The sequence below is a fragment of the Bombus pyrosoma genome, linkage group LG2, assembly GCF_014825855.1.
Source record: "Bombus pyrosoma isolate SC7728 linkage group LG2, ASM1482585v1, whole genome shotgun sequence".
In the NCBI taxonomy this organism is placed as follows: Eukaryota; Metazoa; Arthropoda; class Insecta; order Hymenoptera; family Apidae; genus Bombus; species Bombus pyrosoma.
The window spans coordinates 4,495,981-4,638,316 of NC_057771.1; the positions used below are offsets into that span (position 1 = coordinate 4,495,981).

The 142,336-nt window shown below is 38.4% G+C and overlaps 15 protein-coding genes across 25 annotated transcripts; 7 read left to right on the plus strand and 8 right to left on the minus strand.

The window, feature by feature from the left end:
• Positions 1-2,467: 2,467 nt before the first annotated feature.
• Positions 2,468-37,491, plus strand: LOC122577869 (radial spoke head 10 homolog B-like). Its single transcript, XM_043749582.1, has 11 exons — positions 2,468-2,488; positions 2,665-2,808; positions 3,783-3,891; positions 33,630-33,948; positions 34,313-34,488; positions 35,233-35,433; positions 35,507-35,610; positions 35,684-35,770; positions 36,344-36,491; positions 36,694-36,899; positions 37,188-37,491. Exons 4-11 carry the CDS (start codon positions 33,898-33,900, stop codon positions 37,484-37,486), a joined length of 1,272 nt encoding a protein of 423 aa, XP_043605517.1. The 5' UTR covers positions 2,468-2,488; positions 2,665-2,808; positions 3,783-3,891; positions 33,630-33,897; the 3' UTR covers positions 37,487-37,491.
• Positions 7,792-13,783, minus strand: LOC122577874 (tetraspanin-7-like). Its single transcript, XM_043749588.1, has 5 exons — positions 13,571-13,783; positions 12,391-12,579; positions 11,966-12,136; positions 11,003-11,134; positions 7,792-10,597 (listed from the first exon to the last, which is right to left on the minus strand). Exons 1-5 carry the CDS (start codon positions 13,646-13,648, stop codon positions 10,442-10,444), a joined length of 726 nt encoding a protein of 241 aa, XP_043605523.1. The 5' UTR covers positions 13,649-13,783; the 3' UTR covers positions 7,792-10,441.
• On the plus strand, positions 14,908-20,406 carry LOC122577870. The gene is given in 6 exon segments (XM_043749583.1): positions 14,908-16,049; positions 16,052-16,469; positions 16,547-16,646; positions 16,704-16,805; positions 17,166-17,321; positions 19,267-20,406. Coding segments are annotated over 6 exon segments (1,191 nt in total). The 5' UTR covers positions 14,908-15,700; the 3' UTR covers positions 19,333-20,406.
• Positions 20,544-21,958, minus strand: LOC122577872. The gene has a single exon (XM_043749584.1). The coding sequence runs from the start codon at positions 21,795-21,797 to the stop codon at positions 20,775-20,777; it is 1,023 nt and encodes a 340-aa protein (XP_043605519.1). The 5' UTR covers positions 21,798-21,958; the 3' UTR covers positions 20,544-20,774.
• LOC122577876 lies at positions 25,167-28,995 on the plus strand. Its single transcript, XM_043749591.1, is given in 6 exon segments — positions 25,167-27,176; positions 27,179-27,596; positions 27,674-27,773; positions 27,831-27,932; positions 28,376-28,531; positions 28,930-28,995. Coding segments are annotated over 6 exon segments (1,191 nt in total). The 5' UTR covers positions 25,167-26,827.
• Positions 29,525-33,689, minus strand: LOC122577875. 2 transcript variants are annotated; one of them, XM_043749590.1, is made up of 3 exons: positions 32,472-33,689; positions 30,988-31,206; positions 29,525-30,123 (listed from the first exon to the last, which is right to left on the minus strand). In XM_043749590.1, the coding sequence occupies exons 2-3, from the start codon at positions 31,200-31,202 to the stop codon at positions 29,760-29,762; spliced, it is 579 nt and encodes a 192-aa protein (XP_043605525.1). In that variant the 5' UTR covers positions 31,203-31,206; positions 32,472-33,689; the 3' UTR covers positions 29,525-29,759. The 2 variants fall into 2 exon arrangements, with proteins under 2 accessions (XP_043605525.1, XP_043605524.1); XM_043749589.1 differs by lacking the exon at positions 32,472-33,689 and having other exon boundaries at positions 30,988-31,800.
• An 18-nt stretch (positions 37,492-37,509) lies between the features above and the next one.
• LOC122577873 lies at positions 37,510-40,767 on the plus strand. Of its 2 annotated transcripts, none has more exons than XM_043749585.1 (4): positions 37,510-37,597; positions 37,883-38,092; positions 38,362-38,481; positions 38,879-40,767. In XM_043749585.1, exons 2-4 carry the CDS (start codon positions 37,900-37,902, stop codon positions 39,307-39,309), a joined length of 744 nt encoding a protein of 247 aa, XP_043605520.1. In that variant the 5' UTR covers positions 37,510-37,597; positions 37,883-37,899; the 3' UTR covers positions 39,310-40,767. The 2 variants fall into 2 exon arrangements, with proteins under 2 accessions (XP_043605520.1, XP_043605521.1); XM_043749586.1 differs by lacking the exon at positions 37,510-37,597 and having other exon boundaries at positions 37,900-38,092; positions 38,879-39,064; positions 39,137-40,767.
• A 251-nt stretch (positions 40,768-41,018) lies between these two features.
• Positions 41,019-54,232, minus strand: LOC122573142 (eIF-2-alpha kinase activator GCN1). Of its 2 annotated transcripts, XM_043739156.1 has the most exons (13): positions 54,054-54,227; positions 53,872-53,974; positions 52,976-53,171; positions 52,523-52,862; positions 48,598-52,408; positions 47,033-48,518; positions 46,302-46,938; positions 45,866-46,210; positions 45,560-45,753; positions 45,259-45,470; positions 44,579-44,832; positions 44,273-44,494; positions 41,019-44,179 (listed from the first exon to the last, which is right to left on the minus strand). In XM_043739156.1, the coding sequence occupies exons 1-13, from the start codon at positions 54,066-54,068 to the stop codon at positions 44,051-44,053; spliced, it is 7,944 nt and encodes a 2,647-aa protein (XP_043595091.1). In that variant the 5' UTR covers positions 54,069-54,227; the 3' UTR covers positions 41,019-44,050. The 2 variants fall into 2 exon arrangements, with proteins under 2 accessions (XP_043595091.1, XP_043595101.1); XM_043739166.1 differs by lacking the exons at positions 41,019-44,179; positions 44,273-44,494; positions 44,579-44,832 and adding an exon at positions 44,842-45,159 and having other exon boundaries at positions 54,054-54,232.
• A 129-nt stretch (positions 54,233-54,361) lies between these two features.
• On the plus strand, positions 54,362-59,730 carry LOC122577593 (inhibitor of nuclear factor kappa-B kinase subunit beta-like). The gene is made up of 14 exons (XM_043748967.1): positions 54,362-54,415; positions 55,265-55,387; positions 55,542-55,741; positions 55,822-55,980; positions 56,064-56,281; positions 56,350-56,454; positions 56,554-56,683; positions 56,772-56,960; positions 57,070-57,281; positions 57,405-57,689; positions 58,196-58,339; positions 58,416-58,736; positions 58,847-58,925; positions 59,101-59,730. Exons 1-13 carry the CDS (start codon positions 54,370-54,372, stop codon positions 58,908-58,910), a joined length of 2,196 nt encoding a protein of 731 aa, XP_043604902.1. The 5' UTR covers positions 54,362-54,369; the 3' UTR covers positions 58,911-58,925; positions 59,101-59,730.
• Positions 59,731-60,196: 466 nt separating this feature from the next.
• On the minus strand, positions 60,197-66,061 carry LOC122577596 (translocation protein SEC63 homolog). Its single transcript, XM_043748973.1, has 12 exons — positions 65,608-66,061; positions 64,915-65,017; positions 64,707-64,821; positions 64,509-64,614; positions 64,103-64,326; positions 63,856-64,017; positions 63,390-63,618; positions 63,105-63,250; positions 62,846-62,993; positions 62,264-62,747; positions 60,705-60,996; positions 60,197-60,614 (listed from the first exon to the last, which is right to left on the minus strand). The coding sequence occupies exons 1-12, from the start codon at positions 65,729-65,731 to the stop codon at positions 60,474-60,476; spliced, it is 2,274 nt and encodes a 757-aa protein (XP_043604908.1). The 5' UTR covers positions 65,732-66,061; the 3' UTR covers positions 60,197-60,473.
• A 409-nt stretch (positions 66,062-66,470) lies between these two features.
• On the plus strand, positions 66,471-71,470 carry LOC122577602 (sphingomyelin synthase-related 1). Its single transcript, XM_043748986.1, has 6 exons — positions 66,471-66,895; positions 67,386-67,719; positions 67,828-68,156; positions 68,247-68,387; positions 68,478-68,632; positions 69,077-71,470. Exons 2-6 carry the CDS (start codon positions 67,420-67,422, stop codon positions 69,478-69,480), a joined length of 1,329 nt encoding a protein of 442 aa, XP_043604921.1. The 5' UTR covers positions 66,471-66,895; positions 67,386-67,419; the 3' UTR covers positions 69,481-71,470.
• LOC122577601 (SET domain-containing protein SmydA-8) lies at positions 71,351-75,858 on the plus strand. 4 transcript variants are annotated; one of them, XM_043748983.1, is made up of 6 exons: positions 71,372-71,523; positions 71,802-72,243; positions 72,826-73,203; positions 73,505-73,840; positions 74,531-75,070; positions 75,205-75,858. In XM_043748983.1, exons 2-5 carry the CDS (start codon positions 71,822-71,824, stop codon positions 74,838-74,840), a joined length of 1,446 nt encoding a protein of 481 aa, XP_043604918.1. In that variant the 5' UTR covers positions 71,372-71,523; positions 71,802-71,821; the 3' UTR covers positions 74,841-75,070; positions 75,205-75,858. The 4 variants fall into 4 exon arrangements, with proteins under 4 accessions (XP_043604920.1, XP_043604918.1, XP_043604916.1 ...); XM_043748981.1 differs by having other exon boundaries at positions 71,376-71,523; positions 71,753-72,243; XM_043748984.1 differs by having other exon boundaries at positions 71,377-71,523; positions 71,710-72,243.
• A 210-nt stretch (positions 75,859-76,068) lies between these two features.
• LOC122577600 (protein NDNF) lies at positions 76,069-85,075 on the minus strand. The gene is made up of 7 exons (XM_043748980.1): positions 84,695-85,075; positions 80,555-80,685; positions 79,345-79,654; positions 78,445-78,691; positions 77,935-78,168; positions 77,079-77,234; positions 76,069-76,437 (listed from the first exon to the last, which is right to left on the minus strand). The coding sequence occupies exons 1-7, from the start codon at positions 84,985-84,987 to the stop codon at positions 76,069-76,071; spliced, it is 1,740 nt and encodes a 579-aa protein (XP_043604915.1). The 5' UTR covers positions 84,988-85,075.
• Positions 85,076-103,244: 18,169 nt separating this feature from the next.
• LOC122577594 (protein jim lovell) lies at positions 103,245-119,213 on the minus strand. Of its 5 annotated transcripts, none has more exons than XM_043748970.1 (4): positions 119,133-119,213; positions 118,401-118,932; positions 110,915-111,275; positions 103,245-108,285 (listed from the first exon to the last, which is right to left on the minus strand). In XM_043748970.1, the coding sequence occupies exons 3-4, from the start codon at positions 111,103-111,105 to the stop codon at positions 106,059-106,061; spliced, it is 2,418 nt and encodes an 805-aa protein (XP_043604905.1). In that variant the 5' UTR covers positions 111,106-111,275; positions 118,401-118,932; positions 119,133-119,213; the 3' UTR covers positions 103,245-106,058. The 5 variants fall into 5 exon arrangements, with proteins under 5 accessions (XP_043604905.1, XP_043604904.1, XP_043604903.1 ...); XM_043748969.1 differs by having other exon boundaries at positions 119,137-119,194; XM_043748968.1 differs by having other exon boundaries at positions 119,100-119,168.
• A 12,952-nt stretch (positions 119,214-132,165) lies between these two features.
• Positions 132,166-132,643, minus strand: LOC122573703 (nucleolar transcription factor 1-like). Its single transcript, XM_043740452.1, has 2 exons — positions 132,497-132,643; positions 132,166-132,402 (listed from the first exon to the last, which is right to left on the minus strand). The coding sequence occupies exons 1-2, from the start codon at positions 132,641-132,643 to the stop codon at positions 132,166-132,168; spliced, it is 384 nt and encodes a 127-aa protein (XP_043596387.1).
• Positions 132,644-142,336: the final 9,693 nt, after the last annotated feature.

The following is a 142,336-nucleotide window of genomic DNA, read 5'->3' on the forward strand; positions in this document are numbered from 1 at the left end:
GAATTTTTAAGCACTCATTGACTACGTATGTACCTATAAATATTTTAATCCAAATATGCGTAATGTATTATATTATCTCTTCGGAAGGATGATTGCGAGATAATTTTATTGTTAATTTCATTGCTATTCTTTCCTGTTACTCTTGCCAATTTCAATCTCCAAAAATTTCAGCTTGTATTAACATTAACACTTCTCATTTGTATCGCTTTTCCTTAAAGTTGCTCGAATCTTAAAAATTAGGTTAGAAATGATTTCTAGCACCAAATAGAAACTGCCTGATGAATCGATTTTGTTGCTATCTTCGAAAGTTTTTCATTTAAATCTTCTAACTTCTTTTCCATTTATTTTGTCGGACCTTCCGTAGATGGAATAGATCAATCTTGCGTGGCAATCCATCAAAAGAGCTTGCGATGCGCCTCAGTGTGTTTTCGGCACGTTTATTTGTTGCCATGTACATCGTTTCTTTAACAACGTGTTTTCCCTCATCGAGGAAGCAGTATAGCGTGCCCCCTTTTTTTTATTTTTTTTTTTGCAGTATTCGTGGCTTGATAAAATATCCAAGGTTTAAATAAATTTTGCCCGTTGGCGTTCAGGCGATCGGAAGACTTTTCTTATTTTTTCTAAAGGCTTGCGCGTTCGTATAACATTGAGATTTCTGTATTTGGCTACAAAGTTGCAACGTTATCACTTCGCGAATAGATCGAACCTTTATTTCTCTGTAAGCGTAACTTCGAAAGAAAAAACATGATCGAATGTAACTCCGCTTCTATATGCACGTATGTATAGGAGCCTGTGGCTTCGAGAATCTGCCTTTTAACGTAACGTAACCGTCATGTTTTGCGCACGCGCTTCTCGTTACTTTTGAATCATTGAACGGGGCGAATGCATAACCACGAGTTGTTCCAGAAAATCAATCGCAATCCGATCAAACGACCGACTGTTTCGAGCATCGGCATTAATTCCACCTCGTAACAATCTCGTGGAAATCGGCCAAGAAACAATTTCAGCATCTTTCACGCGTTGCTTTTCACCGCGAATGATTTCTCAAGCAGTTAAGCGGCGTTGTCCATTTTCTTGCATCAATTCGTGTTCCGTTTCTTGCAACATTTCCAACAACCTGATCATCAAACTGGCACTCTTCCACAGCATTTACCCGCGTTTTCTTAGTTATATCCATTATGAAGCGAAATAAAGAACTTTTATCACAAATTTATGCACAACGAAAAACGATCTAAATAAGCGGACTGTCGAGAACTAACTGATCCTCCTAAGCTTTTTTCCTTATTCCCTTCTTCCTTTTGCTTACTCACACAACCATACAGAATTCGTTGATATACTCATGTGATGGAACTTTAATCCTCAAATGGACCAATCGCAGTGATCGAAGCGCGTTATTGCCAATACAGCTACATGTACAATACAGATAGAAGAAGAAGAAGATAGCAAAAACATCTACAGTTAACTCGGGTTGAAAATGCAAATATAGATGTACATACGTACATCACAGGGGAGAGAACACGCATCCTATATTACATTTCACACTGTCTATAGTCTATAGTATTAAACAAGTAAATAGATTAGTTGTAGACTTACTTATGCTCACTACGGAATTACTATGGAAATTAGCATTATGGGAATATGAATACAGTTCTGACCTCTAAAAACCATAAGAATTAATGAATTCTAAGTAGATAATTATAATAGGAAAATCATCGACTGTGAACTTGGTAACAATTGCCTATTTCTGTATGTGTATATGAACTTTCGAAAGTATTGGTTGCAATTTATATAAACAGTATGAGAAATTGTGACAGGAATTTATTTGCTACTCAAACGTTGCATCAAATAGATTAAAAGATTAATTAGCATAGTTGTCGAATGCGAACAGAGTGGGCAAGAACTATTGCAATTAGAGCGCTTACCTAACCGACAAACTCTGTCCATTTTATTTATTATCCGTTTATTATCTTTTCCATTTTTCAACAAATTTTATTTAATCAAATTACATTACGACACGCATACTAAATTTCTAAACGCAGATATCCAGGTTTCGAATTCATAAATTTCGTTCATGTGGATTATATTAGCTTACGCTTACTTTACTTACGTGTTTACCTTCTACGCGCATCTTCGCGTTTCACAATCAGTTTAACGTATTATTTCTTTATTTGAAACATAATACCCTCACTATCGAAAATATATCCTTTCCAGGAATATAACGACTCTTGTCGCCTAAGTATATGTATATGTATATATATGTTGGACCGGCCAGAGGGCTTCCCCTTCCCACTCCTAACCAACTGAAATTACCCATGTAAACAATGGTGCAGCCTAGCGGGGGTCAGTCTAGTGTCGAAAGTGGAAGCGATTAGATGCGTTTTAGTGTCACTCTGCGACAGATGTTGATCATTTTATTGCGTAGCAAATGCTTTCATAATCGTCCTTCCACCACTGAAACAAACGCTACTGTAAACTTCGTTTAACTAAGGTACATTCTTATTCAATAATTTACTAAAATCTCTCGTACTCTTGGTATTTGATTATCTTTTTTTCTTCGATCGTCTTTCTTTTTTGTCATGTACCGGTAGCTTGAATATCAAGCTTTCAAGATGCAATTTAGCACTGATTGTTTCATTCTATTTTAGTATTTTCTCTTTTGTGCAGATTATCGCTTGGTTGCGAGGGAAACTTCGGAGCATTAATAGAGGGATACTGCGAAATTCGAAAGGACGAGATGAAAGTCAAGACGGCGTCATCGCAGCAGCGATCGATGATAAATGTGATAACTGTTCGTCGAAACTGTTCGTGGTAATATTTCATTTATTCTAAGGAAGGCAAACGTATGCATACGTTTGTTTCCTCTACTTAATTGGATAATTGGTAACATTTATTCAATATCCAATCGACTTTGTTTCTCATACTCGAAAATACTCATATTTCGTAATATTGACGTAATTAATATGTAATATAACAAGTTCTAAATTCACGGTTTATTAAGAATGAAAAAGGCAAGATTAGAGAAATTCCATTTTTTATTTCGAAGAAATTGAATAAATTGTTTAACATTAATTTGACATAAATTTTCTGGCTTTTGTTCCATTTGAGCTTTATTACTCGTAAATCGACTATGACAAATTGTTATTTCGACTTTTTCGATAGGTTTCACTACATTCGAGAAAGTACATTATCACAGACAGGTTTGAACAGGCTCTGCGCATCGCGTTTTTTTCGTATTGCGCAGCTTTGTTTAACTGTCAGTGGAAGCGTGCCATGTTTCATTAGAACGAAGTCATATAATACGCGAAGCATTTGAACCTATAATGGCGGACATTCGATTTGACAGATAATTGTTACAAATCGATCGTATTATGAAATATTCGTATACATATTTGACAATAGTAGAAAATACTACATTTTCTTTCGTATTCTTGTTATGATTTTAATATTTATGTTTTTGTATTCTTGATATAATATAGCGCACTGTCTGTGGTAAATGGATAGTAATTAATTCGGCAACACACAGTATAATCACAGTAAAATCAGTTCTAATTGTATCCAGAGTATTCGTTAATGTTCAATGTAGAGATACATATTTTATAATATTCGGAAATTTGTTGATTCGATACGATCGACTTGTTTACGACTTGCCGCAACTGTCAATTTCCGTTGTTCGCGACGTATTATTGTATTTATTATATTTGCCTATTACGTAATAATTATAAAGTATAAAGTATTGCCTTGAATAATAAACTGTATATATACTGTTCCATCTTTTGTTACAGATATTACACAACCTGTACTTTTACCGTAAGGTTTGATAATTCTTCCAGGATGACAGCCTTCATGATGGTTTCTTCCGAAGTACGTCAACATCGTCCTTCGTGTGTAACTGTGAGTCGCATGCTTTTTTTTGTCCCTCCAGTCGTTCAATCATGTCGTAGGACGAAAGATCCAAATCGACATGGGCGACTAGTTGTATCCCGTAGAATGTTTTACGAACAAAGTGAACCGCGGGTATTTATTATACCTGTGGGTGGTAGTACGTATTTTCTTGCAGTGTGTTTTATTTACTAGTTCAGGATAGATCTTCTTGCACATCGTGATTTTTATCAGCATGAATAATGCTGTGTAATGTTAATAATTGATTAATTAATTATAGAAGACAAATATATTCATACGGATATAAGTACGCGTATGAATAAAATGTGAATATTTGAATATTTAATCACGATCGTAGTTAGCTTCGTTAAATAGTTTCATTGATCTCTGTACGAGTAAAGACGACATAGCTTTTTATCTTGTAGCTCTTTTCGAGTAAAGTATCTTTCTCAATTCTCAAAAGCTTCAAAAATTATCATTGCATTTCTTGAAGTTTATCTTACGATATTGAACGATATTGAACGATATTGAACGATATTGAATGATATTAAACGATATTAAAAACGTTTAATTGTACATTATTAGACGAACAATTATTAGACATATTCGTATTGTAATCGTAAGATATCGGTCGGTATCATCGGCGCGACCACGTCCTATGGATAACGTAGAATAGGTAAAGCGACTTGTTTTATTGGCAAGGCTGCGATCCTGCGTTACCCAATTTTATTAGTTGTCGGTACTTTTCAACGCGTGAGTTTTTATCGTCTTAACTTTTCGCGTCTTGACTTTTATCGTCTTAACCGCTTCTTATCGAAAGTTTGAAATTGTAGTTTTTGGCAAGAATGAACTTTCACGATTCGCGATTATACGAAGTAAGATAGGAAAGCACTTGCTTTTACTTTTACTTTTTATTTCATAATTTTATGGGAACTCTCCTATTCTCTTTATCTGATTTTATTGCTATTCTCTTTCTATATATTAATTTAAATACTGAATATGGCCACAATATAGCGGACGTTGCTACGAAGGCATTGATCAGCGGTAAATGAAAAACTAGTGGACAGCGTGAACAATAGCCTTAAACGTATAATTAGTGGTAAAGATGGTTCTTCCAGGATGGATCGATATATGTATACTATGGCTTATTAATATACCGAATGTTTGACTGTTTAAATACTTTGGTGACTTTTGCGAAATGTATGATGAATGTAGTAAGTATCTCGTAATTTTTATATACGTTTTGAGATGCGTTTCAAATTTTACCGATATAATCAGTGATTATTAATTACGATAATCGTGTCTCGTTAGCATTACAAAGTACAGATTTCAAAATGTTTAGTATAATATATAGAATAGAAGTTTGTAGGAAGATTAGTAGGATTTTATCTTAATTCTACTTGCCAATACGATAACCTTGCTTTGCTTCTTTGAAACATAATACGCCCATTGCTGAAAACATGATTTAATTAAACCCGGCTGATCGACGGATATATGTTAGATATTGCCATGTCGTTTAATATTTATAGCCGGCCTGTCTGTTCCGTGCTCTGTCGTTTCTGTTTCGTTCAATTGATCGCGGTTATTTGCCACATGAGTGATTATTTCCAACAAGAGCGCTATTACCAAGAGCCAACTGACAACAATACGATTTTTCTTTCAAAATCAGTATCAATTTTATGAAATGAATTAATCATTTTATTAACCTTACTAATTGTATTTCTTAATTGTATTATTTAAATGCGAGGAAGTAAAGTAAACAAAAGAAACGGTAACTTGATCGTTACGTCCGATACACCTCAGAGATTCTTTTCACTTAAGCAATTCCGTCCTGGGCAAAGGGCTTCTTCTCTGTAACTTAACCGCCGTAATTACACTGGTTGTGTGGACCCTCTAACCATAAAATGTCGGACGTCTAAGCGTAAAATGAATTTGGTCCAGGTTCTCCGTTAGGGAAATCTGCCTACTTTTATCAATCAGCTTGAAAGAAAAGAGCAGAAGTTTTTGACAAAGTTTCGATACTTCATCAGAGAATAGAACGGTTTTGCTTGAATTTAATTTAAGAGTCGAAATAATGGGAATAGGTTCGACTTGATAGGAAATATCGAAGGGTTGAAAGTGAACAAGTGAAATTAGTTAAGAAAATTAATCAACTTCTTTACTATTGGTTTACTATTGGTCGTTAAATCCGAAATTTTCTGTCGAATCAATACTTGAAATATTAGAAAACTTTTTATCGTCTTTCACTATAAAATAGATACTTTTACGGATTGTTTTTTTAAAGATAGATTACTCATCTTTTGAATTTCATTGCATTCTTACTTATACGTGTTATACGTGTGAACCTAAAACCTAAAATAATAATGTCATGCGTATTCTAAAAGACGAGCAATGAATGTAGTTTATATTTCTACGTTGATTTCGACCGATGAAACGTACGAGACGTGTGCGTGGTTGCTGTATATACGTTCTCCTAAGTCTCAAATAACAATAATTCTTGTAAAAACCGTATATGAAATACCGTTTCACCGTCAATGGATTTAATAGATTTGTTAGCATGAAACAGTATACGATCGTTTGAATGTTTGAAATATATTGCGTGATTTCAACAATGAGTAACTTTAAGAAGTGATTCCAACAAGTTAATGAGATCAACAGAAAATGTTCTGCCGATAACGAAAAAATATATTATTGACTACAGATAGCACTTGTATATGCATCATTTATGCGTATTATGCATCATATATGGGGTGCCGGACTCGGGAATCGTCGCGTGGTCGCCGCCTATACGCGACGCTCGTACCCACAGATCATCTCAAACGGCACTCGAAGCGAAAGGGTTAAAGACGACGGGTTAAATATATTGAAATACTATATTTACTATAATGAAATATAATTATACATACATTATAATATGTACATGTATATATATTTTGAAACATTTTAATATAATACGAATATAATAAATACATGTATATTTTGTTTTTTTGTTATTTATAAGATTTGATAGTTTATCTATATGTGAAATCTGTTTGTGACTGTTTATGAGCGACGATGTTCGTTTAATTTGAGCTTTAAATAGCAGCTTAGCCTAGCTTAAAGGCGCCTGCGAAGAAACAGAGGATTATCGTATCGTATATTAACGTAAATAATTTTTCAAATTTCTGTAAAACAATACATCAGTTAAGCCTTATCGTTAAGCCTATAATTGAACAATGTACAATTGACAATCACTTTTGTTCGGTTAACAATTCATTTCTTTAATACATTAGTCTAAAGTTGTTTAAAATTTTAGGAGACAGAAACATTTAGACGAGAAACATCTGTATATTACGTACATGGAATTTTGTTTAATTACATACGAATATGAATATGAGCACTGTAAAGATAAAACTATAGCAAGCTGTTTCTAAAACACATAGCAACATAATCGTGTCCTTTTAACAAAAAAGCAAAATGATAAAATTGATGATAAAATTTGTCTTCTTATTTTCTTATGTGTGACGAAATATAGATCAATGTACATACGTGCATATGTATATCTAGAAATATAGTTCTTTCTTTCCTTTCTTTTTTCTTTTTTTTTCTTTTTTTTTTTAATACGTGAGGAAATCGTCATAGACACCCCACCGATCTTCTGGGAAACGGCGGGGTAGTGTCGGACTTGCCGACTAAAACTCCACGGTAGCCCACCTAACGCTTAACATGAGTGTCCCGGGACTATCTAGAAATATAGCCTATAATCTATGTAACGAAATGGAATGTTAGAAAACAGAATGTTTTTCATATATGTTTATTGTGCGCGCGCGCGTGCGCGTGTGTGTGTGTGTGTGAGTGTGAACGTGACATATAATCAAACGATCTTAATTTCTCTATTAAATATTATATAGACGTAAATGACGTACAACGTAGTTCTCAAGAATAATAATTCTCTGCAACAACTTATATGTGTATTTATATGCGCATAAAAATATACATTACACAAAGTTGCAAAGTTGCAAGAACAAGAAAGGTCGATGTATCTCTGAAAAAAATATCAGTTTCTGCCATTTTCTGATATATTAATCGGAACGGAATGAAATAAAATTCTTAATGAAAGATAACGGAAAAAATACAAAATGATAAAAGTATTTTTCAAACATATTTTTATCCGTATACACGTACATGCGTATATATATATATATCGAAAAGTAAGTTGTTTGTTTGTTTCCTTTCTAACGTGAAAATATTGTTTGGGATTTAGAGTGGCCGTCAGTTTATGATTCGGGCAGCACATCCCCCCCTTTTTTGGGAAAGTCCGAATTGCCTTTCCCAAAATTTGACTCACTCCAAATCCCGAACAAGTATAATGCTGAAAGATAATATAGCATTGGGAATATAGAAATATAGCATTCACCATGTGAAACAGGGAATAATTCGTCTGATGGAATTACGGTAAAATTATGATCGCGTGTCTCGTATGTGTAGCACCGTTGTGAGGTAAATGTTCGCTATAAGATAGATATATACCAACATGTATGCGTATACATGCATACGTACATACCTACACACACACACACGCACACATACATACATAAATACATACATAAATACATACATACATACATACATACATACATACATACATACATACATACATACATATATCACAAGGCAATCGCGTCACCTTTTTTATATTTAGGAAATCATCAACCATCGATAATCAAATTTTAGCCAAGCGATGTAACATTTTAGACGCAATTGATACGCGCAACTAACGAGTAAGCTAACAACTATCGCAAGCAGAACAAAGTAATTACGTTGAATCTCTAAATACTATTATTAAATAGTACCGCTAAACTGATAGTAGTAAATAGTATGTTTGGTTTTATTAAAAATATGAACACACTGACGTATAAAGCTAAAGAAAAGTTGGTAGAAATTAGTGTAAACATGAGTCTTGTTTAATAATAAAAATAGAATTTGAAGTTGTAATTACTGTAATTAACGGAACTTTCTCTTGCCAGTTATATCTGGTTATACGTATTCGTCGATCGATCATTATGGTACATTGATGTATCGGATCGCAATTGTACTTATCAAACGGACGTTACTTTGCGTTCTAGTCTTTAAACGTGTTCAATATTGGCGCCGAATGAAATATATTCCGAAATATTTGCAGACAATTTCGGAACTTTAAACTGTACCGAGCTGCAAACGTTAGTTTATGCTTTTTATATTTGTATTTCCTTAATTTAAAGGTTAAAGATATTTGATAAATGAATTCATTAGTTATATTGAAAATGATAGAACAATAGGAAAAAGTAGGGGTACTATCGATGATAACAAGAGAGCGTATAGATTATGCAGAAATAGATTATCCATAAAATATACACTTGAAAAGATATATACTTACACGATATTTCATACATGCATGTAGTTTCATTTACCTGACATAAATACCTTTAAATTACGTTGTTCGAAAGCACTATCGTACTTGAGGTTTTCCTGGAATAGTCTACTCTGCTTTATTAGATATAGAATGTTTTTCAACGCAATGATCTAAACAATTGATAAGATCTGTTCCATCTAGTCGGATTATATTTCAGTTTTACTTTACGGAATTATGTATGTTCTTCTGTGCGCTCTTATCGTTGCAAGACTGAACGGGCAATTAATTATGCGATTAACTGCATAACGAAACGTTAGGATCATCGATCAGACGCAGCTGTCGACTTAATTAGTCGATCGCATTTTCATCGATTTAATTTAAAAAAAAAAAAAAAAAAAGAAAAAAGAAAGAATAATCAAATTTGGGCTAATTAGACGCATCGAAGAACTCGTATCTTTTTCTTTAATTAACCTAATTAACGATAATCGGGCATCTGTTTTTCATGAAATGTAAATTCTTTCTTCAAACGTGCAACGCGCATATTTTATCGCATATTTGATATTCTTCATTCCCGTCTTCTCCTACGATTGTGTTTTCTTTCTTGTGCAACTATGCGCAGGACGCAATGACTATGTATGTTCTTGGAAGAATTTTATGAGAATCCAACGTGACAATAAAGATATTTAAAAGGTTTTTACAACATATACGATTAATAATAGACGCTTGTAATATGTAAAAAAATCATGATCAATTGCCCGTTTCTTCGAAGGATGGGAATGATTAAATTCTGAGAAAAATATCGAACGTGTAACTGTTTAACACGTTTTACGTAGTGTGCAGATCCACGTTGAACTTTTCGTTCGAATCGCTGAGATTTTCAACGTATCTGTATTCATAAGCGTAAGAAGTAATAGGAAGATTATATGCTCGCTTGGAGCGAGAAGCTCAAACGGTGTGCGTAGGATGGAACGTGTCGAAAGAAGTTGTCGTAAAAAAACGGAAGGGAGATTCGTATTTGAATTTAATCGTTTCGTAGTAAAACTTTGGTTGCTCGCACCGCTTAACGCTTAATGAGAAAAATAACTGTTCCGTTCTTTCCGAGATTTTCTTACAAATTGCAATTGTACAACTTTCGAACGTTGTGCACTTTTCTTACCGACACGACGAGCTTTTCTGCAACCGGCGCAAATTCTAAGCAACCTGCTCGTACTTGACTTTATTAATGTTGCTAGCTAAGCAACAGGCTAAGAAGACCCCTATAAGCGGAAAGAACGCTACGCCGACTGCTATTCCAGCGACCAAGCCGATGTTGCCGTTTATCAGTCGTAACACACGAGTGTAGCAGCCCTGAAAATGTTCATTTGTATTATTGTAACTTTTTGCATCGAACGACTTATCTTTCCTATGATTAGCTTGTAATTATAAGAAACGTGCTTGAATCCTTGTACGTATGCACATACGTACGTTACGTACTACGTATCTGATGGAATCTGTTTCGTTATAGAATAATATAATGCGTTACTTTTGCACTCTTTTACTTTGTCCGACGATGTAAGATGAGTGACAAGGAACAAAGTATATTCGTAAATATCTTTGTTACAACAAGGTTGTGTTGTTCGAGGGGGCACGCGCGTAACGTACGAACAAAATCTTTCTCAACGTGATTTCTATTTCTAAGTCGTTATTTCTAGATTCTTTATTCCCTTTATACAACTTTCGTTTATTACTATATCGCTCTCGTTTTTATCTTACCTGAGTATAAATATCGTTTACGTCGTTAACGTTACACACGTCTTCTGCCACTTTGCAGCAAGACAGTGGAATTTCCATCGGTGGAGACATGTCGGACCAATCTGTGAAACCTCTGTTACCGCAGCACTGCAACTAAAATCAGAGCCCGCCACTTACGCAACGATTCATTTTATGTTTATAACGGGGCCGGCAATATGGATCGTCGAGGTGCAGACAAATTGTTGATCGTTCAATTTCTTGGAGAAACGAAGCTGTCGGATCCTGTTTCCTGTTTCCTGTTGCCGCGTCTAATTTCGTTCGGTTCAGCTCTGAATAGCACGAGGATAAAACGAGCGCTGTACCTTCAGCGATCCATGTTGCCGCCCACGCGAGTCTCTTAGTAAGCGCACTTTTTTTTATACGCATAATTTTCTTTATTTTCCTATACAATATACCGATCTCTTGGCGGCTGTATGGCGAGTGTTTCGTATGGCTCCCACGTTTCTCATACAATAGTAGTTTAATTAGGATTTTACTACTCGAAATATCTCCGTTGCTTTTAATGGTTAAGGAAAACTTAGTTAGAAAGCTAGCTAAACCATTGCTAAATAGTACGTAATATCAAAATTATAGAATTTCCTCTTCAGAACAAGTGATATACGTTTTAGGTTTGATTTGATTGAACGGATGGTACATTAGCTTCTATTAGTTGTACCAGTGCCACAGATAGCTGTGTACTTAAACACCTCTGGCAACACAAATAGTAGGTAATTACCGTTTTCTACGATGTATTTTTCCAAGGATACCTATTATGTAAAATAATATGTCGCATAATGAAAGTAAATAAGTAATTCAAGTATCGATAAATATAAATTACGTCTAGTAAAGTAAGAGAGCAATATTGAATAAAATGAAGAATTAAACAGAAATAATTCGCTCTGTAGTTATTTTGAATTTGTAGATAGTAAATATACGTTCGCTTACTGTAGACTGCATAGTGTCGATGTGGATGGTCTTGGTCTCGTCGTGCCTATAGACGGACATTGTTTGATTGAGATCGTGGTCGAATTTTTCATTTAAATTGGTACGGTAAGCATAAATCGATGCACCAGCCGCAAGTTCCAGTAATGCAACGATAGCCAGGAATGCACCGTACTGCAAACAAAATCTTTTAGTAAATAGCTTGTAAAGTGAAATTCCATTCTGTAAGGCTAATGATATGATTAATTATTATTAGATTTAACAAGTCGACGTACTTAAGGACAACGGATTTTCTAATCGAATCGATGATACGCGTTTGGTAGAAATCAAGAAATTTATTCATACGGTTTGAAATGCAAGTAGCGAGGGTAAAGGTGACGAAGATTTCCCGTAAATAGCGAAATAGCGAGTAAGTATAATTCGCTTACCAGGAATAAGAGGGCTGGATGGCCGCGAGTTGTGCAACAGCAAGCGAGCGTCGCTGTCAAAGTTAAAATACCGCCCAGACAAGCCAATGCCAATAAAGCTGCCCTGCTGTTCTCGGGACTTACCTCCATGTAATCGTGAAGTTGAATTCGCATCCAAATTCCGATGCACAGTAGCAATATGCCAAATACCTAAGTGATTTACACAAATGATTTACGTAAATTTTACTTTGTACTTTTACTGTGTACTGTCAAACCGAATGGAAAAATGCGGCACTCGTGCTATACGATAGATAGAGGATCTTGTCCAGTCGAAATTGTCATTCAAATTGCTACCTTTCTCTAAAGCAACAATTATAGTAGTTAACTGTTAGAACGCCGAATAATACAATTATTACCGGTACAACGTACAAATATTTTATATCTTTTACATATATAGTAAGTGTTATTTCTAGTAAAATAATGAGTTTCGTTTAATTTAGCTTAATTCGAACAGATGTTGTACGATTAACGATTTGTCAGGGGAAAAAGGTTACGATAACGTAGACGATAACGTTCATCTACGTAAGAACAGGATGTTGATAGCACGAATAACGTATACACACCGATAACAAACCAAATGATATCTCGCTGGTGCGAAACAGTAAATTCATTTTTCACGTTCATTTTTCCAACTAAATAACAAATATGTGAGCAAATTCTATAACAATATGCCAACTTGATCGTGTAACTAAACTCGTTGAATACACTCTTTAACAGGTCCGATACTTTCAGTCGTTGTCGAACAATTTCAAACTGTCGCAAAGTATCCTTGCCTATCGATTTTCAATGTTTATTGATAATTTCTCATCAACTTGTCCCAGATCCCCACGAAACATCGGGGTAAACTCTCTTTGAAATGTTGTTGTTCGCAGAAAAATCACCATGTGCCCTAATGACTCGAACAACTTTAAAACTGTTGCATCATCTTTCGAATTTACTTTCTACGTCTTTTCTACGTAATAATAACGAACGATAAAAGAATGGGATAAAGATGAGTTGAATGGAGAAAGACGTTCGAATAACGCTGTGACATCGAAACGATAATATAATATATCGTGCAACAGTTGGGTGAAAGGTATTCCAAGGTTTTCTCGAGTCTACGTGTCAAGGGTGGATTACAGCAAAAGAAACAGCCTCTTACCCACAAAATACAGTTGAACAGCATCAGCAGGCCTTTCATGCAAGCCATCGTGGCCACCGTTTCCCAATCCTTCGTCATGTCGATCGATATTCAAATTATTTTCTATTCTCGTAGTGAAAGTCGTGCCCTACGATTCAATTTTCAGAGTGTACTACGCACTACACTCTGGAAACAAGTGAGAAGTCGATCGATTTGCAGCAGGATTGCACGAGTTTACGTGTTTGCGTGCGTGGCTAGCCCCACCAACCGTGCATGCGCTCTGTAGCATCCGTCCGTCCTGTTTCAACAGCTTCTACCAATAAAACAGAACGCAATTTCCGCGTTAAAATTATTTTAGAATAGATAAAACTTTAATTACACGTAGTTTCTTCGAAACGCGATGCGGGTTACTGGCCAAAAGTTTTCGATCATGTATTAGATGAGAAAGGATTTACTTACACTTTCTAATGGAGGATTACGCAGCTAAATGTAGACGATCGTTTGAGATTACGAATCTGCAAATAAAGTCAATTTTATCAAAATTAACGTGTAAACGCGTATGTAGTTTCCTTGTTAGCGAATAGATGGTTCAATATTAAAAAGAAAAATTCACCTTTGACTTGTCCAATATCCTATTGTCTACAGTTTGATTGACTAATGGACAACAACAAAAACAAGAATAAAACTAATCATCTTTGAATGAACAATACACCGGAATGTCGTATGTTTTCCATCTTTTCGTCATTAAGAACTCTCGTCGATAGAAAAAGGGGAGTAGTTGTTATTTAACCGTTCCAGATGATCTTCTTGGTCTTGAAATGTCATTGATTTCTCCCTCGGTGTTCCTTCTCCACTGCATTATTCGTTACGATCGTTGACCAAAGGCTGCGTAACATTTGCCTATTTTTAAAATTAATCACTCTGAAACTATAACAGGCACTAAATGTCACGTTAAATGTAATATTGTAACGGACAGTGTGAACTTGCGAGAAATACTCTTCAGGGCAACAACAACATTTGTCTCTCGAAACATTTTCGCATGTTAGAGACGATCCATTTTTGACGAAGGATCGATTAGTTTAGTGCTATTTAACTTTGGAACAATTTACGATGGATCGGTTCTTACCGTTAGACTGCATTTATCTGAAAAATTTGGCCCAACAGTGCACCGCCCCTGCCATTTCCTATCAAAAATCCAAGTCCATATCGGATGATTCTCCGATATATGCGTACTGTATCACCTTGAGACAAATGGTTCCATCTTCGCGGTACGCGCTCATGGCGACAACACTACAACACGGCGACTACAATATTAGCGAACAACGAGTTCTTCGCAAGTTAGTTCCGATTGTTCACCTCGAACTTGCACTTGGAAAATAGTTTATGTATTTTATCTCTACATGTATGTAGTATATCGCCGTTTCAATCTTTCCATAAATTTTTCCGATTCTTGCGTGCGTTCAGTTCTACTCGGTTTCATTATAGTCAGAGTATCACAATAGTCGTTTCAAATACAAGATTAATATAAATAAGACTAAGCGTCTAGATAAACTCGAAATATCCGTATGTCTGATACCATAAATAACGAGAGTAAGTGAGTGTGGCAGTCTTGGAAGAAACGCGTATCGCTAAAGATCCTATAAATTATCACGTTCTCTATCATCCCAGCTATTTCATAAGTATCGCCTTTTGTAAGTGGCGCGAGTAAGCTCTCCTATAACTAACTGAATATCTAACTTATCGCATCCAGAAATATGTGATTTCCTATCAGTTCCAGACCGTTTTATTACACGTCATATCCGCGAACGCTAAGTCTGTTGCGTGAGATCGCCTCCCTCTGCACCTGCTTGCCCCTTACCGCAACCGGCCTTCATGTATAATGCAAACAATAATTGTCATCGTTGAATCAACCAGCAGTGCAAGAAACCAGCAACGAAATCAACAACCTTGTCCGCAAGTGTAACGCCGCCTATGATTTATTAAATTGCTCGTGTGTACAAGATAAAATTTCATACGGATTGAAAGGTGCGCAAACGGCCAGTTGCCTTCGACGCGACGTAGCAATGTTTTGAACTGAACGAATATCCTTCTGTTGAACTTTATTGAACTCTACGTTCATACAAAGTACAAAGTACCCAGTCTCTTGAAATTATGCCGAAACGAATGACGCCGGAGAAAGTGATCGACATCGTTTGGTTTAGCGTAGCTTTGACTTTCTGTTGGCCGCTTCCTATCAGTAGCAGCGGAACGCGAACTCTGGTTCACAAAGTTTTACAGATCAGTAGCGTTATTAACGCTTGCATGCTTCTGCTGCCTCTGCTATATTCGATTTATCTGCACCTGGACGATATAATCATTGTTTCCGAATGTATCTGCCTATTTTTAGGTGTGAGTCAAACTATAGTTCAGTCTATTATCTGCTCGATCAATCACGATTCTCTGCAAGTAAGTTTTTATTCGCTTCTACCTTACGTTTGATTGAAAAAGATGGGCGCTTTAACAACGGGTTACAGCACGTAGTCGAGGAAATGATGATCTGTGTTAAACAAGCGCGAGAATACGAAAGGGAAATTTTTTCCAAGCATATAGCGCGATGTAGCGTCTTTTATGCAAGTTCTATTATGTGCATATACCTGGCTGCGACTGCTTTTTCGATAGGACCTGCAGTCTTGCCGCTATCCTTCCCAAGCGAAGCGGAATACCCATTTCGCGTTAATTATACGCCAGTGTACGTTATCATATACATGCATCAGTCTATCCTCAGTTATCAATGCGTTGCACATATATGCCTAAGCATGTTTGGATCGCTTCTGTTTTGGTTCACCGCCGCGAGATTCCAGTGTTTGGCCATGGAATTAAAAAGGACTGCAGACGTTAGTACGCTGATCGTTTGCGTTGAGAAACAATTACATTTGAGAAGGTAAGGGTGAGGTTTTACGACGCGTGGACGAAACGGAGCGTTCATGTTTATCGCCAGTTCTTTTCTTCTTTTTCTAGATACGCAAAACAGGTGGTGGATAATTTTCGTTTCATAGTGCTTTACGCTATAGGAGTAAGCACGTCTGCTCTAACTTTATGTGGCATTATATTGCTCGTGGTAAGTGAAGCTTGTAATATTTTCTACGACGAATTCACTGTATTAGCTTGCGTCTAGGATGTACCGCCAATGGTGAAAATACAGTTCGTAACTGTATGCCTCACTGTACTTACGGAGATTTATGTATACGCGTGGTCGGCCGATTACATGAAAGATATGGTAAACCAGGTTCTGTCGTTTAGGTGCAAGGAAAGGGGTAATAATATGAATACCACTTTTATTGATGAAACTCTGATTATATTTGTGAAACGTTTCGATGTGCAAAAAGATATTTAACAGGCGAAAATTGCTTTCATAGTTGCTAACGATTGACGATGCAGACGTTAAAAAGGTAAAGGTCAACAACGACGTGTTGTAAATTATAACTGCCTGTTATCGTTGCGGCGAGATGCCGTATGCGATTTCAGAAAATAATTGCCTGTTTCGTTTCGTTTCTATTATTTCATATTACTACCTCTTTTCGTGTACAATCTACAAGTTATGTTTCTTTAAATACCACTAATCCTTCCTATGCCTTAGAGCATAAATGTCTCACGGAGTGCATACGACATAATATGGTACAAGCAAAAGTTAGAAATGCAAAGGAATCTATTGACTATGCTGGAATGTCAGGAACCAATAACTCTCTCTGTGAGGTGCATAATACCAGAGCTTTCTTTGCGTTATTTTTGTTCGGTAAGGACCAAATATCGATTAGAAGGAATTGCAGCATTTTCAAGCTAGCTCCATTTTGTACAATATTATTAGTTCTACGTACGTATTATTCCAATTTATAAAAGAAAAAAACAAAAGAAAAGGAAAAATGATCTTCTGCTTAGTAGCAAGTTCTAAAACGCGGTTTTCGTGATTTCGGGGAAAATGGAAAAATATGAAATAGTTGTACAAAGTCATATAAATTACCCATTATAAATATATCATAGAGCATATATATCATAGATTATAAAATTATAAATCCATAACATAACCATAATATAATCCATCATAAAATAACATTAAGCAACGTATAACTTTATAATGTACTACTGAAACTAAACACCCAGACATATTTGACAAATTAAAGTTATAATATCCGCTAAACTGATAGTTTTTCGATATAAATAGGTTGTTACTTTTTCGTAGGGAATGCCAAAACGGTTCGATTAATTATGACAAAATGTATGGTTTTATCGAAAGAAATGAAGCTGTTCTTGCACCCTACTCGGCCTACAAAAAAATTTTTTCCACCATACGATGTCTCGCTTTAAACCAGACAACGGTTGTTAAAACATTTTCTTTAACTTTAATTTAACTTTAATCCCTCGCGCAGTACCGTGCCATTTTCACTTAAACAAAACACAAGCAAGCATACATATTATATACATATACACAAGCAGCATCCCAAAAATACAGCTATCTCTGTATTTTCTTCCTGCGACTATCCAAATCGAGTGAGGTATGCCTTAAAATTGGGAAAAAGAATGAAACTGACGTGCGAATAAAAAGAGAAAGGAGCGAATGCACGTAAAAGTGAAAAATAATCCTTTTTTCAACATATAAATTTCAACCTTTTTCAGTCAATGTGAAGTCGATGTCGATTGTAACGCAAACAATTTACACGAATTTCATAATCTATTTAATGCGGTGAAATATTCTTAGAAGTTGTCGAATATTCCTAAATTGATCCACACATTTAGGCACAACACGCATTGTCGATCAATCGCTGACGACTACTGGAGTACGCGCTTGGTCGTGGTAACCAGCGAGTCTTTGACGATCACGGAAACACGAGCAACGCGCAGACGGTCGTGGTAGAGGTCACGGTGAGACTAATATTAGACTGATATTTTGTAAAGGATTATTCTTCTCTACCTAGTGGTATCCCTTCCCTTCTCTCTTTTTTCACTTCTTTTTTCTTGTTCTCTTTTCTTCTTTTTTCTTTTTTTTTTTTTTTTATTTAACGTCTTTTAGTTTCTTAGCTTTATTTTTGTAAAGATATGGATTATCTTCCAAAAAGAAGAAAAAAGAAAAACTATTAAGGGACCACCAGAGAAACGTACACTACCGGGGAAGATATATCACTCTTCTCTTTTACGTCCTTTCAACCTGCTTAGGGGTGAAATTTCTGAGAACCGTTGAAACAATTTTACAGATTTTTAAATGACATCTGTGTGTTAGAGAGGAATGTTGTGAGTGAAAAAGTACAGTCCTATAACTCACATCTGTTGAGTGAGGCAAAATTTTGAATTAGGCCTCCATGTATTTGTATAGGTATAGGTTTCTAAGCTATACTCAAGTCGGAATTTCATTCGACCTAAGAGACATCGAAGAGTCCGTAAAAACACATTTCACCTCGTTCCATTCCCTTGGGACATGATTTTTAAACAATCGCTCTTTAGTGAGTGGTTTATGTTGTGGAAGAAGCATATCCTCCAGGTTTCATGTTTCTATGTTGAGGAATTTAGGCTGTGTGCATTGTTGACGAGTTAGTCAGAACATTGTGTGTGTGTGTGTGTGTGTGTGTGTGTAGATTTGTCTCTTAATCAAATTGTCATAAAACGAAGATATAGCTGCAATCTCTTTAATTGTTACGAATGAATTAATTAAGAATAACATTATGATTAACAAGTTGATAATATTTCAGTATCTGTCCAATACTTTCTCCATCTTCACCACTTTACGTATCGTGATCGAAGATAATGCAGAATAAATGCGAATAAAAGAATATGGACACTGTCTTAATCCGTTTATATTACAAAACGATGCTTTTACCGTGGTAGTCGCGATTAAAATCCCAATTGCAAACTAAGCTCTGTAACCACCAAATTATTATAGGAAACAAGTTTATATCAAGCTATAATTTTTTTTTAATATAATGCTACAATAAGATACGTTGTTGGAATATATTTCTGGCTCTTGCAACAGCTGCGTCATTTGTAATTACCCGTTTTATGATAATTATTCTGTCAACCGATAGCTTTTCTTTTGTCTGTAGCACCAGGTTAGTTCATAGGCCCGTGTGCGTATTTATATCTAAAGGGTGGCGCGCGGAGTGGGGGAGGAGGAGGAGAAGATGCAACCAAAATTTTGTTCAATCTACGATGTATTTGCCACTATATACACTTTCTGGTTCTCTTAATTTTGTAATTCTTAATTTCATGTTTGTAAATATACGCCCGAACCTGCAGACTGACTAAATACTTTTGTCACTAATACAATATAATATAATATGAGTCGTTCCTACAATCGAATCCTTCATTTACTTAGATAATCTTTTGTTGTTGTTGTTGTTGTTGTTGTTGTTGTTGTTGATAATAGATATTGAGAAAAGACATAATTACCGATGAAAAAATCGATCGAAAGTTTTAATATAAACTTTGCACAAGAATTTGTTTGGATGCTCTGTTTTCGAGAAAAATAACTTTGTACGCTCGATAAGCGCAAATGCGCTTAACCAAAGTTTAGCTTCATATCTTTGCGCATAGTATTATTCCTATTCAACGTTGCGTGCACAAGTATCGTCAAGATTGAAGGAATATTGCTTAAAAGTGGTTTCTGTCGGCAGTCGAAGGATGAAAAGCACAGAATTCGCTGAGGATGCAACGTGGTAACTTTATTTCTGTAAAAAGGTTGCATGTTTGCCCGGTGCGGATAGCATTTGCGATACGTATCGTATTTTGATGTATAAATGAAAACTATGAAAACTAAACGCATCGGCGAGAATTAATAAAACTAATAAACTCTGAGATAATGGTACACCGGAATCGTCGTACGTAACGTGCTTGGTCGAATGAAATTTTCCATCTTTCCGTCATTAAGAACTCTCTACTCGTCGATAGAAAAAACACAAAGCAGATATCAAACTGATTTGATAACTGCATTAGCGACGGATTATAATAACATAATAAAATAACAAATAAATTTGTATACGAGACGAATGTCATTTATTTTCCATCATACATTTACGAGGAATATGATTGATAAAATAATGATTTTGATTTGAAGAGTTTGATACAAAAAAGGATGTATTCTAATAGAGTGGAACGATGTTATAGAGATAATTTTACGTGCATTTATTGTTGAAACGTTTGTCAACGTTATCGTTGAAACGTAAAATCAAATCCATCGCGTCGTGAAAATTTGTCTTCTAATTTATTTTCGTGGTTCGTTGTAATGATGCGGCGAATTGGAGGGGCTGATGTTTTTAGTGTAATTTAATAATACACTAGGCCAAACCACTTCGTTATCACCTACAACTGGTTGTTGTTTAACCGTTCTGTATGATCTTCTCGTTCTTCGAACGTCAAGGTACTTCTTGGTTCCTTCCTCGGGCCGTGCTCCCTCCTTCGCGTTGTTTTCATCTTGGTCCACGCAGCTTAATTGCGTCCCATTCTTCAAGTTGGTTTTCACGACGGTTTCTTCGTCCTGAATGTAATTATTATTCGTTTGCTCTTCGTTCTCGAAAATTGTCGAACCGTTTTCATTATTTAGCTGATTGGTAACTGTCACGGTGATGTCGTCTTCGTCTAAATCGAGCTTCGACAAATCCACGTTGAACCATGCGACAGAGTCAAGTTGCCTGTTGGCATCCTGATGAGAATTTCTTGTGGAATCCAAGGTATTTTCTTTGTCGTGATTGGCGAACGTATCTTCGAATAGCTGACTGGCGATAAATCCTGACACTGTGTTAACGTGCCATTCGACCAGCTCCTCGCTGCTAACAGAAATCCCATCTTCTTCTCCGTTCGTGGTAACATTGACGTGTTTCTTGTCATTTTTAATGTCGCCAATCGTCTTGAAGTAAATACTATGGTCGTATCTATAGGTTTCCAGGCAAGAGCTGTCCAAATTGCTGTTGGATTGGTAGTTGAGAGTTGCGCAGCAATCGATCTTGGTTTCCTCTGGCCGGGATTTTCGTCGTGATTTTTTCAAGCTATGAAAACGCGGACTCCAAGAGCAATCGTCGATGATCAGCTTGTTGGAGGAAATACTCCAGCGTGGCTCCTGTCCTCCTTGCATAGTCATACGACCTCTTGATAGTCTTTGCGACCTCAACCGGTTGTAACCTCTTGCGTACGCAGCCCATCGTTCGATTCGTTGAAAAATATACTCGGTTTCTTCGTTCCACCATTCCGACAGGCCCTTTTGAATCGTTACACTAACATCCTCGGACATTATCACTTGCGTGCACGTTGCGGAGCACTTGAAACGATGGTAATCGCACGTACTACGCGCTTGCCGTCTTTATTAAAGGCGGCAACCAAATGCCGTACGACGAACGATGAATAACGAACGATAAATTTAGGTGAGAAGATAGGAAACGATTGGATCTTTGAAGAGACAACGGTTTGATTTATAGGCTACCTTCGAAGCACTAGAAATACCGAAGCCATCCAACAGCTGTCATAATCCATGACCGTGACTTCGTACGAAGTTACGTGAAATTTTGTTTCTCGCTTCGTTGCTTCGTTGTGTGGCGTACACGAATTCCGCCCATACTGTGCTCACAAGCTCCGTATTAAGCGAAAAGATGTATGTATCTGTACATACAAAGTTGATCGCGCCAACTCTCTTAGATAACAAGCATCGATGGATTAACGTGGAGGTGATTCGTATAATAATTTTTATGAAACGACTATTCGCTGAATTTCACGCGTGAATAAAATTTCATATACCTATAATAGTATTTAAAAGCTGTTATTGCCAATATTTTACATCGAATTTAAAAGTATCGCTATGTAAAAGTGAATAGAAGTTAAACAAACATTTTCTCTTATACGTACGTAATTAGTCGCGTCGTATATCTGATCTGATTAATTGAATAAAATTACGTTAATATCGTGAATAATAAATAGTTTTTCGAATACATTGTTCAAATTCGGTAAAGTAATTATAGGAAATAGGTAAAACTTGGTATCGTTATCGAAAGTAGTGGTCGTGCCTTATTACACGTATATTTAACATGAGAAACGATCGCGTATGTAAACGATTTCACAAGGTAAGTGCGTTTAATATCACTTTTCATGTAATAATACATTGTGAGAATATTTCACGAAAAGGTGTCGTCCATATACGTGTAAAGACACACATCGCTTCGTATCGTTAACATTTATTTAGTTACGGTAATAATCCAATAGGACAGAATGGAGAAATGGAAAAATGGAAAAATGGAAAATTGAAAATTGAAAATTGAAAACTCTTACGAGTCTATAAATATTTACCGAAGGTAAGCAATTAACCGTAAAACAAGTTGAATCATCGATTCAGTTATCAAGGGAAACGGATCTTCTTACGAATCGGTCAGCTACACTCAAAAGCATACGCATCGTGTTTCGTATCTTCGCATTCCTATACTATATTCTTATATAGCTTCGCTTTATCGTGGATTAATTCGAATGATTGAAAATTCAATGAAACGAAAATTGTTGTACGTTATGCGGAAACTCGTTGAAAGCGGCAAACGTAATGTACAGCGTTATTCACAGTTTCACTTATTTACTAAGTTCGAGTTAAGGGGCTAGATGAAACGATCTATACCGTTCAACAGAGAGAAAAGTCAAGATGGTAAAAACGGTAAATACGGTTATTCTGGCAACTGGCAATCTTTGGATACCGCCGTGGAATATTGAACGTTCGACACAGGAGATGTCTGCGCGGCCAAGAAAATTCTTCATCAAACCACAGCTACGTGAATTAAAATTCAAATAGCCCCTCAATGTTGTCCCTGGATACCGGGGATGATGGAGCGGCTGTTGTATAAAAAGCCACGTGCAAACTCTTCCGTCGATTTTCGGACTCATTCCTCGCGGCATCGTGAACCGTTAATCCCGTGTGCTTGCGTCCAATAATATAATTTTGTTACGTGACAGTCGTTCGGAATATTAATCGTATTTAATCGTAACGTATCGTAGTAATTTTGATCGAACATTTTAATCGATCGAACTCTAACGTTTTCTAGATATAAATATAACTTTTGCCCCAATTTGCATGATGCCGGTCATTTGGTTATTTTTATGCCAAATGTGAAACAGCCGCCGAACTTGCTACGAGGGTGGGTATAAAGCTTACTCGTATTCGTTATAGGTTTAATTAAAAACATTATATATGTGGTATCGTGGAAAAGGGCCTAAGAGATACCTAGTGAGTCATAAACAATGTCCCGAGAGTCGAGGCGTTGACGGGCCCATAAATGTGTCGTCGGTCCTTCTCAATTGAATAGTTTGGCAAAAAAGATCTACGTGATCCTGGCCATAAGCGGTTGCGGAACATGTGCGTGGGGGGGGGGGTGTCTAAGAAAAGACAAAGGGAATGCGAAGGCAGTGGAGCGCCATTCGGCAAGTCGGAGAGAATCAATCGAGAAGTCAGAGAGTGTGAGAGTCGCGTTGTCGAGAGAGTGTGGTCCGCGTGAGAGAGAACGTTGGATCCGTTGTGGCGAGAATTGTCTAGATTATAGCGCGTTATTATTGCGATTAGTTCATATTAAACAACCATCGTTTTTCTCTCTACATCTGTACAATCCATTCATTGTAAATAAACCATCGTTAAATCACAAATATCAGGATATAATTACAATATATTCCATAGACATGCATTACATATGTAATAATTAGCATTGAATATATACGTATGAAAGTCGTATGTAAATAGCTTTATAAAGGCTAATACGAATACGAATAGAACGAGTACACGGATAATAACCTTTTCCTAAAATGAATTTTAAATTAGTTGTAAATTCTTGTTCGATGTAATGCCACTGGCATGGGCACCGATGAATGTACGTGGCGGACGATCAACATATTCCGTGCCACTTTGTCATTTCCTTTCAGCCCAAGTACGTAAATGGTACACCGTCGATAATATATGTTAGCAGTTTTTTTTTACGGACGTTGAAAACGTTAATACGTGGTTCCAATTGAAAGTTGAATGTGTACGAGAGACACATGGTATGGTAGCCGTGACACGAAACGTGTTTATGTCATTTTAGAAAATATAGAAATACAGTCTAGATATTGTATCTCCTTTTCTACGATGATCTTTGAACTTTTTGTACTTTGCTTTGACGTAGCATACGACTTGAAAGCTAGATATGTATATCGCGTCCTTACTTCGAAAGTGGCACGACTCAAAAATATCAAGTTTGTCAAAAATGTGAGAAATCAGGAGGGAAACAAAGAACAACAAAATCGATAATTTTCAATTTATTAAGTTACAGAGGTGTGATAAACTTCCTCATAGCGACAACTCGAAAAACACTTTTGTTTGAATTGTGCCATTTCGCAGTAGGGACGTTACATAATTAATTACGATTATTTTCAATTAAGTAGCACTTTTTTGCTCGTGTATGATATAGAAAATCTGCTTGTCGACGACGATGATGATTAGTAAACGACAACAGTTTGACGATTATGGTCATATGAAATTCGGGAAAAGGGAACAATTCGAAGATTATGGTTATATGCGATTTGGCAAGAGGAACGATCAACTACCGATCATACTAATAATTTTGAGATGATAATTCCAATCGTATGGTGTTCGTTCCACTATCATCGTCGCGATACTAGATGAAATATATTTTACATTGCAAATACGCATTCTGTTATTCTGCCCTTTCTCCTCCCTTCTTCTTCTCATTGAGTTAATGGAGAGGGGAGGGGGAGGGGGCGGGCAAGAAACCACAATGAGTTAACATGTAATATTATAATAACAAGCCTAATTACGTTCCTCTTCTCGTCTGTTAATTATTAATCATGAGACAATGATGAGATGACGACAATGATTTTAATCAAAAAAACAATTTAATACCGTCGTCGTCGATAGAAGTCTGCGTAACGTCCATCTACTTTTATCCTTTAAAATGATTCGATACACATTTTAATTGTGGATAATATACCGTTATTATTCTAAAAGTATAACGTACCTTGACTGCTCTTACACCAAATACGTTATAAAGATTCATTATTACGTTTCGTTATTACGAACCATTTTGCATTAGTATGGAGATGCCTTATCGTCAGGGAGAAATTTATTGCGAGAAATATTGAGCACCAGAGCAACCATAATTTGTCCCTGAAATCAATTTTGCATGTTAGCTAGCGACGATCCATTTTTGACGTAGGACCGGTTACCTCAGCGCCGTTCAATTTCCAAACAATTTCTGACAGATATGGGTATTTATCGTTGGACTGCGTATGCCTGCTGGTAAAAGGATTAGTGACGAACGAATGACGCGGCAAACATCTCAGCCATTTGCGATTGTATGGGCATTTGAACAATTTGGCCCAGCAGTGCACCGCCCCTGCTATTTCTTATCAAAAATCCAAGTGCTTGCCGGACGATTCTCCGATATATCACTGTATCGCTTTGAGACAAATGATTTCGTCTTTGCGCTACGCAATCACAGCGATGGATCTTCTTCTTCAAATGTCAATGAATAATAAGTTTTCCACTGTTAGATCCAATCTCTTCCCTTGAATTTCGACGTAAAAAATCATTTACATATCTTGTTTTTCACATATACGTATGTAGATCGCTGTTCCCATCTTTTCATAAATCTCTGTTCACAATAGTACTTTCAAGTTGAAACATAAGACTAAACGTCTAGATAAACTCGAAATATCCGTATGTCTGATACATAAATAACGAGAGTAAGAGAGTGTGGCAGTCTTGGAAGAAACGCGTATCGCTAAAGATCCTATAAATTATCACGTTCTCTATCTCCCCAGCTATTTCATAAGTATCGCCTTTTGTAAGTGGCGCGAGTAAGCTCTCCTATAACTAACTGAATATCTAACTTATCGTATCCAGAAATATGTGATTTCCTACCAGTTCCAGACCGTCTTATTACACGTCATATCCGCGAACGCTAACTCTGTTGCGTGAGATCGCCTCCCTCTGCACCTGTTTGCCGCTTATCGCAACCGGCCTCCATGTATAATGCAAACAATAATTGTCATCGTTGAATCAACCGGCAGTGCAAGAAACCAGCAACGAAATCAACAACCTTGTCCGCAAGTGTAACGCCGCCTATGATTTATTAAATTGCTCGTGCGTACAAGATAAAATTTCATACGGATTGAAAGGTGCGCAAACGGCCAGTTGCCTTCGACGCGACGTAGCAATGTTTTGAACTGAACGAATATCCTTCTGTTGAACTTTATTGAACTCTACGTTCATACAAAGTACAAAGTACCCAGTCTCTTGAAATTATGCCGAAACGAATAACGCCGGAGAAAGTGATCGACATCGTTTGGTTTAGCGTAGCTTTGACTTTCTGTTGGCCGCTTCCTATCAATAGCAGCGGAACGCGAACTCTGGTTCACAAAGTTTTGCAGATCAGTAGCGTTATTAGCGCTTGCATGCTGCTCCCGCCGCTGCTATACTCGATTTATCTGCATCTAGACGATATAATCATTGTTTCCGAATGTATCTGTCTGTTTATGATTGTAAGTCAAACTGTGGTTCAGACTGTTATATGTTTCATCAATCGCGATTCCCTGCAAGTAAGTTTTTATTCGCTTCCACCTTACGTTTGATTGAAAAAGATACGCGCTTTAACAACGGGTTACAGCACGTAGTCGAGGAAATGATAATCTGCGTTAAACAAGCGCGAGAATACGAAATGGAAATCTTTTCCGAGAATATCGCGCGATGCAGCGTCTTTTATGCAAGTTCTATGGTATGTATTTACTTGTCCGCGACTGCCTTTTCGATAGGACCTGCAGCCTTGCCGCTATCCTTCCCAAGCGAAGCGGAATACCCATTTCGCGTTAATTATACGCCAGTGTACGTTATCATCTACACGCAACAGTCTATCCTCAGCTATCAATGCGCAGCACATGTATGCCTAAGCATGTTTGGATCGCTTCTGCTTTGGTTCACCGCCGCGAGATTCCAGTGTTTGGCCATGGAATTAGAAAAGACCTCAGACGTTAGTACGCTGATCGTTTGCGTTGAGAAACAATTACATTTGAGAAGGTAAGAGTGAGATTTTACGACGCGTGGACGAAACGGAGCATTCAGGTTTATCGTCAGTTCTTTTCTTTTTTTTCTAGATACGCAAAACAGGTGGTGGATAATCTTCGTTTCATAGTGCTTTACGCTGTAGGAGTAAGCACGTCTGCTCTAACTTTATGTGGCATTATATTGCTCGTGGTAAGTGAAGCTTGTAATATTTTCTACGACGAATTCACTGTATTAGCTTGCGTCTAGGATGTACCGCCAATGGTGAAAGTACAGTTCGTAACTCTGTGCCTCACTGTACTTACGGAGATTTATGTGTACGCGTGGTCGGCCGATTACATGAAAGATATGGTAAACCAGGTTCTATCGTTTAGGTGCAAGGAAAGAGGTAATGATATGAATACCACTTTTATTGTTGAAACTCTGATTATATTTGTGAAACGTTTCGATGTGCAAAAAGATATTTAACAGGCGAAAATTGCTTTCATAGTTGCTAACGATTGACGATGCAGACGTTGAAAAGGTAAACGAACAACGACGTGTTGTAAGTTATAACTGCTCGTTGTCGTTGCAACGAGATGCCGGACATAATTTCAGAAATAATAGTCTGTTTCGTTTGATATTACCACGTTCAACCCGTGGTAATTGGTAGGTAATACCAATACCAATACCAATACCAATACCAATACCAATACCAATACCAATACCAATAAAGGTTTATATTACCACCTCTTTTCTCGCGCAATCTATGAACTATGTTCCCTTAGATACGACTAATCCCTCGTATGTCATAGAGCATAAATGTTTCACGAAGCGCATACGACACGATATGGTATAAACAGACGTTGGAAATGCAAAAATATTTGTCGATCGTGCTGGTATATCAAGAGCCGGTAACCCTCTCTGTCAGTTGCATAATACCAGAGCTTTCTTTGCGTTATTATTGTTCGGTAAGGGCCACATATCGATTAGTACTTGCTGCAATAGAACAAATAAAATTCTACAGCTAAATTTGACAGAAATTTTTCAAATAAATCAAATGCCATATTTGACGTTGTTCGGTTACATGCAACGGTAAACGTAATTGCAATCTTTCAAATTATTAATCATACTTTTAAGACACTGTTCGCATTTTCAGTTGATCGCGACCTAGCCTCATTGCCAGAGTGTAAATGATATTCCGTCTAATGTTCTGTTTGCAAGATTTCTATTATCAATATCACTATTACTATGAATATAGTTAATGTCCATATAGATCCATATTATATATATCTCTTTCATTCATTCTAATTGTAATCAACAAACTAATCAAAGATGACATATGATTAACAAGCTGATAATATTTCAGTATCTGTCCAATACTTTCTCCATCTTCACTGCTTTGCGTGTGGTGATCGAAGATAATGGAGAATAAATGCGAATAAAAGAATATGGACACTGTTTTAATCTGTTTATATTACAAAACGATGCTTTTATCGTGATAGTCGCGGAATGAGCTCTGTAACCACTACAGTATTATAGGAAACAAGTTCCTATCAAGCTGTAATTTGTTTTTAATGCGATAGTACAATATAATTGTAATAGTTGCATTATTTGTAATTATCCGATTTATCATAGTTATCTCGTATAATGTATAAAAAACCAGCTTTTGTTTTATCGGTAGTATCGGTTGAGTTCCTAGGTCCGTACTCATCTGTAACTGAATCAAAATAAAACGAGACTCTACAATTTCTCTATACACTTCCTGGCCCTCTTAATTTGTACCTTTTAATCTCATGTTTGCAAATGTGCGCTCGAACCTGCAGACTGATTAGATGCTTTTATCGCTAATGCAACACGGATGGACAACAGGAATGCAACACAAATTCCTTCGTTTACTTGGATAATCCTTTGTTGTTGTTGTTGCTGTTGTTATTACTATTACTATCGTTGTTGTTGTTGTTGTTACGAGTAGATTTCCATATTGTGTCATTTCTATTCTCCTCGTCTTAACACGCGTGGATATTCATGTTTCATATTGCGTAGAAAACCTTTTAACAAGCAAGTCACAATAATAACAGTGACGTAACTTTATCAGCATACTCTCTAACGACAATAATAATTCATTTCTTTCGATGAATTCGATAAAATATATTCTCGGTTATTTTTGTACATTCCAATTTTCAATCCCTACAGTCTTCATTTTATATTAGACACATTGATTGATCGCTGTTCGGAAGGCTGACTGTCTTGTAACGTACGCAGTTTGTATCTTCTTGACTTTAAGTCGGCTATTCGTTTATGAAGCTCCATATTGTCATCTAAAAACGTGTACGTCCCGTTTCGCTTTTCCAATTCTTCCAGACTATATCCGATAGTCCGTCGATTTAAGAGCCATGGTTCCGGTGGTGGTGGCGGTGGCGGCGTTAACGTTCTTCGTTTCATGGGATGAGGTGATCTGTAATGAATTTCCGTTGTTGTTCGATAATCCATGTTACGGGCTTCATCGGCATCGTACACGATATCCGTCAATGTCTCCTGTTTCTCCTGTTTTTCTTCGGGCCTGCGACATATTTTTCACGTGTCATAAAAAATATCATACACATATATTTCTTACAAACGCGTAACATTATACTTGTATGATATAACTTGTACGATATATATTATTGTATGACTGATTTTATGATATTATTGGTATTATTTGTTGATATTACGCGATATTATTTTTCTAAACTATCGATATATGCGCTGGTTCATCGGGTCATAAGTATATAAAGTGATTTCTTCTATAGTATTCTCTCTCCCAGTAGTAGATATTTAATAAAATGTAATTGCCGACGAAAAAATCGATCGTAAGTCTGAAATAAAATTTGTACAAGAATTTTCGAATGCTTTGTTTTGAAGAAAAATGTCTTTGTAAATTCGACGAATTCGATGCTGCGTGGACAAATATCATTACGATTGAATTTTCCTCGAAGGAGATTTCTGTCGTCATTCGAAAGATGAAAGTTACACAAAATTCTTCAAAGGTGGTACGCGGTAATTTTATTTCTATAAAAAAGTTCCTTATTTACGTTCTCAAATATTATTGCGTTCTTATATAATGTATAAATGTACATGAAAACTAAACGCTTTGATTTTATACTCAAAGTTTCTTAATGTATTTGTTCCATTCTTTTCAATTTTGCTTCGTACTCTATATTTAAAATTTTCTTACGAGAGATTGTTCTATTCATATTTTGCTGCTACTAACGACAAACCTATACATAATACGCTACATATTTTTCATAATGCTCCACTCGTTATAAAAGGTAACTATGATTATAGTTTTCAAACTAATCGCCATAATAATAATTATCATTGAATGGAATCATCTATTTTGATTATCCTTTAATATCGAATAAAACATTATTTCACGAATACATACTCTAACGATGCAAGCGACTTGATATGAAGTAGAGTACGTTGCGGATAAATTGCTTTATACGAGTCTTTTAATTCTATTTGAGACAACATCGCGTGTGTTTCCGTAATTCCTGTACAAGCAGGTTCTGGTCCTAGTCTTTCGTACGATGATTTATGAAGATTCCCTTTCGGTGGAAATATGTCTTTGTTATCTCGGGGTTCCGCCAACGTATGCATTTGCCTGTAAATAGCAAATTTTAAGTTTTATCAAAGTCCTACAAATAACGACGTATCGACTTCTCATATGTATGTACACGAGTCAACTATGTATGTGTAAGATCGGAAGTTTGAGCAAAACGGGAAAACAAGAAGGCGGGGAAAGGAACCGCCGGATAAGCCCGAGAAGCAACGACCAGGTCATAATAAATAAGAAATAAATATAGGCGGACTGGAATATAGCTGGACTATTAAACACGACAAACGAGATAAATGAATTTCATCTTCCTCAAAAGCGTAAAAGAATGTTTAAAAAATATACCTAACACGTTATATAATAGCGTTACACGCGTATTCATATACATGTACATATACATATACACGTGTAAATATTATTAATTATGTCTTCTTGGCTAAAAGTTTCGGAAAGAGTAATACTTACATTACGAAAGATGATATTTAGCTTGATAATTTACTGCGATAAAAAATGAGTAGTAATTGGTATGTTTAATGGTCAATTTCCATGTCCTTTTCTCCATTTACTTTCCGCTTTGCATCGTGTAATATTAGAGATTTTATTTATTTCGTGCTACGCAGAAAGAAAATTGAAACGCGCAATTGAAAACGCGCTGTTGCAGTTTTAGTGGTCTGACAATCTATATTGACTATATTGACTATAGCGACTATAGTGACTATAGTGACTATAGTGACGAAACTGCGTTGCTACGGACAATAGAAGGCGGGCACGTTTTACCCTTCTTCGTTTTCCTTGTTACAGTTTGACAACATAGGGAATACTATCGAACGGCAAGGAGTAACAAACATAGGAGGAGTACAAACTTCTGTATTATATCGCGATTTAAAAAATATATCTTATACAACAAGTTACATGTCATGGTAAAGTTTTGAATATATATATAAAACAATGTGCATCAAATATTTCAGAATATAAGAGTTGGAATAAGAGTTAGGAATAGATGAGATGGTTGAAGATGTAAACTAATAAAATAATAAAAGGTGATAAAAATAGTAAAATTTAACATTTTTACATAAATAATACATATAGATAATATATGGATGAGAAGTATTTATATTGGAAGGATCGGTAAAAAAATCTTTTTCCAAGGTTCGAATCGACTAAAAATTAAACGAACGACAGACCAAAAATCTCCCCAAAATTTATCACCCTGGTATAAATATCGATTACACGTGTATCGAATAATATAATAAAAATATTATTTTTACTTCTGTGCATATTTCTATAAATAAATAACGAAATATGCTGCTTACCAATCATGAACCTTTACTTTGGCGTTGTAAATAGCAGGAGTATGAAAAACAATCGGTTCGAAATCGTTGAATTCATCTTCACAGGTTGGAAAGACGACCTACGATTCAATCGGTATATTGTCTATATATTTATAACACTTTGTATACAAAAATAAATACGTACAACGATATAGTATTGATTCGAATTTATACGCCATTGTAACAGGCCATTATACGTATATAGGTAATGGAAGGAACTTAATGTAATAATGCGGAAATAAATGTAACGAAATGTAAAGAAAAGAACTGAGATAATGTCTATTTTTGTCGAATAAAATTACAACTTTGTGCACAAAGTTTTGCGCCAGCACAGACTTTGTAGCACGATCAGTCGATAATCAGTAATTGTCAATAATTTGATAACGCTTTTTATACGAATATAATCTTACGTTCAGTTTCCCTTTCGTCAACATTTATTCTTCTTTTCAGTTAGGCAACTTGAATATTTGTTATTTTTCTTGATATTTCATCCTACGGGATAACGTGATTGATCGAAAGTTGGTCGGGATCTAGTGTCAATTATTTTCAAAAACATTTCAAAAACATTTCGAGAACATCGCGTAAAACATCGTCTTGTTGCGTAAAATAACGTCTGCCGAATCTCAGATATCTTCGCGTTTCTTTGATTTTACGATATACGTAAATACGATGGACGTAAATGGTTAAAATTCTATCGCAGAATTGAACGTTACTGTTAAATAACTTTAGCCAAAGTATAGGTTATTGCGAGTTTACTCGGAAACATATAAAAAAGAGATGAATAGTACGCTAAAAGAAGTGATATCGGAGAAATGTCGGAAGAGGGTTACTTCTCTGGAATCGTATAGCGAGAACGAAGGAGAAGTGGAAGAGATGGAAGAAAAAGAAAGCGAAATGGTAGAGGAATTACCTTTCGAAGATATTCTCGCTGACAAACGTCGTAAATGTAGCGCCAAAGAAGAATTCATTTTTCTTCTTTATAATGACACTTTGCAGTATTTTGTGAAAGAGTAATCGTTTTCATTTTTGTTCTCGTTTAAATTTTTTACTGATTATTTTACTGTTTATTAGCGAAGTACGCGTTAAAAAAAGGCCAATCACTCAATCACTTTGTTATTTAACGTTCATTGTTTAATATAGGTGGGATGGCACGTGTTTAAGAAAAAAGCCTACGAAGATATTGGTCGATGATTCGAGAAACTCGTCCAACGATGACGAAGATATAGGTGAAAGACAAGATTACGAAGATGTAAATGAATCGAAAGAAAGCGACAACGATTGCGAACAATTTATTAACGATACAAACAAATCAAGCTTCGTTTCGTCTTGGAAATTATCACTGCCCGATGAATTTGCAAATATAAGATTTATTAGCAACAATACGTACAGCGGTCGTATTAGTAGAAAAATGATGGAGGGTGAAGGCGTATACAAATGGTCCAACGGTGCTCGGTATAAAGTAAGAATTTTCAAATTTCCTATCATTACGATACAAGTATATAAATTTATTTTAAATTATAAATTGCACAGCGATGCAAGTCGTTGATGGAATTCATACATGCAATACATACGGTCATCATTCTTCGCGGCAATATACATTTTATGCATTAAAGACTGCATCAATGGCAAAAGCGATTGTATATATTTTACAGAGAACCTTGCAATTTACCAATTACCAATTACGCTAGTTATTAATCATAATATACGATTAATTTTTACATGTATATCATTTATTTAAATGTTGCCTCGACATAAATAGAAACGATAAAATAAATAACTTTCCCCCGCTTTTCGTTATTATCGAAAGTTGTGTGGTTTCATAGGGAGAGTTCGAACAGAATCTTATGCATGGCAAAGGTCTATTAGAATGGAACAATGTTTGTTGGTACGAAGGTGATTTTACGAACGGCTATCGACATGGCAGAGGAATTATGGTGGATGGAGAAAATCGTTACATGTATACCGGTCAGTGGCATATGGGTCAAAGACATGGAAAAGGGTAAGTACGTAACAAAGTACAGGTGAAATATTTTCACAAGCCAGAGGAACACCGTTTCTACATCGATGTAAAATCGATGATTATTAAAATATCGCAGACATAATTACGTTTTTCAACGCGTAAAACTCACGTCCTTAACAAATCTACTAGTAAAACAAAAACTCGATTAATTCGATTTATGTCTTAGGATGTGTTAGTCGTCGGTATGGCTGTTAGTATTATTAGATATACGTTCAGGCTGTTATAAAAGTGTTAGAATTGTACGTAAAATACCATTGTGGAGTAATTCTGTACACCGAAACAAACGCGAAAATTCATATGCAATCGAATTTCGCGCCAGAGACGTTCCTATCATATGGCCGTGTCCCTCGTCCTGCAAAGCCTCTCCACGCTTTTCATCATTTTGAACACGTGATTTACTGAGCTGCGTGCACATGGAATTGTTGCCATTCGTTTAACTATCTTACTTAGTAAGGCAACTTACTTTGTTATACAAAGACGGACGTGTTCTTCTTCGGCACGCAATCCGTTGACGACGATTTTATTCTCTGCTAATGTAATTATCGGCAAAAAGTGTCGTTATAAGTATAGTTTATTCGCTGCGATACAAGTTTCTTTTCTTTTTTTTTTTTTTTTTTTTTTTTTTTTTTTTTTTTTTTTTTTTTTTTTTTTTTTTTTTTTTTTTTTTTTTTTTTTTTTTTTTTTTAAATAATCGGTTTTTTGTAAATGTACTTGTTAAAAAAGTTATTCCCGTTACTGTGACAATGGTTCATACGACGGTGATTGGGTAATGAACAAAATGAACGGGATTGGATTACGAATTTATGCAAGCGGTGGCCGTTACGTGGGTCAATGGAAGAACGGAGTTCGTGATGGTATCGGAACCATGGTTTGGCCCAATGGCAGTCTCTATCGTGGGGAATGGAAATGCGGTTCAATGCACGGGTTTGTTTCGGTCTCTATTGTTTAATTAATAACGATTAATGAAAGAAATTACAAGATAATACGATGTTTGCAGCTACGGAGAGTACGTATGGAATGGATTTTTTAATAAAACGTTTGCTTGGCCGCAAGAAGCGTCGTACGTAGGTTACTGGCGTCGCGGAATGCGTCATGGCAAGGGTGAATCTATACTGTTATTCTGAAACAATGTTCGATAAGGATAATAATAATAATCTATATATCGCTATAATAGGGGAGATAAAACTGAATTCTGTCGGTGGAGCAAAGTATTCCGGTTATTGGAAGGATAATAAAAAGCATGGTTACGGAGTTATAATTGGTAACGCGAACGTTTTACAAAATTAAGATATTTGTAGCAAAGATATATATTGTTGACGCAGCCAACCTCGAGAACTCGAATCACATGGCAACGACTAAAGAAGCTGTTCGAGCTGTGAAGATATTTTACTTTCTCTACGAATAAGAGCGGTTTAATATTCGAAGTTTCGAGTCGAACAAGTTTTCCGTGAAACTTGATATTCCTCGAATTGCAGAGGACGCAGAGGCTCGCTCAAGCTCTAGAGGCCAATTATTTATTTGAAAACTAAGCGACAAGTTGAGTCGTGATTTTTCATTGTAAAGCGTAGATTCGTATATCGTGGCTACGTATATTATAGGACACGTATACGATATTTATTATACGGTTTTCACCTTTGTGAAAAGGTGGTAACGGAAGGTAACGAGCGAAATTGTTATGCGAGTTATCGAGGTTCGACTAATAACGTAGCCAGTTATTTTTCATCCTTTACTATCAACGTGAGATTCTACTACAAATGACTCCCTTATATTTCATATGACGTCTTTTGATCGATCAAATATTACGTCAAAGTAAAAATATTCGTGCTTTATGCAGGAAGTAACGGGCACAAGTTTGAGGCTAATCCATTATTTTCGAATGATATTTTGTGTGCGCCGAACGTTGTAGCCGATAATTTAGAAACTGAAACGAGAACGAAGGACGAAGGAGAATGCGTGCGGACAGCTAAAGGAATAAAAACAGCGTAAGAATGCCATATGCATATACATCGTACACTGTACGATAACGATCATAGGTACAATATGAGTACGATTGATTGATGTAACAGTTTATACAAAGTCGGTAGTAAAATGTATCTACAATATGCACATATGTACAATAACGAAATATAGGAAATATATTTCAATGTAAATTAATATAATTAATTTCTACTTAATGATTGATAGATTTGCCGAGAAACCTGGTCAATTAGTAGAAACTTGGCCAACGCCTATTCTGAAGCCAGAACAGTTTCTATGTTTATCTTACTATATAGCTCGTCTATTGGATCCAAAAAGTATGGAGCCATCTGTCGTGCTTTCGGCTTCATCTGGAAAATGCTACAGTTGTGAAAGAGAATCTTGTTCTTGTTTGGCACATCCGATTTCCATAGGTCTATATTTTTTATTATTAATTAACATATACTACACGGAAATTACGCAAATTGCAAGTGTAAATGAAAATAATCGGAAAATACGATTGCATTTCTTCTTCGTATTTTAATCGGATAAAGTGACACCGTTGTTACGTTACACGATAATAACGGCGACATCTTAAAATTCTTGTTAATAAAACAAAAGTATTTCCACTCGTGTATACTAAACTTTTGCACTAAACGTTCGAACGAGAAAGACGTTCAAGGACTGAACAGTGGCGACTTATATGAAAAACTTTCATGCAGATACGATTACAAGTGAGCGAAACGACATCACGCAGACACATGCGCCTGAATCCTACACCGAGAATATCATAGAATCTGTCTGGAAATACGAAGAATGCTGGACATATAATTGTTTAACGTTTCACATGCTTCGTTTACGTGAAATTTACAACGATTATGCTACGTTATTTGCCAAGTCGGCGCCAAAATGCAATCTGGCGATGAGTAGATTATGTTTATGGCAATTATGGAGAGATTGTGGCATTCATAAGAAAGGACTTAGCCTCACTGAAATCGATAGTTACATCGGTGAACGTTAATTGATAACTACTGTTAACATCGTTGTATATTATATCGCAGTACTGTACAAAAGCCCTTTCCTTGGACCGTCTCAGTAGTGATCACTACAGAGTAGCAATCTCACAATGATGGTAATAATACTTTTAGGGGATACGTATACGTATGTGGTGTTTGACTTTCTCAAGTAATAACGATAGACTTAAGATAATATCAAGTATCTTTATATTCATTTGGTAGGTAGCCTAAGATTTTGCACAGTACTGTGTACCAGTACATATTGCACATGTATACGAGTAAATTAGTTTTTAATGCAAGAAAACAGTACTTTGGAATAATATCCGCTATCGCAAACACTATCTCTAACTAATATCTCGGTATAAAGTTTCTGTTATTAATGTGAATCGTTAAAATATTAGCGAAAAATGAAAGCACGATGGTGAAAGATCCTCTTCGTCCGTTCGAAAAGATTGAAATCTGGCAATTTTTACACGCCTTGTTAGAAGTTTCCTGGCACTTATATACCAAACACAACGACGATAGAGTCGAGGAAATGAACGGAAAAATCGCTGGTGGTTTGCACAAATTTTTAAAAAACTATATATATCCTCATGCTGGAAATCATGTTGGTACGTAAGTGCATACCTAATACGGTAACATCATCATAAATAAGATAATATAGATGTAGAAAGTGGCTTTTGAAAAAAAAAAATGGTACTGTTACAAAGTCAAATTTATGTCATAAGGAATATAATTTGCGTCTATGTAAGTTTTTGGGAATCTCCGTTAAACTAAATGAAACAGCTAGAAAGTCTTTTGTATTATTAATCATTTACACAGCGAATACAACTTTTCCAATCTTAAGCTGAAATTTTCTAAATAAAATACAATTTTCCAGGTAGTCTGTGCCGTGAAAATCAAGATTTGCTACCTATGTACTGCGTCTTTGAATTGTACCGACAGATTGGCTATCCAATTTCTGCAAAAGATCTCCTTCGTGCGACGTGCGTTTTAAAAGGTAAGCTGACTGTCTGTTGTTATTTGTTATTTAAATTTTTCAATTATTAACTTTCGAAATTTTTGTCAACTTTCGACAGAAAGTAAATAAACATTAAATAATGTAATAACTTTTGAACGTTTGCAACTTTGAACGTTGTGCAAATTTTTGTAACGCTTGCAAAAACGTTTTACAAATTAAGTTCGTTTTTATCTAGGAAACACTGTTGCTATATAACAACTATATATATATATATATATTTTTGGTATTTGAAAAAAGAAAGAAAGATGAAGAAAGATAAAGATTGGAACAAAACATACAACGTTACAGTACTTTATTAATAGTAAACATCTACGTTCTACGTATCTAGAGCAATGGTATCTTTACATTGAAGCGTATGAATATTTTAATGATGCAGGCAGGGCTGATCCAAAGCTTCCTTCGACTACTGCCGAAAATACTACTGTGGAAAATTTTCCGGATGGAATTAATTCTGTGACGATAGGCGAAAAAGTCAGCTACTTACTGAAACTTGACGAAATCTTTTCGTCACCCGATCGTACGATTAATATATCAAGAAGAAATGCAAATAATTTATGTAGCAGTGGGTATAGCGCATTCTATAAAAATTACCGTACATGCTTCGTTTGCGTTAAGAACGTCATTCGTATTACAGCTAACGGATTGTTGGTCTTTACACGACTAGGGACTAGAAAAATGATAGAAATTATGATGCTAATATGTCCTGGAATAAAAGATGCAAATAGTGGTGTAATTATAAACATGGATTACAAGGTATATTATCGTAATTCAAATTTTGATATATTTGATACAAATGAAATTCAATGAAAAATCTTTTTAAAGATAAACTGCTGATAGAACGATCTGGTTGCTATTTGATTATACTTGACTTGCTTCGGTGTCTCTTCAGTTTTTAACATCATAATATTTAAACAACGTTGTTATGCTATTATATTACTATTATCAGGTTTCAACGCACCGGTTTACATATATAAACACAAATTCTTGGTGAAACGCGTTATATGAAACAAATGAAAGATATGGCAGCAGTCAGATCGTCCCTATACATAATTACTTGCGATTAGCCCTGTATGTTGCTCGCATGTAAAATTGCATAATGTCGATAACTACGAATATCGCTCGACATAGATAACCTTATTAATGGTTATGATTGTTATCACTATTATTATTATTATTATTATTATGCAATTTTTATTTTATGCGTACTACGTGACACGTATTAAAAAGATTATAAAACTGAAATTGAAAGCAGGTAAGTTAACAAACAATATGAACAGTAATATAAAATGCAAATTATGTCAGACTGGGTTTCATCGGTTATTTAAGTATCAAGTATATAATTATAGAATTATCATCGATTATATATTATATACATATACATATGTCGGGTTCACACTATGATTAGGGTTGGGGTTAGGGGTGCGAAACGAATCTTCATTTGGATTAGGCATTGTTGTTATGCGATAGAGAAGATATTCAATAGTGAATAATACGAGTATTATAGAATTTGACAGATAACCGCGGTAATCAGATACTCGAGACGATAATGACAATGATCCTAGGTTCAATAACGAATCCGCGGTCAAAGGGGATTAGCAAAATGCGCTTGCTTCCAAAGTCCAAGCTGTACCCCACTTCCTTGTCTACGGTACAAGTATTACTGGACCAATTCTTTGTTAAAACGTAGAAGATCCACCGAGCGTAAGGGCGTTATGTAACTCGGTAATGAGAGCTTGCGAGAGAGAATGACTTTCCGTCACGATGATGCTGCAGAGGAAAACTATATGGCGTGTGTCTAAGGACACGAGATCATCGGATTCGTGGAGCGATACCTTCGTTCGGAAAGTGAGGGAAATTCGCGTTGCTGTTAATTGGTCAATTTCCATATCGGTGGTTAGAAAAGGATGCTAGCCGCCCTTGAGGGAAAGTTGCTGGCAGGAGGCGCCGTTCGTGAGAAAATAGGTTTTCTTCCCCTGTCTTCCCGTAGTTGGGACAAAGACTGTTTGTCTGTTTGAAGGACTTTAGTTAGCTAAATCTTAAGATTTGTAACGGGCCCTCAGGCTAGCTGAATATGTACCGTGGAGATGCATCGACATCTTATGCATGATCATCTTACCCGGAGAATAGGGTCCGCGTGTGGCGAGCCACACCGGACAGAGACTGGAATGGAATTGGAATGTTTACTGTCGAGTGCCGCTACAACGATTTCCTTTTAAGGAGAGCTATATTATTACTCCATACCTTTGTTAGACAAAACGTTCATCCCTCGACCGCGGCTACGTTTGGCGACCGATTGTCGCCTCGAGCCCAAGCTCATTATCACAAATCTCGAACAACTACAATCGGATTGAATGACGGCAATTGCTTAATTACGGCTATGGTAGTATCTAGATTAAAATGTTAAGGGATTTTCCCAAAATTCCAAAGGGGCTGGCTTCGCTGTCCTTTCATCTCCGACATATATATATATATATATATATATATGTATACATATAAAAAGCATAAAACATTATAAGTAGCATAGATCGAAATGCGTTTATTACATCAATATATATGAATATCATAAACCAATATTGAATATCATATTTAATTTAACATGTGACTAATATTTTAATCAATGGTTATTTACAGATATTACAAAAATTGCGTCTTCCCTAACTTAATTATCTCTCGCTTAAATGCATAATATATTTTTACAGACACATCGTATACGGTATTCTTTTTTTTTCTTTACGGCATAATTTACAGTATAGAAATTTAATGTTACAGCTGACATTTCTCGAATTTTATGAAATAATACTAGAGGCAGCAAAGGAGTTACTTTCTTTAAGAAAGAAGACTCTGAGAATGTTGCATACAAAGAACATCGAGGAGGAAATCACATCGTTAAAAGTCAATAATTTACGAAAAAGAGACGGTTCTAGAATTAGCGAACTGTCTCCGATCAAGATTTCAAGAACAAAGAGAGAACCCTGATATAATTCGATAAAGTAATAATACAAAAATCTAATTTCACTTCTGTCGCGTGCAAATCTTATTCTATTTCTCATTTGTTTCACACATTGATCGTTCAAAATCATCAATATTATGTTAAATAAAATTGAACAGTTTCTACTGTATCTTACTTAGTTTTAGGAACATACTTATAGCATGGAAAATTACAATTAAAAATTAGGTTTTAAGAAATAACAGAATATTATATCGATTATTAAACTAGAATTTCATTGGCACGTCGGTACATTTTTAGATAACAAGAAGAAGAAGAAGAAGAAGTATAGAAAAACATATCAGCATAATACATTAGATATCAAAGCCGATTAATAAAATAATTTAGACATGATATTAATAAGAACGATCTATTATAGCCAATGTTCTTCCAGTTTTTAATGACAGCATAAATGAGGATATATTGCTTTTTGAACGTATCGTTCTATTTGTATCACGTACATCTGTGCATACATAATTAACAATTGTAAAATCATTGATGGAGCACGATAAATAAATCTTTTTCCATATCAGGTCATTTTGTTAACGTAAAAAAGCATACAATCTTTTGCAGTATAGTATCTTAATGAGATACTGCAAACAAAATATTCGAATGTCAAAGGAAATGAAATAAAATGAATCGAACGTACGAGGGTTCTAGATATTAGGAAACACGGTATATGCGTAGATGCGTTGGATGTCTGAAATAGAACAAGGCAAACTTAAGTAATAAAAAATAATGAAATGAATGGCATTCGATTCGCCCAATCATGAAGATAATTAAACGCACGAGTATGAAACACGCAAATACGTTCGTGTTTGAAACAGGTACAGATAGAAGATTGCGATTCATGAAACACATTATAGAATTGAAAAGAACAGAAGAGCAGTTGTGGCTTTTCTTGAAGCCACGGATGGAACGATTCAGTCTTTAGCGAGCAATAATGAAATTGTCGGTGTTTATCGGAACAAGCGAATCCGTTACGCATTGTCGTATAATAATGTGATGGAACTCAATCGATTTTCTTCCTTCCATATATATATATGTATATATATATATATATATATATATATATTATATATTATACATACATATATATATGTATATGTATATATAATCCAAATATGCTTTCATAAAAGTCCCAGGGCTCAGAAAGTTAGAGAAACGACAGTGTACGACCAAGTCGCTGACTTACACTAATGTTTCCGTCTAAAATGCAATGTATACGCGTTACTTTTGATCCATTACGTTATCGTTATCGTTATCGTTATCGTCGTCATATTTTCGTATCTTCGTCTTCCGTAATATTTACTCTAATAAGATATCTAATATATATTAAAATTTCATTAACATTCAAGATTTGATTCTTTCGGATATTTGTTAAAATCCGTGTTACAAAAATACCGTCGAAAACTACACGTAAGCAATTTAACGGAGGAATTTTATGTCATTTTCTACCAAAGTAAAATATTCCAACACGCACAAACTGTAGATGAACGAAGGACGAACGTTTGATTCGACATTATAAAAATAAATGTTATGCAAAGTCCCACACTTGTTCACCGTATTGTAACGTATCATAGGACGTATATACAGAATATGTATGTTCCAGGATTGTGGGTAATGTAATTGATGTGATCATAGACAAATCGAAAATTGTCGAAAATAGAATACATTGGAAGACGAAGACTTTCTAGTGATAGATTTACAAGTATCGCGTCGTGTCACGGTACGGCTTAAGCCGGCTCAACAATTTCTATAAGTAATTCTAAAATATAGACTATATACCGATTTATATAACTACAATACAGGACAGCAAAACACGCTTCTATGACAATAAAAGCGGGACACTGTTCAAATCCTCGATAGGAAGTAAACATTTTACTCGGTTTACCGACATTCAAATATTATATATATTCGTGGTTTCCGGGGGAAAAAAAAAAAAAGAGAAAAAAAAAAGAAGAAAGAATGAAGTAGCCATGCACTTCCGTTTAAAAACAATTTTTTAGCTTCCCGCACAAGTAAAATAATCTACTTTTAGTTACAATATATATTAGCAAAACATAACAAAATGTACAACATAACATAAATGAAGAAGGTAAAGCGTGAATCTACAACGCGATCAATATGTAATTCGTATTTTAAATCATTTTCACTGTTCTCCTGTTCAAATTCGATATATTTTATGTCACTTTCTATCGATTCATTTACAAATGTGTATCCTGGGGACAAATACGATTCACTAATAATTAAAATACAAAGAAACGGATTAATAAATTGACAGTAGAAAACATTTTTCGTAGAAATATCTACAACATGTATGCGAATCGCTCGGTAAACAGGACACCTTAGTTTAAGTAACTTGAATGCCATCGAGTGACTGTTACGTTTTACTTTGTTTAATTGATTATCGAGATACAATATGGAACGAACTAACGTCTTTATAATGTAACTAGTACACGAACAGTAAATCATTTTATAAAAATCATTCGAGTAATTATTAATAGTACGACTATAAGAATGGGTGTAGAGCGCAATGAGCCCCGGAACATACAATATCTCTCACGTGAGTAATGTATCGTCCAATTCTTCTATTTTGCCTTCAGGCTGCGATAAAACTTTGCGCAACACTTTGCTGACCACATCTGACAATGATTCCCTTGCACCGGCATCCAAAAAGGCCATGCAACGCTGAAAAAATCAATTTACAAAATTATAAGTAATATATAAATAACCGAGATTTTCACCTCATAATTTTATACAATAAAGTTGATAGAAATATACCTGATGTTCTTCTTCCCCTTGCCTCAGTCTAAGTACTGCTATAAGAGCAAGTTCACTGTTGGCTTTCACGTAACCATTTTTCTCTTTTGTTCCATTTACCAGCATGGGTAAAAGCGATTTAAGTAATTCTGGTGACATCTTCTCAGGTGGTATGTTACGAGCCAGATGAATGCATACCTTAGCTAATAACTGTTTTACGTCGTTACTATTGTTATTCATTGACTAGAAGATAAATTACACGATAAATTATTTATATTATAAAATTACAGACATAGATTTACATGTAATTTGTTGAAATATTCTTACTCGCACGAAAGGAGATAAAATTTGTTGAGGTATAGGTTGTCGTTCGTTCATAAGATATTGAAACAGATAACCACAAGCTCGTACACCGTTCATGACTATTTGAACTCGGTCCGCACTTAAATACGAAAGTATTACTCCACAAACACGATCTTTCTCTTTACTGTTGTAGATAGTTGTCGGGGATTCCTTTAACGCAACAAATAATGCTGCAGAACGCCCGTGTCTAAGCATCCAATCGACACTGGTGTCACTACCTAAAATTAATTGAATAACTCAAATGTTATACGTATTTTATAAAAAAGAATCTATGAGATGACAAACTATAACTTGAAGTGCGCGACAACCAGTGCGATGTTCGGTTCGAGCCGAGTCAGGTTCCGAAAACAACTCGGGACTCGAGAATGTTGGAGGAATACCCGAGAATTTCGGCAAGACGAACGACGTTTCAGGAATAATTCGATAAAGCCGGTTTAGAACCTGACCCGAGATCCCGAGAAAAAAACTTTCGTACTCCCGCATACTTCTAACTGTGATTAACGCTAATTGTGTACGATATTCTGGCATATGTCGTTCTCTATCGTCTTGAACAAAAGCATATTTTACATTTAAAATATTTGTTTTCAATTGTAATTGAACATTCTAGAAATTCCATCGTAATCCCAAATATAAAATAAACGTACATAATAGATCTTCGTTAAGTGCAATATTGAGTTGGTCTAGACTGAGCCATCGTATCAACGCCCCGAAACAACCGGCTACGGCGTTCCTTGTAACATCTTCCGGATGTCCAAGCATACTACTTAAAGTAACAAACACTTGTTTCTTCATTGGTTCTGTCATTTTGTCACCAGCAGGCGTAAGCACACCTCTTAAAGCTTGTAACATTGTCTCTCTAAATAGAATGAATATGTATTGGTAAACTTCAATGATTCTTTCAAATATATAAATAATGTATGAGATATATTCAATCCTTTAGTTTACCTAATAGCTGGATCATCTCCAGTTTTAATGCCAGTATGAAGTTCTGTGAACAATGGGTCAACACGAGTATGAATTACAATGAGATTACTTAAAGCGTAAGCAGCTTTTAATCTCACTTGTCTATTACTGTCATTCAATGCTCTCAAGAAAGTGGTTTGTAATTGTGGTAAAAATTGCTTTAACATTACTCCAACCTAATCAAAGCATTTTAGGCATCAATTATTTACTTTTGCGTTATTATTATATCTTATTGTATCTTTCTCTTAATATTGCTCATACATTATAGCTATTATTAGATTACCCTACCTTGCCGAGCAAGATTGCAAGCGTTTCTAAAACTGCTGCTTTAACACTCCAATTAAAGCGATCGCCGAGAATACGAATTAATGGCCCTGTAATATGTACAACACTTGGTTGTAACGCTGAGGCGCTAGTTAATTTTATAACTTCTCCAAGTCCTTGAGCTGCTTGTTCTTTTGCTTCTGGTAAACCATTTAATATAGCTTCCCTGAATATCGGGAGAATGGGAGTAATTCCTTTTGGCAAACAGAATCCTGGCAATAATTCTTGTCCCTTTAAATCAGACACTGCAAACCGAACAGCTTGTCTAATGTCTTGTACATGAGCAATTTGTTGATCGGATGCTAAAGTCTAAAAATAGAATTTAATATATTAATTTCAATAACATTGATTGAAAATCATATTTAAATAAAAAATTTTTGTTACCATAACGTAGCCTTACCTTAGTGACTGCTGTAAGAGCTTCCCAACTCATCTGTAGTACATCCTTATCACCGTCTGTGAATAAGTGAATGAGACCTCGTAATAATTGTGGAACATATTGGCTATAATCTGCACGCGTGTCACGGCAAAAAGCACATAACAAAGTTGCAGCGCTTCGTCGTCTAGATGGATCGTCCGCTCTTGTAGCTTCCATGAGCTGATCCATGACTGTTCTAATACCAACTTCATCGGTAACGGATAGGATCACCGCTTGGCAATATTCTAGCTCTTGAACTTCATTCGGCGTGCCCTGAGCACTAGAGAGTGCAGTTAATAGCGCTGGTAGAATTTTGTGAAGAAACCTTGTTAATGCTTCGCCTGCTACGCTAGCCAAGATTGATAACGCTTTTGTATTGACAGGAGGAGTTGTCAATTGAGGTACTAAATATGGTAGAACAACACGAGATTTGATTGCCATTACTTGGCGTAAACCATCTAAGGTATTCTCTGCTTCCGCTGGATCCGGTGAATTTAATTGCGTTAACATTGCTGGTAATATATCATCTAATGCTCTAACTCCTACCGTTGAATGCAAACCGTCAAATGTTTTTGCTGCTGCCTGTCGAACTTCTGGCAATGGATCGCACAATGCTTTCCTACAATATAAAAATAATAGCCTTTCTAATTGTCTGATCATTATTTCGAAATTTATCAATAACATTCTTTACATATAAACATAAATACTTTTACCTCACTGTCGGAACCAAACTGACTACAAAGGTTATCACCATGTCTTTATTTGTACTTGTCATAATTTCTGATAATCCGATACATACACCTTGACGTTGATCGGCCTGATCACTTTGTAAACCTTTCTCCAAAATGGGTATAATTTCTGGTAACACCCTTTCACCTAATTTTCTAACTAGATCCCCTAAAGTCCTCGCTGCCACCTGTCTTTTATCATTACTTGTACTAGCCAGACAGCCAAGTAATAAAGTAAACAATGTCGGTAATATTTCTCTTAAAGTTCTCGGTGTATTCGTTACAACAACTTTCCATACATGAAGAGCAGCTTGGCGTACCATCAATGCAACATCCGATCTACCCATGTATAATCCCGCTAAAACACGATTTCGCCTTTCAGCACCAAGTGCGTTAATAATGGCATAATGTGACTGTTCAGTTCCAAAATTATCATCTTCGCTTGCTGTTTCTGTTGACATCTTTCCCGAGACTCCAGAAATTCGATATAACAAATCACCAAGTAATTGAACCGATGAGTATCTAATACGCCAATTATCATCAAAGAGGCTCTTTTCCAATTCTGGTAACAGCAACATAATAGCAGAATCAGCATAAAGATTAACGATACGTTGGCCCGCTCTAAGTGCTGTTTCACGAACGTATTCATTCTCGTCAGCTAAAGCTTTCAAAATAGGATTAATAATTTGTCCAATATAGGGCGTAAATTCTGTAGTAAATGCACTCGGCATATAGATAAACATCATGATATAACCATCCTTAACATGAGGAGCTATGTCGGTTCTTTCGGCAGTACTAATAATTTCAGGCATAAGTTTGTGAAGTTTTTCAACACCTAATCCCCTCACAACTTCTGAAAGGCCTTGCGCAGCACCCGATCGATCAACGCTACTTGTTTCAGATGTAAGCGTTTGCATTAACCAAGGAAGCAAATCTTCAAAGCTAGATTCACCCATTCCTCGTACCATAGCACCTAATGCTCTTGCAGATACACTTCGTACTTCTGGTACAGGATCTAATAAACTCGTTTTTAAGCCAGGGATGATCGTTGGCAAATATGGAGTTAAGTCTTTTTGATCGGTCAAAGAATACATATTTCCGATAATTTGGGCAGCCATTTTTCTTGTTTCTGTTGAACGGTCCAAAAATGCTCGTTGTACTACAGGCATAATAAGAGCTAATGACGGAGCATCGATAAAATGTACGAACTGAGTATCTAAAAGAGTTTGGAGACAAGTAGCCGTTTTATGAGAAGGATCTTGTAAGGCTTTCAATAAAACTGGTACAATAGCTTGGATCTCTGGATTACGAATTACGCTTCCAATAACTTTGAGAGCTTCTGCACCGGCCTCTTGAACTTTTGTATGTGAATCACTGAGTACTTCGATTAGCTTTGGAACTATACTTGGCAAACAACTGCTAAGCTGTTTCGGTGCACAATACGCCATTGCGCCTAATAACTCAACAGATCCTTGAAAACGCAAACAAAATTATGTAATATCTAGAACAAGATTATTAATCTAAATAACATTAATATTTAAATTATTTACCAGTTTTAGTCCTCCAAGAATCTTCTTCTAATGCTGCTAATAAACTAGGTAAAACAAGCTTTACCCCATGTGCAGATAATTTACTCATAACTACACGAGCTGTATCATCGGTAGCCGCTCTGACATATTGGCTTGAATCTCCAAAGCACAGCAACAAATGTGGTAACACGTGAACGATGTATGGTTCAAATAACCTACCAAGCATTGTACATAACATTTCGAAAGCAAATAACGCTCCTTCTCGATGCCTATAGTTTTTCTTATCCTGAATGGCATTAGTTAATGTGGTCATAATATCGAGTTGTTTTAACGCTAGTATCCCCATACCCTTGATTATACCTGCTAAACCGTAAGCCGCGCCTTTACGTTCCCCATATTTGTCTGATTTTAACAATTGGTCCATTAATTTGTCCACAATCTTTGGTGCATCTTCCTTAATAGAAGGTACAAGATGCGGTAGACAATTGGCTACTGCTTCCTGCACTTGTTGCGATGGTGTGGAAAGAGCAGCGATTAAACGCATAACTATCGGTTTAATACGTGAATCATCTTTGTCCAAGTGTCTTGCTAGCGACCCCATAAGAATAACTACAGATTGTTTGATTGAATCGAAACTGCCAATTTTTGGCGCTTTATCCATAAAGTCTTCAAAAACCGGCAATAAAGAAGTTATATTTGCTTTCCCATGAAGATCAACAACAGCTACGGCAGCAGTTAACATCTCTGTACGAACAGTCTGATTTCTATCTCCTAAACCAGTAGAGACAAAAAATTGCACAAGTTTAAGCACTGTATCGGCACTGAGAAGAGCTGCCATTTGAGCCAATGCTAGTGCTACACCTCGTCTTGGACCCCAAGTATCAATCGGCTGTTCAACCACGCGTCCAAAATCGTTCAATTTTGGTGGAATCATGGCTAACTTTTCTTGGTACAGCTGTAGTAATTTATCCAAAATTTCTGGTACTAGGTGGGGAACGTCGGTTAAACACTGCGCCAAAGCGCAAGCAGCTGCTTGCTGTATAGGTTCTACAGGATGTGTAACGTCTTGGATCAGTTCATCAGAAAGTATGTCCGTATGCATTACTAAATCTGCAGCATTCCATAACTCATTGGCAAGAATTTTATTCTCGTCGCAAACATCGAACTTAGCAATCCATATTTTCCTAACAAGATGAGATAGTTGATCAGCATCCTCTTTCTGAGACGGAAAAGCTTGTCTCACGACTGTTAATGCTCTTAATGCTGCATCTCTTATTGTAGATAAAGAATTTTGTAATGCACCAATTAAAGAATCTATATCTTCACTGGTTGCTATTGCAGTACCTGGTTGACCGCTACCGGATTGAGCAACATCTAGCAATGTTGCAACCGCATGTGATTGTACTCTTCCGCTTGTGATTTCCATTAATTCTATTAATAGATCAAACATATGTTTACGCGGAAGCAATTGGGGATGTCTCATATCTCTAAAATCAGAAGAACTTCCTCTTTGTTTAGCATGTTCTTGTATTATCTGTAATCCTTGAACAATCATATTATCGTCCTTATAAGATAATAAGGTCTTTTTTATAAATGGAAAGACGTAGCAAAAGGTCGGAGCTGTAAATAACTTCTTTTGTCTTATTGTTGTCGTGTGTAAAAGATTTAAAGTTCTCTTTACCGCTGTATCAAGATTTTCCTCCTCCCAAGCTTGATTCAGATCGCATTGCGGTTGTAATTGTCGCAGCGTGACATGTGCTACTAAATCACTAAGAACTGGATTATTTATTTTCACAATCCTCTTTAAACGTATATAAAGATCACACATTGCAGGAGCAGCTAATGGTGATCTTAAGTTTTTCAAAATCGGAAGTAGAAAATCTTTCAAATGAAAAGACAATTCTTGCCCGTTTCCACGCATAGAACAGATAATTAGAGATACAGCATTATTTATTCTATGTTTCAGTTCTGTCAATCTTTTACGGATTGCATTTTCCTTTGCCATTTGTGCCTTAAGGATTTCTTCTTGTTTGGGTGTTAATTTAGGTTCCTTTATTTTTCCTTCTTTCTTTCGTTTTTCATATAATTCTCGCCTAAGTTGCAATTCTTCTTGCTGTTCTTTAAACGAATACACCTTACTCTCTCTTTTCATGTTCATTGAATTAAGAATATCATTTTCATCGCTTGTTGGTAATACGCTTTTGTCATATAATTCCCCCTCTGGAGTGAGATAAGTAAAGTATTCGTCTTTAGTGACTTTTAAGACCTCCGGATCATCAAGCTTGTTTGTAATGTTTGACACTATTGCAGGTAGTATGATGTCTGGTATAATCGATATCACTTTTGTCAACGCGTTTTCATAACTAGCAACAGGCTTATAATTTTGCACAAGTATTTTTTTAATTTCATGATTAAATGAACATAAAAAATTTTTTGGAACAAGATTAAAATTCTTTGCAACTTTGAACCATAAGTTTGGCATTGCTTTATAGATTGCAGGATGATGAGATGGTATTAATGCATCTCTTGTCATTTGCATAGCAGGTAATTCAAACAAAAAAGAACCCGAACAAATAGCAAGTAATCCATCTGCAAGACATCTGCCAGTTGTCTCGCAACCAGAAGAATCCTCTTTATTTTCTTTATCATGTTCAGACTTGATTTTCACATTTTCTAAGAATTTATTATATTCCATTAGTAGTTCTTGCGCAGGATCATATGTACTCAAGCCAGTTAAAACTTTTTTAATTAATGGAAAACAACGTTTCCTTATTTTATATTTGGGGGCTGTTGCACATGCCACAATTGCCCTATGTACACCGTTTAAAGCTTTTTCATTTAATCTATCTCCGAATTCAGTAATTAGTCTTTCACAAAGCAGCATGAGGTGATATAATATATCATCTCCACAAGCTGACAAAAATTTTTCTGAAAAGAATATTTGCTCATCGATAGCATTCCATAATACAGTTTGTTTGTCGTTTTCCACCTGATTAGCAAGGACAAATTTCAGTAACAAATAAGAAGCCACTAAACCCTCTGTAACTGCAGCTGGCTGCGCAGATTGTTGCATAGCTCTTATTATCGCTTGTACGAGTAATGGTGTTATTGCTGCAGAATAAGAAGCTACTGGTGTAGAAAAGAAGAGTTTAATATAAGCAGTACGCACTGCCGCAGTTGAAGTTTTAGCGTTCATGCCCTTTTTGAATGCATCTATTACGCATTTTGGAACATTATTTGCAAATTTATTGGACCACAAGGCCATCATTTCAAGAGCATAAATTAAAGTTTTCTCATGAACCTCAGTTTCAAGAACTTTGATAAAATGTTCACAAGCTGTTTCAGCTAATTTTTCGACGCTACCTCCTGAAGCTGCATTGTAACTGAGATTGCCAGCACCTTGTAAGACGGAAATTTTATGAGTCGCAACTGTAAGTTTCCCTTCTGATCCATGAAATACAGCAAATACGGATGACAATAAATTTTCCAAAGCAATATTATCTGAACATTGAAGAGCAAGTCTACGACAAGCTCCTACAGCTTCATCTCTAACTAAATCTTCCTTTGAATGCAAATTGGCAAATAATCCTTTACTTATGTCTTGACTATACTGACTTAAATCGAGACTTAAACCACTTAGAATATATCCAACCGATTCAATGATTATTTCTGGATTTCTTAACATAGCTTTTTGCAAAGCCGGTAATAGTTGACTTTTAAACTCGTCATGAGATATTCTACGGAGAAGAGGTACAGCATTATGAACAACATATAGATCTGGTTTTTTCTTACAACTAATAGTTAGTTTTATGAAAGCATCTATGGTGTTTGTCTGAAAAGAAAAACAAATATTTATTTGACAATATTTACTACAAAGAATGAAAGATATTACTGATATAAAAACAGACTTTTCAGCACAAAAGTATATTATCAAATATAGATTTACCTTCAGTTTCACCACTAATTCACTTTTCTTTGCATTAACTAAATACTTAGTGAGTAAACTAGCAAGAACAATTACACCGTTTCCAACTTCCAATTTTGTTAGTGTCTCTAAATACACAATATCAATATCTTTAACACTCAACCATTGATGCGCTAGTAAAACATATACTTTCTCCGTCAATTTTTTATCCATGGACGCCAAAGCTGCTGCACTCAAATTTGCTTGTGCTTCAATGAGTTTTGGTAATTCCGGATTGATGTCTGAATTGCTTTTGTACCCGTGTAGGACAATTAATGTTGACCACTTTAATGCAAGATACGCCGTTAAAGCTGTATTCAGACTAGAAAAGCAATATTTTGTTAGTAACTTATGAACATTAATACACGGTTCAAAATATAAATATTTTTTTTTTTAAATATATGCATTTGGAGAACTATGTATGTAATTACGTACGTAGGAACTACATTTTTATGCCATGTAGCTTGTTCTATGACAACGTTTGTCATATGCTTTATTGTAGGTGCTGGTTGCTTTCTCAACAATTCTTCGATTAAATTTTTCACGTAAGATTGGGAAGCAGTATCCTTATATCGATGTAAAGTAAGAGATACGGTTTTGCAAATTCCATTAACAATTTTCTCATTGATGCCTATAAATATAGAAAATTTAATAAATGTTATATATTGACATATTATGGATATTCTTTAAACCATTTGTAATATGAATTTATACAACTACTTATAAGCAGAATTTTATTTTATACATTCTCCTCTTATATAAATTATAAAAATAAATATCTTACACGTAACTATAATGTAATAGTATACATATATTTTACATTGTCTTATAATATAAAAATTGAAATAACATAATTATTTATTTATCTTTATAGTCAGATTGATAAAGGATAATTTTATATATATTTTATACAACGTAACATTATATATAAAAATATATAATACTAGATACATACGGCTGAGATACATTAATTACTATATATAATATTACATATATCTTGCGATTGAATAAATATTAAATCTACATCAACATATTAATATTTAGGATGTGTATTGAAAGTGGGGAAAAATCGAAAGATCAAGAATTATAAATGCAAATTATATACATATTGTAAATATTGTAATAAAAAAAAAAAAAAAATAAGTAGTAATATACATTCAGTTCTGTATATTATTTAAATTCTAATATTCAATATTATCTTTCTCTCTATATTAATTTCAAAATATATTTATAGGATACAATATAATCTCCTTTCTCTATGAACGATCTATTTTCGATCTAGAAAGTTTTTACATTTTTATCAAAAGTTTATTCGCATTTTCGTTTCTTACCAGGATTTGACAATACATTGACGACATTTTGTAGAATCTCTCGCCGCTCGTTTTTACTGGCGGTTTGAACTCGGTTTGGCAAATCTTTTAATGCTTTCGTTAACTGTAACAAAATCAAATTTAAATAGTTATTAATTACAAGACAATAATACAGTTTCTGAACTTCCACGTGACAGACTCACCTCGACATCCGCCATATTTCTTCAAAAACCGGACTGCCCAAAGCGCCACCCTCCATTGGATTAAACAGCATCCAAAATAAATTGTATACATACGTACTATTGAAAATTGTTATCCTTTTGAATTATATATCTCATTCAATTAAATATATATTTCAGATATATGTATATTTCAAGCACATATTTCCTTTTAAAAAATTGTCACTACATCGTGGAAAAAAATTTGTTTTCACAATTTTGTGTACGTGTACGTACGTGTGTGTGTGTGCGCGCGCGCGCGTGCGTGTGTCGTGCGTGCGTGCGTGCGCGCGCGCTTGTAATGTTAATCCTATATTTTATGAAAATTGGTTCATATTATTTAAATAGTATGTCTTCATAAGTTAAAATTTTTTATTTTGTATATAACAAAGTAGGATCTGTACACTTTAAAATTTGGAAAAGTGCAAGGTGTAGTACCCGCTACGCTTACATATCTCATGTACCTTGCATAAGCAAATATAACTCTGCGTGCGTGCGTGTGCGTGTGTGCGAGCGCGCGTGTGTGTGTACGTGCGTGCGTACGATTGTAAACAAACTTGTTGTTTAATATCAAATTTTAAGGCATCCTAAAAGGATATAATATTTATTAGCATTATATTGTTTTTAAATATCGGTAATATTAAACGTTAAACAATATTGTACAGGCGCATGCTTACTAATTAATCAATGACGACAATTAAGGTGTTAATAACACCTATGAGGCATTAATAATTGTTTAATCGAATTTGTTAAAATTTGTTAAAATCAAAGTATACTATTGTCAGAGAGGAAATCTATTACTATCATATTAGAATTTGAATTTTCATGTAAATTATTATAAAATTTCGTTTATTTTCTAATAGTATAACGTATGGCGATAATTGATAAGATGATTGACATAATTGCTGTTTTATAGAATTTGTAACGCAAATTTTTATGTTGGCAGTATGTATTAACCTGTCATATATGTCGGATGTTGTCAATATCTACGTTTATTCTTTTAAAAAGTTAATATGTTATAAATATGATCGTTGTATAGCCGTGAAAAATTGGTAAAATCAATTTGATTTTCTTATACAACTGATCTATGTATACGCCCAAAGGGGGGGGGGAAAAAAGCTAACAGTATTTCTTTTATATTTCAATCTGAATCTTTTCAAAAAAATTTCAATATTTATAATTTAAATAATGTTTAGGCAAAGCATTTAATATGACTGCTGCACCAGCATTTATTGAAGGTTGGAGCCTAGACAAAGTTTTAGGTTCTGGAGGATTCGGTATCGTCGAACTTTGGATACATAAAAGCGGTAAAAAGCTTGGTATGTTTTTTTTCACCCTTTAACAAAGAAAATGAACCAATAAGATTCAGTATTTAATATTTTATTTACCGACGCTGGGATAGGATAATCGTTATTTAAATAGGGTAAATGTAGAATATTATAGCAATTATGAAATATTTTATGAAAACTCTAGCAATTAAAATATGCAAACGGGAGGTTGCTCAATTAAAAGATGCGCAACGAAAAAGATGGATTAACGAGGTACAAATAATGAAGCGTTTGAAGCATCCAAATATTGTTAAAGGATTAAATTTACCATTTAAACACCCCGACGATAAAATAGATTTACCTTTATTATGTATGGAATTTTGTAGGAAAGGCGATCTGAGAAAGGTAAATATCAACATATAACTTATCACCCAATCAATGAAACGATAGTTGTGTTTGTATTAGCAATGTTTGTTAAATTGCAGGTTCTAAGGAAAGCTGAAAATTGTTGTGGTGTTAGCGAAAAAGAAGCAATTAGTGTAATGAAAGATATATCTTCTGCAATAGAATACTTACATTCCAATAACATTACTCATCGTGACCTGAAACCTGAAAATATAGTTTTACAAGATGAATGTGACATCGTAAGCAATATTGTATTAAATGTAGATTTTATTAAATATACTACAAATTGATATTAATAACATGTACATAAAATATATTTTAGATTTCATATAAATTAATAGATTTAGGATACGCGAAAGAACTTGGAGAGGATAGTACATCTGGATCTTTAGTGGGTACATTAAATTATATAGCTCCAGAACTGCTATGGAAACAAACATATAGTTGTTCTGTAGACTATTGGAGTTTGGGCATTCTTTTTTATGAACTTGTTACTGGAACAAGACCATTTTTACCTAAAATGCAACATACTATGTCGTGGTGTGCTATATAATTATGAAAAGTTTATAATAAAAATTTAAACATTGGTTAACTTGTATATTTTTTAGGATGCAACACATTAGAAATAAAGGGTATGACGATATCTGTGCTTTCAAATCAAAAGGGAAGGTAGTTTTTGGTCAAGATATTACTGGCCCTACGAACTTATCAAAGTAACAACTATAACATTGTTTGATGAAATGAAAAATAATGAAATATCAAGCTTATTTAAACTGTAATTATATATATATATATTTTTTTTTTTTTATTAGAAATCTTCGAAGTAAACTAATAGAATGGTTTAAGGTTGTGTTACAATGGGATCCAAAGAAAAGAGGGAAACAATATGGGATATCGAAGCTTGTGGTATTTGAATTACTGCATTCTATTTTATCGAAACAGGTATTTTAACGTGACATTTTTCATACATTGGTATTTGAAATATCTACATAATTATTCAAAATATAAATAACATTTTAACTTCTTTCAGATAGTTCATGTGTTTGTTGCGTCGATGTATAAAATTAATACATACGAAATAGATAGCACTACTAAGATTACAGATTTACAATATATGATTGAAAAGGATATTGATATACCAATAAATCAACAAACTTTAACAGATTATTTTGGTAAAATTCTTATTGAAAATCAAACACCACTTTTATCACAAATTCAGGTATGATGATAGTATAATGCTTTGTATCTTTTTTATGTTAGTATACAATATATAAATTTATTTTTTTGATTAAGTATTATTTTGATTTAAACTATCAATTTTCCTGTAGAATACAGATTTATTTGTCTTTAAAAATGAGAGTCCTTTAATAGAGACCATCCCTATGCCAGCAATCCCTACGGAAATTCGAAAAATGATAGAATTGCCGAAAGGTCTGTTGGATCTTGAAACGTTACAAGATTATTGCAGGGTAACAATATTTTTTATCAGGCAACAAATAGATTTGTTTCAATTGTATATATTTTCCTTAACTATAAAATTGTAAGTATTTTATATAAATTTTTATATATTAGTTTGTAATCTATCCGCAGATTCATCTATGAAATTAGTAGTGGTTTATTATAAAATTTTACTTATATACATATATACTGTATAATATTTCAGAGATTTGGTAATCGCGAAACTTGATACATTTAATAAAAATATGACAAATACATTAACAAATATAAATAATCTTCTAAGTGAACTATCTATAGTTCGTATTAAGTGGGAAGGAGGAACTATAAATAAGAAGGAATTGACAGCTTTGGAAATTAATTGTAAAAAAGTTGCTAAACTTGTTAAGGCTGCTAATCAAATAAAATTAAAATTTAATCCATTGATAGTAGAAGGCAGTAGATTAAGCAATGAAGTGAAATCTATTGATTGTATTAAAGATATGTTTGAAATGTGAGTAAATGGCAATGTTAAAAATGAATTTTGATACTAATTGAGAAAAATTCTTTTATAGTACGATTGTACGCTAAAGAATAAGAAGTGTAGTAGTAGTAGTAGTAGTAGTAGTAGTAGTAGTAGTAATAGTAGTAGTAGTAGTAGTAGTAGTAGTAGTAATAGTAGTTATTTTTCCGACAAACATTGGAAATGCGGTTATAATAAATGCGGTTAAATACAAGGATACATACATGACTGCGATTATAATTTATTCAACAGCAACTTATCGGTCTCATTTTAATAATAATAAATAAATCATCATTGATAATTCATTGGCAACGAGCAATTCTTTTTTAATACGTTACTAATGCTCTGAACAATCAAAGACAAATAATTGTTTATTTTACAGACGATGAAACTTTTTGAACAAAATTTTTTCCTTCCGATTTGTATCAAAATCCACCACCTATATTTAATATTGTACTTACTTTACTTTTTTACTATCATATTTGAATTTTAAACAGATATAATAAAATCGTAAAAATCTATGAATTGCATAAAGATGAATATTCTCGTAAAAGTGCAAGACCAACAGAAATAGTAAAATTAATTTTTGAATTCTTGAAAGTACAAGGAGTAGAGTTTCGCAATATTTCTGAAATTATAAAGTACGTATATGGCCAATGAATATATTGTTAAATTAAACTATGATTGATGTATCTTACATTGATATAATATTTTCAGACAAATAGCGAAATTAGAATCGGAACTCCGAACATTGGAAATGATTTTTGACTCAGTTATTGCTATGAAGACAGTGTATTGCGAAGAACTGCAAAATATAACGCAACATCTCACTTCTAATGCGTTCGATATTACTAATAAAGAATATTTAAGTCTATCCACCTCTACAAATAAAGCTACAAACATTTTATTGCACGATAGTACGGAAATGTCAAATGAATTTGATAGTAATCAATTTTTAAATATATCTAGTACGAAAAATAAGGAAAAGCTGAACACAGAAAATGATGTGATATATGATAACTTAGTAATACGTTACACGTATGTTTCATATTATGATTTACAGTCTAAGAAATAAGTATATATATATATATAAGTGTATAAGTATATAAAATGAGAGTATAAGATATTTTTATCTTTTATTTCGCCAGGTTAGATAATCTTTTGATAGAAATGCAAAAAAGATACATGGAACTGCTTAGCTTGGAACCGTAAACACAAATATAGAATGTATGTATTACATCGTATTCGATTTTCAAAACTTTATTTTTCTATCTTTCAACAATATTTCATTATTTTTAGATTAAAGATATTTCTCTCTGTCAAATTTAATATTAATTTATAAGACAATATATTCTTATTCAATATATCTTTTAGGAACTTATTTAATTATTTATGATTGCAGTATATTGTAGTGATCTTGATGCTCTTGGAATATAATGTCGCACGCCCCATTTAATATTAGCATTTTCGTCTGTTTTGATGTATGTATAAATGGGACCATTTGTTATATTTTTCACTCTCATTCTCCATCCAACATTATTTGATGATGTTAAATGATCTGTAAAAGATTATATATCAGTATGAAAGGTGTTGATGATATTCTATTAGGGGAATACCAAAATTTTATTTTATGCGCTGGTCTAAAATTAACTATGAAGACAAAAAAAGTATGATAGTAATATAAAAGCGTGTACACATGCATATGCGCGGTGAAATTAAATAGTTCAGCATCAAGATAGGAATACATGATAATGAAGCTTTTCTATAAAGTGCCGTATGATGCGCAAAATTATTTGATCTTTTCAAGATATCTTACAGCTGTTTTTACGTATTGTACGACATTTTATGTGAAATCTGCCCCATACGTTTACGGTTAGTGTATCATGTACATTAATGATTAATATATATTGTATATACGTGCGTGTGTATATCCTTTCTTTATATGTTTCAAGTAATGTTGTAAAATTACTTTAGAGATAGGATATATAAATGTTATTTATAATTTGGTTTTATAAATGTGTTTCAAATGTTATTTAACGTACCTATTTTAAAAATTACACACAGGATCAAGTATATAAAAATAGTTTTTAATATCTGTAACAGAATCAATCCTTTATATATATATATATATGTATGTGTATATATATATGTATATATATTTATATGTATATATTTATATATATATATATATATATATATGCCATGATTATTTGCGATTAAACTGTACTCACAATCCAGATGTTTAAAATTTTAACACTCATTGTAACCAACACAACAGTAAGATACTGACTATTTTATAACAAAACAGTACCAGCAGCTCTTATACTTTAAACTTAACAAAAACTTACACGGTCGAATGAATAAGTAAGAGATATGTTTTTATCACACTTTCGCTTGTAGAGAGAAATTGATATTTTAAATTTTTATTAACTCATTTTTCTAAACCTTACATACTAAGATGTAATAATTAAAATACCAGGCGAAAAATAATACTATTATATTTTAAAACGTGTTTTATTAAAAAAACTGTATATACATCCTAAACTGAGGATTAAACAACAATGTTAAAATAAATATGATTTTCATTTACTATTACTTTCTCTTCACTGAAAAACCTTATACACTATACTATTTTTCTAGATTGTCCACGTACATTAACAATTATGCAATTTCACATATAAAAGTTCATTGTACATTAACTTGACAAGTAAAAAAAGAGGAGAAATGCGAACTTTTTTAATATCTATTTATCAAATCTTCCGCGAGAAACAGATATTATTCATTGTCACTGATATCTTCGTCAGTTGTATACTCGGAATGTTCATCAGCTGCATCTACATCTTCCGCTGTTTCTTCGTCTGAAATATCCCATTGAGGATGTTCCGTGGGTACTTCTGGTGCCTCTTTCACATCCAACTGTAAACAAATATTTTTGTAATAATCATAAAGTAAACAATAATACTGAAATTTTCGTTTACATAATGTAAACAAAGTTTCATTACATACCTTAATATCTTGAGCTTGATCAAAGCCAAGATAAGAATCACTGCGTAAACATACAGTAAACGTATAAACACCTGGCCACCGGGGCGCTGTAAATTTCAACTGAACTTCTTCAAAATGTGCTAACGACGTAACATAAATAGGAGTTGTTAGTAAAGTTTGACTCTTGCGATCACAGATGTAAACCCACCAATATTCCTGTTTCACATCAGGAAAGAGTGGACAATGAACTTCGTGTGATATATTGCTTCTTCCTTCTAAAACTTTCTCTCTCTTTGAAATTCTTTGCTGAAATCTGTTTATAAGAACATTAATACGTAAATACGGGAGATCATTATTATGTGTACGGGCTGGGACAGTAATCGTAGTACAGCCGGACAGGTGGTGATAATATGTGAGAAGATAAAAACTGAAAGATTAAACAAGTACACCTAAATCTTTTCAATTCGGCTATTCTTCGAGAGTAAATAATCCACAGGTGTTAAAAACTACATTTGAAAATAAGTAAACAACTTAGAATAAAATCTTTTCGTGAGATGCTTCGTTTTCAATAAAAGTAATCTTGAAAATGTATCATGCGCGTGCGCGTGTTTATCAGACCAGTTCGTCATTAAACTTTATTTAAACCTTATTTTCTTGAAAACGAGGCTTTAAACTAATGAAAAAATTTTATTTTACCTTTTTTTACTTATCCCCACATGTATAATAAATTCCTTGTTGGTTGTTTACCCATACCTAGTCGGTACTTAGCCAAGTTAAAGTGTGCTTGGTGAATTTTTAAGCTCGGTTTTCTCAGAAACGAGGCGTCACATGAAACAATTTTATCCTACATTTTCGACATATTTTTTCACGTAGGATCACTCTCCGCTCGGTTGTACTACGATTACCGTCCCACCCTGTATACAAGGCGTTCTGCTTAAATGAAAACAGTAGAATAACTCACGAGGGATTAAAGTTATTAAAAAATTGCCTTTAAGAGAATTGTTTATTTTAAAGGGGCGCATCAAATCGTGCAAATTATTTTTTTACGGATCCGGTGGTGAGGGAGATTTTAAGCTCAACTTCATTGTTTTAAATAGTGCCATATATCTTTTTTATACCTTTTAAATACTGCTTCGTGTCTTTCCTCGTCTTTCATATGACGGATTAAAGTTAAAATAGCCGCTAAACTAATAGTTTCCCGACAATGACATAGGTTAATAATACTCTTTTTTTTTTTTTATAGGAAATATGAAGATCGATCGATTAGTCTGTTAAAAAATATATGGTTCCATCTGGGGGCGGGGAAAGGGAACAGAAAAAGAGAAAGAGGAAAAATTAGAAGAACGGGAAAAAAAGAGAAAGAAAAGAAAAAGAGAAGAAAGAGAAAAGAGGAGTTGACCCTAAAATATCTTCCAATACTGGATTTGCAGAAGAATAGTTTGCACCATCTGACGCTTATCATCGAATCAAACAACTTTTGTACAAGTCATTTTCTGATAACTTTAAGCCCTCGCGAGATATTCTATCGTTCTCAGTTAAACGAAACACTCTGTACATTAAATTATTATGAAATATTTCACCTCTCCCACTCTGTGTCATCGTCATCTATGGACACATCTTTTTTCTCATGACTATCTTCGTCATTACTTCTGTCACTATCGACATCGCTGTCACTGACATCAGATAATTTATCTTTGGAAGACTCTTTTTCTACCTTATCTTCTTTCTTTTTTGCATTAGGAGTATTCGCTTGTTGAGCATTATTGCTAGACTGAAATTGCGTCTGAGCATTCTTTGTGGAAGCAAATTTTTTACTAGTACCTTTCTTGTGGGACTTCTTTTGACCCTTTCTTTGCCTAAGCCATGCTGGCCTTTTAACAGATTGGTTTTGTTCTTCTGATACTTCATCGGGAGCTTCATTGTTTATTTTACTGTCATCGATCATGGTTTGCTCCTTAATAGAATCATCTCCAAATAAATGTTTCATATCTTTACGGGTTAATGATACTGTTACAGTCACAATAGCACCAGCGGTATAAACAGTTGGATTTTCATCGTCAATTACTGTAAGATATATTTAAAATGATTTAAACATAACTACAAAATATGTACATACAAGCATAGGAAATATTAAATATCAAATAATATTAAATAATTTTTACCTTCAGACCGTACTTTAAATTCTATATATGGCATACTTCCAAGAACTTTCATTACATCCTCATATTGGCTATCTGATAAATGTCTAAGAGTCAGTCTTCTTTCTTCTCCTTTTAATTGTGCGAATTGTTGAAGACTTTTGATTTGATGCTAAACCAATTACAAGTCTAGTTAAATTTTTTAATTATAATATATAATGAAATGTACGGTTATTCTACGTTGAACTAAAGTGTTCTAAATGGTATAACAAATGAATGATACCTTTTTAGGTAAGAAACATTTCAGATTATCTTCTGTTATATGCGGTAATTGTAGGAGAGGATTTTTAAATTCCCAGAAGCCTTGTACTATCATTGCACACAATTTCATACAATTTTCTACAGTTTTTATAGTTGGTAAACGTGGAACTGCAGAGAAAAGAAAACATTCATCAGATTACCAGCGTTTAAATATGTATTGCTACTATAAAATTTTTGTTCGTTTGTATGTATTTAGGAAAACGTGGGACAGGTTGGGAGACCTACAATTTATAGCATACATATATACCTCTTCTAGCATAAGCTAATAGAATCACTCGATTAACGCAAGTTACCATTTCTTGAATCAAATATGGACATTTTTTTACTATATATTGTCTATCTTTTTCTAATGTTTCTGGATTTAATAGTATACGAAATAAATGTGCATGAATAAGAGCTCTAGCTTTAACTGAATATGAGTCACATAATGGTGTTGCCTTGTTTTTTGCACCTAGATCTGGTAGCTGCTTAATAAGCTGAAAATGAAACAAATACAAAATCTAGAATTACCTTAAGCTATTAATTTCTTCAGATAAAGAAATTTTCAATTTCAAAGTAAACAATAAGAGCCATACACCACTTGTTTTACATCTAGTATAAAATTGTATTATACCTGACATAAAAAGAATTGTACATTACAATAAAATGTATTCTATATTGTTATTATTATAATTATAATTGTAAAAACCATTAAAATATAGTGCACATCTTACCAAACGAACTTCTTCGCTATCTGTATATCTCTCGACTATCTCTGCATTTCGTTTCTTATGAAATTCGAATGAAGCGGCAAGAATCATAATAACTCTTTTTAATGACATTGAAGGATATTTAATAAAAAAGATATAATATAATTGAGTAGTTGCCAACAATACCTGAAAACCAATAATAGATTAAGGGTTATTGATATTCACTTTTTACTAATTATATTGTATTTAATTGTAACGTAGATGTATTTACTTGGTCACCGGTATAACGAATGCTTTTATACCACCACATTCCAACAGCCGTTGGTAAAACAAACATGAAAACCATTGAATAGAATCCTAAAACCCAAACTGAATTTTTTTTTTCGACTATCCAAGAAGGTAAAGCAATTCCAAAACTCATTGCTCCTGGACCATCCGGATTTCCATACTTTTCCCAATTCTTTCGCGCTTCCTCATCCGTTAGGGCTTGATACGCTATTAATTAATGTGGAAGGAAATGTCTTCGTTTCAACAACAATTTAAATTATCATGAACAGTTATTATTATTTTTATAATATTTTATTTTATTACACACACACACACACACACACACACACACACACACACACGCACACACGCACACACACACACGCACCCTATTTTATGTTTATTCTAACCTTTGGTTAATCTCATAAAAGCTTTTTCATTCCCAGTTTCTTTATCAGGATGAAGAATTAAAGATAATTTGCGATATGCTTTTTTAATGTCACTTTGAGATGAGCTCTATAAATAATAATAATATCATAAATGTTAAATAGATATAGACGTATAGTAAATAAAATTGATACTTATTAAATTGAATTAATTGTACGTACAGAGGAAACACCGAGTATTTCAAATGGATCAAAATTAGCCATTTCATAATCGAATTGCGATACCTTGTATGTCAAAAAGATAAGGACTACCCATCCAAGAATGATAAGAAATTTGCTACAACGATATAACAACATTTTGAACGTCTAAACTTTATATACAGTCAAGATATATATATATATTTATTTGATATGTAGTAAACATAGTTACTCGAATAACGCTTTGGTTTCTTTCCATGGTTTATTAAGTCGTAGGATAATTTTTTTCTTTTTACATCCATCGCATTGACACTCTTTTGCTTCTTGATCAGGATCTATTTATAAATAATAATAATGATTATGGATCTATTTATAAATAATAATAATGATTATATGTACCATTTACCTTATTATTACCACTAGTACGTAATAAAAACAGTGTTTATTTGTGCATGTTCTGTGTATGTTATGAATTATAATAATTTACTGATATAATATCTTATTTAAATATTGCCTAATATGAAAGATCTGTCTTAAAAACGTAAAACCGGTGGAATGTCTTAAATCATACATGTGTACGCATATATAAGATACTTTTTTATAGGAATACATTATTAAACTTTGAGCGCAAAATCGGAATATTAGTAAACCCTAAATGTTTTACTAAAAGTGATCAGACATTATTATATAGCGTACTCTCAAATATTATTGAGAACATTAGAAAATTAGTAACGTAATATTCATAATTAGGAGGTCATTAATCCCTTGCCACAACATTATGAAGTGAATGCTGTGATAATGAAAAGGGTAAATGTAAAACATGGTGAAATTACATAACTCGGTTGAAAGTACGTATAAACATAGAACGTTATCGTAATATCACTTATTTTCTATGTTAATCTAAATAGATTCGTCTAGAGCTAACCTCGTTTGGGACGACGTGGCCAAAAATAATATGTCACAGGTATTTGAAGGAGGGCCGAGAATGATAGTAGAAAGTAGAAAAATGTCCCACCGCTTTCGTCGTATTGAAATTTTTGGCCGCTCATAGCTCATTAAATTACAATCTTTAAGTATATGGTTTAAGTACATTCATTACTACACTCCACTTTGAATTCACGGTATCATTCAATATATACAGTACAGTTACAGAGTTGTCGTCGTCAAGACTGCCAACTCAGCACCGAATGCTATTAGTTTAGGTCTGATGTGCAATTGGCGCTGTCGATTATGTTTATGTACAACTAAGAAGAGGAATGAAAAATACGTCAAAAATCACAATGATCAAGTCTGTCAACAAACGATACGTCGCCCCCGCTGTAAAGTTACAGTTACAGACTACTTTACTGTGTTTAAGTGAACTTAGAATACGCCATTGCATGATAATGCGGTAGTATTGTAATTCTGTTGCAACCTGATCGTGAACAACGTCACTAATGCCAACGTCATGCAGCTATTAACTGTAAACAAGTACCGAATCGAGATCAAAATCGATAGATATATCGACTGTATAAATATAAATCCAAAAGTGAAGGGTCACTATCTTTTAATGTTACTGTTTTCAAAGGAAAATTAGGAATCATTTTATTCTGATTCAAAAGTAGATCAGAAATATATGTATATCATATTAATCATCATATTAACTACGGTATCATAAGAGAGTTAGCCTTTTATACATATCGTAAAAATGAAAAGTCACTATTATGTGGTTGGAAATTAGAATATTGAACAGGACGGTTTATATTTTATATTTTAATGTAAAAATTCAGTTACTTGTAGAAATTGAAATCCACATTATTCATTTCATTTTAAAGTTATTTTGATGTAGATTGATTTATTCCGTTTAGATTTGTTTCATGAATATGTCTGTTTCTTATCATTCAAGTAAATTTATCGATATGATCAGCATAATTCTGAATTGAAATTGCATAAAGTAACTATGAAGTTTGCCGAGATATGTACATAAGAGATATGTACACCGTACTCTAAATCGAAGAAGTAAGAGCTGTTAAAAGTGATGAACGTGTTCAACTGTGCTCGTAGCATTCTGATCAATGGTTCTGTCTGGATTGGTTTATTTACAAATACTGCCAATGTATGGTTTCGTTTGACAATAAGACTATGATATTCATGATATACATTCATTATGTACAATAAACGCACGAAAAAATTGTGATACATAGCTTTGATAATCCATAAATTAAGTTTCTAAGGTATGTCGTATTTAAATGGTATTTATGTAGGTTAAATATATTTTAAAATGTAAGTGATTTGGACAATTATTTGTAGAAGGATATAGAAAGTTTCTTCGTAAAGGAATTCATATAGAAATATATTTTTTATTGTTATATTTTATTTATTCGATAATTTTATTACCGTCAATATGCTTATCACTATGTCGAAACTAGTTTTATCGTTAATGCTATGATTTACATTAATAACGGAAAGTTACATAATATTTTTCTATTGTTTATTGTATTTTTGTGTATTTCTAATTTTTAATGTTTTCAAAATCTAACATTCTTTTCACTTCGTACGTTATTTTGGTGAAATATTTCATTATATTAGCTAATAGCTCTCAATAGTTTTGATTGTGTCAAAGTAGCGATATACATATTTGTATCCAGCGATGGCTGTAATATAAATTGTTAATAAATTATTTCTTATGCTTCTTTTTTTCTTCTTTCTTTTTTTTCTTTCTAGGTACAATTAGTACAATTTTGTATTAAGGTAAACAATGTCTGAGAAAAATATAGTTGAATGGACGCAAAAGGATGTGACAAGATGGCTTAGAGAAACTGGACATGAAAAATTTGTTGACTCATTTCTTGATCAGGAAATTGATGGAAAAGTGCTCTTGACCCTGAAAGAAGACGATCTAAAGTTAATATCCAGGAATTTACAGAAAATTGGTGATATAAAAAGATTATATATTAGCATAAAACAATTACAAAGGGATAATGTGGCAGTATTATTTGAATTAGGATACATTGATATATTTCCGCCATCAAATTTTTATAATCATCATAAACATGAAGTAAGAAGGAAAGTTAAATACTTAGTATGAAAAATTTTTTACTATATACGTTCCTTTAATATATGAAATGTGATAATAATAGTAGAAGTTTGTTTTCTATTTTAACAGATGCCTAGTAGTGGTATAAATAACGAAGGTTCTATTGAACATGAATTTTATTCAGCATCTGTATCAGAAGATGGTCATGCGTCACATTTGTCACCTGAAATTTGGAAAACTTTCATTAGTTTGGCATATTTATTTATTGTTACATGGATTACTGCCTTTGTGATGGTCATTGTTCATGATAGAGTGCCTGATATGAAAAAATATCCTCCGTTACCTGATATATTTTTAGATAACGTTCCGCATATTCCTTGGGCATTTGATATGTGTGAGGTTACTGGAACCATACTTTTTGCAATATGGCTGATTGTACTAATTTTTCACAAATACAGGTAAAGTATATTATAAACGCTACTAATATTTCGAATTAAGTTGCAAAGTAGACGATCCGAAAAGTATTCGACAAATTTTTGTTAACACAGATTTATTTTATTGCGGAGATTTTTTGCTTTATCTGGCACGGTCTTCCTGTTAAGATGTGTTACAATGCTTATTACTTCCTTATCAGTACCAGGCGCACATCTGCAATGTCAACCGAGGAAAGTTCCCGAAGATTGGACAAGGTGCGAATAATATTTTATCCTTTAAAGTGACTAGTATGGAAAAAAAAAAAAAGAAAAAAAAAGAATTATATTAATATTTTCATTTTATAGTTCTGCATATGTAGAGTTATATAATAAAATTGCTATGGCTTATGTTATATGGCGCGGTGCTGGTATGTCGATTCAAGGTGTTAGAACGTGCGGTGATTATATGTTTAGTGGACATACTGTTGCGTTAACTATGTTAAATTTTTTCATTACAGAATGTAAGTATTAGCATGTTTCTGAATAGATAGGCTGAATAGGTAATACGTATATGAAGAGTTCACGGTTAAAGAAGGTAATGTCAAGTTTTAGCAAGTTTCTTAGAAAACGAGAATTTATTTTTCGTTATATGTATCGAAATAAAACATTTTATTCTTCGTTGTATTTTGCATCATTTTCAACTTTATCTTGTAACCATAAGTGATATATAGCACATTAAATTGTAAAAGACGAAAAGTACACCGTACATCTCAATTTCTTATAGCTACTGTGAAGCTTGGAAAATTGTTATTCAAATTATTGCGACATAGCGATAAAGAGCCAGTGATAAAGAAGAGCATATGAGAAATATTAAATTCAAAATTTGTTAAAATTGACATTATTCCCCCTTCTCACCGTGTAAAATCCTTCATATAATTCTTATTATGGTGATATTTTATTTACAGATACACCGCGACAATTGTATTTTTTACATACCTTCACATGGATGCTCAATATGTTTGGTATATTTTTTATCTTGGCAGCACATGAACATTATTCCATTGATGTTTTCGTAGCTTTCTACATTACATCACGACTGTTTCTTTATTATCATACTTTAGCCAATAATCAAGCATTGATGCAACGTGATTCAAATAGAACCAGAATATGGTTTCCATTGTTTAGCTTTTTCGAATCCTCTGTCGATGGTATCGTTCCAAATGAGTATGAATCTCCGTCTCTGATCGTTTGTAATCTAGCATGTACTGGTAAAAATATATGGCATTTGGTACGATCCTCAATTTTCTTCCGTAAATCATGGCGTGATGTAAACGGCAGTGTAAAGAATAGCACAAAGAAGGAACACTAGCCAGTTATATAAGTTACTTCAGTTTTATATTCCTTTGATAATAGACTTTTGAGAATATTAATTTTACTTGATAACTCTTTTTATACCGTTTAAGTAACAAAATTATACAACAAAGAATATCGATAGCAAATATTTATTTTTGAAAGTGAAATTAGTTAGTTGGCGACTAATCATCTCCATTATCAAAATGAATTTGTACGATTTGTTTAAATATTTCTAATTTTTACGAAATGACTATCCACAATAGTACATTTAAATTATTGCCTTCCTGCTGAAAAGAAATTTTATTATTATAATATTATCATATTTAACTTGTACAATTCCTATTAAAATCAATTTTCACTATCTCTTCTGAAACTTAGGTTTAGGCACACTACTCTTTTCCCTTATTGTTAATCATGGAGAAATTTGTTTTATTTTTCGTGAATAAATATATTATAAAAATTTGATTATGCAAGTAAATTTTGTAAGTAACGAGGAATTAAAATTAACTGAATGTATATGACTATATGTTGGAGCTAACGATCATGTGCAATATAATTTGTCGTTAACTGAAGCTACCGAATGAAAGTTATATTAATGAAACTATAAATAAATTGCAAGTAACAGTAAGTAACAGTGCATAGAAAACTGATTTGATACGAAAATTTATGTATTCGTTTATTTCATAATTTTTGATACGAGATTTCGGGAAATACAAAAAAAAAAAAAAGAAAGAAAAAGAAAAAAAGGAAAAAAAAATTGGATGGAGTGCAGTACTGTGTAGAAATATGAATAGTCTTTCCATTTTTAATTTGTATATTTTTTTTTACTAAAATTAAGCGTAAGCGAAGAGATTTTACTAATGAATCGATTTTAGCAATTATTATGTATTCTCGTATTATTGTGATATCCTCCGTTTTTAAACGCAAATAGAAATAACAAAACAAAAGATAATTACGCACGACCGGGATATAACTGGACATGGTGATGGTCATGATCAGATATGTACATTGGCATATAATACGTGCGATTAAAATATATTTAATGATGACGCTATTCTTTACGTGATTTAACTGAAGTACAATTGAATGAATATTGAACTTTTCGCAAGAGTTAATTAGTAAGAGGCTATGTATGTTACAGTGATCTGTAATATTTATATTTGTTATAAATAGAGCGTATGATCATTTAGATTTTTAAAAGAGGTTCTTTAATGTTATGCCATTGAAGAGGAAGAATGATTTGCACAATAGTAAGAAAGAAATTATATATATATATATATATATAATTATTATATATTATTATTATTATATATATATATATATATAATATATATATTAATATTTGTACATATAATTGTTGTATTCTACGATCATTTTATATTAAGTTGATAAAATTATTTTTCTATATTGCTTTATTATGAATACTTTTTATATTTTCCTTTTTCATAATTAGGTGCACATTCGATAAGTGTAACGTCGTATAATATAATCATGATACTCTTACAAATTACTATCTATTGTCAAAAACTTTTGTAAATACAGTATTTAAATTATCTTTATAATTAATATCGAAAGGTGCTAATTTTATGGTAAATAAAAAATATTATAACAAACATTTTTCATAACGCATTCTTTCAAGGATATAATTGATGTTCGTATAAAAAAATAGCGTGCACTTTTCAAATTTTAATCGACGAATATTTTGTTTTGTATAAAGTCCACTATCAGACAATAAATGATAAATGTATAATAATTAAGTAGGATAAGTTTGTATTACGCCGAATAACAATCTTTTATAGAGTTTTGTCAGAAATAGAAGCGCGTCTACGTAACTATACCGCTCCTATAATTAAACCACCGGTGTATGTAGACGGTCATAGTTTCAGAGTCGTAATGTCGGAATTTTAAAGCAGTGGTATCGCAAGCGTTCAGCGTTTTACGTATTAATTTCTTATTCTCGTTTGAAAGTTAGAAAATTAATAAAATACTTGACGCAGATAAAGATATGCCGCACTCGTTCTAACATTATTTCTACTATATTAATGCTCCTATCTTACAGGTATGTATTATAAACTTGAAAGTACTCTAAAGGAATTTTGAGTGCAACCGCTTAATCAAACAATATAATAAGTATTCACCGTTTTATTTCAATATTTACCTTAAAATTATTTAATCGCGCATTTTATTTCTAACATAATCTAAGGGAGCATAAAAAATAATTTTCGCATGATATTTATTTAAATAGCAAGCTGTTTCTAAGTACCGATATATCTTTTATACATGTATAGAAGATGAGAGAGAGAGAGAGCAGAGATATTTAATTTTAAAACTATTCAGTGTTCAGTAATTGAGATAGCATGGAATGGCAAACGGAAGGCATCTGTCCGATCTGTAATCAACGTGCAACGCTGAAATGTAACGGTTGCAAGCAGCAATTTTATTGCAAAAAGGAACATCAGCGACAGGACTGGCCTAGACACAGGTCAAATTGTCAAGCATGGGAGATTCGCGAGAGCTGCGAACTCGGACGGTATTTAGTGGCATCGAGAGATTTAAATCCGGGCGACGTAATCCTATCGGAGTCACCTTTGGTATGGGGACCGGCATTACATTCAGATCAAAGAGTTTGCGTTGGTTGCGGGAAACAATGCAATAGTAGCGATACAAGATGCACGAAATGCCTTTGGCCGGCGTGCGATACATATTGTTCTGGCCTTACTGATAAAAATAGGCACGGTCTGGAATGTTCTTTTCTTATAAAAGCAAGAATCGTTCCTAGGTTTGTAACATTTCGTAAAACATAAAAATATAAAAATACATTTAAAGTGTAAGGGCGTGGAACAAAAGGGGAATGTGACGAAACAGTTTTAGCGAGCAGATCAGTTTTAATATTCAATTTTATTAGTTGACATGGTTCGGTTTTGTTTGGTGCCGCGACACATTGTTCGTAACATGAAGTTTACACGTTTATTAGATATTCGGAGAGAAGAACATATGTTTGATAACTGTCTTACGTTCGCTTTAAAATTGAACACTAGAATTGAACAATAGGAGCATACTAGAGCAAAATAAGAGAATTCATTTGTATTCATTTGTATTTATATACATAGAAATGTTTATACATCACAAATGTTTGTTAAAAGAGAGCGAAGGATCGTTAACGTAAAGCGTTACAATCGCTCACGTTTATATCGTATACAATAGATAAAATAATATGACTAGTGTATTGCGTAGCACAGAAATAATATTAAAAAGGATAGAGATGATATTACGTATATATGTATATACATATACATATTGTTCTACTTTGTGTGTATGATTTCATTTATTCTTAATTAGCGTTCGTTAATTCATGTTTCAGGTGCGACGTTCTCTTAGTAATACGTATGTTAATATTATGGCGCAAGAAATTGAAATATTGGTATTCTATAGAAAAGTTACAAAGTCACCAAGATTCTCGTGGTCAAGGAACGAACGCATATGAGGAAACGATGAACATATATCAGCATATCGAACGTCTTTTACCAGACAATCCCTCCAGCAAAGATATCGTGCACAAAATTTGTGGCTTAATAGACGTTAACGCGTTGGAAACTATACCACCTGAGGGCTGCGTTGCCATTTATGAAACAGCGTGTCTTTTGGAGCATTCCTGTTTGGCTAATACGAGACACAGCTTCAAAATCGACGACAAGGGTAGACCTCGAATCACGGTGATTGCTGTTTGTTCTATACAAAAGTATGTAGATATAATATTTCGCGTTACAGTCTTCTCTTTCAGTTTCTTTCATCTTTATACATCTTTTTATGCTTCTTTAACGAATATTTTTGAAAAAGCTTGATACAAAGTGCAAAGTCATACAGCACTTTTCTAGTGCAACTAAACATCAAAGAATCATTTAATATGGTCGTGCCGTAGGTAAATTGTCTACATGTTCTATAGTATTTACTTTTACAAGTGCGTTCCGCTTAGACTCCAGTATAGAGGATAACTTGTTTTCCGAATAATAAAGCTAAAAGCTGCCTTTTATAACGTATAGGTGGGACCATTTAAGCACAATGTATACACACGCACTTTGGTCAACGAGGGCGCGAAGAGCTCATCTTTCGGAGACGAAATATTTTTCTTGCCATTGCAAGCGATGCGCCGATCCAACAGAATTGGGCACGCACCTTGGAACCTTAAAATGTCCTCACGACAACGATTTTATTTTACCTAAGGACCCATTAAACTTTGATTCGCAATGGGGATGTAATTCGTGTCCTGGAACTTTGACTGCGTCGGAAGTGATGCAGTTTGTTGGAAAATTGGAAGAGGATGTTGATGAAATTATGTATCAAGCAAACAAGAATAAATTGGTTGATCTTCTGTCACGGTAAAATAACTTTCATACATTGGATACATTGGATAAAAAAAATCTATAATATCTATAATACTTCCTGCGGTATACAAGAGTAGCTAAATTATTAATTTTATTATCCATCTTTCCGTATTGTCTCTTTTCTATTTTTTCTCTTTGTTTGAAATATTTTTCTATCGATACCCACTCTATTTTCATTGTACATAGAAAGGATAATTATATAATATAAAGTAAATATCTTTATATTACATTGCGCATGTACATAAAATTACAATTCGTCGCCATTGTTTATCGTCAATGCGTTGAAAATGACCAAAAATGTGTTAATTATATGAGATATATATATATATGTATATGGTACTTATGTTCACTCTTAATAGCAATATAATTACGCTTTTTGGAGTCGTTAAAGCTTACACATATGTATATATATATATATAGATAGATACATGATCTTGTGAAAGTTTTTCTTAATAAACGAATCCAAAATTAGCTAGCTTTTGTCTAATGGAATTAGCCATTTTATTTTATTTTTGCATGCTTTAATGCAACAAAAGATCTTTTCACGAAACGAAAATATGGGTCGAAATTCTATTAAAATTTAATAAAATTGTTAAAATTACTAAAATTAATAAAATAATTTCGAAAAGAACGAAAGTTAACTATAAGATGAAAGATTCAACTATAATCGTTATTTAATTCTAGGCTCACTACGTTATTGCATCCTGGACATCAATTGTGTACAAGTGTCAGTCATTCATTGATTCAGCTATTGCCTGCAAGCGATCCGAAAAAACCTGAATTATGCAAACGTATCATAAAAACCACCAAAACATTGGATCCTTATGGTGCAAGATTAGCATTGTACACTGCAGTCGCATTGAGAGAATTGTCTACTTGTCCAGGAGAAGATAGAGAAGGCCTTTTGTCAGAAGCAATATCGTTATTGCAATTTGAACCAGAGAATTCGCCTGGTGAAAAGCTTCGAACGTTAATGGAATCTGAGTTACGATAAGATTCTATTAGATTTAACATTTAATGAAATAATCGTAATAAAAATTAAATTATAAAAATTGTTCATATCCTGTATTATATTTAGTAATGTGCATCTAGAAAATGAATTTATGCTGAAATGAAAAAGCAATATGAAAAATGTTTCCCCTCGCATGATCTTACGCCATAATAGCTACGTAACGTGACACATCGTCCGTATCGAACGACAAAATGGTTATTTCCAATTATACGGTACGCATAATCGTGATCAGTAGCACCGTGCTGTATATATTGTGCTATGGTAGTTCATAGTGCTGTTTTTATGTGTCACATTTTATTACATAAGATAACGTTGTATTTACAGTGTAAATGTTGCTTGTTTCTAGGTCAACGATATTGTTAATGCTAGTGTTTGTCGTTGCAGAAGAATTAAGTAGTGAAAACCTGTCTCACGCTGGAGAGGAAAAGTAGAAGTTCCAGGTAAACGTTATTATAAACGTTATTGGATTACGGTAGCATGTAAATCTAGACTAGATTTAGCCTCGAGATGGAGTAACATTGCTTTATAACAAGAATAGTGTCTTTTTTCTTTTTCTTTTTTTTTTTCTTTTTTTCTCTTTTTATAGCAAAGCGATTATCGAACATTAATTTACTTATACTAGACATTGATAAATACATATCATTCTATCGGAGTAATCTTTAAATGAAATAGCGACAGGTAAATTTTGTTCGTAACAACGAATAGATTTGAGTGAAAATAGATTCGTGCGTGTACTGGGAATTTAAAGAGTTGATGAATTTTAAATGTTGGCTATTTAAACGATTCATTAACGAACTTTGTTCAAACTAGGAGAACTAACACTAGTAATTCGCACCACGGTTTTCAAAAATAGAAATATCTCTTTGTTATCATACATAATATTCGCTTAGGATATGTATATTCTTAGGATTGTATTCTCAATAATTTCTGTTTGTATATTCTGACCGATAATTTAAATCGGACATTGTCTGTAAAATAAAATGAAGCACGTTTTAAGTAAGATCGCATCTAAACAGCAATATTCTATACAAGTTATATTCAAGAGATTTTAACTTTCTACAATTCGTCACAGTGTATCTCCAAATAATTACTAGTAATTGCTCGATTGTCTGTGCGTTCATTTCGTCATAAGAAAGAAAGAGGATATTAGAATTTATTAGTTAAGAATAGGAAATACAAAGTTCTAAACGGAGTGGTATATCGATGATTATCAAGGTAGACAAGAACGTCGAGTGCGTACAGTCAACAACGGATAGGACAAAGATTGTCCCTTTAATTGAGCTGTAATTTGTAAGAGATAAGATTTCCCTGGCTGTAATCTTTTAAGGGTGAACGGAAGCGCTCGATCTTTCGACGGACTCTGTTTCTCTTCGCAGACCTCGAATGTATACTCGGAACGTCGTCGACGATGAAGACCGCATTGGTCTGGAATTGTTGTCATGCTGGCCAATGACGAACTGCTCTTTAATTCTCGTACGAGGATGCAATACTTGGCAGAACCTGCCGACTCTACCCCTACTGTCACCTCGTGGCAAGTTCTTAAGGATCTGTACTCCCGTGGCGCACTTTTAGATGGAATCTAAACAAAGTGTTTACAGCCTTTCTACATTTTGACTCGTAGAATCACCCTTAACTAATCGAACACTCTTAATTCATCTAATTCTATTTACCTACAAAAATGTCGATGACGATTTGTTTCGAGCGAATTTTTTTTTCTTAAACAACTGATCTCGTATCTGTGTACCCATTCTATATACAGTGTTCTATATACAGATTGTAAACAGTGTTAAGTTTTCAAATAGTTTCATCCAATTAGAAGCATCTGTCTCATGTACCGTGGTAATTTTATGTACACGTTCGAATAATGCAAAATTAGTAGCTAGGTATGTACAAGGTATGTTTATGAATATATCGATATTTATGTGGCGATCAGCGAATAAATATTATTTCGTTTCGCCTGTATTTTAATAAATAATAAACTAATTTTTCTATTTACAATTGTTTAACAAGCGACACATGCAACATACGTGAGTTAAGATGGACATAACGACACCAAACAAGCTATTTTTAAATTTTTAAATAGAGTCTTGCGATAGCGTATCGTTTTCATGTGAAATCGTTGATCGTTTTGTTCGTTATTAAAATTCTGGCGTACTTGGAAAGCAATTTTACGCTTTCATTTCAATGTTATTCAGCATGTTATTAATTTGCATGAAATACCTGTGGATATATCGCGGATGATTGTTGGGTGGCTAGTACTTTAATGGCAGATACTCGTACTAATTCCTGTGGTGTAGCGGATATCCGTAATGTGTACGTCTTCCCTGATGTTAAAGGTGGTACTCTCAACGATGCATATCCTACTACCTCCTTTTCCTACAAAAGTTTGTAAATTGTCTATAATAGTTTGATATCAATGCCGATAATTCTTCGTTTCGCTATTTCAACGAGACTTGTTCCTTAAGTAAGAAATCTAGGTAATATTACCCCTTAAGAAACTAATTTCGTTCCATCGATAGATTTATTATTATTGTAAATATGCGGTTTGGTATAAAAGCCGTATAATTGTTTTCATCGCGCATTATGTAACGGCATTAATATATTACATTAATATATTATAGTTTTTACTTTTGCGAAATTGAAAATTACATTGTAGAATATAGTTTTCACGAAAGTTTCTTTTCCTCCCAAATTTATGATCGTTTTAATACTTTAACGTATCCGTTTAATTCGCTTTTCAACATACAGAGTTCTAGAAATCTGATTATTTTCACATACCCTCGAAACATTTTAACTTTGTATTTGGTAAAAGTTCAAATGTGTAAGTGAACTTAATTACTTGATTACCTAAGTAAGATATTAGTATTGGTGCAGATAAACGAATCTCATATTATCGTGCTAATCATTTAAAAACATGATATATATATATATATATATATTTTAAGGAATATAATGGATATAATGGAGGAAAGTTTTTCAAACAGCGATATAAAGATTCGAGTTTTTGTTTTTCAAACGACAAAGATCTTCGAATATACGGCTTCGAATAAACTAGTGATTATAAAAGCTTTGTTACCCTTAAAATTCCTGGACCGCTTAATTTTGCTCTAACGATGCCACCACCGCAAGGAAGAATATGAAAGGTGCTCGAAGTATTTCCCGGAGGACGATAATGGAAGCTGATGAATCCATCGGTTTTGCGTAAATTAGCTGTGGTATAATGTCCAGTGCGTAGCCTTAACTCCGGTGTCTTCCGAAATTTGATCGTGTCAGTCGCTATTCGATTTGACACATTATTACGCGTATTTACCTAACACAGAATAAAAATAAATGACTAAATATCGTTCACATATCAAGAAAATAGTTGAACTAGAGAGAGAGAAGAAAGAAATGAAATGCACGACTGCTTTAAAAAATGAATATTCTCGTGGAAAACGTTTGTTTTTCGAGTGTCTGACAGTGTTTATCTCTGTTCTAGCAAGAGGAGAAACGGTTTACTTTCCTTTCGTAGCTACTTTTACTGAAAAACGGCACGATACAAACACTTTATTATAGGATCAAGTGTTCTCTAGTTGCAATTACTAACCACGTATAAGGTAACATTGTACGTAGTATCGTATTTCATCCTGTGAAGCGTCAATTTTGTTTGACGCACGCAATGAAGTCCTTCCGGAATGCCGCGATGTTGCTGTTCCTTAGAAGAGGAAGAACTCCCTTTCGTCGAATGCTGGTAAACGCGTAGAACATTTTGCGCGGCGCAAAGGGTCAAGGGGTGAGCCTGAGACCCCGATGTCACGGCTAAACAGTAATGCGAGAGGTGGGGATCTATGTTGCTGTAAAAATAAATGGATTTTTGTCGAATTCGTTGCATGAATCACACAAGCCAATTTTAATTCGCTGGGACGTTAATCGTAAACTTGATGTTTCGTCGACCAGCTAAAGAAAATCTTTGTTCCTCTAATTTCTATTTTGTTCAAATTTTGTTCGATCTTTCTATTATCCTTTTGAATATGAATAGTAGAATTCTAGCGATAATCAATTATTGTATGTTGTTATTATTATTACGATCGTTTAACGTTTTTAAATAAATGTAACAAATGATATTTGCGAAAACTGCAATTTGTTTAACTCGTTGCTTGTATGGAGTTAGATTAGCGAACAAGATTTGGACATTTTTATATGTACGCGGGAAATGATTTCGAAGCTTCTATTACAAAATTTTTGTCCAACGTTGCATCGAGCTTGATTTAATTTGCCAAGTATCCGTCAGATACATCGAAATTACAATTTACGAGCTCGATATGTCCGTATGATAAGGCTAATAATATGATGATTTTGATTACATTTCCATTATTTTTATCTCGTGGAAATGAAATGTGACTAGGAGTTGTTACACGTTGAATATAACTGTACGCGATACTATCGTTAAATGTGACAATCAAGTTTTCCAAAAACTTGCGCGTCAAAAGAAAATTGTTAGCGATACCTTTTATTCCAGGATATCGTAAGCCGACGTTTGCTTCTTCGTTGTTGAAATCTTAACGAGCGGTGACGATTTTCCATTTCGTTTGCATACAATTCCGGGATATGGCTCAAACTGCTTGACGTGGCGTACAGCAGCACTGTGCTCGGTGTTAAATTTTGTAAACTGGCACCAGGAGGGTTCACGGATTTAATTTCGAACCAATAAAGACCAGCGCGTGTCTTTGATATCGTAAAATTCTGATCCTCTGCACCCTCGTACGTGAAAAGAGGGGAGCCTGGCTTCAAACTCTTCACTGGCCACCGGGTTTGAACTGTTGTATCGATCATAATACACACTTTATCATAAATTCTCTATTCCATGTTTTACGTTTCCTTTACTTTCCTTCTTTTTCCCCTCTTTCCTCTTTTTTCTTTTTCATTTTAACTTTACCAATCTGACTTTATCGATTTCCAATATCTTGTAATTTATATTATTATATAACTATTACATAATTATTATTGCATAATTACTACATGTTTCGATGAAAAGAAATTTGTGCTTGGTCATATAAATTCTAAATAAGGACTTGACGACTGAATAATTCTACTAAACGTTATTGGACAACATACTGCTATTCATTTTATATTTCAACTTATTTCAAACGATTGAACCTATGGACTTGATAAATATGGATAAAAATTTACTGAAAATTGGATGTGAGAAAGTATATGAAGTAGACATTATACTGAAAGATATTTATTTTATAATTAAAGGAACTATGATATATATATATATATATATATATATATAAAATAGTTTTGTGTGTGTGTGCGCGCGCGCGCGTGATATGTATATTTTACACATAAAAATGAGAAATGGTAGCCTTTTTTATGTAAACAATGGGTATAGAATATGAAAGAAATCCGAGGTACGTTCGTTGAAATACTGTATGGAATATAAAAGAAAAATAAATTGTATTCAAGGATAAAATATCGCATTTGACACGGTCTATAAATGATAAAGGTATAAACTTGAAAAATATGAAATTTCATTAGGTCGTATGGTATTTCTCTCCACCATTTCTCTCCGTCAATCGATCCATTTAGCCTGTTAAATAAACCGCATGCTTTGTTCCTTTAAACTGTAAAGTTTAACGGAGCAAGGTTCGTTGGAGTTTGGTTCGCTGATTGATTTTAATCATATAGGAAACAATTCCCAAAGTTCTCCGTACATTTTGCTCCTTCCGTTTCTTCGATGTTCTCCGGTGGCTCGACGTAACTGACCGTCCATGATATCGGCCCGCTACATGGGCTAACGAGTAACGTGAGAGGTGGTCCTTCACGTGGACTCAGGTAATAGAACCTGCAATAATTTTATCTGCATCCAGTATAATATTAATGTTCGATACGTATTAATCGTAACCAAACAAATACAAAGCAATATTTTAATTAAATGACGCGCTTTTACAAAAAGATAAAAAAGATTGTCTGTGAACTGTTTTTAAAGTATTCTTTATACATACATACATACATACATACATACATACATACATACATATATACATACATTTCTATTTAATAATAGAAGAATGACAGGGTAGAGTAGAGAATAATAGAGTTACACGCTGCTTTAAGTATTGTATTTCACGATATAAAAGAAATTGTTTTTTACGAGGGAAATGTGAAAAATTTGGACGATAATCTTCTTTTATTTTTCTTTTTTTTTTCTTTTCTCTCTTTTTAATAGAACACGATTGACTCCTTAAAGACGAATTACGAGAACAGATAATGTTACCAAGGTTTATAAATAAGAAAGAATAACCGATAAAGGGAATTTTACTGAACTTGTGCGCGAATATTTGTACAGTTATAAATTCTGTACGTGAAAGTTTTTCCAGCGGTATTTCTTTCTCTCGATGTTAAATGAGAAGTAGAACGAACATCTTATTGTTGCTACTGTCACGATCGAGTATCAACAAACCGTCAACCGTCGGTCAGAAGCTGGGACGAGGTACATTCGGAATAATCTTTCAATATCCAAAGGCAAATAATTACTGAATAACAGTGGATTGTAAAATCCAACCAACATACATATACATGCATGGTACATAGGCATGGACGCGCGCGCATAAATGGCTATACAATTGCAGCTTGTCGTTTATATTTAGTCATAATGTTTGATCGTACAAAAGTTCCCGTTTAAAGATCGTACCGGTTAAGTTTACGCCTCGACACAGCCGTCACTGTTTCTCTCTCTGTCTGTCCGTCTGTCTGTCTGTCTCTGTTTCGACCCAACAAGATCTGTCCCTCCCATCGGCTAGTATATCCCCATCATCCTTTCGAACGTCGTCGCGTCGCCTCGTCGCTGCTCGTCCCGTTAGCATAGTCCGAGAGAGCGTCGGGACGCCGCGCCGCGCCGCGCCGCGCCGCGCCACACGTGCTCTTCGTTCACGGCCTGGCACTGAAACGGCTATTGTAAAATTAGCGTCTACACACAATGCTGGCGTCGCGGCGTCTGGGGTCGCGCATCCACGACCCCCGTCGTCTAATTTTGGCGTTTGGTTCGTCCCGCGACAGACTCGAATTGATTCTGTCATTCAGCCGGCAGCGCGAGGCCGTCTACCGACTTTCGTGGAAATCTACGCCAATAGCAGAGCCTACGACGCGTGGCATCGCGACGCCTTTTCGCACGCGCCTTAGCCTAGACATCACTTTCCAGGAAATGTCGCGACCTTTCGCTTTAACCTACACCGAGAGAGCGAGAGCGAGAGAGCGAGAGAGAGAGAGAGAGAGAGAGAGAGCGAGAGAGAGAGAGAATGAGCGAGGGAGAGGGGAACAGGGGGGAGGGGAAGGGGGTTCTAGGAAGGGGGCGGAGGGGAGGGAGGGAGACCGGACGACGAACTCCGGCTGAATGAAGTTCCCGAGAAAGATAGCGTGTGCTTATTCTGACCGTTCGATCCTTCTGTTTCTTCGTTACTTATACACCGATCTAAGTGCATACTCATTCTTTCGGATCGATCGTCGTCTCTCATCGCTGTTTCTGGCTACAACTTTCTGGCCAAACTTTCTTACGATCGTCACGATTACGAATGACAACGGTGGAAAAGAGATTTACACGTGTTAAAAGGAGATTATATAGTCGAGTCGCGTTACTTCGTTTAGTCGTTTATAACGTACGGTGTTAATTTATAATCGTGTTTCTCTCGACTATATAATATTAAAATGTACTTACATGGCCTTTGTTTACATGTTTTTTTACATCGCAAGGATTTTAATTTACTCTGTTTTCGAAATAATTGAAAAATTGTTAGGGCGCTTGATTCTGTAAATGCACCTGCCTTCTGCAAAAGTTAAATATACACGCGTATGTTAAGTTCAAGTTTAACGCGTAACCTAGCGTTTCAGTGTTCAGGGCAATTGTGCAATTAGACTTGCGTATGAGTTTCACGGAAACCATCTGATAGTGGAACTTTATGATGCGTAGCGTCGCGACGCATCGAACCATCAAGCGCAAAATAAAGTTTGACTGATGGTATCGGTTTTATCCGTTTAGAAATTCGGTAAGAATTTCGTATAACGTACAGAACGATAACCGTAGTTGAAAATCGATCGCGTAGAAACGACAAAACAATCTCCGATCAAAATAATTCCGATTACCGATGCGATTACCGATGTATTCGAATTTTCTCTTCGAAACGAAAGTAGCGGAACATTGCCTCGTCTTTGCATCTGATTTATTTACTTGTATATATTTATATTATCGCAAGTAATTTTAATAATTGTAACTGTTCGGTGGTGAAAAAGTGACGACGGAATTGGTCGATACGCACTTTCACAACTATCGTAGCAATAAGCGATAAGGCTCGGTGTCTAAAAGTATTTCGAATATTATTTTATAGTATAATAATGGAATATATTCGATAATGATATCCTTTTAACTGAAGTAAAACAAGAGAAAATGATATGTATGGCGAATGAAGGCAGTAACGAAAATTTAAAGGATCATTTTAACAACCATATTTTAACGCGAAAGTTTTGCTGATCGTTCGAGGCGTAGTTGGTGCGATACCGTGAGAATTACACACGTATGTCATCTAGCGGTAATTCGAGTCAAATTGCATTCGTAAAATCTGTGCTACGGTTGATGAAACACGGTACGGGGTTCGTGACGTTCTCGTATAAACGTTCAAAGCTCCATAGGCTCGGGTACACGTGCATCGAATAAACAAGCTATGTAACCCAAACGAAATTCGCGCGAATTGTTTCTATGGTTCGGCGAAAAGTGAATGCACCTTTCTTGCGGTGTTGTTTATCTTTAGATCAAAGTGTTACTTTGTCAAGAAGAAAATCAGGATTTTTAAGTACAAAAATACCCCTCCCTGCTCGAGTAATAACTTTGCTTGTAGTGAGGATTTTGGAATGTTAGAATGTAGAATGTTATCTCGTTTGTGGTGCTTTATTAGGAGTAGGATGTAAAAAATGTTTCAAACGAATGACTTCATTGGTAATATATATTCGTAATATATTAGGATAGAACACGATTTAAGTTGATCCCAATTGTTCTTTCGTATACGAACGATAGTTGCATAGATTATAGATGAACTGGCAGTTTCTAAGATACATTAGTCATTCTAGCGTGTCTCGATACTCGATAGTCAGAAGTGTAATACGTTCTCGGTAATGTAATCTACGGGTATCTACGTTTCTATTATATTGCTTGGCCAAAGGATTTGGCATTCCAATCCGAGTGAATTGGATTGTAACTTAATCTGTGGTGTTTCAGTGTAAAATAATTGTATCGTTTCACAACGGAAGAAACAAACGGGGAACGTTATTCGTAAAGAAAGAACTAGGAAATAAACGTTAAAATCACCGTTCGTTTCGTTGTTGTTCGATAAGGCAATCGTTCGCACGATTGCTACTATCGATAATTTGGCGATGATTTGAACGCGTTTAACACCGCTTCTACAAACGACCAATTTACAGTTTACCGATATAGACTAAATTTACATCGTTAGGGCAGATAGATTATTTAAAAATTACAAAACAGATTTAACGAGTAGATGTGGCAGTGGTGCGTGTATGATCTATTCAATGTTACAACTTTGGAATTATTTGAAACGGTGCTTCGCTCTATATTCCGATGAAAAGAAAAGTCGGTAAAACTATGCTAATTATAACAAAGGGGAAACAAGTTTAGAAGCGGAAACATTTTTCTCGATTAACGAGAGCGACAAAACGAGTAATAAGAGAGGGAAAGGAGAATGGTCGAAAGGTTGGGCAAATCGAAAGAAAATCAAGTTGAAGATTTAATGGGAATCGACGAAGCTTGAGTAAAAGAAGAAGGCAGACAGGGGGTGGTAGATACTCACTGAGATACGTTACCGGGGCGAAGCGTAGCTGGTATCTGGTACTCGGGGTGCAGCACGCCAGTCCTGTTGAACTCCTGCGCCCTGGTCGGTTTCTCGGCACCGAAAGGCCTCGGGCTACCGATCGTTTTGTACCCTTGTTGCTGGCGCGGTTGTTGCTGCGACAACTGTTGTAGCTGGCGCAGCTGTAGCTGTTGCTGGGACAGTGTTTCGCAGAAAGCGCAACCGGTGGCACGGCGCGCGTACACTGACACAAATACGAGAAGGAAGAGGCCGAGTGGTTGCGCGTGACGCATCGTGGTGACCGATTTTCCTGAGCTACGATGAGAAAATATGTGGGATGAGAAGGGCGGCGACGACGACGCCGCGACGTCCGTCGTTCAGTGGCGAACGAGTTCGACTGTATGCCGAACGGTAGACGATGCCAGTCGGCGAGCGAGGCTGCCGCTTGGGAAACCACGCTGAGACGAAACGAAATAACCCCTCTTCGCTTCCTACCGAGGCGACTTCGTGTTTGCCCCATCTTCTGGAAGGAACCCTCCTTCCCCTCCTCGTCCTTGCCTCCTTTCCCTTACTCTCAACCCTGCCTCGTCCCCCACGAGCGACCAAACCATATATACTCGTTACGTTTAGCCGTACATGTGCTAGCACGTGTATATACGTGGGTGACCCTGATTCCGAGGAATTTTAGACGAACGAATGGTTGCCGAGGCCTCCGCCAATTTGTCCACGGAGACGAAAAGCAAGTGCCAACACTGTTGTGCTCGAGGGGCTGTTCGCGGCTTTACCCCTCCGACGCTTTCTTGCGTTCTTGCTTTACTCCATCGTGCACCTTGACTTTTACGCCCGATGACGGCGACTCGTTAGACGATCCAATCCACATCCAATTACGATCGTACCTATCGAAAATTTATCGAAAATTTATCGAAAATTTATCGAAACTGCCAAATCCTATTGCGCCACCGCTGGAAAATGACCACGTTACCACCGTTCGTCCGGATCGGTTCTTACGGTGAACGTGAACGAAACGTCTCTTACATTTCCTCGAATAGTACAAGTAAGATGGGTGGGGCGACCACTTCTCTAAGTTTGGATTATGCGTGTAATTGTTTATGTTTTGTAGCATGGCGTACATGCAGCGATTACGTACAGAGAACGGCAAGAGTAACGATCTATGGCACGGAATCGTTGAAACCTGATTCGTAATTGAGTACAGAAGTAAAACTTTCACGTCGTAAGTATTCCTGCTGGATGCATCAAGCGCACAAGTGTATCAGCCTTCACGACCAGAGACACGGTCGCAATTAACAGCAGTCTAAAAAGAATAATTCGAGGTGATTCCTACGAAACGCGGCTAACCGCGTTACCGCTATTGAATCAACTTTGAAGCGAAGGTACCGTTCGATAAACACTGCGGTCCTTGCTTGAGAAAGAGAAAAACAGAAGCCGCGTGTGTTACCTACGTAGAGATAATGCTGCCGAGGGAGATAAGAAAGAGGTAATTATTAAATAACGACGAGAGAGAGAGAGAGAGAGATAGAGAGAGAGAGAGAGAGAGAGAGAGAGAGATAGATAGGTAGATATCGGGCTGCATAAGGTAAAACAAGGTGGATGGACGGTTTTAGAGCGGCATCGAACGAGACCTTCCTGTTTCGCCGGGGTGCGAGGAAAGAAGGAGTTGATATGGCGCGAAGATCGTGCAGAAAGGGAAGTTATATACGGTACGCTTCGCTGTATCTTGGACCAACCATGGGACGATGATGACAGCAGGTCTGGCGGGTGGCAGGCCAATAAATCATGGCTTACAGTGTGGGAACCTCTGGCTATATGCTACTCTCTGCGTGTATGGGGTATGCCATCGGTAAAACCTTTACTCCCGTGAGTCGATCGCAGGGTGACCGTACGTCGTACGTGTATATAACTCTTTCTCTTTCTCTTTCTTTTCCTCTTTCTCTTTCCCTTTCTCTTTCTCTTTCTCTTTCTCTTACTATTTCTCTTTCTCTCTTTCTCTTTCTTTCCGCCTGAGCCCGTTCTCTTCGACTCCACACGCTTCATCGGTGCATGCTCGAGCCCGGCCGCCGCGCCGCGCCACGCCGCGCCGCGCCGCGCCACACCGCGTGTAGCGAACATCAAGAGACGAATATGCTGGTGCAGGCGTTGCATTTCGTGTAGGTGTACATCCTTATGAATACATCATATATTGTTACCAGAGGGAGCACCATGTATCTCGTGTAATCGGTAACGGTGCAGCGGTTCATCGAGATCAGCCTTTTTCGGTAATCGCTTCTTTCCCCGTGCTCTCTCACAGTCTTGCCATTCAACTGTGTCAGCGATATTGTACTTACGCTCGATGGTCTACCGACCGCCCATAAACGGCCGATACATCGGCTAAAGAATATGACTGTCCGAAACGTTATATCGACATTGTCATGTTACATCGAGTTTGACACCGTTCGTCTTTCTTTTTCGTAAACATCGCCGTCGAACAGAGTCCAAGTATAAATTAAATGATTCTCTCTTGTCCATTCGATTCTACAGCGTGGAAAATTGTGAAACTTTAATATTCAGGGTTAATGGACTAACGATATTTTTATATCGTTCGTTGCAATAGGTAAATGCATTATGAAACCTGGGTTGATTACAAAGGAACAATGACAGCAAGTCATATATACGATCGTCGTATATGACGAGCAAGCCGCACGAACGCAACGACTTTTTTCATACAAGTTCCCGCGCTCTAATTTTGCGCGAAGAAGCTCGCGATCAATGCAGACGCGTGCATCGAGTTATTCGCGTAATGCGGAACCCCGTTCGTTACGTAACAGTGTAACGTAATTCGTAAAAAGGGACGTGTATTTAAACAGGATCGGGTTCCGAATAGACTCGTACCGAAAAAGGAACGATAGGAAGGAAGGAATTGTTCGGCGAAGCAAAATGGTAAGAAGGGATAAAAACAGCTGTGATACGGCTTCCACTGGGTATCGCTTTTGGCTGAGTTGTCGTTTCGATCGGTCCTTTTAACGTTATACCCGCGTTTCTTTCTCTTTTCTTTTCTTTTCCTACCTTTTCTTTTGCGCCATCGCAAAAATCCTTCGTAGATATTTGAGTAGCTGTCGTCGTCTTAACCGCTCGTTGTATTGTATAACTTTGTTGCAACATGGTCACAGTGAGTCTCGTGTCGTGGTCGTTTCATCGTGCGCGTAAGTACTTTACATGTTTGTACCGTTTATGAACCTATATGGGGAATGCAGCCAAACCGAGAAGGGCTACCTCAACGAAATCGCTCCTTTCCTCGATTCGAAATCGATTTCAGCGCGAATTCTCGATATGGATCGTTAGCAGACTTTGTAAATACTCTAATATTCGTACGATTCTTGTCGTTTCGTTCGTTTCATCTTTTTATCGTACTAGCGAATATGCTAATGTTACCTTGGTAAATAATAAATAAAACTTGGTAAATAAATCGTCATATTGCCAGTGCGTATCATCTGAATCCAACGAAAATGTAAAAATTATATTCTAGTTTTAGCGTGCGAGTATACAAACTTGAACTTTGATTTGTCCGTAGATGTTTATTTGAACGTTAGTTGAAAAACGCCTAAGGATATGATTGTTTAAATGTTCACCTTATATAGACGGAGTTGTACAATGTGCAGAACAGAATAAAAAGTACCGTTAGTTGCTCGCGTGATTCCAGAAGATAAATATGATTTTATTCAGATCTCGAGCAATTAATTTCACTGAAAATACACACAGAGACAACAAAGTTGCAGGGCTGTCGCCGGCGAGTGCTCGAGTAATTTCAATCTCGAGAACATACATAGTCTCCGTTAACTTTTTTTCCGCCACTTGTCTGTTTCCGGCTTAATTGCCTCCTTTTATTTTCCTTTTTACTCTTTTAATCTTTCGTTTTTTTTTCCTTTTCTTCTTTTCTTTTCTTTTCTTTTCTTTTCTTTTCTTTTCTTCTCTTTTCTTCTCTTTTCTTTCACCGGACTGGTTCAAGGCAACAAAATGGTGAATATTCCGTGATCGTCCATATATTGGGTCCAAAGTTTCGTTATCGAAACGGCCGGCCGCAATAAATAACGGCTTCGCTTTAAAGAAGTTGAAGTTGAAAGTCTTTTGGTGGTCATTTTAGCAGCCCGGGGATATGTGCGGACGTCGATGATCTATACCTGCAACATTGTGCTCCACGTCTTACATATGGAGGCAATGTGTTTTTGTAGGCTGATCAAAATCAAATCAGATTTCACGATCGCAAGTTAAGATCGATTGCTTCCGAATTCCCTGTAATTCGTACGTTGGCTCCGATCGTCTTGTCACATTATTGTTCTTTATATATTTATTTCCGGCGTCGCGCTTTAAACTTTAATAAGTAAATGAAGTTTATCGCATGATTTAAATCTGAAACGATCGTACCTTTTGCCGAGAAACAAGTTTCCTTCAACCGTTATTGTGAATTAGTAAATTAGCAATTGCGCGTTTAAATGGCAATTCCTACGAAAAGATATACTGGTTAATTTTTTGATCACTTTGTTTTATTTACTTCTCCTCTCTTTGCTTTCCTTTTCTATTCGTTTCTCCTGCTTTCTTTCGCGGTAGAAAACCTCAAGAAGTTATCAAGAAGAATTATCCTTCGTAATAAACGTGTATCGTTACCGATGTACATAAACGTGCCTGATGAGTGTAATAAAGCGAAATTCGCTATCATTTTACATGTTATTCTTGGAGGTTGCGAGAATATTTCGATCTTTCTTGATGGTAACTATTCGAAATAAAGTAATGTCTATACACGATCGGGGATCTCGCCGTAATTGTATCTTGCAGTTTCATCGGTACACAAGCATGATATTTTCCCGTTTATCAACGATACAGGGTTATCAAACATATTAACGATTTATTGCTTATTAAATGTTATTTCTTAATTTAACTGTACTCAAACGTATTTCGTTTCTTGGTCTTATTTTCTTCTTACGCGATGGAAACGTCGTATTTTCGCCGATTTATCCACGGGACAATTTATTTTTGGCAAGATTTTGAAAAACTCGAGGCAACTCTTATTCCTTACCATTGAGACGGTCAGCCACGCTAAGTAAGTAACTTTCTTTCTATTATACATGATATTACGCCGATCGATAATACGATAAATTATATCGCATCGTACGTATAATATCAATTATGATTAGTAGCAATCTGTATCTAATGAGAATTTGCGCGTTTAAAAAATTGTTCTTCTATCCTTTTCTATATTTGTGAAAATAAGTGGAGCAAAAACTAAATATAAAGGGATAAAAGAGATGCGTGGTGTCAGCTGTCTATTCCGAGGTATCCTAAATTTTGTTGCATGTCTTAAGTCTTGAGAGAGGGCAATTGGACGGTGGTAAAGGGCTGAGATAAGACCCGCGGACGATGTACGTACTTACGTAAGTATACATGTGTTGTCCACGTTACCTTCACTCTCTCTCTCTCTCTCTCTCTCTCTCTCTCTCTCTCTCTCTCTCTCTCTCTCTCTACCGGGCTCTCGCATAAATTTCAATCGAACGCATCCCTGTACTCTTTTATTTTCTTTTCGCCGCATCGATGCTAAATAAAAACGCGAAAAAATACGTTCCCACGAGCGGTTAGACCGGCCGTTATCCGTATGTCACGATCCCGGCTGCGTATCAACAACACGAACCAAAGTTCGCTTACTTTCCTTTAAATTACGCTTTGCGTTTCGTATTATTGAAAGCACGGTACAAAGCGACGCGTTACACGTATCCTCCAGGTTATTTCGCACGTTGTTCTTCGTCGTCGGAGACGAAGGAGCTCGTTAAATCGTTGGCAATAGAGCGAAACGCGACCAAGTCCTTTCGTTTTTCTTTTAAAAAGTCAAAGGCTACCGCGGGTCAACAAAATTGTGAAACTCGAGCTTGTTGCTGGCAAGACGAACCTTAGGAACCGCCACTGTTCTTGCAAATGTTTCGCTATGAAATTTCTGTATTCAGCGAACGCGAATCTGTTCTCCTAATCGCACGTCGCATCGACCTCTCAAAGGGACAATGACGCGTTTTAATTGCACGATCTTTCTCGCTGATAAGAATTTTTGTACTTCAAGACGAGATAATGCGAATGTTACCAACGTATATTTTAAGGCGCGTTTCGTGGAATACGGATGTCAGATAAGTATCTTCGAAACATTCGAGAAACGTAAATTTTTACTCGAAACGCTTTCTATGTCAGCGTTGTGTTGAATGGGTTACGAATGGAATACGAACATAATGATTAATCGTATCGATAACAACGCGATTTCCTTAATTCCTTTCTTCACATAAAATAACAATTCATCAATATCGAAGATTGCATATAAGTATTAATATGCGCTATGATATTTGAAGCAATTTTCATTCGTTATTTATCGTGTTATCGTTTTATTATTCTATTTAGGAAACGTTAAAACGAAGGAAAGTTGTACGCGAGGAAATTAAACGAGTTGCTCGTCTTCAGAGGTTCCGTTGTATCCATACTTTTTCAGGGTCAGAGAGAGAGAGAGAGAGAGAGAGAGAGAGAGAGAGAGAGAGAGAGAGAGAAAGGGAGAGCAATAAAAATTCTTCGTTTCATAATGATTCGAATAAACACGATGAAAGGTATACAGGATCGCAAATAGACATAGTTATCGATCAACGAATGCATGTACATACAATGCGTGTACGTGTATGATAAACTAGTTGCAAGAGAGAACTATTGGCTAGCCACAACTTATTGCAACAAACGGCGAGTTCGGTAGAGGCGAAATGGTATTAAGCGTGTTTTATCTAAAAACGAGTCAAGTACAGGCAACGATTATATTATTATTATTATTATTATCATTATTATTATTATTATTATTATTATTGTTATTATTATTATTATTATTATTATTGTTATTATTGTTATTATTGTTACTACTACTATTATTATTATATTTATTGTATTATAACGATATAAAGGATTTCGATATAAATTTCCAAGTTTCTTTCTTAATTGCTTTCATCTTCTGTCTGTAGTGGAAATATAATTAGTCGACGATACGAAGATACGAATCATATTTATGCTCCCTTGCAGCTGAAGCCGTGATAGTAGTGTTTAAATTTTAACCGAGTAACGCTTCGATTCACCGTAGTGCGATTAAAACGAGTTCGAGTCGAGTAATTTAACTTGTATAAACATAAGTTTCAGGCAGCTTAAATTCAATTAGTTTGACTAATCCGAACGAGGCTTTAGATCGAACTAGCCATCATCGGGCCGCGAATGTCAGGTTCCGATGATCCAGCCAAGTATCGAGTTTACCATGTAACTTGCACGAATGCTGTTCTTCTTCTCTACGGCTGTTGTTCGCGCGACGAAGACCTACTCTGCGTTCGCTGTCCACCGCTTCGCGATAGTGAGCCTGGCCGAAGGACCTGCCGACACCTTCCAAGTGTTACGCGGTCCAAGTGTTACCGTATAACAGTGCAAGAAAATCTCACCTTTCGTGTACTCGGGTGTCACACTGGCAACCTGAGATCTTATTTGGAACGTGTATAGGTATACGCGTATGTATTATAGCTGTATTCTTCCATGTCGTTTTGTAACGTGACCTATCAAATTCGTTGTTATTCGTTTCCCTCGATCAACACCACGTTTCCGTCCGATTGTAATCTATTTCGCCCTTCTTCACGTTCGATTCCCAACTTCGTTGTACAACTCTGGTTGTTACGTCTGCGTAACGGAAGTAACAGCAACGCCGGAAATAATAGTTTTCGCTCTAACGTAATAGATTTACTTCTCCCTTGATCGTCCAATCTCTTAATTACATTAACTTTTCAAACTTATGTAAATATATCGAAAGTATGACCGTTTACTTTTATTCGTTGTTTTCTTTTTTCTTTTTTTTTTTTGCCAACGGGTTTCCCTCTCGTCGTAATTTTGAATTAATATAGAGCGAGCCAGAAGTAGAAGAATGCCATACATTGCTGAAACAATCCACGGAAATTAGCTCGCATTCGTACAAATTATTTTGTAATTTTAAACTTTTCTTGAAACTTTGCTTCAGCAGATTTCCGAGTAGAACCTATGCATACATATATACATGCATATATATACATATACACATGTTTTTTTCTCTTTTTAATTAGCTGGCATTTCATTAAAAGTTTAAATTTCCCCGTGCGATTTAACATACAATATGAAAGATAATCATATCTGGCTCACTTTAATGTTCTCGCGAAAGCTTTGGAAACACGTATCCAGTATTGTTTTAATATCCCCCTGGTTCATCAATTACCATATCCAATTAGTAAAATATGTACGTTGAAATAACATGTTAAAACAGATAATAAAGTTCAGTTTTATAACAAAAAATATTTTCTACCCAATCTCTCCGTTTATTATCTTACGAAGATAAATTCATTATTAGACGTATCTTTCTCTGAAAATATTGAAAATATAATTATCCTGTAAACGATGAAACTTATTTAGTAAAATTAAAATTAAAGTTACTTGGTATTACGAAACTACTCGTCAATAATCGTAAAATGCAACTGCGTGCAATATACTGCGTGAATACATTATATCGATATTACCGCCGTTAAATTACTGGTATCGATATTAATATTACAAGTATTACTAAAAAAAACTTTACGTTATGCATGTTTGCACTTATATATAAAATGTTTCCTTACTATGAATGGGCGATTCTTTAATCCATTAATTGTTTATCGAATGTTCCGCTTTTATACAGTACCGTTTTTATACAGTATTCGTACTGGCAGCGTCTAAGTAAATGCAAATTCCTATAATTATAAGAGAACGTCGAATACGTCATCGTTGACGCGCTTCGTCAAAGATAATAGGCTCATAGGTTCGGGCGAGTATGATCGATCGATGCGGCAAGAAATCTTACTAAATAAAATATTTCACGGCTGTTCGACCAAATACGCAACATAAACATCCCGTCTCGGTACATTTGTCGCGTATTGCGTCCCGGTATGTCCGTATTTATAGGCCCCTTCAAAATAGTTTGAGCGCAGTGTTGCAAAGACCGTCGAAATTCACGAGAATTCGCGCGTGTAGCATGTAACATTGCTCGGTCGACTGTATTTCATCTTCCAAGTTTCTCCGTCAGTCTCATCCTCCGAACAATTTTAATTATACCCGCATTATCCGACTTAATACATCGGTTCATCGAGAGGTTAGAGAGCATAGGTAAGGGCACGTTAGTCTATATGTATGTACATATCGAATCGTTTTATTACTAGACAGTAGATATTTATGCAAATTCACATGTTCGTGAAAATAAACGAAGGAATAAATCCTATACGCAAATTTCTCCCATTTATTAAATACTATATACTACAACGAGTACTGTGCTCGATCACACTGTGTTTATATCGTCTACTATAATATTTATGAACTCTATTCGACATAGCTTAACATCTTTCCTTTATAAATTAATTTCTAACATCAAAGATAAAATTAAAAAGGCAACGTTGTACTTGGCTCTTTGCCTCTTCGTTCGTTCGTTCGTTCGTTCGTTCGTTCGTTCGTTCGTTCGTTCGTTCGTTAAATTAGATCAGTTTAGTTTCGAAAGATCAAGTATACGGCATTCAAAATTACCGAGTATCTCTGTGAAAGCGTTTAACGCTAAACAAGAACATCGATATCACGGCCGTTTGGCCGTTTCCGGTAGCAAATAAATCGCCAGTATAAATAAATCATCCTCCTGCAGGTACGTTTATGTGTCCACCGTCCAGCGAAATAATATGCCGATCTCGGCGTAACAACAAGGTGTCCGGTGATTAATTACGCGTGCCAATCCCCGTAATCGTTAGAGCAAGGTGTTGAAACGACAATTACTGTCACAGCGATCTCGCGGTGTATAATACATACGGTAAAGAAGAAGATGTAGAACTAAAAGAAAGAGAGTAAGCAAGTCGCGAGAGGGACACTCCTCGAGCCGAAAAGTGCACGCGTTTCGCTCTCGGCATACAATGCATCTTCTTGGCCCGCGCCCCTCCCGGAATCCTGATCTTTCGGTTCAACCGACGTATTACTTATTTATTAGGACCGTGCCCGGGTGGTCCGCGACATGACGGAATCGATTACGCGAATTCGCGGAACTGGCCTTCCTGGCCCGAGTCCCTTCGGAATTATGCTTACACTCCTTCAGATTCGGCTCTCTTCTCTTCTCTACCTCCTCCTTTGAACTCGTTCCATCCTCCATCTTCTTCCGTCCGTCCCACCTTCGCCGTTCCTCACTTCTTCTTACAGACCTCCCTTCAACCTTTTTCCAACTCGCACACACACACACGCGCGCGCGCGCGCGCGCTCGCTTACCGTATTCTCACGCATACCGACACACCCACCCTTGTTCTTCTTTTCTCTCCCTTGCCCGATTCCTGTCATGCATCCAGCAACTATCCCTTTCCCTCCGCTTGGGTAGAACGCCCTCCCAGGACCTGGTCGACGTTAACGTTCGGCTTATTATGTAATCAGAATAACAATAATTGTTTCGGAACTTTCGACTACTCATCAATCCGGGTGACAGCCGATTGCCCGCAGCTACGTGTAGGCATCGCTCGTTTAGCAATCCGTGGATAAGGATCAGAGGGCGGCAGGTTTCGAAGAGCTCCGAATTATCTTCGATTTTGTGAACTTTATCGGTAGGACCGGTATGGAGGAGGAGCAGATATTGGGAATGGTTTTCTCGCGAGTTATGGCCTCCTCTCGTTCTTGGAGAGTACTAGAGGATGGACCGGATCCTAAGTGCCCGCCGAGGAAATTATTACGTTCATACGTAATTGTATGGACAAATTTTCGCCAGGACAATGTGATTTTTCCCGCAATGTTGGTTACCAGGTGGCAATGATACAGTGTTTGCTCATATACATAATATGCAGCGATAGCAATATATTATATATTTATGTACACCTACGAACTGTTATTTGAAATTCGTTTGCAACACTTTATTAGATTATCGATGCAAACATTTTCAGCAAATAAGCGTTACCTGAAACGAGTACTCCTTTTTCTTCTTTTCTTTTTGTTAATCATATTACGAATTAATAATTCCCCGTTAACTCGCGCAGTTTCGCGTAATGATACTGTTACGAAATGAAATTAAATTGAAACGCGTACATCTACCTGTACATGTACCTTATTATTACGTGGGTGTGTACCTTAGAGGAATATTTATTTCTTGCGTAAATATTGACAGCGTTGACATGCAACGCACGAGATACATATTTATACAAGTATTTTGGACAAGGTTCGTCTTCTATTAACGATATGTGTTGTTAAAAGTATATTTCGAATTAATAATTTTCCGTCAAATTGCATATTTCTGCAATGATATAAACTCGAACGCGAAATATGTACGTTAGAGAAATTGGAAAATAACTTTATGTCAATTATAAATAAGAATAATTAAATACAATAGGATTGTTATAGCTTACAGAGCAATTTCCCACTCACCTATAAAAAAATACATTTATTCCATGATTTTTGACAATCACAAAATTTCATTGTCCGAACAGTAAATTATCGATCTTAAATATCTATTTTTGTTGTCGGCTGAACAATAGGTATGTATGCAACTTGAAAAAATCGCATCGTATTAAAAACCCTAAACTACCTGCTGAAATATATCCGCCATTCTTCAAATAATATCATAAGTGGCGAAGTGTAAGTTAACGATATACATTGATATAAACAAAGTCTATGAAAAAAAGTCTCTAAAGACTTTTCTGTCTGTGTACCTATTATGGTACGGAACGAAGAAATGCGATGTAACGTACCACGAAAAGGGTAGGGATGGGGGGTAGGTAGATGTTGATAGGGGATGAAAGAGGGTTAAGAAACAACACTATAAACGTTGCAATTGTATGTACATTTTTTATTTGGGGTTAATATAATAATTCTCGTAATCGGGGCGGGTGAATACGATTGGGTCGCGCGCGTGTTTTGTGTGTATGTGTGTGTATGTGTGTGCGCGTGTGTGTGTGCGCGCGCGCGCGCGTGTCTTGTGTGCGTGTGTGCGCGCGCGCGCGTGTGTTTTTTTAGTCCGAAGAGCGAACGTGGGATTTAGGTAGCTAGCCTCGTCCTAGCCTCGTGTGCGCATTCACACCGTTAATTAGTCTGCAACGTTTTGCGTGTTTCGCAATTATTATTACTTCTTTTTGTTTGTCGTTTGTTCGTTCTCGTTAATCTCTCTTGTAAATACTTCTCATCTAATAATTTAATTGCGTACGTAATAATTCGATTAATCAATAAATCCGTAATAAATCGGTATAAATGTTGAATCGTGTGCGTGAGTGAACTAGTGGTGCCGATCCTGTCGTAGGGCCGGCTAGGAAGTCTCGGTAGTAACCAGCGGTAAACGTATCACAAGTCATGTAGCAATCATTTATGCATTATCGGTACGAGTGTTCAAGAATCGAAGCTACTTCGCGCTTTCTCTCCCGTTCTCGCCTTCTCTTTCATTCCTTTCCGCGCATGCTCTCTTTCTCTCCAGAGATGTAAATTTTTGTTTGAAAACTATTCTCGGTATATATTAACGAACAACCGAGTTCCGGTGCTTCGCTGCTTCCTCGTCTTAACGTAGTGAAAAAAAGAAGTCTGTATCTACTGGTTGCGCAAGACAACAACAGCAAAAATAACACCGAAAAATCTCTCTCGCTCGTTCGCTCTCTCTCTCTCTCTCTCTTTCTCTTTTCCTCCCTCTCTGTCTGTCTGTCTCTCTCTCTCTCTCTCTCTCTCTGCGTGTGTTTCTAGTTCTGCCTTTATCCTCGCGATCGACTTTAGCGCGAGTGTTGATCGGTATTAATTAAATTGTACTCTACTGATCGCAGTCAAACGACTCTCTGAATTTATCTATAGTAGAAGCTTGCGCCGCGTCACGCGTGAAATACAACGCGATCGCGTGTATACATATATTTATATTATATATATATATATACACACACACACACACACACACACACACACACGCACGCACACGCACGCACGCATACACGCGCGCGCGCGCACACGAACACACGCACGCATGCACACATATTACGTTAGTTACGTGTATATATATATATATATCGTAGCTAACGTTCGGCACGAAAAGTGTCTTGCATATTTTCGCGAGAAGGCCCGCGGCAACCTCTGATCGCGTTTGCCCGATTCTATCCTGTCGATATACATTGCCTATGTTATAGCAGTTACGAGTTCCGTGTTCGATTCGTCCGTGTTCGACGATAACGTCGATTCTCAAACACTCGGAAATATTGTAGTTATAGCGTAGCGCAGTGCCGCGATGTTTACCGTTCCGCAGTTTCACCTACGTAAATAGGTGTATCGCAGGACACGCGTTTGCCACCACGGCCCCCTGCGCTTAGGTAATTGTTATTGTATATCAAACTTTATAAACTGTAATACAATGTAAACCTGTAAAAAATATACTGGGTGGCGGCGGCTCTGTATAATATAATAAGTAGTATTATAATCGTTATGGTACAATTGTAATTCGTATAAATATATCGTTATATTATATTTCTGTAATGTGCGCTTCCTATGTTGTTGTTTCTTTTTCTCGCGTTCCATGTTTTCGTCATGTAGCGTGCAAAACGGCAGCGTACCGGCCGCCGATTGCGTTCTATTATTTCCTTCTGTTATATTTCGTATAAGCGCTTGGTTCGTTGTACGGTAAATGCAGCTCAGCACCATTGTAGGCATATCTAAACGTATCAGGGAACGTATATCACTTTATACGTATACATGGTCGTTCGGCGTCTGTACACATTGTTTGTCGCAAAGGAAACTATATACGCGTAAATATGTCCCCCTTCTAGCTTGTTTATGGTAAAACGAATTATTGTTTCTTAAACACTGCGCGAAATCAAGGCATATAAATTATTTTATCACTCGCTTCGTATATTATGTATAATCTTGTGAAATATTTTACATATAAAAAATTAAATCGCTAATTGACGAGATAACCAATAACGACGAATATATACTCTGTTGGAATGAAATTCAGCGCAGTGTTTAAAGAATCGTCACTCAAGGTAGATGTACATTATGAGGCTGCGAAAACTCATGATCGCCGGAGGAATAATACTTTGAATGATAGCGATAAAGATATATAATAATTATTCCTTCGATCAAGAGCATCGAAGGCGCAGCGATTACCGTACCACGAATAAACAGCGTTAACTTGTTATCTTCTCATGCGCTCGGGGCGAGGCTAGGGCGATTTAGGAACTACGTGACAGCACAACCGATGCAAGTAACTATTTCATCTGTTTTCTGGATTTTGTCCTGTTGCTTTATACAATGAATTCTCGGTGAAACTCGATATTGACGGTTTCTATGTCACTGGAATATTGGCATTGCCATTGGAACTCGGTCAAGAGTGACCGATGGAATGTTTCTTGCCCGTGTCGAGTGAAAAACCGTCAAAACTTTGAAGAAATCGGAGGCAAAATTTTGATAAATTTCCACTTTTCGTTAGATCGATAATAACGAGCCGAAGTGATTTTATCCCGTTACAAAACATCTGTTTTACCTATGCAACGCACGAACCATGCCGACGGTTGATAATACCACGACGGAGCAAATAATTACAATCTGCGAAGCGCCATCTCTTAACGACAACGCGCACCGGCCGAGACAGTTTGCACTCGATACACGGCACTTTCGAAACTTTCGCATACTCGCCACATAATAATATCGCACGACGACACAGAAACCGCGTGTTTTATACACTCGTTCTCTCTCTCTCTCTCTCTCTGTATCTTTCTCTCTGTCTCTGTATCTCTCCCTTCTCCTCTCAACATACGTTCATTCAGTTTCTTGCTCTAACTAATTTCGCGCACTCTCGCAAGTTTATATCTTATTTTGTCTTTCTATCACTCGATTAAAGGTTGTATCCGAAGAACAATATTCGCGTTGCACAATTATCGATAAATATATATAATATATATATTGTATGTACGTATATATTACGCATAAATAATCGATTGCGCGCTCTTTGATCCTATGTACAAGTGTAGTTTCATGTAAATTAAAAATAATTCTTTTTCGGAGGCGTACCTCTTTCTTGCTCTTTCTCATTCTCGCTTTCTTACTCTCATACTCACACCCTTTCTCCTTCTCCCTCCCTAGTGTGTCTGTCTGTCTGTCTGTCTGTCTCTCTCTCTCTCTCTCTCTCTCTCTCTCTCTCTCTCAACATCTAAATACTTAATACCTTTCATTCTTGTCACAGTTCGTTCTTTTCACTGTTTTATTTTTTCCTCTGCTTTTGTCAGATAAAACCGTACTATCTCATTCTCGTACTGTAGGAACTTAAGATGGTGACTTCGGTCTCGGAGTCCCAGAAAAATCAAAGGTATTTCGTCTGTCCTATTTGTGTCATTCGATATAATATAACTGTACCCATAGGAGTAATGTGATTATCGGTGTAACAGTGTATACGTTATAGCGGCGGTCGCAGCGGCGATGGTTTTAAAAATATTTACGTTTGAACGGTGACAATGACGGTCGTGGATAGTGCGCATAATGACAACGATGATAATGACACGATATCGAGTGAGAATGATCGCGACAATTACGATGTAATGACAGCGATGCACCGATAACAACGTAGAAATGACAATAATTTCTTTCGCTTAAAGACTAACGAATAAGAAGATAACGAGTGATAACATTGTGCGGGAAATTAGCGCGATAAAGATTCGGTAGTGGAAGGAAATGACGCGTTGAACAGAAAATAGGAGAAAGGATATTTTAAGGAATCCGTTTCATTTCGTTACAAGCGTTTTCATGGTCCGTCTCGGGTATTATCTCGAGACGTCGATTGAAATTTAATGTTCGCCGTATTGCATTATTTGTATTGAAACGGAAAGAAAAACTATAGAATTGATTGGAATCGACTAATGTAAACAGAAATGGGGCCTAAGATAATACGGGTCGTTAATGCAAGCTTGTGAAACGGGACAAAGCAGATTCCTTAAGACATTTTCCGTCCGATGCGCGTCGTTTCGCTGGTTTCTGTTAAAAAAGTGTTAGAAAAATCTGTCGGACAGTCGGAACAGACGTTTACATTTACGAGAAACGCGTTAACGAATTACTAAAATTAACAATACCGCGATAGAACTAATGATATGTGACGATCGCGTCTAGTACGTGGAAATCGTTAAGCGGTACGAGCACATTGATCCTTCACGATCGATTCGAGTTATATAATGCGTAATATAGATAGTAAAGTTAATTCTAATCGTAACGCCAATAATGACGGTAGTCAATAATAATAATAATGATAATGATAACAATAATGATAATAATAATAGTAATAATAATAATAATGATGATGATGATGATGATGATGATGATGATGATGATGATGATGATGATGATGATAGTGGTGGTGGTGGTGGTGGTGGTGGTGGTGGTGGTGGTGGTGATAGTAGTAGTAGTAATATAATAATGATAATAATAATAATAATAATAATAATAACAATAATAATAATAATGATAATTATAAGAAGAATGATAATGACAATGATTATGATGATGACGACGATATATGGTGATGATGACGACGACGACGACGACGATGATGATGTATGAGGATGATGTATGACGATGATAATGATGATAACAAATATACAAATAATAATAATGTAACGGACATGATAGAGAATTAATAATTGCATCGGTATGTACGTAACGATGGCAATGATAACGGCCGACGGTTTTCTGTGCCGCCCAGAATTCGAATACAACCTTTCGCCGTGTCCTGTTCGTACGCGTAGTCAAGATTACTAACAACGAATCGATAATTATTACTATCCGTTTTAAACATTATCAACTGGTTTCGCGTGCCCTCGCGACAACTTCGACTAACTTGTACTACGCGCAATAATATCCGCACATTTCGCGGTAATAAAGTAACCAATCGATACGCGCCGCCTTTCAATCTATCCACTCTTTTCTTTTTCCCCCGTTTCACCTCTCTACTTACGCCCTATGCGACAATGCGACAATGTGACAATTTTTCTCGATACCGTTCACGCGAGTACGCGAACGCGCGCAAGTGTGTGTGTGTGTGTGTGTGTGCGTGCGCGCGCGCGCGCGTTTGTGTGTGTGTGAGCGGGCGGGCGGGCGAGTGAGCGAGCGAGCGAGCGAGCGAGTGAGCGAGTGAGCGAGTGAGTGAGTGAGCGCGCGCGTGTGTGAATACGTGTGAATATGGGAGTCGTGTGCCCGAGTACATGTCCGTATATCCGCCTGTATGAACGCGTGTGTCCCTCTTATGCAGCTTCCGAGTCTCTGTTTCTCTCTCTTTCGCGCGCGCAACCGTACTTCTCGTTGTCAGAGATGATCGTCTTTCGCGTATGTCTTGCACGTTTTTCGCCTGTCCGATCGTTACGTTCTCTTTTGCCCGAAATAAGTTACTCGCGAATCGTCCGTGGCCGAATCATCTCGGCTCTATCATGCACGGAGCTCGGGACACGCTGGAATATGTTTGGCGATCAGGAGCGGCTCGGAACTCGTTCGAATTCACCTGAAAGGCATACGAACAACGAAACGGCCGTAAGAAGCTTTGCTCGAACAGTATCCGACGACAACGTACAGATTCGTGTGTTTACGATTTTTTTTCCCCCGTTTGACTGTAAAATAATACTGAATTGTGCACATGGTGCCTATCACATATGTATATTTACGTAGTCTCTCTTTCCACAGTCGCTCTAATGATCACGCGCACGATCAGCCGCACACATTTTTCTTCCGCATTTTCTTTTCTTTTCTCTTCTTTCTTTCTTTCTTTCTTTCTTTCTTTCTTTCTTTCTTGTTGCTTTCTCTTTTAATCGTTCTACGCACTTACAACTCGCGACCCAGAGAAGAGATGCTCTGTCTTCTCTGTTTCGCTGTCTCGCCTCGCTTTCGCACTCATTCCCTAGATTTCTCGCTAGCATTTCATTGGCTTATTCGCTCTTCTTCTCGTCAACAGAGTGGATAAAAAATTGTTAAAACCAGTTTCCACGTGGTCATACCGCTTCGTATGTCTCCACCTTTTCGCCCCTTTTTCACGCGTCATTGACACCGGCAAAGTCGTTAAGGGTTGATTGCAATCGGCCCAATTTCTACGTGTAAATCATTCGAGTAACCTTAACGAGTATCTGTTGGTTCGGTGCGAGCATGAGAAACGATCTCGATGAAACGCGTGTAAAAGTAAAAATCGTAATACGAGCATTCAAGTAAACCATCGTTGACTCTTCGTAATATAAGTAAAAAGGTAATATATCGTGATTATCGTCACTTCTGTAAAATACAATATACGAGGAGGCTGAACTCACGGTATAACCCGCCGAAGCAGTTATAAACTCTTTCGAAACACCCTGTATATATATATATATATATATATATGTATGTATATGTATATATATATACATACATACGTGATACATATATATGTATATGTTGTATGATATATATATATATATGTATATATATATATATATATATGATATATAACATATAATATATATATATGTGTGTGTGTGTATATATATATATATATATGTATATATAATATTAATAATCAATAATAATATCAGTTTGTATCGTACAGGCTATCTTGGGGCCGAAAGCCTGTGGTTTCTCTAATATCTTTGCTTAACCTCCTTGTCGAACCCATACGCTTTCTCCCATCGTTACATTATACTTACAAGTTATTCTTTAATAATATATTTAATCTCGCTTTCGCTACGTGTAGCAAGGTGTCACGTAACGGAATTAACCATCCTCTTTTTCTTGCCGTTTCCTCGCCTCTCTTTCCATATCTTTTTTCTCTCTCTCTCTCTCTCTTTTTTTTTCTTTTTTTCTCATTTTCTTAAGATTCATTAACGAAATAATCATCGTAAATGTATTATAAGCTTTACGTTAATTTTTGTTTGTCTCTTCGTTACCATTTACAGTTTAATACGTTAGCTTTTTTTCTCTTTATCTATCGTAGATTTGTCTGTGGCTATCCCTGATGTGTTAGTTACCCTGCGCTTCCGTCTGGTTGTCGAAATATTGTTGCGAAATTGTGGTCTACGATTAAAATTTCGTCGTTTGTCCCGTGTTTCGAATACGAATTTTGTTCCTCTTTCCTTGTTTCTCGTTTCTTCGCATCTGCCCGTTTTCACTCGTTTCGTTCGTTCCACCCCTTGTTTCGCACTGGCCGAACAAGGTTCGCGTTTCCGGGAGCTCGCCAAGATTTACGATCGAACGGAGACGCGCGGCTTCGTCTTTTCCCCTGGCTAACTTGCCGAGCTTACCGGCGTTTCGGCCGGTCGTCGAACGTCCGCGTGCTATAGGTGGCGCGTTGTTTCTCTCGAGTCGGGAAATCTCGATTTGAGGAAGAATTGTCGTGACAAAACAAAGCGAAAGAAAGGGAACGAAGCGTCGCTAACGCTATCGATGGTACCGCTAAGTCGAGTATTTACAGATCAGTGTACAGACGTCCGTCCGTAGGGGATAATATCGCAGCGGTTGGCGGGGGTAGCGCGTGTACTGGGACAGCTCGTGGCCGCGATACTTCTTGCGTGGCAAGAGAAAAAAGAGAGAATCTTGGCAAGCTCGCACCACCCCGCGCGTGATTATTACGTAAACCCCGTTCCACCCTAGACTCTTCTGGTGATCGTAACGTGATTTTACGAATGCATGTAATTCCGGTGGTCGCGAACCGGCGGTTTTCTTACCGCTTTCGAAACCCTATCGAGGACCGACGCAAACGGCTCGCGCGAAAGTGACGTTTATCCGTAACGACTATCGTTGTATCAAACTGAACTGTAATAACCGCGGTTAACATCGGGCAGGTGGCGTAAAATAATGGTAGTCGATTGGAAGCTCGTTTCGACGCGCTTCAACGGCGGCAGCAAGACGATCCAGAGGTACGAGGTATTAGGTGATTGGTCGATTGATTTCGTTTTAATCGTGTTTTAATCGTGTTTTAATCGTGGAAGCATGGCCGATAATAAGCAAGTAAGTAATAAGTGGAGTAACGTTCGGCAAATCGTCGATTCAGATAAATAGGGATGTACAGCTACGTCGGAAAAATAGAGATCGGCGTAAAATTAAAAGACAACGTTTCGGATTATCGCGTATGATTGTCAAACGAGTAACGATCGTTCGACGTTCGTTCAACGCGCCAGCTTGCTGCCTCCGAGCGCGAATTGCAACAGGTATGTTAACGATCCGCGTATTAAACTATCGTTCGAGTCTTGTAAACCTTAACACGTGTACATCACAGGCCATCAGGATGTTTTCAAAGTATTATAGTAAGTAAGCGCGTGTGCGTCTCCCCCTCCCTCCGTTTCTCTCTTTTTCTCTTCCGCTGGCGTACGTCACTTTCTCAACGAGAAGCCTGCAAGTCGAAACAGCCAAGTATTCTTCGGAGTATTCTTCGACGATTTTTCCTATTTCACGTGGGGCGGCCGTTGCATTTGCTTTAGCCGTTTTACAGTACTATTATTTGGTATGATCGCTGTTGTAGCAGGAACTATTTATAGCGACGATACGAGGAGAGCCGTGTGTCTCGTCCACCAGCCAAAGTCTCCGTTTCCAAGCACCTTGTTGCGTTTCTTATCGACCGAAGGGTAGATGATTCTTTTGGTCAGGACGCGTAGCAAGCGCGTAACGGGGGTACGAGCACCAGAAAAGACACCGTCGATGACTCTTCTTCTTTCGAACTGTCTCCGGACGAGCCGCTAATTTAGCCAAGAAGAAGATACGAGAGAATTTCGCCGGCACGCTCGACCGAGTTTCGGGTGTTTCGCGATCGACGGACAAAGGGAGTTGAACGTCGATATTTTTGTCGACGGAGAAAGACGGAGAAGGACGGAGAAGGACGGAGAAGGACGGAGAAGGACGGAGAAAGACGGAGAAAGACGGAGAAAGACGGAGAAAGACGGAGAAAGACGGGGAAAGACGGAGAAAGACGGAGAAAGACGGAGGAAGAAAGTCGGAAGAAGAAAGTCGGAAGAAGAAAGTCGAAAGGGAAAGATGGAGAAGATGGGAGAACGGGCGGTGGTGGGTCATAAGAGTGGACCGTGCAGGGTGGAACGTCCGTCGAGCTTACACCCCGGCAGCTGTAAACCCGGCGTGGTAGTCAGTCTTTTGAGATGAGAAGAATTTCGCGGGAATATCGGCGGCACGCGGCCTATCGTTCTGCTCGTTTATATGTAAGTATCGACGTGTCTGAGGTGTGCGTGTGTCGAGAAATCGTTAAAAGGGATGGTCGGTTTGAATCGGACGTTTAAGCGTCCGTGGTCCTTCGACGAAGACGACAATCGGCGTGTGACCGCGCTACGATATCACGCGTAAAACGTTCTCTTTTCTAATCCGAACCATTTTGTTGAAGTAGCGTGGGTGCCGACTGTGGCGGTTGCGGCTGCAGCGGTTCGTGATGATGATGACGAAGATGATGATGATGATGATGGTGATGGTGATGATCAACCGGCGATGGCGTTCGACTGCTCCGCGAAGTATTAAGATCGCCGCCTGTGCTACCGTTGCCGCCACCGCCGCCTCCGCTCCCGCTTCCGCTTGCGCTGCCGCTCGCGCTGCCGCTCGCGCTGCCGCTCGCGCTGCTGCTCGCGCTGCCGCTCGCGCTGCCGCTACCACTCCCGCTTGCGCTGCCGCTGCCGCTCCCGCACCCACTCGTGCTAGCGGGATTTGCCGCTGGTTCGAAGGCCTTTTGTTCGCTCGGCGGAAGTAAATGCACCATGCTAACCGGAACGGGGAACGCGGCGGCGGCAAAGTCAGGAAAGAAACCCTGTGGTAGATTAGCGCCGAGCAACGAATGATGAGGAAATACACCGTCGTCGCCTGGGTGCGGCGGTAGACCGGCGAGCGGATGAGCCATCTGCGTCGGCGGCTGGACGGCCTTAACGTTGTTGTTCAACGAATTTATTACTACTTCGCTCGTTGTCGAGCCCGTGCAGTCCCTTCTCAGCTGTTCGAGTTTCAAACTTTTCCCGTATTTGCCTCGCACGTACATCAATAGACTGTTGTACGGTATACCGAAGATTCTGCTTGCTTGCGACGTGGTCATCTTCTTGTTCCAAACGTGCTGCAACGCCTCGGTCAGCTCCGCGTTCGTCCAAGACCGTGGCGGTCCGCCTCTGGGTGCGCTGTGCTGACCTTTCGGCCTTCCCACCGGTAGTCCTCGACCGCTGTGATCTCCCCCCCATCTGCGCGCCGCGTCACCGTCGCTCCTGTGTTTCTTTGGCTTTTTTCCCGAATGATGACCGCTCAGACCCGCCGCGCCGAATAGTCCGTGCAACGTTTCCGGTTTAAAGCTATCGTGAAGATCCGCCAAAAGGGATCCTCTGTCGAGAGCACCCGCGTGAGGAAACAGTCCACCACCTAGAGACGCGACACCGTCCAACGGGAACATGGCCGTGACGGAACTTCGTCGTGGTGTCAACGGCGATTCTTGTTGCTGCTGCTGCTGTTGTTGTTGTTGTTGTTGTTGTTGTTGCTGTTGCTGCTGCTGCTGCTGCTGTTGTTGTTGATACGAATGCGTTCTATTAGGCCCGTGAGGACTGCCGTCCCGCGGATGATGACCCTGAGGTGGAGGCGGCAATTGGCTCTGCGGATGATTCGGTAACCACTGGGCCGCTAACTGGCCCAGACTCGTCAGGTACTCGCTGTGATGATGCGGCGGTGTCAGCGACAAGGCCGACATCGTCGGTAAGCCCGCGGCGGCGGCAGCGGCCGCCGCTGCTGCCGCAGCAGACGGAATATCTTGGAGGGAACCGTCGGGATGCAGCAGACTCGTGCCGGTTAACGGAGATCCCCTCGGACTACTGGCCGCTTCGCTGCTCTCCGCTTTTACGTTGTGATGGTCGGCTCCGTTGGGCGACGACGATCTCTTCATCGAAAGATTCTCCGCCATATCCTCCTGCTGTAGGTGGTTCTGCGTGCTCGAGTTGGAGGGCTGGTGGTGTTGTTGTTGGTGTTGCGATTGTTGATTAACACCGGACAGATTCAATCCGCTCGCCAACGGGCTAAGACTTCGCGGTGGATGAGGTCGACTGAGATCCTGCGGCACCAATTCGCCGGATCTTCTTCGCGGTCGAGCCTGTTTTCGTCGAGGTAGCAGCGGCGATCCGCAACTCTCTCGCGGCTCGCGTATCCCAAAGTTCAGATGGCCCATGTGCGGTAACCTATCGCGATGGTCCCTGCTAGGGTGAAAAATGGCGGGTGTCGTTGCCGGTACCGGTTCTCGCGTGGACGGCGGCGCCGTGCTTTCCGAAACGTTGTCATCCTCCTCTGGAGTTTCCTGCCTCGCGCCCTCGGGCGTCGACGGCTCGCCAAGCAGCAGATCGGCGGTCGGCGTTTCCGGCGGCGACGTCGGCCTCGGTTCCGACGAAGCTAATCCACGCACCTGTAGACTCTCCGCGGCTCTCATCAGTCCTGCGAGTTCCTCGCGACCGACCCTCACCTCGCCACGGTACATAAAGTCGATCAGCGCCGCTACTTCGTGACCGGGAAAGTCCTTTAGTACGATCACCGGATGTTTGCAGGGGTGCTCGGCAAATATCCTTTCGAAGAATGGGCTGCAATTCAAACGTTTCGGGGTTACATTGTGATTCGATCAATTTACTCGATCGCTAAAATTCTCTTACTAAACGCATCGTTATCTCGGTCGATGTCGATTCGCGATTAAACGTACGACGTCGCCNCCACCGCCGCCGCCGCCGCCGCCGCCGCCGCCACCGCGTTGTTCGTTTCCGCCGAATCTGTTCCCGAACGTTTCTAATCGGTTATCCGCGCTGTACGCTTCGTACGAACGAAGAGCAACACGACCGGAGTAGCTCCGTTATGTCGTTCTTCGGTTCTTTTATTCCTCCTAAGACGATTACGTTTCATCTACACCGTAATTGTCAAACGCGCGACCCATGCTTACAACGAGAACCGTGTATGCACGATCTTTACGACGCCGGAAAAGAAATTTCTGCAAACTGTACCAGCTGTTCGTGTATCTACTACAATGTGTTCGTTACAGAGTCACCGTTTTAAAATCCTGACGAATATCCGACTAGAATGTAAATACAAACGATAGATTTGTAATCGCTGCTGTGATCGCGTTGTTCGTATTTCGCCATTAAACTATTTACGCGAAATATGGATTATCGGTTACCGCCTTGTGTGCCATGCACGAATAAACAACGTAGCGATCGCCGACTTTCTAGAAGAGCGACGCGTCTCGGAAATCTCGCGTCGCAGTTGCAAGAGACGGGAGAGAGCATTGGCAACTATAAACGGGCGATAAGCGAAGGAAATTATTCGTTGGTTGAAACGTGTGTCCCCTTCGTTGTAGTTTGGCCAATCGGCAAGAGAGCGGCGGTAACTCGATTTGCTGGCAGAAACCACGGGCAAAAAGTTGCAGCGAGAATTAGTTGCGTTTCCATACGAGACTTTCGCTCGTGGTTGCTTTTACGTGGTACGTTGCGCGTGGTGGCGAGAACAGCATTGCCGCGTTGCGTACAACGAAACTGACCAACAAGCCGCGAACAAACGAACAGGCGAGTGTCTCGACCGACGAAGAACATATCGTTCGATAGAGATCGACACGGGGGGAAGGAAGACGACGGTAGCGAGTATAAAGTGTAAAAGAGACGGTTGTACGTCTATGAGGACATTCACGTAATAATTAGGAGATATTAAATTATCTATGCTGGATGCGTTAATTTTACGAGTAGTAAAACTAAGCTTCGTTCAAAGCTATCCCGTACTCGAGTTTCTTACACCGTTCGAGTTTATCAAGTATATCGACGATACCTATCAATCGCGTAATAACGTTTCCCTATCGATGATATTTTTACCAAACGTATATTACAAATCGATATTTAAGGGTCAAATATTTCTAGAATCTCTAGCAGCAGATACGATGGGCCGTCGGAAAGTTGGAAGCCGAGCTTGAATCTTTTCCAATTTGACGCCAGATATCGCCCGAATAATCGTCGCCGATTCTAATGCCGGAACTTCAAACGAAGAGCATTTTTTTTCGTAATTTTATCGTCGAGAACGAAAGGAATTCGCATTTTCGGCACTGGTAATTCAAAGTTGGGAAAATGGTCGTTGAGAAAACTTTGAGCTTTTATTAACGCCTATCTCCGTCAAACGAACTATCTGAAACGCGCAAATTTCTCGAATAAATAATTTACAAGCTGTAAGGTAAGCGCGAGGTAAGGCGGTATTATACGAATCACCGAACGATAGAAATTGTTTTCAAAATTTACGTACTGTCGTAATTTTTATTCTCGATGATTTTATTCTACCGTAGATGGGTGGACATTTTCGCTTGGCGTTGTTATTGTATTACATATTGATAATTTAGCGAAACAAAGCCATGTTCGTCGACAGCGATGATTCGTCGATATTGTTTACTCGACGTATGTCACACTGTTTACATAAATAAGTAGACGCGTGAGTCATGCTCGGACCACAGGTATATATGCAAGCGTAAATCGGTGCTATTCAATTTCTAATATGACTAATACGTACGGCGTCGCTTTAACCGTCTGACCGTGATAACTTGTAACTTTCAACCGTGCTTTCCAACACCATCGTACATTTATTTCAATTCTTTGGATATTTACAAACGTACGCGGCATTCTCGTGTTTTGCCGTTTCGAAAGTTGATCAACTTCTATAACGGAGCAAAAAGTATAGCCATTTAAATACGGGTTAATTAATTAGTATCGATGATTTCGGTAAACGTGTACATAGGTGCGCAGATATAATTCTTACTCGTGCTGTACGATCGACCAACTTTCTTCGAAACGAAATACCGTAGAATATTCGAAGGTAAAACAATCGTTTTTTCAAATCAAGTCGATAAATGATTGCCCGCGATTAAATATATTCTCGATTGTTTGTAAATACTGCACGATATAAGGCAGAATACGTCAACGATATTTCGACGGATTGTTCGATGAGAGTGAGAGAGAGAGAGAGAGAGAGTGAGAGAGAGAGAGAGTGAGAGAGAGAGAGAGTGAGAGAGAGAGAGAGAGTGAGAGAGAGAGAGAGAGAGAGAGAGAGAGAGCGAGAGAGCGAGAGAGAAAGAAGCGAATGAGAAGAACGTAAATGAAAATAATGGAAATACAAGTGTGTATGGTTGGAGACAACGCGTACGTATTAACGGAAGGGCCGCACAGCCTTGAATAGAGTCGGGTTTCTTACCTGCAGGCACTAAGCACAACCTTATGCGCCCTGAGGCTGGTCTCGGCGCAGACCAGGGTCACGTCGACGAGTATCTCCGCGTGTAGCAACGCCTCGAAGGCTTGAAGTATGTGCGTCTGATGATTGTTCCATCGTAAGGAATAGTGCGACTGCAAAGCCATCCCATCAGGACTGTCCGCGGCGCTCGACATTTTCTGACCGCCGCTCGTGCCGTTAGCGGAGCCACCTTGCTCCGTCTCGTCCTCCTTTGTACCTCGAGGTTCTGCGTTCGTTTTTCTCTTCCATGCACGCACGCACGCGGCCACGCACGTATCGCCAACGATATCTGCCCTTCGGTACTATGTCGAACGGCGTTGTACTCCTGAAACGCAAATTACCAAATGTCGTTATTAATCCTATTAAGTCTAGCGCTATAGGAATCGAATACGACCGATTGAAAATCTCTGCGAGACAAGAAACGATGCTCACGTTAAGGCAGGAATAAGCAAATAGATGGAAAGTTTGAGCCGTTCGAAAGGAAAATTGGGAAGAAACGTATTTGGTTGATCGAAAATCGCTGAAACGAGATCGTACGAGATCGAAACGAGATGTACCAATGCCTCGTCCCTTTCGTTCTTCCTTCTCTACATATATTCCGTATAGCTGAATATATGGTAAATGTAAATGCTAATATGCGATAAATATAGTAAATTAATCCTTTAACCGCTCGACGATGACCGAGCGATGCGTCCGTACGTCGTCGTACACAGTTTTCGACCGCAGTTCAGTTTGTTTCTTCGTACGTCGTGGCGCGGCGTGGCGTCCATACGGTCGCATGGACCGTAGTTGTCGATAGTTGTTTCGGATTGTACCGCGTTCAATTCAATTAAATTATCAAACTTTTCCATATTCTTCGTAATATTCCTTTTATTAATATTTTGCTTTTCGTACATTTTCCTTTTCTCTTTGGTATCGTTCCGCCAACATCCTTGTTTATTTCGTATTACGAACAAACGATGTTTACAAGTTTGACGCTAATTGCGATAATCGATCGTTTTAAATCCATTTTATTTAGACGAGAGTAAATCAAATCGATAAAGCCGAACAAAGTGGAAATCAGAAAGCGCGATGAATATTTTATATAGAGATTTTATATAGTTTCACGAGAGTAGCTACATATAATGTCAATGAACGTTAATTGCATTTCTATTTCAAAATATCGCAGTTTCAATTTAAATCGACATCGATATACAAATTTCGTATGCGAGGTTCCTCCTTTTCGCCGAATGGCAGTTCGGCGTCTTACGCAGAATAAAAGTCAACAGCGTTCTAAATATTTCAGGTGCATTTCGATTTTCTCACAGTTCTTTGATAAATGTACGATCGACGTATAGTTTTAACTTTATTCTCTGGTAAGCGAAAGCAATATTTTCACGATCTAATCGACTACATTTACGACACTGATGAGCTTAATCGCTTCTCCGATATCTTCGTCTTGCGGTAGCGGTCACCGCTTAAAAATCATTCGAGTTATTTTAAACGGGTAAATGAAATAATATTATGTCAAAGAGATTGAAGAATTTGAAATGGTCCTCTGTGAAATTATACATATACATATACATGTACATGTACACGTATGCATATACGCGAACATATTAGCAAATCGTTAAAAAAAGGGGCGTTAGATGGAAAGCGTGCGTCGTTACGGAACTTGGTACGATCGAGCGGTGTATACTTTGCTCCATGTACGAAAGTTTCAGAGAATGCGACCAACGAGATCCGACTACGAGTTTTACGAAAAAGGTCCGACAAAGATTCGTCGTCTAATCTTATTAGACTTTATATTTACCATACTCGCACAGTTTATCATCAAACAAAACAAATCTGTCGATCGTTGGAACGGTGTTGCGGAATATTTATAGGCAAGACGCGGCAAGAATGTTTCACGAATGCAAAGCTTATTACGTTTGATAAAGGTTTTCGGCAGAACGTGAAAGGAGAACAACGTTAACTATCGGCGAATTAAATTCAATCGGGCGGCGGCGATTTAGCTGTAACGCGTGTAATTTTCTAGAGAAGCTCGTGCATCTATATGACGATGTTCCGCGCATTATTACCCGGAGAAAAAGAGATTTATTGATTTCCGTTGTACGGATTTATTAGTCGGCCAACGAAAATTACTCGAATTTGCAATTTTACACGGAATACGTTTACGCGCGGCAAACGTTGATCGAACTTGGATGCTGCAGGATGTACACGAATTAATTAAAATTATTTGAACGAATGGTTGACGCAAAAACGACGCTGTCTCGTGACTTTCGTATACGGTGTCACGGTATCGATTCTATATTTACGTTTGTTGCTTTTCCAAGGAGAATAAATTACTTGTAAACAAAATATTCGTAATATGGCGATGGTTGGATGAAGAAAGAAAAAAGGGTGAACGGCGATGACAATTACTTATCGGTGAATCGTTTGTTGAAAAATAATCATACGTATCATACATGTCACACGTATGTAGAAACGTTAATATTTCGATTAAAGACGATGCTAAGCTAATTTCAAGCTAATTTCAAGCTAATAATAATAGATTCAAAGTATATATATATATATATATATATATATATGTATATGTATACGACGATGTATGATGTATGAAAAAAAATTGGGTTCGTTGTCATAAGTTATCGAAGATTCGATATATCCCTTTATGGAATTATGGAAACGAGGGGATAAAATTAATAGGAGAATTAATTATGAAAATAAACGGATAATACGTAAATGAACTCGGAACGATGGTTACGAGGATCTTTGCCTAGGCAAAGATATCGTGTACAACTTTGGAACATTACGGAGAATCAAGGTTATACGATGTACGGTAGTAAGAGACTTTGGAGTAAGTTGGAGAAAGCAGAAAAAGTTCGTTCTTTAGCGTCTTACTCTCGATGTTTACGATACCAGTGAACAACTCTATTTTGAAACAATGTACGTCTCAACATCACATTGACGAAACTCCGTGATGTATAAATACCGTGAGGTAGCATTGTTATTGAATGGAAATACGTTATTCGGTACGGTATAAACAAACGATTTACAGTGAGTATGAAAGAAGAAGGAATTCAGCGGCTTACGGAGGTTCTTACTGTTCTTTCTGTTCTTTCTGTTCTTTCTGTTCTTTCTGTTCTTTCCGTTCGCGGGAACAAAGCGTCGAAATCAAAGTTCACGGCAGGGCTACCGCGTTACGATCAAGACAGCAAGAGGACCGATAGTGGCGAACCTGACGCAACGTTTAAACACAATCGGAATTTCAGATCGTGCGTTATTAGTACACGCGGCTGGCTGTCAGTCGGAGGGGAAAGGAACGTAAAAAGAGGGAAATCGTTGGAGTTTCGATCGTTGGAGCCGAGAGTGGACCCCCACAGGCTTCGCGAAACCGCGGTACGTCACTGTGCGCCTGCCGAAAACTCACCGCAAGTTTGTTGTCAAACTCGCACGTGTTCAGAAAAAGTACAACACGCTGTCTGCAGATACGGCCCGTGTTATCGTTCTCCTTTTTTCTTATCTCTTGCTGCGCGTTTACACTGGCTTCGAGCAGTTTCGCGACCGTGGACTAGACTCGGACGAAAGAATATACGGAACGCGGATGATTTCATCGTTCGCGGCATCCTCTACGAATCTCGAGAAATACAACGGCTAACCTCCATCTTACGTCGAGATTGTTGCCGACTCGTTTGTGTTCGTCTTCTTCTAAATCGCGGAAGAAACGATAACAGCGCTGCGTTAAAAGAGAACTTGCGCGTTCTTTCTTTGCCAATGTTTGGCAACTCGGTGGCGATGATCACCGTACGATGTTCCATCGTGTTTGCTCGCTCGGATCTCGAAAAGATGAATTCCATGGAGACGGGACTCTGCGGCAATTTATCGATAAATAATTTATTCGATAGCGAAATTTCGCGGATAACGGTAAGTCTGAAAAGGTGATGCCGTTCGAAGGCGAGCTTTTCAAATTCGTGTCTGTTCTCGCGTTTATCGCGGAAACAACTTTCAAACAAAGTTAAAAAGACGCGATACGTTTTAATTTTGCTTGCCTCGCGTTAAACGACTATAGTAACCATCGGCCGTGTTTCGCAACTATTACGCGTTGATTCTTGCTTGTTCTAAATACGTTACCTAAATAGGTACGATGACTTATCAACGAAAGGGCGCATATTCGAGCGATTGGTTAAACTTTTCGTCGTGCAAAGGTCCGGCAAAATAGGACGAATGCTGGTTTTGTCGAGTACATGAACGATGGCCGGTCGGTCAACGATGGCGGCAACGACAATTTCACCGCGTGAAAACGTGGTTCGGTGAACAGAGAGGAAGCGGAATAAGAAATTACGGTTAAAGATGTGGACGAAAGGACGTGGTCGTAGACGTTACCGGTATACGGACGCGCCACGTAATTTGCAAACGATCTGTTTTCGTTTGTCGTTGCTCGGAGAGGCGAAACGTTAGCCGGCTGAGCGAGTGAGAAACCGGTCAACCGGACCTACTTAAATTTGTTACCTTCCTGTCGCACGAACCAGACACGCGCGATCGTTTCGACGTGTCGGTAGCTGTTATCGATACTGCCGGACGAGATCTATTTACCGACCGATCGATCTTTTTTACACCTAAGACTGGTAGCTAAGTTCAGGGTGCGTTTCTCGCGGGAAATTGGCCACGACCAGCCACGAGAAGAACAACAGAAGGCACATAACAACACTGGATTCCGATGACAAATGGATCGCGCGTTACGAGCTGGAAAAGTGGCGGGGCAATTGCTCCGTTTGCTGCAGGGCCGATCCTTCTCGCACTATTTCTCGCACTGATGCTGGTTAGAACGACGAGGTATCGGCGACGAGGAGCCGCATAGACGACGAAAAGCGTAACCGTGCTGCACTGATCCGATGAGGAAAACGCGCGTAAACTGCGGGGGGAGGTTTCGTTGGCGGGAAAACGAAAGACTGGCGGCGGACCGCGTGGTTGCTGGCGTGTATATGCGAGGAGGAAGAGGAGACGGATAGAAAGCGCGCGCGGGAGAGGACACAAGAGCGTGGCGGCGCCCCTAAACGATCAGCTGATTTCTCACTGTCATCCACCACCGTCTTCTCGATAACGTCACAAACATGTTCGTTGGTACGTAGGTTCGGCTCCTTCGCGCGGTATCCTATCACTCGGTTGACACTCGATCACTGTAGATCGGCAGCCGGTTGTTTGCCGCGCGAGACAATTATTCGATTTCACCGCGCGATCACTGGGCTGGCTGTGACTTCTCCGAGCTCCGAGCAGATCGACCCACGCGACTCGGTCAACTATTAACTATTTCGAGGGGAAGACTTGCGAGGAGAAAATTTGAACGGAAAACTCGGGCGTCGTTAAAGAAACGTTAAGAGAAAACTGACCGTATCGTGTGGCTTGCGTGTGCGGCACAGCGGCGTCGGCGACGGCCGGTGAGTGAATGCGCCGTGACGTTAGGCGCCCCTCCTAAGATCCCCGCCCCTCTCGCTCCTTAAACATCTCCCTCCCATACGACGCGTCATCTCTCTTTTCCAGCACGATACATGCCGCCGCTCGCTCGCTCGCACACTAACCAACCAACCTCCCTCTCTCTTACCGGCCGCCTGGCCCCTTTCGCCCGCCAACCCCTTTCCCATATGCTTTCTCCTCTTCGTCGCTATACCGCGCCCCGCGCGCAATCCTACCACCACCTCTCACCACCCCTGGCGTGTGTCCTGCCGCTCCAACCAACATTCGCGGACCGCCAACTACCCCTTTCCTTCCTTTCTACTTTGGCCAAATCTACCGTTCCATGCGAGACGCGCTCCTTCTTGTTGCCCTAACTCGCGCGCGCCTTTCCTTCCCCCGGCTATCTATCCTCTCTCTACCCAGCGCTTTGCTTCGCACCACCGTTCCTCGCTAGCTACCACGAATCCACGCGTTCATCCGCCAGCCGATGCAACCGATAAGAAAAGTTGCACGTGCACGCGACCGATTCCACGTTTCTCCACGTTTCTCCACGTTTCTCCACGTTTTGCCACATTTCCAAACGCCAGACAGACATGCCGTCAGACAGTATGTTTTCTTGGTAGTTTCGCTCGATCGTACACGGCTTTCATCGAGACAGCCGCACACGGCCGTTTCGTTCGAATTCCATCTCCACCTGCGTTCAGTTTCGCAATTACGCAATTACGTACGCAATTACGTACGCGTGGCCGTCGTTCCACGTAATCTTTCGTTTCTTTCGGATCGCTGGAAATTCTGGGATTCGCGTCGTCCAGCAACAACGTTGAAACGTGATTGCGCGCGGTCGCCAACAACGATCCGAAGAAAAACGACATCCACGCCTCTTGCGAGTCGCCGGAAACTCGAAATACGCAAGTTCGTAAGATCGATGGCCGACCGGAGACGATAAATACGAAGCAGGTGTCGTAAAGATTTCGAGGACGGTGAAAAGCGGAGGACGAGGAGTCAAGGCCGCCGCCGGAGGTGGCACTAAGAGGGTGAATTCCAAGTTCAGCACCTTTCGAAGGTTCCTGGATCGCAACGGGACACCATAGGAAGGTAAGAACCGTAGATAGTTTCCCCCTTCCACTTACAGCCATGCTGGCTCTCTTACGCTTCCGTGTTTCCGTCCGTTTATATACCGCCGCCAAATACTCTAGCGTCTCTTATTCTCTGGCCGCTACTCTTCCATCGCACGACATCGCGTTTAACAATTTTCCTCGATTTATTATACGTTGTTGGCTTCGATTCATTTTTAGAAATAAATCGTCCGACAAAAACCGACGTTTTTCTATATGCAGTAAGCGACCTGTGTATATCGCTGACGCGTAAATCGTATACGCTTAATCGTAACGATTTAACGTTATTAATCGATTAACCGATGGATAACGGTTCGCTATCTTTTCGACCATCTTTTCATCGAGAAACGCAACGTGTACGTACACGTACACGTATACGTATATGTATACGTGCGCGTAGTTGTTTCGAAGTAATCGTCGATGAAACTTTGTTAAACGCTGCCGCGCGGAACAACTGTTCGACCTGACTGTTTAAAAATGAAGATGAAAAGTATTATTAAGCTATTAAGCATTGGTATTGTGGCAAACATCTTCGAACGTAGTTCGTTGTGCAAAGTTTCGCGAACGAAAGCCAAATCACGTTACTAGTAATTATACCGATAGAATACAAACTTGCACGGCCGTGCCAGCGTGTAATGTCGAACTTGCTGTAATTATATATTCGAAAGGAATATGAAATCTCGGATGAGTCTCGATCGATCGTTGACACGTAGAAAGCCGAAAGCCGAAAGACCGTACTTTGGCGTACGCCGTGCGCGATGCGAATCACGGGAAAAAAGGCGCGCGTCCTTTCGCAGAACGAATCGCAGAGTTTAACGCGTTATTTTTACGCGACGTAGACGAGAGGCGCGATCGCGTGACAAGCGATATAAACGTAGTAATTTCAAGAATTCTTTACTTACCCTTAGAATCCGACAACTTTATGCTCACGGTTCTATAAGGCGTACGCTTGTGGCGTTCGACAGCGGTAACGCGACTCCAAAATTCCGATTTCAACACCGATTATTATCATCACTACTGTTCGTCTTTTCGTACATGTGATTCCACGAGGAACGGTCGACGTAGTAGACCCGGTGACGCTCAACTTGTCGCAACATGTCCACACTATCACTATCCGTTGTACACCTCGGAGCGTGCAAAGAATATCGCGAGTCACATCATCCTGTTCGATACACTTGGAACTTGACAACTGTTACGCGAGAAACAGGTATCATACACAAAGAACGGTGCGAGTCGTCCCGTGACGGGATCCACGTTCGTTTCGGCACATACGACGAGCTCACCGGACAAACGCTCGATCGTGATTTATCATCGGCTGGCGTTCCCGCGTGGTTGTTTTATCACAGTCGTGTCGGACGGGTGGTCGATCGCGTGGCACGCGTGAAATTCCGCAGGTGGTGGACGCGGCGCGTTCACTCTCGACCTCGGGTTTCCCTGTGAATGGGCAAGATGGACACACACGCACACGCACACAAACAAACAAACAAACAATCAAACAAACAATCAAACACACACACGTACACACACGTACACACACGTACACACACATGTACAGGCACACGAACACGAACACGAACACGAACACGAACACGAATACGAACACGACGAACTAGAACACGAACTAGAACACGCACGTACACCGGTGTGCGCGCGTAAATACACGATTTCCACACAGGTGTGCGGTGGAGTGGCGGCGGGCGGCCTGGCTCTTAGAGCAGTCGCGTTGTGACTGCCTCTTCGGACTTGCCACTGAAAGTGGAGAACGAGGCGAAGAGTCCCACCTCCTTGTGCCACCTCCAACCGAGTGGGTACCAGCCCATCGGACCCTCCCTCTCCTCTCTTGTCTCGTCCAACCTTTTGCTTCAGCGCTATACACGCCGTCCGTTCGAAGAGCCGTCGAACGCGTATAGCCGATTTTACGCGTAACGTGCGTGCCTCCTGTCGAACGAGAGTTACGTTAACTGCCGAGCGTTTGCCGTTCACGCAGCCGATCGGTACGTCCCTTACCTACGCTCTCGAGATTCTCTTCTACCTGAGTGTGAGTGGAGTGGAGAAGGGGAGGAGGCACTTTGCTACCTACTCTTTGCTAAGATTCGTTAACCGTGCCCTAAATATTACTGCCTTCGAGGGAGGTACACCTGCTCGGCAACCTGTGGCCTTTCGTCCCTTTTCGCTCGCTGACCATACAGCCTACAACTTTCGTTGCGAGCGATTGTTTTCTGGCGTGTTTAACTCTCGCCGAAGGATTCGTAAGATCCGCAGGATTTTCCTCGAAGCTTCGCTAAGTCGCTTGTCCGTCGTCGAGGTACGCAGGTTGTTTCGTTGGACGCGGATTGTTCGACAGAACGATGATACGCTTCGGCAATTCTTTTAAAATTCATATATAGCTGAAAGTGTATGCATAGTTACGGCGTTTGTCTTTTGTCCGGTGTCGTTCGTTCATCGTTAGTAACGAAACTATCGGTCGAGACGAACCAACCTTCCGATGCTGATTTACGTCCAAAATCTGCTTCAATATTCAATACTTCCGATATAAGGTTAATCAGAGTTTGCACGTAGTAGGTAATTGTTTCCGCATCGAAAGCGTTATCTCGTTCTCTCTTATTTCGAATAAGACGATGCAGGCAACGACGCATTGAAGTTTTAGGTCGACGACCGGTATGATCTAACGTATATGAGTACGATTCAAGCTAATCGCTAAACTCTTTATATCTGCCAACAGGTGAAATCTCGATAGAGAATTGTAACCACGATTCCGTGGTTAGAGTTACGATACCGTGTTATGTATCGTAACTATGTATCGACATAGCCGTATGTCAAACATAATTATATTTGACATGTTTGATTTGTCATGTGAAATGTGGCATGTAACGAAGTTGTTGATATCCGTAATATCAGTTAGGTTTTGGAAGCATAGTTGATTCGAACTGTCCGTCCAACGATTAGTTTACGAACGAATTACAAGTATCGCGCGAGAATACACAATATACGAGACGAAACACGTTGAATGTAGTCGTTTCTTGTTTGTTATTAGTTACTTTTTACCACGTATGCCACGAATTACGATAACGCATATAATAGGTTAGGTTTGCCCGAGAAGCTGTTGACATCGTATAATCCTATTACAGAGTAACCCGTTGCATCCGTTGTTCTGTCCTAAGGTATTCGTATGTGCGTACATAGTATTTTATATGTACGCTATACGTGGTTGTAATCGAGGAATAAAATACGTACATTTCGATTACTATCGATACGATAATCGTGCACGTTCGTTTCGACGATTGCTGCAACTTTTCCGTTATTAAAATATATCAAAATGAACAAATATCACAGTGCTAATATACTTGGAACACGCGTATTATACACGGCACCGATAACGAAGTAGCTAATGTATTAATGAATTTGAATACGTATATTTCGAGGGTTGTAAATTTCGCGTTATCGAACAAACTTCCTGTGTTTAAATTTTATCAATGCCCTTCGTAATGCGTAATCGATGCGTAATGGACGATAAATCGTTAACCTGGTACGTTGTCATTTATTTTGCCGGCAGAAATATGCTTAAAGTTCGGATAATCGGTTCTTCGATAACATACCTATTTCGATACGCGCACGTATTGAATATTATCACACGAAACAGCGATATATATATATATGGTAATTTTCTAAGCGATCTTCGTCATCGCACTATCTTAACGCATGGTCCGCCTTGAACGCTGTCAAACGCTATACGATTAATACGTGCGAAAAACATAGATACAAATTCCTTATAATCGAACGATCTTTTTCTTTATTAGCGTTCTACGTGTTCATCGTTGCTCGTTAAGCGATGTCAGCACGAACGACGATATCTACTATGTTCGATAATTCAATCGCTTTCGATAATTCCGAGAAACGTGGAGAGGAAGAAAGCAATGAATTATCAAGTTGCGCTATCGATGATCCTAATGTGATACGTTTAAAAGTGCGCGCATTTAGTATTAGACTGTCGGTCGTGTTTCACACGAGGCGTTCAAATCACAAAATTTCTCGAAAGGATGTACGACTTCTTCTACGATTTCTCCATTCTCTACGTTATATCGGATTTTTTTTTTTTTTTTTTTTTTTTTTTAATAAAACCTAGTGTCTGCGATTACGATAATATCGCGTTAAATATCGCATTAAAATTGTACTAATTTTCTTGCTTTCTGTCTGTTAGACGGACTATCGTTTGTTTCGAGGCGCGAAATCTACATTTTTGAATACCGATTTGTCTCGTGGGAACGCATTTAGCAAATTATTTGGAAATCTATGAAATAATGATCAAAAAAAAAAAAAAAAAAAAAAAAAAAAAAGGCTATGTGAAAATTTTACACGAGAATCTCTATAAGAACGACGAAATGGTTTACGTTCGTTTCTTCGTGTTTCCGTTCTCTCGATGATTTCTCCTAAAAAAAAAAATCGTATATCGTTCGTGTAGTTGAACGCGCGTGTGGACGTTACGATAAATCAATGATATAACTTTTATTTACGATAAACGTAACCTCTCGAGTACTGCAAATTATACAACTTGTACGTGTATAATTGAGTGTACGTAGAAACGAATACGAAATTATTGCGAATTTGTTGGGAATAATTTACACGTACTTGGCCTGAAATTTATTACGTACGATCGAGCGTGAATTAAAAAGCTGTATTCGGTTTAATACGGAGACAGAGATAACACGGGGATGTAACGCAAAAGCTGAACAACCTTGATTTGATGTGACCGATCGAGACCTGCTTAATAACTTTTCATGGGAAACTCGCAAGCGTCGAACAAGAGTATTTTTTAAGCGATTATGGATATCGCGAGATGTTTTTCCGCACAAGCGCTACGAAAGTATCCGTTGTACATGGTGCCGTGAAAAGAGAAAGAGAAAGATTTTTAATTAGTTCTTACGGTATCGCACCGTGAACGATTTACAGGACGCACGATGCGTTTTATGAATTTAGAAAATGTTGCCTGAATGTTATAAATTACTTCCGATGCTTTCTTCTATAGCTTACGGCTTGTAAATCCGCTCGCGAATGCTAATGCGTTAACGCAAGATTTTGAACGAATTCCTTCAAACCTATCGTGGCGCAACGTGAAAGAAAAGTACTCCGTTATCACTATTGTCGCGCGTAACCATGTATAAAACCGTGTACAAAGTATTAACCTCTGTGGCACGTAATTATGGCACGTATATCTGGATCGAGGCAAAACACCTTTTAAATATGTTTCAGAATCTTAAGTAACAGCCTTCCGTAAAGCGTGTGGATTCGTGGTTCGTGGAACGGTTTGGTCGTCCCCCGGAAGCCTCGAGCGCCGTGGATGCGTCGTGTCCGCCGTTTGCTCGCGGTCGTCGAACCTTCGCGAAATTAATTGATATTCCATATCGCCTTTGATAATCGTGACGATCGAAAGGCTGGCAAAATCTAGTTGGCCCGTCGTATTTGATAGAATTTGAAGCGTCGTACGAGGGAATAGGTACTACGAGCGATGATTGTAGGGTGACGGAGGGAAGGGGGCACCGTGCGAAGGTGGGGCAACACGGTTAGGTGGAGGACGGGGGGAGGGTGGGCGAGGTGGTCGGAGGAAGTACCTACTTCCGTACCCATCCACTCGTCCTTGTGTCCCTGTTTAAGGGTCTCGCCAGTGCAGCCTGGTACCACTGCACCCCTCTCCCCCTAACGAGCCAGGCTCAGTCACCCCCTGCCAGCAGCGTTGCTGCCACTACCACTGCCGCGTCTCTCCAAGCCCCGAGTCAACCCCCGTGTCGCCCCACTACCCACGAAGAAGCGGTGCCAGTGGTTCTCAGACGGCTGGTTGCCGCGCATACACCTATATAGATGTACAGATATATACGCAGAGAGGGCTGGTGGGGCGGGTGGTGCCGAGCACGCGTCACGAGGCGCTAGAAAAGCGAAGGTGCCCACGGATGTATTTTTTAATTATTGATTTTAATGACGAGGGGAGCCGCTGCCAACGCCATCTTGGATGCTGGGCGGAGTAAGAAGCGTCTCTCCCCCTCCCCCCACCCGCCAACCCAACCACCCACCCCCGCCCCGCCGCCCTCCCGCCCTCATCGTCCTCATCCTTCTCCGGTCTGGTACACTCTTTCCCCGTCTTTCTTCGCCGTTCGTCCAGCGCTTCCTACGTGGACTCTTTCCTCCTTCGTTCTTTTGCTCTGCACGCGTTCGCTCGCGCCCACCCACCCCTTCCTTCTGTCTTTTCATCCTTTCTCTTTCCTTGCCTCTCCCGCACCCGCTCCCGCTCCCGCTCCCGCTCCCGCTCCCCTGCTTTTCTCTTTCTCTGCTTCCTTCTTTTGCCTCCTTCTACCGTTTCCTCGCTCTTTGTACCCCGAACGCTCGGCCTTTCCTCCTGCCCTTTTCCCTCGCTTCCCCGTCTCTCTTTCTGTTCGGCGGATTCCTCGTAGGTTACCCGGCATCGTTGCCCATCTCCTCTTCTTCTCGACTAATGCCGAGAGATAGACAGATGATGATTAAGAAAGCGCCGCTACGTGTGAGGACAACGCCGCGACGCTCTACTCCTTCTATCTGTGCCCCGCTTCGCCCCGCTTCGCCCCGCTTTGGCCCGCTTTGGACCGCTTCGCCCCGCGCCAACTCGCGCCACGACACTCCGGACCCTCCCCCTCTCTCCCTCCCTACCTCCCTAGCCCACACTCCGTTTCTGTCGAGTTTTCTTCTTGATTTTCCTACGCTTCCTCCGTCCGTTTTTTCCCCTCGTCGCTTGATTTCCCTTCTAGTTCCTTCTTTCCTCTTTTTCCTCTCGTGTTGCTTGCAGCATTTTCTCGCGGTTGCGTCCTTCTCCCGTTACGGCCTGACCATTCCCGGTGACGGTTTTACGTTTACGTTGGTCTATCTGCGCTCGTACGGGACACGCGAGATCGGCGACGGACAATCCGCAATCCGTTCCGGTATGCCTTGGTACGTTGTCGAAGATCCAATCAATTTTATTACTTAACTTTCTGTTGTAATCGCTGTCATTGGGTCACAGCTAGTCCACGACAGGTTTGGTCCTAAGTAAATTATTACATAGTTTCAGAATTGTACAACCAGTAAAATATTAAAGTATACAAATTAGAGCGGAATGTCGAAAAATTTCCCATTTACGTTCATATATCGCGACTTAACCATATCGTTGACGAAAATACTTCCTTTTTGCCTACGTTTGAGACGGAAATCTAATCGGGACAAAAATAATACAAAATAAATGTATCTTTGTGCGATTGATACGTATTCCGGTTTTTCTTAAAGTTATGAACTTGAAAATATTAATTGATTAATTAATTAACTAACTAAGATAGGATCGATCTTTATTCATTTATATCGAGTTTGATCGTGCATCAATATTTCGAAGGTAAGGGTAAATCGTCGGAGACAAAGTTAAAAGAGTGGCAGTTTTAAAAAGATGTAAAGGTGCGTTTTAAGAAGCTGCAGTTGAAACGCAGCGAAACCCACGCTTCTGTAGCTCGTGTGGCTGCAGTAAGCGGCCAAGTGTGCGAGTTTACTCTGTACGTATTACGTACATACGGTGCCTGAAAATTGAGCCTAGCACGCGGCGAACGTGAACTACGCTATCGGTAAGCTTATGTGCAAGTTGTAACGTTTTCTTGCGTCGCAAACTTCTCTTCGCATCTATCTAGTCCGTATGTCCTCCGTACGTCGTACGTCGCTTCTTTTTTTACTGCTACGAGTATAATCGTACAATCGTATAATAATAATAATAATAATAATAATAATAATAATAATAATAATAATAATAATAATAATAAAAATATAAATAGCATAATATAATATCTTTGTATTGGAATTTATTCGTTGAAACAACGGTTTAACGTAAGCTTTCTAAAAGAAATACCATACTAACTTATTACCGAATTAACTTATTTAACTTATTACTAAATTCTGAAGTAAATGTCGATCTACTTGAAAGCGAACAAGTATAAAACTTTGAAATACTTGAATTCTTGTTTGCACGCTTTTATTACGCCGTAGCTTTAGCTCGTAATTGGTACGGTCGTCGTACCGTCGTGTAAACGGTGTACGGTAGTATCCACGGGACCCCGTGGACATATCGAAATTTATTGATCACTGGAAGATCAGGCGAAGATTTTAGTATCGTGAATTATATTTGCGGAAATATAAAATATAAAATGATACTTTGTCGAAAAACTGGTCAAGCTATAGATATCGAGTGACATGTGTAGCAGGTTGGCGATAGGTATTTTCTAAATCAGTAGAAAAGTAAAATGTTATTCGGATCGCATAGTGGATCGCATATTGCCATTTACGGTCTAGGAGACATACTTTGTTTAGATTATCCAAACAGATACTAACTGGTCACGAACGAAGCAAATAGGTTCGTACAAGATAGATAGTGATACGTTCGCGGATCGTGGAACGTTCCTTATTGTCGAGTATGGCGCGTATTTAGAAGATAGCCCCATGCTAGGACTTTAACGGCACGAGGACATTAATCATAACCGATGAGCGTTTCGTGAAAGTTACCGCGGTTGTTTACCACTTTTTCAAGTTAACGTGATTTCCAACATTATTCTCCGTGTTTAGTCATTGTACATATAGAAGGGGCAAACAGCGGACAGTCAAAGTTCGAGTGTATATGTACATGTATATGTACGTTTTTGTAACTGCGTTACGAAATCGAATAAGGTTATCGACCAAGTAGCGTACCGATCGCATTTTATTGTAGTGTAATATTTATCGTATGATTCACAGAGCCTAATAAAAACGAAGCGTGTCTTTCCTTCGGATCGCGGTAGTTCTTTTCTGTTTACAGTCGGCACAAGTATGTTTATCTGCGCGTGCACCTAACCACACGACGTCCTCGTGTACAACGTATAGCTGTTGCGAGTTTCTTGGAACATGGCCGTCGAAGAGGTATTTCCGATCAGGTGGAACGCGTTTGCGGATCGTTAATTAGCCTTTTGGAAATTCGTGTCAGTTTTCCGCTAAATAGTAATTACGTTACAGCGTGCGGATTATTTCGAGGACGAGAAGGAGATGACGTTGGAGCGAAGAAAACCGATGATCAATGTCCAGCTCGGTCAGTTTTCCAATCTTATCGATCGTTTTCTTCGACCGGATTGCTTAAGGCGAGGTTGCTACGGAGAAATTGAATTTCACACCTTCCGGTGGAAAGAACGCGTTTTACGATTGCACGCACAGTTCCTTGCAGGGTCGAACGCGGTACCGCGGATTTCTAAGGAAACGATGAAACGTGTAAATATACGTATTCGAGCGTATGGTAGAAACGGCCAACGTACTTTGCTATTTAAATCAGATCTCTTATTATTATACAGATTCCTTAATTTTCGTAGACAGCAGCGTTAAGTTGAAACAAATAAGTTTCGTTGACTTTATCACACGTTCGTGCGTTTCAAACGTGTTCCATCGATGTACATATCTAAAGTGTGACTATAATAACGGAGCTTTCGAATCGTTAATTTCTTCGTGAAGCGATAGCTGCGGTAAATATAGTAGACATATTTCTTGTTCTCGTGGTTATAACATCGTTACGCGTTTCGTTAAACAAGTAATCGCTACTATTCGCATTTTAATATCGTATACTGTATCGTGAGGTAAACAAGCGCGGCAGGATAATATTCATTTGCATGGTTGTGCTAGATGGAAATATTAATTTGCAAAATATTAAGCTCACTAATCCAACGTCTTAACGCACAAAGCAGAGACTATAGAATTGCTGTGATATCCTAACGGAAGTGTGACATTAACCGGCGACATGTATGCGACGATACACGCGATCGATAATGTTTAATTAGAGGAGAAAGTCTTGGAAGTTGAAGATCTTATTCTCAATTTATACCGGTGTGTTAATCAGTGAATCAGAAATGGTTGCACCGATGTATCGAGAAATCGTCCGTATCCGTATCCGTAATGTATCCGTATCTGTAATTTCGGCGACCGAATTAAAAACGCTGTTCTATCGTAATCTGCGTGAGATCGCTTAAAGCCTACTATGTGTACGAATTGGCTGACGCAGGTATTTAAACATACGCAAGATCGATAGTAGCGCGAAGACGAAGATCGCATACGCTAGGTATGTGGAGAAACCATGAGAATACGAGTTACCTACAAAGTGGTCGAATCACGGCACCCTATTGCCAGTTGATTGATCAGAATCGTTGTACGGGCTGGAGGCAAACATATTCTGCTCACTTTGCGATAACGCCGAGTCGCAATTTTATCAAATTGTTTTTATAACGCGTCAACAGTTGTATGCGAACCGGATCCGGTAACTTCAACGCTGCACGTACAACAAACAACACAACAAGCGTACTTTCCCTTTGTTTGTGATATGATAATAATAATAAAAATATGATGACGATAAAAATAGCACGTGAGACGAAGAAATTTCTGAGAAGAAATGAATTGGGACAAAGAAATAGTTTCGTTTGCTTTTTTTTTTCTTCCTTTCATACTTGTAGTAAACGAGAAATATAGAATGTTTTGTTAATTATTGGACTTGAAGCTAGCGAATTCAAAGGCCTATCGTATTTTTAGTTAAAACTGGTCACTTTTTTTAATTAGTGTAGAGATATTCGTGTATAAAAGTTTGTCATTGTTGAAGAGTTTTAAGAGCCAAGTTGTCGAACGAACTATCCTGTATCTCTCAAAGAGACGACGAGAAATCATCGAAGACGTCGCAAGTGAGAAGATCGAAAATAATATTAAAATGTCGTTTCGCGAATAATCTTTCGCGCACATTTTATTTTAAATGTAGATGATTTTTCATCGATAATATCTCTCTATCTTGAGACGAATCGTTTAAATTTCAAACTGAAATTTGTTAAAATCCGTTTGTTAAAAGAGAAACGGGTAAGGCGGAGGGGGGGGGGAGGGTTATGGAGAGAGAGAGAGAGAGAGAGAGGCAGAGATTATCTCTGTTCGGAAAGTTTGAGAGTTTGATAGCAACTTAACAGGTGTCCAGCTCATAACGCATTAATGATTTGCGAAGTGTTAAACAGAAAATTTGAAGCGTTGTACAGGAAGTTTCTTCGGCAGTGAATCGGCTTACAGATTAATCGTCAGAGGGCCAGCGTTTATCTAATCCGGTGTCATAACTGCAAGTTTTTTTTCCTTATGAAATATTCGCAACGAGTCTTTAAAAATAAGCTCTAAACGAAGTAAAATCGTAGATATTGATCGTGCGCATTATTTCTATAAAGTGTTGTATCTATATTAATGTATCGCGACGGCAAATGAAAATGTCAATTGGCGAAAATTTATTAAAAGTGGAAACTCGTTTAAGAAGCGTCGATCGGTGGTTTCTACTGTAAGCGATTTATTCGACAAAATATTCGAAAGATTATTTTGGCATACGTATGGCAACTTTATAAACAGCTCGTCGCAAATTACGATGAAAAGATGTTACGACTTCCACGGATTTGTGTCCGTCAGAAAATATTTTGCAGCATAGAAATGCCAAATTCCGATTTATCCGGCTGTATTTGTCGTATAAATCGAATAGACGATAGAATAGAAGCGATTAATTTTCGGATTTTCTAAAATTATTCTATCAAATCAATTTCATCGTTCAACGTAGTATTCTTTCGGGTATAGAATTTTCATCTAGACGCGAATAAACTCAACGGTCTATTATTCGACTTTGCAATTTTAGAACCGCGTTTGCCTATTTTATAATTAAATCTCGCCCGATGTACGCGTTGAGATTCAGCGTACAAGAATAATATATTTTTAATATGCCAAGATGATCGCGAAGACTTTTCTGTGAAAAACATCGATTTCTCGCGCGAGTGAGTCTTTTACCGCGAGTCGTTCTCGGGTCCAGAGTCGGACAGTGGGAAATCAAAGAGTGTTTTCTTGATTCGTCCGGCTACACTTGCCAGCGAAACCTTTCATCTTCTCGCTCGTTCTCGGCCGATACGAGATAGCGAGGGCTGATCGACCGGAAAGAAGAAGCAACCGTCGCGTGATGTGGTAAAGTAAATGGGATGTATGTTTGCGGGTGGAACGGAGAACGGGTGGAAGGGAACGGAGAAGGGAACGGTGAAGGGAACGGAGAAGGGAAAGATACAGGGGGATAAGAACGGGAAAGAGAAGAAACGCACGAAGAAATAAAACGAAATCGGATCGCAGCGTCCGCCGTGGCTTGTGCACGAAGCCCGTCCCGTCCGAGAAGCTCCCTGTCCGAACGAATTTCTAAGCAGCGTCGAGAAACCGCGTGGACCGGGGCTAGCTTTCCCTTTCCCCCTTCTACCTGTATTTCAGTCGCGTCCTAAAACTTTCTGCAAATAACGTCTCTCCGCTGATGCAGGATTTCACCGCTTTGCACAGCAGCATACGAAACAACGAACGAGGATGACGAGCGTTCAACACGATCACCGTCGAACGAATTTCTTTGTTTTATCCTTAACGACGTAGTATCGCCACTTATTTCGCTAACATTTCGTACAACGATCGGATTTTTACGCGTTTATGCGACACATTTACGCGACATTTATGCGACATTTAACGATGCAAAAGCTAGAAAAGAATATACGCGAAAGACGACGTGCACGATTCATCGATGAAAAGATTGGAACTACGTTATAGACCGTAATATTTCAAATTCGTAAATATTTTCCTACGAAAAATCTTTCGATATCTGTGCTAATAAACATTCGTTAAGGGAAATACGTAGGTACAGAGTTACAAGACGAGTTAATTATCAATTGAGTTATGCTGTTGGGTATAATGTTCTCTCGATCTACCTGCACCCTTCTCGTTTCTATTAGCACGGTACGTAGCTTGGCAAGTGTCCAGCAGGGAGACTCTCCTACTTCTAATGGAAGTCAGCGAGGGTTGCGAAGATATCGGTATGCGAGAAGATTATAAGTTACTTGCGCAAATACTTTTCTTCGTTATACTTCGATTTCGAAATCTCGTTGCACGCTATGACGTATGTAACGAAGCTAGTTTATTGTATTCTTTTATCAAAGATCAAGGATTTATAATATAATTTACCAATGATCAAAGAATCACAATGTGCGATTAATGAAACGTCGCAAATGTATAGTTCTTGGTAATGGAATATCGCCGGAGAGCATAAGAAAAGCTTAAGCGCGAGTATATTATTGTATAGATACGGTACTGCATAGCCTGCTCGTAAGATGCAAATTGCATAACGGGGCTCGATTCGTTATCGTAAAATGTGAAATGATCAACAAGACGTGGTCGCGTTGTTTCGTTCGATAGCTCTTGATAGCGTCCCGACGACACTTTCCAATCTATGCCTGTATCCTTACATCGGAAACGGACTATAAACAACACGTTGCCGACGTTGTCGGGTACGCGAGTACGGGAAGCGGAGGCGAAAAGAAAACGAAAGATCTAAACAAGTGCGCGTTCAGAAGCGACCGATTCGGGAAGAGGAAAATCGTTGGAAAACAAGGCGAGTCGACTCGGTCGGATAATTGTAAATCGCTCTTGTGTCTGACCGTTGGTACCATGTGCTTTCACGAGAGCCGAGGTTGGATAAAGAGAATCCACGTTGACACGGATTACCGACTGGCAGACGCAAACACGTGAAAAGAGCATGGGGTTCGAAGAAAGGGGATGTAGGAACGCGTAAGACGGGATAAAATAACCGGGTAAACGAGAAAGTAGAAAATGCTGAAAGATCGTGAAGGGCGAACGTGTTGTCGAGGGATTTATCGAAGGCGAATATTTACAGCGTTTCGTTGTTCATTGTCGTTTCAAATATCGACGATCTATGGGAAAACTGTAGCTGTATAGACAGCTATGGGAAAATAAACTATGCACGAACTACGTATTTAGTATGAAAAATCAGTAGAAATAGCGAAAGGTTCGGTCTTCGGGAGTTAAAGTGGCAAACCGAAAGTAGCGGACGTTTGTTCACGGAGAGGAAAAGCGTGGCAAAAAGAAAGAGGCAAGGCGCGCCTATATCGCGCGAGAGGCAAATCTGTGGCGGTGAGCGGCGACGTGACAGGGACGAGGAGAACGGCAGGGACGAGAATCAAAGCTTAGGATACAGGACCAGAGACGGCCTTCGAGATGACGCGGAGGAAGGACAAGAAAGTGGAAGGTGGAAGGAGCGTCAGATTTTCTTAAAACGCGTCCTGCGCTGGCTACGGCGAAGACACCGTTGCGGCGAGAGTATAGCGGATCGCCGAATTCGCCGCTGTTCGTCGCGCGTCGTACCCTTCGTATCCGGCTGCGTGCTCTCATAGGCGCCGAGCGTTGATGAGTCGAGGCAGGAAGACGCGGAGAGGAAACGAGGGCGTGTAGGATAAGAGGGGGCAAGGGGGAATGTGGAGGAGTCGAAACGAGGCTGAAGAGAATGAGCGGGACCGAGAGGGTGTACTAAGGACATCGGCCAGAAAAGGAACGAGCCAGAAGGGTGGAATGGGTGAGAGACGGAGGTGGCGGAGGTGGAATTAATGCACGCACCGGGCCACGCACCCAAACCCCTTACAGTCAGCCAGCCTACTTCGTTATACGACAAGTATAAGAGGAGAGCATAGAGACTTTTATTGATCGCCTGGCAAAAACTCAGGAACCCTCATTTCGTGCTCCGTACCCCCGACTCTTACCCAGCGAGCTTCTACCAACCATCCACCCCCTCATCCTCCTTCTTTCTCACACTCCTTCCACCACCACACCCCCCCCCTCGCTCCTCTTTCCAAAGCCGTTCCCCTTTTGAGGAAAAAGTGGGCTGCCGACGACGTCGTCGTCGTCGTCGTCGTCATCGTCGTCCTCCTCCTCATCGTTGTCGTCGTTGCTGGTGTTGCCGCTGCCGCTGCTGCTGCTGCTGCTGGTGCCGCCGCCGCTGTTGCTGTTGCTGCTTCTGCTGATACCGGTGTGCTCGGTGCTCCTCTGCCTTCCGATAATCTTTTACACTTAAGGCCTCTGTAACCCTTTCTCTTTCTAAGAATCAGCCCCGCTTATATGCCGCTCCCCCCTATCCAACCCCGTTTTGTCGTTCGTTGTCCTCTTCCTTTTCTTTTCCCTCGTCCTTGCTTCCAAGCTCGTTGTTTCCCGCCGGCCTCCAGACCTCTCGCTCCTTTCGTCCTTCGTTTCTCGTCTCGCCTCTGTCGATGCTTCTTACTTGCACCATTATCTAGCACCTGCGAGGGTCAAAGAGGGTCCCTACCTGACTAAGGTGTACGTATATGTAGCAGAATTACGTTGACCGCCTTCGGACAGGCTACCAGGCTATACGCAAGATTTCTTTCCTCGAATGTATGCAAAGCTTCTCGCTTCGGCCCTCTTCTTCGTCTCATCTTCCCTTCGTATCGCTCCTGTTCTTTTTTCTCTCTTCGACTTTCTTTTTCTAACGCGATCCCTGCAGCAGCTCCGTTTTGTTTCTACTCCGACATCGGGCAACTTATGGAACGACGAGGACGATGATGCGCGAGGGGAGTGGAAAGTTTTTGGATGGGTCGGGCGGAGTTTGAAGTTTTATCGTGACCGATTTACAGCCAAGCCCCGTAAAAGCGTCGATTATGCGTCCAAGTTACGAACAGATCGTAGTTTACCGAATTTTCGGATCGTCGGCTAATAAGAACGTGATTACAACCAGATTACGGCGTAATTATCCTTTATCGACGACGAATTCCAATAGAATAATTAACAACTTGCGTAATAAAACATTCGAGGGCCCGTTCGAGAGACGTTATTCCGTAGGCGCGAGATCGCGACAATTATAAATCCACCATCGGAGATCCAGCTCGGGCTTCTATTCGTAATACCGATGGAGCGTTCCGATTGTGCCGATCCGTTCGAGGAGAAAGAAAATGAGAATCGTTTCGCTGGTCTCGGCGATTCGATGTAACCTCGTTGCAAGCATCCCACTGAAAGAATATAACGTCGGATATGCTTTCGATTTCTGCTTCGTCGGGCGATAGATGTCGAGCGATATCGTTCGTTCGTTCGTTCGTGTTCGTGTCCATGCGGCATTTGCCGCATGCTACGCTATTTAAATTTCCAATCCACGTACTCGTGCCTTTTACGACTCGATTATGCGTAAATTTCTGTTGTAATTTTTGGATAAACAACGTTAAAAATAACGCGAGACACTATTGCGACCATCTGCCTACGGTAAAGCTGTATCAAAGATGAATCGTTAAGGAAGAATCGTCAATTACTTCTTAACGTTTGCAAAGGTTTTGTCGGTATTTTTCTCGCTAATACGATAATTGTTAATACAATAAGTTTGTCGAATAATAAGCTTTAGTACGTGGACATACCTTTTCGACGAAAGGTCAGACAGATACGTAAGCACGAGATATAAAGACGTTTTCTTGCAACCGTTAATATCTTTTGGGCGATCATGTTCCGAAGATAAGTCGTTAGGTTCGATCTTGTGAAAATGTTATCGACTGACACGGATTTTGCAGACGCGAAGTACATGTACGTACGTATACGTAGAAAGCGTATCGTTGAGAGAGCTCAAAGCGAACGATTATCGTTGAAGAATCACGCAACCGCAAATTTCAGTGGTTTACGCATCTCTGGTTTAGATAGAAAAATTACGGCGAGTCATTGCGAGTACGACGGCTGTCCACCCTATTGTTCCGGATCGTGTATAGGAGGCAGAGAGCGATAGAGCTTTTAAAGCTCGAAAACCTAAGTATGTGAAGTCCGGAGGAGAATGTAGCCCGGAACGATGGTTTGGCTTGTGCGCGAGGGGACATCGGCGAGGCGTAGCGTCGGCGGCGTAGGGGAGCGGGAGGGGGGAAGGGGAAGGATAAGAAACAGCGAGACGTGTTTGTTCCACACGAGCTATTGTCTGCCAAGACTACCTTTCCATTGTTTGTTACTGTCTCGCCCCTCTCTCTTTCAACAACACGTTCTCCCCTATCATTCGGTATCTTACATTACGGCAAGCTTTATACGCTACCCTTCGTGACAGATATTTCTAGAATTCTCTACGTCCAAAAAGTTGCCCAAAGTTTACCAGATCGAACTCGTATCGCCTCGTTTTTCGCTCGTTGCGTACACTCGTACGATTACGTTTCGTAGAAATACGAAGGCGTTCGAAGATGCATTCACGCGATATCATTTATCTATGACTGATTAATTATCGCGCTTACGCCTATCGGAATACGTTCTACGATTTTAACGTTAGCGTCCGCGTGATCAAAGCAGGAAAACACACTGACGAGACACTCGCGCGGGAACAGAGCGTCGAACGTTGAAAAGGAAAAGGCGAGCGAGCGTTTCCCAAGAGAAAGTGTCAAGAAGGAAAACTCAATTCAATCGGCGACAAAAACTTTCCCCAGCTTGTCTGCCTTCGTCTTTGTCCCTTTCGCTGCGACGGTTCGGCTCGAACGAAACGCGTGGAGTTTGTTCTATGACGTCACGGTAACCGAAGAGGCGACCGCATGATCGCGGCACGAGCCCGCGAAACTTCGAAAAGCGCACCGCTCGCTTTCGACGGAATCTTTGGCCCGCGAGACACTCGCGCACCATTGCTCTTCGCGGCATATTATTCCGCGTCAAGCCGTGCAAAATCCTGAGCCGACTAATTACTTGATTTATTACAAGTTCAAAGCCCGACTGAAAGTAAGTGAAAAGCGAACCCGAAAGCGTATGCATGCTTTCCCGTGTAGCGATTCCAAGGGACGAACGGCCACGAAAACGAACGTAATACGGAGGGTAAGTGGCAAGGAGAAAGATGGAGCGCGAAAAGCAAAAACGTAGAAAAGCACGAAAGATCGCAATCTGTGAACGTTTTGTGGAAGCAAAGGATTTGCGTGCGCGCACAGAGGCCGCGTCGATTATTCGCGTGTGCGAGCACGCGGCGGCATATGCGTCCACCGGCCGCAACTTGTACACCTGCCCGAACAGAGCACCGACGGTGCTCCTTATTGTCATACACTCGGCTCGTCGGGCCGCTATAACAATAATTAAAGTTCCGTGCACACAATCATAGTAATGGCCGCCAGTGGCAGCGGCGTCGACGAACGGCTAGACGCTTGAAACGAGAGGTACGAGCGCGAGTAACCCGACCGACGGCGCAGCCCAGTGCCGTCACACTTGAGTGCACGGACTTACCCCTGCCCTGCGCCGCGCCGCTCCGCGCCGCGCCGCGGACCAGACCAAGGAGAACGATGACGACGAAAGGCGCAAGCAAGTTGAACGCGCGTTGTCGACGGTAAAGAAAGAGGAAGAGGGAGAGGGAGTGAGAGAGAGGGAGGGAGGGAGAGAGAGAGAGAGAGAGAGACGAATGGACATCGACAAGAGGAAAGAAGGACCGGTAGAACGTGAAGCGAGTGGAGGAGGGTGTAGTCGAAGCAAGAAGGGGGAACACCTCCTGGAAATATTCTAATAAGCAAAATTTTCGCTTTTGTGTTTAAGAAAAGAGAAAGAAGTGGCGGCCAGAGCACCGTTGAAGAGCGGGAACAGGAAGGTACGAAGCATAGGACGAAAAGGTGAGAGCGAGAGGGAACGAAAGAAGGCTCCGAAGGAATTCTGGCTCGGCGTACTCTTCTGGTAGTCGCGATGCTGATGGTAGTGGGTGGCGATACCGGTCTTCAAGGGGTTAGGATGAGAGAGAGGGAGAGAGAGAGAGAGAGAGAGAGAGATGGAGAGAGAGAGAGTGAGTGAGTGAGTGAGGGAGGGAGGGAGGGAGGGAGGGAGAGGGAGGGAGAGGCAATGAGACAGGACAAGGAAACGAGCGGTGGAGAAAATGAGAGGGACGGATGTACGTGTAAGAGTTCGACGGATGAAGAAGAGGAAGAAGAAGGCGAAGAAGACGGACCGTGGCAGGGGGTGAGTTGGTCGTATTGTCTCAGCGGGGTGGTTGCTCGCGGGCTGCGCGGATCGAGGGGACATCGCGGAGAGAAGGCGAGCGCGGGGGTTTGGTCGGGTTGCTCGTCGGTAGGATGAGATAGATGAGGAGGGGGCAGAAGGTTAGGCAGCCGAAGGAACGAAGTGGGCGGAAGAAGAAGCGAAGGCAGAAGAAAGAGAAAAGAAGAGGGCGACCGGGAGGAACGGTGCGGGGTCTCGGCGGCGAAGGGGGTAAGACGCTGCATGAAGGGTTGGAAATGTAGATAGAATTTCTTCATTTCGCGTCCTTCGCCCCACACTCTCCCCGCTCACCCTCGTCGACCGCCACCGCGATCTCCACCGTCCTCACCCCCCCCCCCTTTCACCCTCTCTCCATCCTCCTCCTTCTCCTCCTGCTTCTGCTCCCATACCCCCCTCGCCCCTCGGCCCGCCGCCCTCTTCGTCTCCCTCCTTCTTCGTCTTTTCCTATGCTCCCTTTTCTCTTCTTTCCGCGCCATCCCTACCCACCAACACCCTCGCCACCCTCGACACCCTCGCCAACCCCCGACGCTCTCCTCTCATTTCACCCAACCCCGCCATTCTTTCTCTTAAGACTCCGCGGCAGAGGAATCGTTAAAATCTGGCCGTACCCTCGGTACCCACCCTACCTAGCCTACCCTCCACTGGCCTCTTCTCTCTCGCGCTTTTCCCTCGTCCCGATCTTTCTTCTTTTCTCTTACTGCCTACTGCCGCTGGAGCTACCGCCACCCCTCTCCCCTACCTCCCCCATAGTCACCAACCCTTGAATGCCGCTCACTCACTACTTACTTTCGCGGGTGGCTCAGAGGGGTTGTTCATGGGGGAGGTAGTAGCACCGGTGGGTCTCCCGAAGGATAGTGTTCCGGTATTAATCGGATGGAGAGGCTTGTATGGGAATTTTCGATCGGTTCGGTTATCGTTACTCCGACGGCCGGAACGATTCGATTACGATTAATTATCGTCGTTTGTCGTCGTTAATAACGCAAAATTGATTTTTCCATGCCGATCTCGTCTCTTGTACGATTCGCTCGATTCTTCGTTTCGCCGTTTCTAGTCATTACGTATACGCCTTACGAATAAAGCGTGATGTACGAAAGATGTACGATTAATTAGGAACGCTGATAACCGTTGCATTCTCCAACATCGATTATAATATATTCGGCTATGTGCGAGTACAAGTATCAAATACCTCGAATAAAGCCTCGTTTATTACCCCGTTATTGGAAACAACGTTCTACTCTTGGCGAGAACAAGAGTTCGGCCAAGTAATAAAACTAAACGAAGGATAGGATCGAGATACGTTTTCACGATTGTTAAATACGTTGGCGTAAATCTGTAATACGGAAAGCTGGCTGGTCGATATTGGGTCAAACTCGTTGCTTAAGATCGATTCGTTACTTAAAAACGTATCAACGAACAATTACGCGGGGCAAAGTTGGTTCGAATCGTTCGACGAATGTGTTTGAAAACTGGTAGCAGCGGCGCTGGTAAGCTTCGACAAACGATGCGATATCGTAATTTTAATTAAGCTGTGCGCTGGTAAAGGCCGAGTTGAACGCGCTGGCTGCCGAAGTAGTAAATCAGTCTCTGAAGTTCACGAGGTAGCGCACGGATTTAGGGTCAAAGACGATCGCGACGTCGGCTCTTCTTCCTCTTTTGCTCCCTCGGAGCAAGCAGCGGCGAGGGGTAACCAGAGTGTTTTCGAGCGACGCTCAAGGGTTATTGTTTCGGGTACTGCGAATTTACATTATTTCCTCCGACCGGTCTCATTGTTCGTTCATTTTTGAACGTTACATTCTCAGTCACGAATTCGTCGTTGTTCTTGCATCTCGTGATACATTTGTACAAGCGTAATTACCGGTGCGATGGTGCACCACGTTTTTCATTATTAAAATCAGTCGTTCCTCTCCGCTTCCCTTCTTGCTCTTTTCTGTTGGGCTGCATTGTGAAGAGTGCAGCTACCTACGAGTACACCTTTATTATCATATTCGTTAAATTCTTTAGCTGGTATTACGGGTTCGATCGATCGAACCCTACGGATCTTGATTTTCCTTAGATCTTTTACTCGGCCTCGTTGTTCGCGACTTTACATTTCAGTAATATCATTTCGTCTGTCGGTATCCAAATGTGGCGTATTTTATTTCTTTTCGTTTACGTATAACTGTAGCGCTGCTTCTGGCCAGTCTATGACGGTATAACGAATTCTTTAGGAAAGTAATTTTCAATTTTTTTTTTCATACTACGTATGATCTTTTCCACGCCAATATATCTTTCCGTTGTATTATTTTCTATCGTATTACTTTTTTAAAAATTGGTCTAAACGTCTCCTTTTCTTTTCTTTTCTTTTTTTTTCTGTCTCTTTTTCCTCTTTTACAATCTCGAAGGATTAATTTTTCCAGACGACGCGCGAGAAAGATTCGAGAAAGTTGCAATTTTCAGAATCGCGAAGAAACAGGCAAAGATCGCTTTTTAAAACTTTTCTATCTGCCCCCGTAACGAAAACTTAAACAACACGTTTCCAATATAAATATATATATATATGCTGAATGTTTTGTCGAAGTCGGTTAATACGGAAGGTTAATACGGAAAGAAGCAACAGGCATCGAAAGATGTAAGTGATCTTTGGATTCGTTGGAGTTATAGGCAGAAAGTGGTGAAAAATTGCGATTTTCACCATTTTTAACCGTTTCTAGCTCGTAACAACGATAATCGATTTTAACGAAATTTCCAGCACGTAATACGCCTCTGGCCGATATAAATCCGCGAAACGTATTATTTGTAGTTTCGTTACAGATTCCGACCGATTGCGATTCTTTCAAAATTTGTCTCACATATCGTCCGGTAAACTGGTCCTATTAACTTCTCGAAACAAACTCAACTTCTTTAATTCCATTTTAAGAAAGTTCTTCAGTTTTAAACGGTGTACGAATATCGACGTGATCGATCGTACGTGCATGAGAAACGTCACTGTTCGCTAATAGAACACAGGCGACGTTGACTGTTCTATAAAATTCTATAGAATCTATTATCGTTTTTGCACGATGCGATCCATATTCATCGTCTAAAATTTCGTTTCATTTTCGCAGTTCCGAAGAAATTGGGGTGGCAATAGTTATCGTCCCGGTCTAATAGCGAAAAGCGTTTGTCCATCTTAAGCGATCTTAATAAAATAGGTCCGAGAACGTAAACTGGTAACGTTAAAGCGGTAAACGATCGCCAGCAGTTACATTTCTGTTTAAGTAAAACGATGTTTTACGCGTTCGATGCAACGAACGTTCGATGGAAAACAATTTAAGGAATGTTGTACAATTTCCTTCTTAGAAAGTAAGTTTCAAGTAAAATAAACGTATCGTCTTCGATAGGAAAAATCAGCCGTCCACAGTTTGTGATCGTTAGCGGACGCCGATAATTCCGTTGTAAGTGTATGCAAAGCGGATGATATTAATTAAAATGGTGCGTGTCGATAACGTGTTCAATGGTTGGCGACCTTTGTACACGAGCACCTTACAAAGGTAAAGTTGACGTGACGCGAACCGCGGATGACAAGATATTTCACGAGCGTTCCGTTCACGTTCTATTGGCGTGTGTTTCAGCGAGTAACGGTGGCCATTGTTTAAACTTTAACAAAGTCAATTCGCGAGTAAAAAGCCCCGGTGTCTGTAATTATTTGTGCGCACGTGTTATACGACGTCTGCTGCCGTATGAAAGGGAACGGAGGAGACCGTACGGAAACTTGTACGGGATCCAGGGAAAGCAACCCTCCAACTTGCGTGAAAAATATGTAAAGTATTGATTGCATTTTATAATTACTTGGGAGCCGGTCGTCTTAGCTACCCTATCCACTCTCGTTCCGTTCGTTCCCACCCTCTTCACGTTCTCGCACCCTCCACTACCAACCCACTGCCAACGTTTCTTCTCTTTCTCTTCTTGCCTCTCCTCTCCTCTCCTCTCCTCTCCTCTCCTCCTCCTCCTCCTCCACCTCCTTCCGCCCCACCTCCTCCTTTTAGCTGTCTCATTTTCTTCATCGTTCTCCCTTTCAGACGTTTGCTTCTCCTTCGGTCGGTAAGAAAACGCGGCCGCACCGCCTGCCGCGTGTATGTTTCTATTCTTATGCGTTTACACTCGAACAAGCGGAGAGATAGTCCCCATCGAGCCTCGCTGTTTCCTTACATCCGCGTCGTTTCACGGTGCGTGCCTGCTCGGTAGAGATGGAATTAAAACGTCCCCCCGCTCCCCCCGCCCCCCCCCCTCGTGGAGTTGCGTGTTTAAAAATTGAAAGCGTCCGTCGATTAACGCTTCGCGGAAGCGCATCGCCGTCTATATACGCTTAATTAAATCGTCGAGCAACGAAATCCTTCGGAAGGATAAGAATATTTTTCGTTTGAAAGTCATTGGAACATGCGTCTGGACTTGAAATTGATTTGTCGCGACGGGTTCGCGAGAAATTCGATCGAGTACCATTCTGCACGTGTTTTGTTTAAACCAGAGGGACTTTTGTTCGCGCCGTTCGGCTAAAGCGCGACGGAGCGAGATAAGGGGAGGACAGAGATATCGGCACGAAGCAATTCGAAAGATACAATTAAGATTTATCTAGCAGGGCAAAGCGGATTGATTAAAAGTTGAAATAGGGCTTTACAAACAATCTGTTAATAAGCTCGGTTTTAGGTAGATTGGCCAAGCGATTTGCGATAATTCTTCAGGTATAACCGACGCGTCCGTAATTCATCGTTGTATTTACCATTGAGCTTGTAATATATTCCTATATATTATATACTACTTATGATCTATAATAATAAATATTTATCATCCTTGGTAGCGTTGCGAAGGTTTTAGTTGGCAGGTAGTCGTTTACTAAAACGTTATTATCAAAAGTTTACTCGGGACTGGATAATTTTCCGCACGCTATTTACGCTTAATAGAGCGCAAATAACCAAGAGCGTTTGTTTAGGCGACTCGAATCTAACACACGCCCAAATCATACCAAAATCAAGAAGCCTCTTCTCCGCCTTCCTTTTCGTTTATCGTACTACGGTATCGATACGCAAAATAGCTTCGTGAAACGTAGCACAGTTTTATTTCGTTTCGTTTTCTTTCTTCACTCACATTCTCGTTTACAGGATACGTATGTGCCATTATTTGAAGGAAAACGATCTAATCGTTTATCGAGATCAAATATTTTTTTCCATGTAGATTCTGCCAAATAATGGTTAAATACGTAGGAATATCATTATGCGTAATTTATCGATGTTCTGAACATCCGTATCTGGATCAGCGAAACATTTTCACCGATCCATCGTGCGATATCGATACACGTTTTTATCAATTCGTTCGTACGCTTTGCAGCAATCGTTATACATTATTGTTCCAGGAGGGATCTTTTTTTGAAATAAGAGGCAGTGACGCTTCTGCTCTGCTCTGCTCTGTTCTGCTCTGCTCTGCTCGATAGAATTGTTCTATATCATTGTCGTCGTCGAAAACTCATTGTCCTCCGGTTATAAGTCGTTCGTTCACGATCATACGTTCAACGTCCAAATTCAGCCTCATCGATACTTCCACGATAACTACATCTCAACCAATTTCAATTTCAGCCATTGATACACGAGCTGCGCGATTATCAACGAGTCTTTAAGTCGCAACTGACAAAATTGTCTAGATTAATTAGTCGCCGGCAAACGGTTGATCCGGTCAGTTGCTGTACGCAGCGAAATGTCAAGTTCTTTTTCTAGAAATCAGTCAACGCGTTAATAAATGACCTAAATGGCCTTTTGAAAATCAAATCACGCCGAGTGCACTGCTTTCAAAATTACGTATTAATCGCTCGTTCCCATTCGTTTATGATAATAACGACTGAGCAATGAAAAATCAACGGTTTCGAATTGTTCGAATTGAAAATATTTCCCGATCGCGGACATTTTACAGTTTCGCGAACAACAACTTTCGCACAAAATTGTTCAACGAGAAAAATTTGATTCGACGAAGGCAAAGAACCGGAGATCAT

Coding starts and splice junctions, on each gene's coding strand:
- LOC122577600 (XM_043748980.1), bottom strand. CDS start 84,987: ATGCGTCACGCGCAACCACTCGGCCTCTTCCTTCTCGTATTTGTGTCA. Junction 79,655..80,554: donor AGAAACGGAAGGAGCAAAAT/GTACGGAGAACT, acceptor TCGATACAACAG/TTCAAACCCGGTGGCCAGTG. Junction 78,169..78,444: donor ACAATGTTACCTTATACGTG/GTTAGTAATTGC, acceptor ATTCTGTGTTAG/GTAAATACGCGTAATAATGT.
- LOC122577872 (XM_043749584.1), bottom strand. CDS start 21,797: ATGTCCGAGGATGTTAGTGTAACGATTCAAAAGGGCCTGTCGGAATGG.
- LOC122577869 (XM_043749582.1), top strand. CDS start 33,898: ATGATGGAGGGTGAAGGCGTATACAAATGGTCCAACGGTGCTCGGTAT. Junction 35,611..35,683: donor CGGAATGCGTCATGGCAAGG/GTGAATCTATAC, acceptor TCGCTATAATAG/GGGAGATAAAACTGAATTCT. Junction 35,771..36,343: donor TGGTTACGGAGTTATAATTG/GTAACGCGAACG, acceptor TGCTTTATGCAG/GAAGTAACGGGCACAAGTTT.
- LOC122577602 (XM_043748986.1), top strand. CDS start 67,420: ATGTCTGAGAAAAATATAGTTGAATGGACGCAAAAGGATGTGACAAGA. Junction 68,388..68,477: donor GTTCCCGAAGATTGGACAAG/GTGCGAATAATA, acceptor TTCATTTTATAG/TTCTGCATATGTAGAGTTAT. Junction 68,633..69,076: donor AAATTTTTTCATTACAGAAT/GTAAGTATTAGC, acceptor TTTTATTTACAG/ATACACCGCGACAATTGTAT.
- LOC122577594 (XM_043748970.1), bottom strand. CDS start 111,105: ATGTCGAGCGCCGCGGACAGTCCTGATGGGATGGCTTTGCAGTCGCAC. Junction 108,286..110,914: donor GTTGTGCTTAGTGCCTGCAG/GTAAGAAACCCG, acceptor TTTGAATTGCAG/CCCATTCTTCGAAAGGATAT.
- LOC122577874 (XM_043749588.1), bottom strand. CDS start 13,648: ATGACGAAGGATTGGGAAACGGTGGCCACGATGGCTTGCATGAAAGGC. Junction 11,135..11,965: donor TCGACACTATGCAGTCTACA/GTAAGCGAACGT, acceptor CTCTGATTTTAG/TTGCAGTGCTGCGGTAACAG. Junction 10,598..11,002: donor TAAACGATATTTATACTCAG/GTAAGATAAAAA, acceptor GAACATTTTCAG/GGCTGCTACACTCGTGTGTT.
- LOC122573703 (XM_043740452.1), bottom strand. CDS start 132,643: ATGGTGCAAGTAAGAAGCATCGACAGAGGCGAGACGAGAAACGAAGGA. Junction 132,403..132,496: donor ACAACGAACGACAAAACGGG/GTTGGATAGGGG, acceptor ATCGGAAGGCAG/AGGAGCACCGAGCACACCGG.
- LOC122573142 (XM_043739156.1), bottom strand. Junction 46,211..46,301: donor CTCTTACAGCAGTCACTAAG/GTAAGGCTACGT, acceptor TTCTATTTTTAG/ACTTTAGCATCCGATCAACA. Junction 44,495..44,578: donor TTTTATCTCCTTTCGTGCGA/GTAAGAATATTT, acceptor TTTATCTTCTAG/TCAATGAATAACAATAGTAA.
- LOC122577593 (XM_043748967.1), top strand. CDS start 54,370: ATGTTAATCCTATATTTTATGAAAATTGGTTCATATTATTTAAATA. Junction 55,388..55,541: donor TAAAAGCGGTAAAAAGCTTG/GTATGTTTTTTT, acceptor TGAAAACTCTAG/CAATTAAAATATGCAAACGG. Junction 56,282..56,349: donor ATGCAACATACTATGTCGTG/GTGTGCTATATA, acceptor TATATTTTTTAG/GATGCAACACATTAGAAATA.
- LOC122577873 (XM_043749585.1), top strand. CDS start 37,900: ATGGTGAAAGATCCTCTTCGTCCGTTCGAAAAGATTGAAATCTGGCAA. Junction 38,093..38,361: donor TCATGCTGGAAATCATGTTG/GTACGTAAGTGC, acceptor ACAATTTTCCAG/GTAGTCTGTGCCGTGAAAAT. Junction 38,482..38,878: donor TGCGACGTGCGTTTTAAAAG/GTAAGCTGACTG, acceptor TTAATGATGCAG/GCAGGGCTGATCCAAAGCTT.
- LOC122577875 (XM_043749590.1), bottom strand. CDS start 31,202: ATGCATACGTTGGCGGAACCCCGAGATAACAAAGACATATTTCCACCG. Junction 30,124..30,987: donor AAGTCGCTTGCATCGTTAGA/GTATGTATTCGT, acceptor AATATGTCGCAG/GCCCGAAGAAAAACAGGAGA.
- LOC122577601 (XM_043748983.1), top strand. CDS start 71,822: ATGGAATGGCAAACGGAAGGCATCTGTCCGATCTGTAATCAACGTGCA. Junction 73,204..73,504: donor GCTGTTTGTTCTATACAAAA/GTATGTAGATAT, acceptor TATAACGTATAG/GTGGGACCATTTAAGCACAA. Junction 73,841..74,530: donor TTGGTTGATCTTCTGTCACG/GTAAAATAACTT, acceptor ATTTAATTCTAG/GCTCACTACGTTATTGCATC.
- LOC122577596 (XM_043748973.1), bottom strand. CDS start 65,731: ATGAGCGGCCAAAAATTTCAATACGACGAAAGCGGTGGGACATTTTTC. Junction 63,619..63,855: donor ATAGCGAAGAAGTTCGTTTG/GTAAGATGTGCA, acceptor TTTCATTTTCAG/CTTATTAAGCAGCTACCAGA. Junction 62,994..63,104: donor AATGTTTCTTACCTAAAAAG/GTATCATTCATT, acceptor TAATTGGTTTAG/CATCAAATCAAAAGTCTTCA.